At 39.4% G+C, this 144,179-nt stretch overlaps 1 protein-coding gene and 2 pseudogenes across 2 annotated transcripts; 1 reads left to right on the forward strand and 2 right to left on the reverse strand.

Annotated features, from left to right (window-relative positions):
• Window positions 1–3,822: 3,822 nt before the first annotated feature.
• On the reverse strand, window positions 3,823–5,947 carry LOC100394373 (histone acetyltransferase KAT7 pseudogene; annotated as a pseudogene).
• Window positions 5,948–6,128: 181 nt separating this feature from the next.
• On the forward strand, window positions 6,129–7,343 carry LOC108589912 (UPF0235 protein C15orf40 pseudogene; annotated as a pseudogene). Its single transcript, XR_013531584.1, has one exon. The product of XR_013531584.1 is annotated as a UPF0235 protein C15orf40 pseudogene (transcript).
• Window positions 7,344–7,720: 377 nt separating this feature from the next.
• Window positions 7,721–81,232, reverse strand: CYSLTR1 (cysteinyl leukotriene receptor 1). Its single transcript, XM_002763030.6, has 3 exons — window positions 81,035–81,232; window positions 24,257–24,344; window positions 7,721–9,605 (listed from the first exon to the last, which is right to left on the reverse strand). Exon 3 carries the CDS (start codon window positions 9,576–9,578, stop codon window positions 8,565–8,567), a length of 1,014 nt encoding a protein of 337 aa, XP_002763076.4. The 5' UTR covers window positions 9,579–9,605; window positions 24,257–24,344; window positions 81,035–81,232; the 3' UTR covers window positions 7,721–8,564.
• Window positions 81,233–144,179: the final 62,947 nt, after the last annotated feature.

Raw genomic sequence — 144,179 nt, forward strand, 5'->3', positions numbered from 1 at the left:
TTTTCAGAAACAAATATGCTAATTTTTATTTACCCAGAGTGCAATGCAGTTGGGCAAGGGCATACTTTTAATTCATTTTGTAAATAACTTTCTGCACCAAAAGGACAGTTTTTTGTAAGAAAAATTTAATTGGGTTAAATTTCTAAAATAGTGCTAGTGACATGTAAAACATTTCTTAGATCAAGTGACTAGCTATCAAGAGAAACTGTAAAGGCCAACTCCTTGGGGATACAAATTTAAATGTCACTTGAGCAGGTGTTCCATTTGAATCTAATAAAGTTTAAGTTATGCCTTTGTAATTTAGAAAAGAAATATATTCTTGTGATTTAGTAGAGTTATCATGGAGGGGATTATATGAAGGGATTACAAATAATGCAGAGAAAAGGGAAGTAATAAGCAGATGAATGAGCAGTTAGAAATTGTCTTGAGATTTATCTGGAGTAACAGAGCTCTGGGTGGATCAAGGAAAATGTTTGGGATTTGGCTTCTCAGAAACATTTTGATATTTTAGTATCAGGCAAAGCCAATTTAACCTGGGTTTGTACACATGAAGTAGAATATAATGAATGAGCTTCTTTTCCTACCTTCAGTGCAGTGGTGCTTACCATAAAGGGTCCACAAATTTACATTGCTGAGATCTAATCTCACCTTTCAAACTTCTGAATTTTCTACCTTTGAAGTCACTAAAGTGTTACTAAGAAGTAGATATTGAAATATGTATTGAATTTTCTTAAAAGGACAATTAAAATGCAAAATTATGTCACTAAAGTGAAAGGTTAGGAGGTTTTGACAACCAAGAAAACCAGAGTTTACAGTCTGAGTATACAAAACCATTTATGTTTATTTTGTAGATGAAAATGTAGAGTATTCTTTCAATATTTGAGTTTTTTTTTGATGTACAGAAATCATATTGGCTGAGGAAAATGAAAAAGTAATTACACAATGAAAGTTTATATAGCTAATAAGATTTAAACGGACTGTTTGCAACCAAAAGAATGTGTGTAAAGGCCATTATGAATCACAAATATGAAGCTCCTTCCAATGTCAGTGTTCTGGGATATAATATTCTTTTTTTTTTATGAAGTCTTACTCTGTCACCCAGGCTGGAGTGCAGTGGTGTGATCTCAGCTCACTGCAGCCTCTCCCTCCTGGGTTCAAGCAATTCTCCTGCCTCAGCCTCCCAAGTAGTTGCAATTGCAGGTGTGTGACAACACACCTAGCTAATTTTTCTATTTTTAGTAGAGATGGGGATTCACCATGTTGGCCAGGCTGGTCTTGAACTCTTGACCTCGTGATCCACCTGCCTTGGCCTCCCAAATTGCTGGGATTACAGGTGTGAGCCACCACTCCTGGCCAGGATATAATATTCTTAAGATGTTCTTCCAACTCATATAATAGGCTTTAGGTCATGGTTCATGTGTTTATGTAATTAAAAAATATAAGCATATAGTTTAATTAAACCTAGTTTTAAAAATAAATGAACAAATCATTAAAAAATCACTAAAATTACATTTATTTTCTATATTTCCCATTTTCTCTATATATTTATATATCTTTTACTGTGATAAGAGCACCTAACATGAAATATATCATCTTAACAAACTTTTAAGTATACAATACTGTATTGTTAACTATAGACAACATTGTTGTACAACAGATCTGTAGAACCTATTTATCTGGCACAGCTGAAGCTTTTTGCTTGAAAATGGTACAGCAGGATATTATAACAAATTAAGAACATGGGTTATGAAATCAGACTGCCTGGGTTTGAACCTTCATTCTGATGTGTACTAGCTGACAGACTGAGCAAGTTACATAACCTCACCTCAGTTTTTAATTCAGCAAGCAGGGATAATAGTGGTACATACATTGCAGGGCAGTTGTAAGTATAAAATGCATCGATATGGGTAAAGCACTTAAAATGGAACATAGTACATCATTTGATTTTATTAAATGTTAGATACTACCACTTAAACACATAATTTTCAACCTCAAGGAATTTATAATTCCACAAAGTGATAACTCCACTTTGGAAGACAGTACTAACACATGTGGAGAAATTGGTGAAAACATTAAGTACTATACGGTGTGATAGAGGTTATAAATATGTAAGACATAAAGAAAACCCAAATTTATGGTGGACTTGCAAATAATTGAAGGTTTTATGGTAAGTTGCTGTATGGGAGGAAGTGGGACTATGACTAGAAATGATAACATGGGCAAAATCCTGGAAGAAATAAGCCACAAGATTCTTTGATGTGGAGTAGGATTTAACTATGGCCACATTTTGTTTAAAGTCTTTCAAAACTGAGAATCCATGTAGGAAATATTACTCAGTAATTTTAAGTAATAATACCACCTCTAAATACTTCAAAATTATATATATATATTTTGAGCAGAGAACATGCTTTATTGAGGAGTAGATATAGAAGAGCACATTCTACCACATGTGATGAAGGCTTTAGCTTCTGTAAAAGGCCTTTACCCCTTAAGAAAACTCCCAGTGAAGTTGCTTTTGGATAAATTTTAACAGTGACACTGAAACTGGAGGGGAGCTGCCACTGAACATGCTTAAAATTAGCTCCCACAACCCATAGTGAATATAAGTAGTATACAGAGATGACAAGAGAAAGGCACAAATGACCAGAGTCAGGGATTGTGGTGAGGGCTCCACATGAAGACAGCATGTTGTAGGAGACCAAATTGGGAAGGGTGACATGTCATACATCAAAAGTTGCCCCAAGATAGCAGGTTGTAATGGGCTAGAGAGAAATTAGAGGAAACATCTCTTCCTTCACTTGAACAACACCAAAAATAGAAGATCAGAGAATAGAAGGATGGTATGAATCCAAAAAAGGAAATGGAGAAGGAGTTTATGGAAGGGCAGAAGCACTTTAATCCTAGCAGGAGGGTGAGGCACCATTGAAAAGAGAAGCAAACCTTGGCAGGGGTGGCCATTCTGCCTTGCTGAGTCATGGGCTGAAATACAGAAGGCACTTTCAATCATTTTCAAGTTCTCCCAGGGCATTCAGACAAAATCAGTGCAATTTATATGGAAATACAGATGTATGTCGGGACTGGTATAGGTGAAAAAGTTTCTGCAGTATAATTAACCACCTAGCATGTAGCAGGAAAGGGAGAACTGGATATGACTTTGGCACCTGCTAACGTACAAAGGGACTGCGAGTAAAGAGATAAGGAAACATTTACTGGTGGGTACTTTCTGGTGAGGCAAAAAGAAGTATCCATTCCCTTCCGCCAAGACACTGCACACTGCCCACAGGTGAACTCAAACACAGAACCACCACTTCATTTTTCTCTCCATCTCATTCAGATAAATTATATGCTATTACCATGACTAGTCCCTGGGAAGCTCTTCAAAAGTATTTGGGTCTGGTTAGCCCAATACTGATCAAAAATAGGTCTCTCAATCAAAATGAAGGAAAGAAATTTAAAGCAAGATATAGCCTAAAGTGAATGGACCCCCTCCTAATCCACACACACTCACAAGTGCCACCTCTTCCCTACCCCTCCGTAGAACACATGTATTAGGAGTAACTGGAAAGGTCCTGGTGGTGGCAGCCATATTTGGAGGGCTGGTGACCAGGTGGCAAGCACTAGTACCATGCTTAGAAAACACAACACCACCTCATGGGGCGAGAGGACCCGAGGAGAGAACCAGTGGCTGGACACATACAGTACCATAACAGAACTCCTTGGGTCAGTGCTGAGAGATCTGCACTCAAGTCTAATACAGATCCCATCCAGGCAACCTCACTGAGGCTGAAACAACAGTTCCTCAGAACCAGCGTCTGCAGTGTACATGGAGGTCAGAGCCAGGACAGTCCTGAGGGGCATGGCCTTCCTAAACGGTACTTGCCAATCATAAGAGCAACAGAAATGACAGAGAGATCTCTAGGGTACGGATTCTTACTGCTGGGGTTTGCTGGCTCAGAATGACAGGTCACTTTAAGTGCCCTTGGGACGGGTCCATTTTAAGCAGCTGGGATCCATGGTTTTACTGGAGTTGGACCTTTTGGCCTCTTTGGCTATCCACTCATCAATCAGGTCCTGTCTCTTTAAAACTAGGTGTTTTCCCTTCCAGTACTTGAGCATCTGAAGGGCTTGCAGAGTACTGACAATGTCCATGGGATTCACAGCCGTCTCCTGACTGATTTCTTCAACAGAAATCTCTTTGCATTGGAAATTATGCAGATAGTGGTGAAGTACTTCTTTCCAGTAACTGTGATGGCTTGTAAGCCCCAGATCTGAGAGTGGACATTCTGGGGAGCCAACTTTTTCTTAGACGTTGGAAAGCAAATAACTGAAATCAATGAACATCTTGCCATAGCCCTGTCTCATGTACTGAGGCATGGTAAGGATACAGGATATGTTGTAGTTGAGGAATGAATTCTTTTCCTTGGAAAAATACCCAATCAGGTGACAGCCAGTGTTGTCCGCCTCTGTCATAACATAGAACAGGAAGGGTTCCACATCGTAATATAATGTCTTGTGGTCCAGAAAAAGTTTGGCCAACAGGCATGGGTTTTGGCAGTAGATCTTGTTTTTCTTGCCATCCACTTCAAACATGGAGATTGAACCTTTGCGATATATCTCATCACCAGGTGGGTGTTTCCACACACACTTGGCCATGTGCTGGTGGAGTATCATTTGGCTTTTCATATATTTTAAACAGAATTCACACATAGAGAGATGTCCCAGCCATGCATATTCTTCAGGATATGGAGAATGGTACCAGGTATCAAGTTCATAGCGGCCAAAAGCAATTGTTTTAGTCATGTTGCTTCCCTCTGTGATTTGGCCTTGCAGCCTTAACTTCTCCAAATCCTCTGAAGCCCGGGCTTGTGCTCTTTGGAAAAGATCCAAGTGATACTCGCTTGTCAGGTTTTCTATGAGAGGTTCTGGTGTGTTCCCATAGGTCTGTCTGTGTTCCATCTGCTTGTCTTTCTGTTCTTTGCTCATTCCAGAATTTCTTTTCCTCCTGAGTTCAGCCACTTTTTCCTTATATCAAAGCTGCCTCTCCGTTGATGCCTGGTGCCTGGTTGCAGGCCTGTTGTCATCTTGCCTGTGAGACAGCATCCTTTCTTCTATCTGCTTATTCCGGCTCTGTGCTCACATCTTGCATTACTCAGCTGAGAGGTTATCATAGAGTGGGCATCATAAGATGGAGAAATGTCTCTCATGTTTTCCTGTAAGGTGTACTAGAGTTATAGCCTGGTGTCGGACACTTCATATTGAAGTTGTAGCTTTCGTGAAAGCGACGGCGCTTGGGGCGACCAGAGAGATCAATGCCTGAGTCCTTCAGAGACGTGTCCTTGGCAATGCTCTCATCATGAGACACACTGGGGCTAGAGATGTCTATGTCAGACTCAGAAGAAGGTGCCTTTCCAGTTCGAGGTGATGACTCATCATGATCAGCTGTATTTTTCGTTTCTGTCTGAAAAACCAACCACTTGCTCAGTTTCTGAGTCAGATGAACGAGTCTGCTGAAGAGGGTATTTTTTCGGTTTCACTGGGGCAGGCTGCTGCTGACTACGGGTCACTCTTCTTGTATAATAAGCAGGCTTTTCGGTGCCAAAAGACTGCAAATTTCGAAGAGGGCTGGAATCTTGAGAACTCTGGCTTAGCCTGGCTGAGGAGCGAGTAACTCGAGCACATTGTCGGGATGTGCCATCACTTTCTCAACTGCCTGTGTGCTTGACATCTGTAGAAAAATCGGAATCTTTGGTTCCATTTGAACTACTGCCTGCATTCCTCTTCCTTCACGGCATTGCTGGCGGTTGCGGTCCGACGGTTCTGATTTGGGCAGCAGCGGCAGCAGCAGCAGGAACTGTGGCTCCGGCGGGCTTCGTGGCGGCCTCTGTAGCAGTCCTAATCCTGCAGACGATCCCTAGTGCTTCCTGCCTCTCAGCGTCTGAAGCGTTCTGCCCTTGTTATATATTTTTAAAAACTTTAACATGCCGGATCTAATTTGAGTTTCACAAATGCCCTATAAAAATGCAGGGCAAGTATTATTACCATTTTACAAATGAGGAAGCTGAGGATTAGCGTTTATGTCATTTGCTTAAAGTTACATAACTGGTTCTTCCGGCGCCTCCCCAGTCAGGGAGGGATGCTGCGGCTCTACAGAGCGCTGGGGCAGGTCGGGGAAGAACCCAGTACTTGGGGTTCCGCTCGGCTTCCTCTTGCCGCCGAGATGCCCAAGAAGGCTGGTGCGACGACCAAGGGTAAAAGCCAGAGCAAAGAGCCAGAGAGATCTCTTCCTCCCTCAGGGCCTGTGGCAGTTGATCCTATAGGTTGTGTCACCATAGCCATCCATGCCAAACCTGGCTCTAGACAAAATGCTGTAACAGATTTGACAGTAGAAGCCATCAATGTAGCTATTGCAGCACCCCCATCAGAGGGAGAGGCTAACGCTGAGCTCTGTCGGTATCTTTCCAAGGTCCTAGAACTCAGGAAGAGTGATGTGGTTTTGGATAAGAGTGGTAAATCTCGTGAAAAGGTGGTGAAGCTTTTGGCCTCTACAACTCCAGAAGAGATCTTGGAGAAATTAAAAAAGGAAGCCAAAAAAACATGAGCAAGAAATGAGGCCAGGTGTGGTGGCTCATGCCTGCAATCCCACGAGCGGCCAGATCACCTGAGGTCAGGAGTTTAAGATCAGCCTGACCAACATGGTGAAACCCTGTCTCTACTAAAAGTACAAAATTGGCTGTGTGTGATGGTGCATGCCTGTAATCCTAGCTACTTGGGAGACTGAGGCAGGAGAATCGCTTGAACCCAGGAGGCAGAGATTGCAGTGAGCTGAGATCGTGCCATTGCACTCCATCCTGGGCAACAAGAGTGAACTCCCTCTCAAAAAAAAAAGAAATGAAAAATACATCCTTGAGAAACTTTTTTATTGCTAATTATGAAAAGGCTGTTAAATAGAAACATATACTACATGAAGAACTATGCTATACTATACTACAGAAGAACATGCAGAGAAGAATATATATATATTGAAATAAGACTTCAAAAAGTAGAAATTTAAAAAGTGCTATACATTGAATACAGGTTCTAAAATCCCTAACCCCAAACAGCCTGGAACATGTTACTCTGATTTCATGTCATTATAAAATAACAGAGCTGGAAAGAATATTCAAGATGACCTGATTTAACACCTTTCATTCTGTGGGCGGAGCTTCTGATGCCCAGAAGTTGAGAGACTTACTCAAGATTGTACCATGCAAGTTGGAACTAGAACTCAGATCTTTTGACTCCTTTTTGAATTAAGTTTTTCCAGATTGTAAATTAAAATCATCATATCTCAAAAAAAAAAAAAAGTTACATAACTAGTAAGCAATAGAGACCAGGTTAGCATCCAGGTCTTCTGGATTCCAATCTAGTGCTCTTCTACCATATTGTGCTGCTAGCTGAATAGCAGAAGGATTAGTAAATGAGAAATAAGGATTGAATTTTGTGATAAATGTTATATTTGATCTTTGTCTCCAGCAAGGGAAAAATAGTATAGGATAAGAGGATAGGTATGGTCAGGTCACAGGTAAATTAAAAATAAATGAGCACAAGCTATTACTATGCCTTAGAGGTTCTTTGTCTTTATGTTTTGTAATTTTTTCCCCAAGGGACTACAACATTAGAAATGAAATAGAAATAATGTGCAAATGGCAGATTCTGATAGAAATTTTTCCCAAAGCTTTCCTTTTTCTTCATAGTTATCATTTATTTCCTCTGAGATAATGTACCTTTTAAAACACAAAGTTAAAGAACACACTACACTTCAGCGAAAGCTTGTCCATGAATATTATATTTCAGCCTAGATGAGTTATTGTGTCCGTTTTGAGATCAAAGGGTCCACTGTAATATAAAACTCACTGTAAACATATCAATGATATTCTTCTCAACATACCAACAAAAAGTAATGAAATAATAAAACTTACAGTGAACTTTCAACCATAATACATATCACAGAGTAAAATCTCTTACATATAGTTGTAAACATATACATAAATGTTTGTACTTCTTAAAAGAATTTGTAACATGAATGTTCAAAATTTTCTTCATAAATCCTTTGTAGTTTATTTTGATCTTCAGTTCTCATCTGATGGCATGCATGCAAAGGAATATGTTAGAATGATTGAGAACTATTGCCAATTTTATATCTTTTTAAATATTTGATAACTGTTAGCTTACATATAATTTACACGGACGAATTTTATATATTTTATCCTTTGTAAAGCTTTTATTTGAAAAGGAAAACCTTAATATGAGAAATATTTTATAGTGCAAAGATACAAATACTCTTCAAATTTTGGTGAATGGTCAAAATTATTTATAATTTAGTTCATAGTTGTGGTCTGAATTTTTAGCATTTAAAATATCTACAAATATCTAATAATGTGAATGCATAAATGAGATAGATTAGTGGGCACATATAGTTAAGTATTTGTAAATATTAATAAAAAATTGTATTTTATTTAAATGATTTGAGAAAATACTCATTTGGGAAACTGTTCTCATTGGTTTGGACTGGAAATAGGTTTAAACTATACCTTACATATTTCTTCTCCTTTTTCTGGCAAAGAGGCTTTCTTCCTGGGCACATAAGTCATGCTGGACAAGGAATGCTTTCTAAATGTAGACAGTCTTCTCCTAAAGTTACCCCCAGAAAAGAAATATAGGAGCGGGTCAAAGCAACAATTTGATGCAGCCAGAGACAAGGTTATGACAACTGACTTCTGCATTCTAAGGACAGAATCACAGGGTTTAGTTTCATTGTGTAAAAAATGAAGGTGAATGGTACGTTGAATATGATATGGCATGAAACTGACTAAAAAGGCAGCTGTCACGACCATGATCATTCTTATAGCCTTTTTATGACTTGACAGATTTTTCTTCATTGATTTTTTTAGTAAGGTCAAAATGATCATTGTGTAACAGACAATTATAATAACAAAAGGGATGATAAAGCCAAGAAACAATGACACATAATGCAAGATCAAAACATGATTTTTAGTTTGATTGTCTTGTGGGGGCTCAAAGCACTTGGTATTATTTTTCTCATCTTTGTATGACTTGGTTATTAAAAATGGAGAACTGGCCAAAATTACAAAAATCCAAATACCAACACACACAAACCTGGCTTTTTTCTGTGTAACCAAATTAATGTTCTGAACTGGGAAAACAATTGCAATGCACCGGAAAAAGCTCATGGCTGTCATAAAAAAGATGCTACAATAGAGGTTGACATACAAAGCATAGGTGCTGAGTCGACACAAAAAGTCACCGAAGAACCAAATGCCTTTGTGAACATAATAGACCACACGGAGAGGCAGCGTGCACACACAGAGTAGATCTGCTATTGCTAAATTAATCATGTATATTTGGAAGGCTGACTTCTCATGATAGGTTTTTATGAGGACATAGAGCACAAAGCCATTGCCAAAGAAACCTACAACAGAGATCATAGAGTACAAGGTGGAATACACTTGATTGCGGAATTCATCAATAGTGTCATGGCATGTGGCAGAAGATACTGTCAGGTTTCCAGTTCCATCCATGTTTCTCTAGGAATGTCTGCTTTTTGCCTACAATATATAAAAAAATTGTCAATTTTAACCAGACCATAAATTACAGGAAGTACTAATGTTTCATTTCATAGTGTCACTATGTATAGTTTTTGACCACAGCAGGAAGTGAGAGTAGTGAGGCAATGAGGAGGGATTCAGCTGTATCTTTTCCTCAGGAGAAGAGTTTGTGTTCTACAGGCATCCAGAAAACGCTTTTTTACTCCTTTCCCACCCATGGTTTTCTGATGGTCTTCCTCTGAATCTTCAAGACCTCGGTGAAACAGCCCTCCTGTATTTTAAATCATACTACTCTAGTACAATTTGGTATATTTTCCTTTCAAATGAGCTTGTTTTTCCATTAGAGAAAAGCTTTAAGATAGCAGTTTCATGTGTATGAATATATCTGTATCTATATCTATCTATCTATTGGAAAATCTCTGAGTTATTTTAGAGAATAAAATCTGACTAAATATACTTGGTTCCTTTAAGAAGAGGGCTTTCTTGGTAACATCTGTTGAGTGCTGCCCATACCTATGGAAAATAATCTAATTTGCTGTTAATGAAACTCCCTCCCCTGGGGAACATGATTAATCTACAACATGGTTGACTCTATCTATAACTGCAGAACTCCATGGCTAGAGAAACCTTAGAAGCCATCTAGTTATTTTAATGATGACAAAAATGTTTCAGAGTGATAAAGTACATTTCTAAAATCTGTACCACTAAGGCTCTGAAGAAAGATGTAGTACAACTAGTTGGAATATACTTGTTGGGTAAGAAATATGTTGTAGCTGTTCATTTTTGTTCTCCTTCTAGACTTTCTAGCTCTCTACTGTTTAGCAAGATACAGTTATTTCTCTTATAAGAAGAATATCTCTTATAGTTTATACTTGCTCTAGTCTATTTCAGCTCTGTCACTGAGGGCAGTCAACAAGTTCTGATCAGAGAGGGCTTGAGGTGAGAAACTGTGGTGTAGAAGTAGTGATTTCTTTCTTTTTTTCTCTAGATTATTCTCTTTTATTCTTTACAAAGGTTGAAGGAACTCAATATATATTAGACAATCTTCTATTGAAGTCTGATGCTGACCTTTTACACAACTCCTGCTCCCTTGTAAGAGAGGTGTTGGGGTTTGTAAGGTGAGTATACAAAAACTGCCAGCCATGAAGGGGACTGATCTTTACTAAGGATACAGAAACAGATAGCTATGGTAGTTGTTGCAGGTGAGATATAACTTCCCAAGTTTACTACTGCTAATAACTATATTTGCTATTGAGGATGCAGCATCCATCCAACTAACCATCCCAGCTAGTTGTTCCATTTTTTTCCTTTCATTAAAAAATTTTATTATTATTTACCAAGAAATTTGATGTAAGATAAAAATTGGATGGATTTTCTGAGCCAAGATGGCCAACTAAATGCAGGCAGAAAGAATTCTTCCACCAAAAGACCAGACTGTGAAGAAGATTGTGACACTCCAAATTGATCCTTGGAAAAAAGGCATTGAAAGTGGACAGATGGAGGATGCAGACCCTGGGCTGAAATGGGAGAAAGGTGAGAATACTGCACAGGTGTACCCAGTACTAGGACTAATTCCTGGCCCAGAGCAGCTCCTGGGGAAGAGATGAGTGAAATAGGCTTGGAGTAGTCAAGGACACTTGGGCCATGGGCATTTGGAATCTTAGCTACAGAAAACCCCATGACCCCCATGGACGTTTGAGCTGGCAGGGAGAACTGCTCAGAGAGTTGGCAGAGACAGAAATCCAGCCTTCACAGAGCCCAGAGTGTTTGGCACCAGAATGGCTATAGTGGAGCATGGTCATGGTTACACATACCCCAAGGATCACCATACTCCTCTAGGTGGCTTCATCTTTTGTTGGCTGCCAGAACTGGACAGAGCAAGACTATCTTGCTCATAGGATAGGGCTAGTCTGATCTGAGGACCGCCTTGTCTGCAGGACTCTCGCAAGGTCCCTGTCTGGCCACACCTGCTTGCAGCACAGCTTCAGCTGCCCAGCCAAAGAACTTGCTAGCAGCTACCACCATAGTTCTTTCACCAGAAGTTCTTTCACCATAGTTCTTTCCCTGCGTAACAGTCAGAGAGCTGTTTTGTAGATGGACTGCCACTAGCATACAATTGCCTGCAGCCTCTCCCCACCACTTTACCAGCACATGTGCACAGACCCCACTGCCACCCCTATCACCCCCCTGAAGTGCTTTTGCTGGCAGTCCCTATTGACGTATTGTTGCCAGTAGACTGGGAACACCTTGGTTCCTCCAGAACAGCAGGTTCTTAATCTTAAGGGACCAGAGAAAAAACTGTGGGCCTGGTCCCAGCCCACCAAAGATAAGCACACAGCTCAGGAGAACTGAGCTGAACCTTGGACCCCTGAAATTATCCAGAAACAAAGTCAATTGACTAAACTTTAGTTATACCAGTCAAACCATCAAGGGCATCAAAGAATATAAAAGCAAAAACCCATATGCAAAGGACAGCAATTTCAAACCTTAAAGGGACATCAGCCCATACAAACAAGAAAGAACCAGTGGGAGAGCTCTGACAACTCTAAAATCCAGAGTATCTTCTTATCTCCAAATAATCAAACTAGCTCTCTAGGAATGATTCTTAACCAGATTGAAAGAGTTGAAATGACAGACATAGAATTCAAATCTGTATGTCAACAAAGTTCATTGAAATTCAGAAACAAGTTGAAACTGAATTCAAAGAAGCTCATGAATCCAATAAAATGATACAAGAGCTGAAAGATAAAATAGCCATTTTGAGGAAGAACCAAACTGATTTTCTAGAGCTGAATAACTTTCTTCAAGAATTTCATAATACAAATGGAAATATTAACAGGAGAATAGACCAATGTGAGGAAAGAATCCCAGAGCTCAAAGACCAGTTTTCAGAAATAACTCAATTAGACAAAAAGAAAAAAAGAAGAAAGAACAAATCCTCTGAGAAATAATGGGATTATGTAAATAGACTGAACTCATGACTCATTGGCATCCCAGAAAGATAGGGAGAGAGAGATCAAGCAACATGGAAAACATCAAGAACACTAGCTCATTTACAATAGCTGAAAAAGAATAAAGTTCTTAGGAATACAGCTAACAGGGGAAGTGGAAGATCTTTACAATGAGAATTACAAAACACTGATCAAAGAAACCAGATATGACATAAACAAATGAAAAAACATTTTATGCTCATGGACGAGATGAATCAATATTGTCAAAATGGCTATACTGCCCCTTTACAGATTTAATGCTATTTCCGTGAAACTACCAACATTGCTTTTCACAGAATTAAGAAAATCACTTCTAAAATTCATCTGACACCAGAAGAGCCTGAACACCCAAAGCAAACTAAACAAAAACAACAAAGCCAGAGCCATCACACTATCCAACTTCAAACTACACTACAAAGCTAGAGTAACCAAACAGCGTAATACTGGTACAAAGACACATAGACCAATGACGCAGAATAGGGATTCCAGAAATAAATCTGCACACGTACAACCATCTGATATTCAACAAAGTCATCAATAACAAGCCATGGAGAAGGGACTTCATATCCAAAAAATGGTGCTTGAGATAACTGGCTAGCCATATGCAGAAGATTGAATCTGGACCCATCCTTTCACCATGTAAAAAAATAAACTCAAGATGAATGAAGGCTTAAACATAAGACCCAGAACTATAAAAACCCTAAAAGAAAACCTGGGAAATACCATTTTCAACAAAAGACCTAGCAAATATTTCATGACGAAGATGTCAAGAGCAGCAAAACATAAATTAACAATTGGGATCTAATTATACTAAAGAGCTTCTGCACAGCAAAAGAAACTATTAACAGAGTAAACAGACAACCTACAGAATGGGAGAAAATATTTGCAAACTACCCATCCAGCAAAGATCTAATATCCAGAATCTATAAGAAACTTAAAGCAACATGGAAAAAACAACCTCGTTAAAAAAACCGGCAATGGGCATGAATAGACATGACACTTCTCAAAACAAGACAGATGCAGCCAACATACATATCAAAAAATGCTCAACATCACTAATCATCAGAGAAATGCAAGTTAAAACCACAATGAGATACCATCTCAGACCAGTGAAAATTGCTGTCATTCAAAAGTAATGAAAAATACTAGATGTTGGTGAGGTTCTGGAAAGGGAACACTTATATATTGCTGGTGGGAATGTGAATTAGTTCAGCCACTGTGGAAAGCAGTTTGGAGATTTCTGAAAAATCTTAAAACAAAAATGCCATTTTAGCCAAACAATCCCATTAGTTGGTAAATACCCACAGGTATATAAATTGTTCTTTTATAAAGACACATATACTTCTGTGTTCATTGTAGCACAATTCACAATAGCGAAAACATGGAATCAACTTAGATGCTTATCCATGGTGGACTGATAAAGAAAATGTGGTATGTATATGCCATTTGATACCAGGCAGCCATAAAAAAAGCATACAAGACTGTCTTCGGCTGCAACATGTAAGCATCTGAAGGCCATTATCTTAAGCAAATTAATGCAGGATCAGAAAAGCAAATACTGCATGTCCTCACTTGTAAATGGGAGCTAAACATTGGGTACATAAGGACATAAAGATGGGAACAGTATATATTGGAGACTACTATAGGAGGTATAAAAGGGAGGGGATTATGGGCTGGAAAACTGCCTATTGGGCACCATACTCACTACCTCAGTGGTGGAACCATTCGTACCCCAATCCTCAGTGTCACACAATGTACCCATGTAACAAACCTGCACGTGCAGACCCTGAATTTCCCCTACCCTCCAATCATTCTGAGCCCATAGTGGAAAATGAGACTCCTATTCCAAACTCCTGCATTGTTTCTCAATTTTCTTTATAGTTACCTGCCTCATTCACCACTGGTTGTGAACTCAGGTGCTGTTGTGGAAGGAAAAAACTACCTAAAGTTAATCTTTTTCTTTTTTTCTTTTTTTTTAAATTGCATTTTTGGTTTTGGGGTACATGTGCAGAGCATGCAATACAGTTGCATAGGTACACACAGGGCAGTGTGTTTTGTTTGCTTTCTCCCCTTCACCCACATTTGGTATTTCTCCCCTGGCAATCCCTCCCCACCTCCCCCTCCCACTGGCCCTCCCCTTTTCCCCCTATAGACCCCAGTGTTTAGTACTCCCCTCTCTGTGTCCATGTGTTCTCATTTTTCATCACCCGCCTATGAGTGAGAATATGTGGTGTTTCATTTTCTGTTCTTGTGTCAGTTTGCTGAGAATGATGTTCTCCAGATTCATCCATGTCCTTACAAATGACACGAACTCATCATTTCTGATTGCTGCATAATATTCCATGGTGTATATGTGCCACATTTTCCCAATCCAGTCTATCATCGATGGGCATTTGGGTTGATTCCAGGTCTTTGCTATTGTAAACAGTGCTGCAATGAACATTCGTGTGCATGTGTCCTTGTAGTAGAACGATTTATAGTCCTTTGGATATATACCCAGTAATGGGATTGCTGGGTCAAATGGGATTTCTATTTCTAAGGCCTTGAGGAATCGCCACACCATCTTCCACAATGGTTGGACTAATTTACACTCCCACCAACAGTGTAAAAGTGTTCCTTTTTCTCCACATCCTCTCCAGCATCTGTTGTCTCCAGATTTTTTAATGATCGCCATTCTAACTGGCGTGAGATGATATCTCAATGTGGTTTTGATTTGCATCTCTCTGATGACTAGTGACGATGAGCATTTTTTCATATGATTGTTGGCCTCATATATGTCTTCTTTCGTAAAGTGTCTGTTCATATCCTTTGCCCAGTTTTGAATGGGCTTGTTTGTTTTTTTCCTGTAAATCTGTTTGAGTTCTTTGTAAATTCTGGATATCAGCCCTTTGTCAGATGGGTAAGCTGCAAAAATTTTTTCCCATTCTGTTGGTTGCCGATTCACACTAGAGACTGTTTCTTTTGCTGTGCAGAAGCTGTGGAGTTTCATTAGGTCCCATTTGTCTATTTTGGCTTTTGTTGCCAATGCTTTTGGTGTTTTGTTCATGAAGTCCTAGCCTACTCCTATGTCCTGGATGGTTTTGCCTAGATTTCCTTCTAGGGTTTTTATGGTGCCAGGTCTTATGTTTAAGTCTTTAATCCATCTGGAGTTAATTTTGGTGTAAGGTGTCAGGAAGGGGTCCAGTTTCTGCTTTCTACACATGGCTAGCCAGTTTTCCCAACACCATTTGTTGAACAGGGAGTCCTTTCCCCATTGCTTGTTTTTGTCAGGTTTATCAAAGATTGTATGGTTGTAGCTATGTTGTGTTGCCTCTGATGCCTCTGTTCTGTTCCATTGATCTATATCTCTGTTTTGGTACCAGTACCATGCTGTTTTGATTACTGTAGCCTTATAGTATAGTTTGAAATCCGGTAGTGTGATGCCCCCCGCTGTGTTCTTTTTGCTTAGAATTGACTTGGCTATGCGGGCTCTCTTTTGGTTCCATATGAAGTTCAAGGTGGTTTTTTCCAGTTCTGTGAAGAAAGTCAATGGTAGCTTGATGGGGATAGCGTTGATTCTGTAAATTACTTTGGGCAGTATAGCCATTTTCACGATATTAATTCTTCCTAACCATGAACATGGAATGTTTCTCCATCTGTTTGTGTCCTCTCTGATTTCGTTGAGCAGTGGTTTGTAGTTTTCCCTGAAGAGGTCCCTTACGTTCCTTGTGAGTTTTATTCCAAGGTATTTTATTCTTTTTGTAGCAATTGTGAATGGCAGTTCATTCTTGATTTGGCTCTCTTTAAGTCTGTTATTGGTGTAGAGGAAGGCTTGTGATTTTTGCACATTGATTTTATATCCTGAGACTTTGCTGAAGTTGCTTATCAGTTTCAGGAGTTTGTGGGCTGAGGTGATGGGGTCTTCTAGGTATATTATCATGTCGTCTGCAAATAGAGACAATTTGGCTTCCACCTTTCCTATTTGAATACCCTTTATTTCTTTTTCTTGCCTGATTGCTCTGGCTAGAACTTCCAGTACTATATCGAATAGGAGTGGTGACAGAGGGCATCCTTGTCAAGTGCCGGATTTCAAAGGGAATGCTTCCAGTTTTTGCCCATTCGGTATGATATTGGCTGTTGGTTTGTCACAAATAGCTTTTATTACTTTGAGATACGTTCCATCGATACCGAGTTTATTGAGGGTTTTTAGCATAAAGGGCTGTTGAATTTTGTCAAATGCCTTCTCTGCATCAATTGAGATAATCATGTGGTTTTTGTTTTTGGTTCTGTTTATGTGGTGAATTACGTTGATAGACTTGCGTATGTTGAACCAGCCTTGCATCCCTGGGATGAATCCTACTTGATCATGATGAATAAGTTTTTTTGATTTGCTGTTGCAATCAGCTTGCAAATATTTTATTGAAGATTTTTGCATCTATGTTCATCATGGATATTGGCCTGAAGTTTTCTTTTCTTGTTGGGTCTCTGCTGGGTTTTGGTATCAGGATGATATTGGTCTCGTAGAATGATTTGGGTAGGATTTCTTCTTTTTGGATTATTTGGAATAGTTTCAGAAGAAATGGTACAAGCTCCTCTTTGTGTGTCTGGTAGAATTCGGCTGTGAACCCGTGTGGACCTGGGCTTTTTTTGTGTGGTATGCTCTTAATTGCTGCCTCGACTTCTGCCCTTGTTATTGGTCTATTCATAGGTTCAGCTTCCTCCTGGTTTAGGCTTGGGAGGACACAGGAGTCCAGGAATTTATCCATTTCTTCCAGGTTTACTAGTTTATGTGCATAGAGTTGTTTGTAATATTCTCTGATGATGGTTTGAATTTCTGTGGAATCTGTGGTGATTTCCCCTTTATCATTTTTTAGTGCATCTATTTGGTTGTTCTCTCTTTTCTTTTTTATCAGTCTGGCTACTGGTCTATTTTGTTGATCTTTTAAAAAAACCAGCTCTTGGATTTATTGATTTTTTGGAGGGTTTTTCGTGTCTCAATCTCCTTCAGTTCAGCTCTGATCTTAGTTATTTCTTGTCTTCTGCTGGGTTTTGAGTTTTTTTGATCTTGCTCCTCTAGCTCTTTCAATTTTGACGATAGGGTGTCAATTTTGGATCTCTCCATTCTTCTCATACGGGCACTTATTGCTATATACTTTCCTCTAGAGACTGCTTTAAATGTGTCCCAGAGATTCTGGCATGTTGTGTCTTGGTTCTCATTGGTTTCGAAGAACTTCTTTATTTCTGCCTTCATTTCGTTGTTTATCCAGTCAACATTCAGGAGCCAGTTGTTCAGTTTCCATGAAGCTGTGCGGTTCTGGGTTGGTTTCTGAATTCTGAGTTCTAACTTGATTGCACTATGGTCTGAGAGGCTGTTTGTTATGATTTCAGTTGTTTTGCATTTGCTGAGCAGTGCTTTACTTCCAATTATGTGGTCAATTTTAGAGTAGGTGTGATGTGGTGCTGAGAAGAATGTATATTCTGTGGATTTGGGGTGGAGAGTTCTGTAAATGTCTATCAGGTTTGCTTGCTCCAGGTCTGAGTTCAAGCCCTGGATATCCTTGTTGATTTTCTGTCTGGTTGATCTGTCTAATATTGACAGTGGAGTGTTAAAGTCTCCCACTATTATTGTGTGGGAGTCTAAGTCTCTTTGTAAGTCATTAAGAACTTGCCTTATGTATCTGGGTGCTCCTGTATTGGGTCCATATATGTTTAGGATCGTTAGCTCTTCTTGTTGTATCAATCCTGTTACCATTATGTAATGTCCTTCTTTGTCTCTTTTGATCTTTGTTGCTTTAAAGTCTATTTTATCAGAGATGAGGATTGCAACTCCTGGTTTCTTTTGCTCTCCATTTGCTTGGTAAATCTTCCTCCATCCCTTTATTTTGAGCCTTTGTCTATCCTTGCATGTGAGATGGGTTTCCTGGATACAGCACACTGCTGGGTTTTGGCTTTTTATCCAATTTGCCAGTCTGTGTCTTTTGATTGGTGCATTTAGTCCATTTACATTTAGGGATAATATTGTTATGTGTGAGTTTGACACTGCCATTTTGATTCTAGCTTGCTGTTTTGCCCATTAGTTGTTGTAGATTCTTCATTATGTTGATGCTGTTTAGCATTTAGTGTGATTTTGGAATGGCTTGTACTGGTTGTTCCTTTCTATGTGTAGTGCTTCTTTCAGGAGCTCTTGTAAAGCAGGGCTCGTGGTGTCAAAATCTCTGAGTGCTTGCTTGTTCGCAAAGGATTTTATTTTTCCTTCACTTCTGAAGCTCAGTTTGGCTGGATATGAAATTCTGGGTTGAAAGTTCTTTTCTTTAAGGATGTTGAATATTGGCCCCCACTCTCTTCTGGCTTGTAGAGTTTCTGCCGAGAGATCTGCTGTGAGTCTGATGGGCTTCCCTTTGTGGGTGACCCGACCTTTCTCTCTGGCTGCCCTTAGTATTTTCTCCTTTATTTCAACCTTGTTGAATCTGACGATTATGTGCCTTGGGGTTGCTCTTCTTGTGGAATATCTTTGTGGTGTTCTCTGTATTTCCTGCATTTGAGTGTTGGCCTGTCTTGCTAGGTGGGGGAAATTTTCCTGGATAATGTCCTGCAGAGTATTTTCCAGCTTGGATTCATTCTCTTCATCACATTCTGGTACGCCTGTCAAACGTAGGTTAGGTCTCTTCACATAGTCCCACATTTCTTGGAGACTTTGTTCATTCCTTTTTGCGCTTTTTTCTCTGATCTTCGTTTCTCGTTTTATTTCATTGAGTTGGTCTTCGACTTCAGATATTCTTTCTTCTGCTTGGTCAATTCGGCTATTGAAACTTGCGTTTGCTTCACGAAGTTCTCGTATTGTGTTTTTCAGCTCCTTTAATTCATTCATATCCCTCTCTAAGGTATCCATTCTTGTTATCATTTCCTCAAATCTTTTTTCAAATCTTTTTTCAAGGTTCTTAGTTTCTTTATGTTGATTTAAAACATGTTCTTTTAGCTCACAAAAGTTTCTCATTATCCACCTTCTGAAGTCTAATTCTGTCATTTCATCACAGTAATTCTCCGTCCAGCTTTGTTCCCTTGCTGGTGAGGAGTTTTGGTCCTTTCTAGGTGGCGAGGTGTTCTGGTTTTGGGTGTTTTCCTCCTTTTTGCGCTGGTTTCTTCCCATCTTTGTGTATTTATTCACCTGTCGTCTGTGTAGTTACTGACTTTTTGATTGGATCTCTGAGTGGACACCCAGATTGTTGATGATGGAGTATTTCTGTTACTTGGTTTTCCTTCTACCAGTCTAGCCCCTTCACTGTACGACCGCTGAGGTCCACTCCAGGCCCTGCTTGTCTGGGGTGCACCTGTAGAGGCTGCGAAACAGCGAGGGATGCTACCAGTTTCTTTTTCTGCTATCTTTGTCCCAGGATGATGTCTGCCGAATGTCAGTCTTATAGATATAGAGGGGTCAGGGAGTTGCTTGAGGAGACAGTCTGTAGGAGTTCAGGTGGTGAGCTGTGAGCTCTGTTGTTCATTCAGGGCTGCTAGGCTTCTATGTTTAGTTCTGCTGCAACCTAACTCGTAAGAAAACCCCTTTTTTTTTCCTCAGATCCTCTGTCTGGGGGGAGGTTGGGGCTTTCCTTGTGAGTGTCCTCCTCACTGTCCCGCCCAGCTAGGAGGCAGTCTAGTCACTTTTTGCCTGCTGAGGCTCCGCCCTGCTGGTGTGAGGTTCGCACTTTTCCTGCAGGCTCTGCCCTTCTGCTGTGGTCTCCGCCCTGTTGCCTCGGGCTACGCCCTGTGGCGGAGTCTCTCTGTTGTACCGGGTTGCCTCGGCAGCGGCAGGCTGCGTCAGCAATGGGCGTGTACCTCAGTAGGGCCTGATTGCCTCGGTAATGGCTGACGGCCCTCCCCCACGGAGCTGCGCTTTAAAAAAAAACCTATTCACCGGGAGCGTTTGGAATCGCTGTTTTGTTTGTCGCACTGCGCTCCCCGAAACACTGAGTCCCTGGGATTTCCTGGGCTGGGTCGGAGTTCAAGACCCGTTCAGTCTCAAGTTCAGCCCTCTTGGGTCTTAGTTTGCTGGTTCAACAGGGCTCCCGTAACAGTGCGCTTTTGTATGGAGCGCTGTGGAGCGCCTCTGCGCTCCGGCGCGGGCCGGAGCCTCACCGGCTGCCGGCTACGCCAGCGGAGACGTCTGCCTGGCGTCCCGCCTCTCTTTTATACCTGGGAATTTCCCCGTTCTGTGGGCAACTAAGATCCATCTGGAAATGCTTCCCCGACTCACCCTCTCCGTGCGTCCAGCGAGAGCTTCAATCCTGGGTTGTTCTCACAGCGCCATCTTGAGTCCTCCCTCCAAGTTAATCTTTTTCTTAGTTTTGTGTCAAGTGTTTTTTTTTTTTTTTTTCCAAACTGGGCAGTATTTATCCTGTGAGGCACTAGATGGTGCTGTTGAAAATTTTGTTAATAGTCCTTTTTCAGCTTTATTGAGATATAATTGACAAACAGAAATTGCATATGTATGATATGATGATTTCATGTAAGTATACACTGTGAAATCATTTCCCTAACAAAGTTAATCAACACATTCATTACCACATATACCATTTGTGTGTGTGTGTGTATGTATGTGTGTATGTGTGTGTTAAGAATGCTTAAGATCTACTTTGTTTTTCACTTTTATTTTAGGTTTAGCTTTTGTTATATACGTAAGCGTATGTCATGTGTTTTTTAAAATCTGTACAATAATTTGTTGTACAGATTATTTTATCACCTAGATATTAAGCCTAGTACATATTAGTGAATTTTTCTTATCCTCTCCCTCTTCCCAGTCTCTATCCTCAGGTAGGCCCCAGTGTCTGCTGTTCTCCTCTTTGTGTCAATGTGTTCTCATCATTTAGTTCCCACTTATAAGTGAGAACATGTGGTATTTGGTTTTCTGTTTTTGCATTAGTTTATTTAAGGATAATGGCCTCCAGCTCCAGCCATGTTCCTGCAAAGGACATAATGTCATTCTTTTTTATGGCTGCATAGTATTCCATGATGTATACATACTACTTTTTTTTATCCAGTCTTCTATTGAGGGACATTTAGGTTGATTCCATTTCTGTGCAATTGTGAATGGTGCTGTGGTGAACATATGCATGCATATGTCTTTATGGTAGAATTATTTGTATTCCTTTGGGTATATACCCAATAATGGAATTGCTGGGTGGAAGGATAGTTCTGTTTTTAGCTCTGTGAGGAACTGCCACACTGCTTTCTACAATGGCTGACCTAATTTACACTCCCACCAACAATGTATAAGTGTTTATTTTTCTCCACAACCTCACCAGTACCTGTATGTTTTAATGTTTTTTTTTTGTTTTTGAGACAGGGTCTTACTCTGTCACCCAGGCTGGAGTGCAGTGGCAAAAATCTTGGCTCACTGCCACCTCTGCTTACAGGTTCAAGCTATTCTCTCACCTCAGGTTCCAGAATAACCTGAATTACAGCCATGTGCCACCACGTCTGGCTAATTTTTGTATAATTTTTTAGTAGAGACTGGGTTTCCCCATGTTGGCCAGGCTGGTCTTGAACTCCTGACCTCTGGTGATCTGCCCACCTTGGCCTCCCAAAGTGCTGAGATTACAGGTGTGAGTCACCATGCCTAGCCTATCTTATGTTTTGATTTTTTAATAGCCATTCGAATTGGTATGAGATGGTATCTCATTGTGGTTTTGAATTAAGATCTTCCTTAGCAAATTTCAAGTAAATAATATAATAATTTCAAGTAAATAATATAATATTAACTATAGCCACTATGCTGTACGTTAACTCCTCAGGACTTGTTCATGTTATAGATGAACCACACTTGAAAGGCATTAGATAATTACGAGCAACCCTTCCACCACCATCAACCTCAATATATCATGTCTTTCTTAAAATCTTCAGTGATTTCTGAATGCCTTCTGAATAACATCTAGACTTCTTGAGCTGATATATAAGGCTCTCTATGGTCTAGGTGCAATTTACCTTACCAAGTTTCTCTCTCACTTCTCTCTTTTGTACACAGTATAGTTAGAAGAAACAAGGCTGGGCGCAGTGGCTCATGCCTGTAATCCCAGCACTTTGGGAGGCCAAGGCAGGTGGATCATGAGGTCAGGAGTTTGAGACCAGCCTGACCAACATGGTGAAACCTCGTCTCTACTAAAAATACAAAAATTAGCTAGGGGTGGTGGTGCACACCTGTAATCCAAGCTACTCAGAAGGCTGAGGCAGGAGAATTGCCTGAACCTGGGAGGTGGAGGTTGCAGTGAGCCAAGATTGTGCCACTGCACTCCAGCCTGGGTGACAGAGTGAGACTTAAAGAAACAACTATTTTAGTATACCAGCGACATGTGCCATAAGCTTTCCCACCAGGCTGTCTTTTTTTCCACAGTATTTTTCTTCTTGAAATGGTCTTTCCTCCTTCCTGAAATTCTGTTTCCTCCTTCCTTGCATATGCAAAAATGACCCATCATTCAGCTCAAATTACACTTTCTTGACTAAGTCTTCCCTCAGCCTCTATCTGAAGTAATTTCTCTTTGAAGAACTTCAAGAAAAACTTAAATCTTGCAAATCTTGATTTGTATGAATATCTTATCCCCTAAAATATCTGGTTGATATATAAAAAAGCATCCCACACAGGGCCTAGCACATATGTACTTTGCCCATAAGTGCTCAGTAAGTGTTGAGTGAATGACTAAATTAATTATAGGACAAGTTTAATGTATGAAGGTATTATTTGTCATTTAAAACTATTTGGAGATATCTTCTCATTCCAATACAAATTAAAATTTTTCCAGTGTTAGTCTGAAGTTGCTGTGTAAATAAAGTTGCTTCCTAACGTGTCAAGGAGAGTACTAAGCCATAAGGCTAACCGTAATGTTAAAAAACACAGATAATGTCCATTGTGGTGGCATGTGCCTGTAATGCTGGCTACTCAAAAGGCTGAGGAAGGAGGATTGCTTGAGCTCAGGAGTTTGAGACTAGCCTGGGCAAAACAGTGAGGCCCTGTATCTACAAAATAAAAATTCCCACCCATATTTTTGATATAGACTAGTCATTTGTCCATTACATGTTATAATTAAATTGGAAATTCTCACATCTTTGAAAGATGCTAAATAAAGCTGATAAATAATTATAAAAATATACAAAGAAACAAATGGTCTCTAGTCTCATTAATAACTTCCCAGTCTTTGCAGACCAAAATAAGCTTTTCTAAAAATTTTAATATTTAGGTTCAGTTGTTTATTTATAATGAAGTCAACAATTTGTATTAATCCATAAAAAGATTGTAAAACTTTCAAACAAGTAGTGAATTCTAGAATGGTAGAGATCATTTGGTACAAGCCACTCATTTCACAGATTATGGCTTTTCTTGTCTGAAACAGCATTTAATTTGTTTTTTAGAATTTATTGTGATACCCCAATAATGTTACCCTCCACTAGATGAATACAGAGAGTTTCTTTGGAAATCTAACATCCTTAAGACCTCATCCCTGATAGCTTCGAAGCGTGAAGAGGTTACAGTACAGTATTGTAAAAGCCGTTTTAGCAGAAAACAAATGGAGTTAATAAAAGCTAGCAACAAACGTAAATAGGATTTATTTCATTTTTGTAAAAATAATGAAGTAAGTTACTTTGTTAAGATAACTGCAAGTTGAAAGAGCAAGGTTCATTTGAAAAATTCAGGCATACCTCTTTCTGGCACTGTAGTACCTTCACAAATGTTCCTTCTTAACAGTGTTCAGTGCTTTTTGTGGTGTAATATCAGAGGAAGCCCAAGCTGCAATCATAAGATAGAAAAGGAAGTTAGCAACTGTAGAAGCAGTCCAGAAGGGTCATGAGGACTTAGCCGCCTTGTTTACAGATCCAGAGTGTGTGATGGGGCATCAAAGCTTTACTGAGAGATTTAGGGCTAGTCATTGAATTCTGGTCTCCTTTTTCCTCCATCTGTTTCTACATTCCCAGGGGAAAACTTGGAATACAGACAAGAGCTGGTCACAGATGTTTGCTGCTGTGTGCATGTTGCTTCTGTATCCAAAAATGAACACACTATTATAAAATACTCCTTTCTCTATGAAACCAGGATATTTCCTCTATCTTCTCTTCTAAACACTTTGGTATAAACTTAAGAGGGGAAGTAATTTGGAACTTTACATCCAAGGATCTGGATTGCTAGTAAAAGGAGTTAGAACATTAAGAATATCAACTATATCTGTCTGGAATGGCTTAGAAGTAGTTTTCTTTAAAGGTAGAATGGCTTAAAGAACCCTGCAATCTTCTCCTTACAAACCATAATAGCACTTAATGTTTATATTGCTAATATGGCATATATTATATACTTTTGGAGATCAACTGTTTTCTAACTTTGTATAGTTAACTTTTTGTAAGCATATATCTTTTCAATTAAATTATATTCAATAATCTAACAAAGTATAACAAATCTCCAAGAAATGAGCAGAGAGAGATGGGCTTTCTTGAGGGAGTAGCAACCTGAATGCTTTTCTTCTAAGTTTTTGTTGTTCTATAGCAACTTTAATTTCTGCCTGCAAGGCCTGCAGAGGCTGGCTACTCTTCCTTTATCTGTGGTCTAAGAACCAACAAAATAAACACTTTCCTTCAGTTTATTCTTTCTTTCTTTCTTTTTTAAATTGAGACAGAGTCTCACTCTGTTACCCAGGCAGGAGTGGCTGGAGTGCAGTGATATGATCTCCGATCACTGCAACTGCTGCTTTCCGTGTTGAAGCGATTCTCTTGCCTCAGCCTCCCAAGTAGCTGGGATTACAAGTGTGCACCAACATGGCCAACTTTTTGTATTTTTAGTAGAGATGGGGTTTCACCATGTTGAGCAGACTGGTCTCAAACTTTGGACCTCAGGTGATCTGCTTGCCTTGGCCTCCCAAAGTGCTGGGATTATAGGCATGAACCACTCACTGCACCTGGCCCCTTCAGTTTAATCTTTTTTTAAAAAAACTATATATTTTATTGCGTTTTAGGTTTTGGGGTACATGTGAAGAACATGCAAGATTGTTTCATAGGTATACACATGGCAATGTGGTTTACTGCCTTCCTCCCCATCACGTACATCTGGCATTTCTCCCCATGTGATCCCTCCCCAACTCGCCACCCCAGTTTAATCTTAACAAGTAGAAACAGACTGGAACTTTCTAAAGGAACTCTACTGAAAAAAAGAAAATCAAAAGGAAAATAAAAGAAATACAAAAATAAAAAAATATAGTCTATTAGTTTACACTGCCACCAACAGTGTAGAAGCGTTCCTATTTCTCCACATCCTCTCCAGCATCTGTTGTCTCCAGGTTTTTTAATGATCGCCATTCTAACTGGCATGAGATGGTATCTCAATGTGGTTTTGATTTGCAATTCTCTGATGACCAGTGATGATGAGCATTTTTTCATATGTTTGTTGCATGCCTCATGTCTTCTTTCGTAAAGTGTCGAACAGACACTTTTCAAAAGAGGACATATATGAGGCCAACAATCATATGAAAAAATGCTCATCGTCACTGGTCATCAGAGAGATGCAAATCAAAACCACATTGAGATACCATCTCACGCCAGTTAGAATGGCGATCATTAAAAAATCTGGAGACAACAGATGCTGGAGAGGATGTGGAGAAAAAGGAACAATTTTACACTGTTGGTGGGAGTGTAAATTAGTCCAACCACTGTGGAAGACAGTATGGCGATTCCTCAAGGCCTTAGAAATAGAAATTCCATTTGACCCAGCAATCCCATTACTGGGTATATACCCAAAGGACTATAAGTCAGTCTACTATAAGGACACATGTACACGAATGTTTATTGCAGCACTGTTTACAATAGCAAAGACCTGGAATCAACCCAAATGCCCATTGATGATAGACTGGATTGGGAAAATGTGGCACATATACACCATGGAATATTATGCAGCAATCAGAAATGATGAGTTCGTGTCGTTTGTAGGGACATGGATGAATCTGGAGGACATCATTCTCAGCAAACTGACACAAGAACAGAAAATGAAACACCGCATATTCTCACTCATAGGTGGGTGATGAAAAATGAGAACACATGGACACAGAGAGGGGAGTACTAAACACTGGGGTCTATTGGGGGGAAAAGGGGAGGGCCAGTGGGAGGGGGAGGCGGGGAGGGATAGCCTGGGGAGAAACGCCAAATGTGGGTGAAGGGGTGAAAGCAAACAGAACACACTGCCATGTGTGTACCTATGCAACTGTATTGCATGCTTTGCACATGTACCCTAAAACCTAAAATGCAATAAAAAAATAAAAAAAAAAGAATTTCAAAAAAAAAAAAAGTGTCTGTTCATTTCCTTCTCCCACATTTTGATGGGGTTGTTTTTGTCTCGTAAATTTGGTTACGTTCTTTGTAGATTCTGGATATTAGCCCTTTGTCAGATGGGTAGATTGCAAAAATTTTTCCCATTATGTTGATTGCCAGTTCACTCTAATGATAGTTTCTTATTGCGGAAGACAGTGTAGCAAGTCCTCAAGGATCTAGAAATAAAAATACTATTTGACCCAGCAATTTCATTACTGGGTATATACCCAAAGGATTATAAATCATTCTATTATAAAGACATGTGCACATATATGTTCATTGTGGCACTGTTTACAATAGCAAAGACTTGGAACCAACCCAAATACCAATCAATGATAGACTGGATAAAGAAAATGTGGCACATATACACCATGGAATACTATGCAGCCATAAAAAAGGATCAGTTCGTGTCCTTTGCAGGGACATGGATGAAGCTGGAAACCATGATTCTCAGCAAACTGACACAAGAACAGAAAACCAAACACTGCATGTTCTCATTCATAGTGAGTTTTTAACAATGAGAACACATGGACACAGGGAGGGGAACATCACACACTGGGACCCATTGGGGGGTGGAAGAGCTGGCGGGGACAGCAGGGGTTGGGGGGATTGGGGAGGGATAACATTAGGAGAAATACATAATGTAGATGATGGGGGGATGGATGCAGCAAACCACCATGACATGTGTATACCTGTGTAACAATCCTGCACAATCTGCACATGTACCCCAGAACTTAAAGTATAATAATAATATAAAAATCAGGAGACAAAAGATGCTGGAGAGGATGTGGAGAAATAGGAACACTTTTACACTGTTGGTGGGAGTGTAAATTAGTTCAACCATTGTGGAAGACAGTGTGGTGATTACTCAAGGATCTAGAAATAGAAACACCATTTGACCCAGCAATCTCATTACTGGGTATATACCCAAAGGATTATAAATCATTCTATTATAAGGACACATGCACATGTATATTTATTGCCACACTGTTTACAATAGCAAAGACCTGGAACCAACCCAAATGCCCACCAATGATAGACTGGATAAAGAAAATGTGGCACATATACACCATGGAATACTATGCAGTTATAAAGAGGATGAGTTCATGTCCTTTGCAGGGACATAGATGAAACTGGAAACCATTCTCAGCAAACTGACACAAGAACAGGAAACCAAACACTGCATGTTCTCACTCATAAGTGGGTGTTGAACAATGAGAACACATGGACACAGAGAGGGGAATATCACACACTGGGGCTTGTTGGATGGTGTGGGGGCTAGGGGAGGGATAGCAGGGCATGGGGAATGGGGAGGGATAACATTGAGAGAAATACCTAATGTAGATGACTGGGGGATGGATACAGCCAACCACCATGGCACATTTATAACTATGTAACAAATGTACATATGTACCTATGTAACATATGTACATTCTGCATATGTACCCCAGAACTTAAAGTATAATTTGAAAAATATAGTCTAGTTTTAAAAGTAGAAACCTAAACCCACAGCTGCAATATTGCAGTTTGAGATCCCCTTGTACTCAGATGATCATTTCTCGGATCTTCTCCACTTTCTTCTCCCACTCCAAATTGTTCCTTCTTCTCTAGATAAGGATTTGACATATGTAACCTACTACAGTCTGTGTAAAGTTTGTGTTACCAGTGCAAAATTACTGTGTTGTCTTTTATATTTTGTTGATCGGAGAATAAATATATATTTTTAGCTTGTTTAGCTTGTCCCAGGTCTTTGTACATCAATAAAGATCTAGTGAGTGAATGTTGAATGTATAAAAATCCTTTCTGATCCTGAAATTAAATGATTCTACTCATCTGTGTAGAAAATTAACTTGGCTCTGTCACGGTTTTGTGTTTCGACAAAAAGCTTATATTTTTCCCTAGTGTGTGGGACAAGAAAGAAAGTTTATGAATTTCTAAGACCCATCTATGAGAATTGTAATATTGCTAGCCTAATGCACTAGTTATCCATTTCCATGGTGGCTGTGCAATTACAATTTAGTACAATCTTTACATACACAAATGAGTAAATGTCACATTGTCTGGGCAACAATGTAGTATTTTTCAAGTTCGGGATTCTGAAGGGTCTTCTATGGTTCCTTTAGGAATTAGCCTTCATAGTAGATACTCAATACTTTCACTCCTTGCTTCTCTTTCCTTTTCAGTTCCTTGAGGACTCTTGTCTCTAAACGGAGCTCTGTCAATATTGGGCTCTACCATTGTGAACTGGATGACAGGGAGGGTAAATGTGAGTTAATAAAGTAAAATGTGGTCATGTGATTTTGATTTTAATTGTTTAATTAAGGAGCTACTCACATCATTTATTTGGCTCATGTTAAGTCCAATTCAGTTCAGGTTATCAAATATTCAAGGAGCCTCTATTCTTATAAGGAAGAGGATACTTTTTCTGCATTAGCCCTTAGCATCTATTGAACCTGCAATCTGGTCAAGCTCTAGTGAGCAAGATAAATAAGATAGCCCAGAGATTTTTTAAGAATATCAGGCCCCAGGTTAGTTGTGTAATCTCAGTGCTTTGGGAGAGTGAGATGGGAGGGTTACTTGAGGTCAGGAGTTCGAGACAAGCATGGGCAGCATAGCAAGACCATGACTCTACAAAAAATAAAAAATTGGTCACTGAATAGGATTTATTATATAGATATACAGATTGTTTATACATTTACTCATTGATGGACATATGGGTTGCTTTCAGGTTTTGACTACTGCAAATAAAACTGCCACAAACATTATGTACAAGTTTCTATATGAGCATGTTTTCATTTTTCTTGGGTAGCTGGATTATAAGGTATATTAAACTTTTAAAAAACGGATAAGCTGCTTTTTAAGGTGGGCAATGTGGGTATATTACTAGGTATCCCCTCCATATCTCCATATGCTCACACTTGTTATGGTCAGTCTTTTAAATTATATCTGTTTAACGTGTGTTGTGATATCAAATTATGATTTCAATTTGCATTTTTCTAATGATTAATGATATTGAGCACATTTTCATGTGCCTATTTGCCCTACATATATTTCCCTTGGTGAAATGCTTATTCAAATATTTTGCACATTTTTCATTAGGTTGTTTATTTTCTTGTTATTGTGTATGAGAGTTATTTATATGTTCTGGATACAATACCTACATCAAATAATAGGCTTTGTAAATATTTGCTACTATTTTATGGGTTGTGTTTTTATTCTCATAGCAGTGGCTTCCAAACAACAGAAATTTTCATTGTGATGACATTCAATTTATCAACTTCTTTTATAGATTGTGATTTTGGTGCCATATCTAAGAAATTTTTGCTTTTCTTAAGTCAAGAGGAAGGACTGATGCATGCTACAATATGGACCAACTCAAGAATATTTGCTAAATGGAAAAGTTATATGCAAAAGACCACATATTTCTTATTCCATTTATCTGAAATGTCCCAAAAAGACAAACCTAATAGAGACAGGTGATAGTCACCTGAATCCACAGGTGGGAGTAGGGCATGATTACAACTGGACACAAAGGTTCTTCTGGGGGGGTGGTGTATATGTTCTAAAATTACACTGTGGTGATGACTGCACAGTTCTGGAAATTTACTATAAATAATTGTACACTTACAATGGGCAACTTTTATGTGTAAATTATACCTTTAAAAAGATGGAGTTTTTGCTTAAAATGAAGAAATTATTGATACAGTCAACAGTGTGAATGAATATAAAAACAATTATACTGAGTGAAAGAAGCCAGACAAAAAAGAATCCATACTTTGTAATTCCATTTATATAAAATTCTAGATGAACTAATGCATAGTGATAAAGAGCAATTAAGCAGATGCCTGGGAATGGAAACTGGGTAGGAAGGGGAGAGCCCATAACTAGAGGCAAAAGGGAGAAATTACAAAGGGGACATTTTGGGGTGATGGATATATTCACTATCTTGATTCTGATGATGGTTTCATGGGTATATGCATGTGTGAAAACTCATCAAATTGTATACTTTAAATATGTGCAGATTATTGTATGTCAATTCTACCTCAGCACAGCTGTTTATAAGGGACATGAATGGTAAGATAATTACAAAAAATTAGTTCTCTCAGAAAAAAACAAAGAAAAAAATGATAAAAACAATTGGTCAAGCATGGTTGCATAATGCCTGTAGTCCTAGCTACTAAGAAGGCTCATGGGGGAGAATTGCTTGAGCCCATGAGGTCAAGGCTGCAGTGAGCCATAATTGTACCAGTGCACTCCAACTTCAGCAACAGACTGAGACCCTGTCTCTTAAAAAAAAAAAACCCAATAAAGTGCCAAGACATATATCATATAACTATATTGTTGCTGCAAAAGACTTGTATGAACAAGAATCAATTATATATTATTGTGCTAAGTGAGGTCCAGGAGCAGCTAGTGATCCAAAAGTGTCCCCAGGTAGTCCCCAGGATAGTATCTTCTAGTAAATGAAATTGTAATAATATTCTTTTTTTTGTTTCTAGTTAAATAGCAAGCCATTCTTGATCTCTTTAACCCAATTTTACATTTCTCTCCTTTGAAGTGCTGCAGTATTTTGTCTGTACCTTTCTTGTTAATTTTCATTTGTTGCTTTGTCATTAGTCTTCTCTGTGGTCATTCATGTTTTAAAAAAATTTTTATTTTTAATTTCTGTGGGTGCAGGGCAGCTGTATACATTTATAGGGTACATGAAAAGTTTTGATATAGGCATGCAATGCATAATAATCACATCATGGATAATGGGGTATCTTTCCCCTCAAGCATTTGCCCTTTGAGTTACAAACAGTCCAATTTTACTCTTTTAGTTATTTAAAAATGTACAATTAAATTATTATTCACTATAGTCACTCTGTTGTTCTGTCAAATACTGGGTCTTATTCATTCTCTCTAATGTTTTTGTATCCATTAACCATCCCCACCTCCTCCCACTACCCTTAAAAACCTCTGGTAACCACCCTTCAACTGTCTATATCCATGAATTAAATTGTTTTGATTTTTAGATCCCACAAATAAGTGAGAACATGCAATGTTCATCTTTTTGTGCCTGGCTTATGTCACTTAAAATAATGATCTTCTGTTCTATCCATGTTGTTGCAAATGACAGGATTAAATTCTTTTTTATGGCTGAATAGTACTCCATTGTGTATATGTACTCCATTTGTCTTTTGATGGATACTTAGGTTGTTTCCAAATATTTGCTATTGTTATAGTGCTGCCACAAACAGAAATGCAGATATCTCTTTGATATACTGAGTTTTTTTGGCAGGGGGGATATATCTGGCAGTGGGAGTGCTGGATCATATGGTAGTTCTATTTTAGTTTTTTTGAGGAACCTCCAAACTGTTCTCCATAGTGGTTATACTAATTTACCTTCTCATCAACAGTGTATAAAAGATTCCTTTTCTTCACATTCTCACCAGCATTTGTAACTGCCTGTCTTTTGTATATAAGCAGTTTCAACTGGAGTGAGATGATATCTCATTGCAGTTTTGATATGCATATCTCTGATGACAAATAATGTTGAACACCTTTTCATATGCCTATTTACCATTTGTATGTCTTCTTTTGAGAAATGCCTTTTCAAATCTTTTGCCCATTTCTTTATTATTAGATTTCTTTTCCTATACAATTGTTTGAACTCCTTATATATAATGGTTATAAATCTCTTGTCACATGGGTAGTTTGCAAATATTTTCTCCCAATCTGTGGGTTGTCTGTTCACTTTGTTAATTGTTTCCTTTGCCATGCAGAAAGATTTTTAACTTGGTAGTATTCCATTTGTCCATTTTTTATCTGGCTGCCTGTGCTTGTAGGGTATTACTCAAGACTTTTTTTTTTGCCCAGAACAATGTCCCAGAGAGTTTCTCCAATGTTTTCTTGTAGTAGTTTCAAGTTTGAGGTCTTAGGTTTAAGTCTCTAAGCCATTTTGATTTGATTTTTGTATATGGTGAGAGATGGGGGTCACATTATATTCGTCTGCATATGGATATCTATTTTTACCAGTACGATTTGTTGAAGAGTGTGTCTTTTCACTCTCTTCAGAACCAGTGTATGTTTTTGGCACCTTTGTTAAAAATGAGTTTACTATAGGTGAGTGGTGGTGTTTCTGGGTTCTCTATTCTGTTCTATTGGTCTATCTGTCTGTTTTTATGCCAGTAACATGCTGTTTTGGTTACTATAATTTCATAGTACAATTTCAAGTCAGGTAATGTGATTTTTCCAGTGTTCTTCTTTTGCTTAGGACAACTTTAGCTGTTCTGAGTCTGTTGTGGTTTCATATAAATTTTAGCATTTTTTTCTATTTTTGTGAAGAATGTCATTGACATTTTGATAGAAATTGCGTTGAATCTATAGATTGCTTTGGGTAGTATGGACACTTCTTCCAAACCATGAAAATGAAATATCTTTCTGTTTTTGGTGTCCTCTTCAATTTCTTTCACCAGTATGTTATAGTTTTCTTACAGAAATCTTCCACTTCTTTGGTTAATTCCTAGGTATTTAATTTTATTTGTGGCTCTTGTAATAGGATTAGTTTTAAAATTTCTTTTGCAGACTGTTCACTATCGGCATATGGAAATGCTACTAATTTTCACATGTTGATTTTGTTATTCTGCAATGCTATGGAATTTATATATCAGTTCTAATGGTTTTTTTGGTGGAATCTTTAGGTTTTTCCAAATATAAGATTATATAATCTGCAAACAAGGATAAGTCGACTTATTCCTTTTTAACTTGGATGCTCTTTATTTCTTTTTCTTCTTTGATGGCTCTAGCTAGGATTTCCAATACTATGTTGAATAACTGTGGTGAAAGTGGGCATCTTTGTGTTCCAGATCTTAGAGGGAATACTTTAGTTTTTCCTCAATTAATAAAATTCTAGCTGTGAGTCTGTTGTAATATGCCTTTTATTTCTTGCATGTTACTTCTATACTTAGTTTTTTGAGTTTTGATCATGAAGGGATGTTGAATTCTGTCAAATAATTTTTCAGCATAAATGTAAAATGATTGTATGCTTTTTGTCTTTTATTCTGTTTATATGATATAGCATATTAATTGATTTGCATATATTGAACTATCCTAGCATCCCAGAGATAAATGCCACTTGTTTTGTGACTTAACATATGGTTTATCCTTGAGAATAATCTACGTACTGAGGAAAAGAATGTGTATTCTGCAGCTCTTGGATAAAATATTCTGTAAATATCTACTATATTTTTTTATTCTATAGGGCAGATTAAGTCTGATTTTCTTTGTTGATTTTCTGTCTGGAAGATCTGTCCAATGCTGAAACTTGGGTGTTGAAGTCTCCAACAACTGTTGTATTAAACCCTATCTTTCTCTTTATCTCTAATGATATTTCCTTTATATATTTGGATGCTCCCTTGTCGGATGCATATATACTTAAATATTCTCTTGCTGAATTGACCCCTTTATGATTATATAGTGACCTCCTTTGTCTCTTATATTTTTGGGTTGAAATCTATTTTGCCTGATATAAGTATAGTGATTCCTGCTGTTTTTTGTTTTTTTTTTTTTTGTTGGCATAGAATGTCTCTTTTCAGTCTTTTATTTTCTGTCTATGTGAGTCTTTATAAGTGAAGTGTATTTCTTGTAGGCATCAGATCAATGGATCTTGTTTTTGCATCCATTCAGACAGTCCGTGTCTTTTGATTGGAGAGTTTAATTCGTGTACATTCAGTGTTATTAGAGTTACTCCTGCCATCTTGTTATTTGTTTTCTGGTCTTCTCTTCCTTCTTTCTTTCCTTCCTCTTTTTAGATCAGGTGATTTTTCCTGGTGACATGATTATTTCTTACTTTTTATTTTTCGTGTATCCATTGTACATTGTTTGGTCTGAGATTACCATGAGGCCTGCAAATATTATCCTATAATTTATTATTTTAACCTGATAACAACAACACTATTTGCATAAACTAACAAATGAAAAAGCAAGAAGAAAACTTATAAAAACTCTATGCTTTAATTTCATCTGCTAGCTTTTTAACATTCTGTTTTTTCCATTCATATATTATTGTACTATGTCTTGAAAGTTGTTGTAATTATTATTTTTGATTGGTTCATTGTTTAATCTTTCTACTTAGCATAAGAGTAATTCGGAGGGAGACTCAAGATGGCGCTGTGAGAACAACCCAGGATTGAAGGTCTCGGTTAATCTGTGGAGAGGTGAGTTGGAGCTGCATTTTCAGACTGATCTTTGTTGCCCACAGAACGGGGAAATTCCAAAGTATAAAGGAGACGCGGGACACCAGGCAGAGGCTCTGTCTGGAGAAGCCAGCAGCTGGGGTGGCGGCGGCCGGCCCTACCCAGCGATCCCCACAGGGCGCGCTTGTACGGGTGCCCTGTTGAAATGGCAACCTGAGACTTGAGAGGGCTGAACTCGAGACTGAAAGGGACTTGGGCAGTGGGCCAGGCCAGGGGATTGCAGGGACACAGCGTATGGGATAGCACAGTGGGACAGACAAAATGGCAATTCCAAACGGCCTCGCCATGGAGACCATCCCTGAGGCGCTCCGTGGGGGAGGGGCATCCACCATTACCGAGGCAACCCGCCCCGACTGAGACACATGCCCACTGCTGACGCAGCCTGCAGTTGCCGAGGCAACCCGCCCCTACTGAGATACATGCCCACTGCTGATGCAGCCTGCCATTGCCGAGGCAACCCGCCACAACAGAGAGACTCCACTGCAGGGCGGCAGAACAGCAAGAGCCTGCAGCAACAAGGCGAGCCTCACAACAGCAGGGCGGAGCCTCGGCAGTCAAATAGTGATTAGACTGCCGCCGAGCTGGGCAGGACACCTCAACAGACATCCAAAAGCAAAGCCCCAACCCCCCAAGACAGAGCATTTGAGAAAAAAGGGGTTTTTTAATGAGCTCTCTTGCAGCAGAATCAAACATAGCAGCCTAACAGCCCTGAATGAACAACAGAGCTCACTGCTCACATTCTTCTCAGCACCACATCACACCTACTCTAAAATTGACCACATAATTGGAAGTAAAGCACTGCTCAACAAATGCAAAACAACTGAAATCATAACAAACAGCCTCTCAGACCATAGTGCAATCAAGTTAGAACTCAGAATTCAGAAACCGACCCAGAACCGCACAGCTTCATGGAAACTGAACAACTGGCTCTTGAATGTTGACTGGGTAAACAACGAAATGAAGGCAGAAATAAAGAAGTTCTTCGAAATCAATGAGAACAAAGACACAACGTGCCTGAATCTCTGGGACACATTTAAAGCAGTCTCTAGAGGAAAGTATATAGCAATAAGTGCCCATATGAGAAGAATGGAGAGATCCAAAATTGACACCCTATCGTCAAAATTGAAAGAGCTAGAGGAGCAAGATCAAAAAAACTCAAAACCCAGCAGAAGACAAGAAATAACTAAGATCAGAGCTGAACTGAAGGAGATTGAGACACGAAAATCCCTCCAAAAAAATCAATAAATCCAAGAGCTGGTTTTTTGAAAAGATCAACAAAATAGACAGACCACTAGCCAGATTGATTAAAAAGAAAATAGAGAACAACCAAATAGATGCAATAAAAAATGATAAAGGGGAAATCACCACAGACTCCACAGAAATTCAAACCATCATCAGAGAATATTACAAACAACTCTATGCACATAAACTAGTAAACCTGGAAGAAATGGATAAATTCCTGGACTCCTGTGTCCTCCCAAGCCTAAACCAGGAGAAAGCTGAAACTATGAATAGATCAATAACAAGGGCAGAAGTCGAGGCAGCAATTAAGAGCCTACCACACAAAAAAAGCCCAGGTCCAGATGGGTTCACAGCCGAATTCTACCAGACACACAAAGAGGAGCTGGTACCATTCCTTCTAAAACTATTCCAAATAATCCAAAAAGAGGGAATCCTTCCCAAATCATTTTATGAGACCAACATCATCCTGATACCAAAACCCGGCAGAGACCCAACAAGAAAAGAAAACTTCAGGCCAGTATCCATGATGAACATAGATGCAAAAATCTTCAATAAAATATTGGCAAGCCGATTGCAACAGCAAATCAAAAAACTTATTCATCATGATCAAGTAAGATTCATCCTGGGGATGCAAGGCTGGTTCTACATACACAAGTCTATAAACGTAATTCACCACATAAACAGAACCAAAAACAAAAACAACATGATTCTCTCAATTGACACAGAGTAGACTTTTGACAAAATACAACAGCCCTTTATGCTAAAAACCCTCAATAAACTCGGTATCGATGGAACGTATCTCAAAGTAATAAAAGCTATTTATGACAAACCAACAGCCAATATCATACTGAATGGGCAAAAAATGGAAGCATTCCCTTTGAAATCTGGCACTAGACAAGGATGCCCTCTCTCACCACTCCTATTCAATATAGTACTGGAAGTTCTAGCCAGAGCAATCAGGCAAGAAAAAGAAATAAAGGGTATTCAAATAGGAAAGGTGGAAGCCAAATTGTCTCTATTTGCAGACGACATGATAGTATACCTACAAGACCCCATCGCCTCAGCCCAAAAACTCCTGAAACTGATAAGCAACTTCAGCAAAGTCTCAGGATATAAAATCAATGTGCAAAAATCACAAGCATTCATCTACCCCAATAACAGACTTAAAGAAAGCCAAATCAAGAACGAACTGCCATTCACAATTGCTACAAAAAGAATAAAATACCTTGGAATACAACTCACAAGGAACGTAAGAGACCTCTTCAAGGAGAACTACAAGCCACTGCTCAACGAAATCAGAGAGGACACAAACAGATGGAGAAACATTCCATGTTCATGGTTAGGAAGAATTAATATCTTGAAAATGGCTATACTGCCCAAAGTAATTTACAGAATCAATGCTATCCCCATCAAGCTACCATTGACTTTCTTCACAGAACTGGAAAAAACCACCATGAACTTCATATGGAACCAAAAGAGAGCCTGCATAGCCAAATCAATTCTAAGCAAAAAGAACACAGTCGGGGGCATCACACTAACGGATTTCAAACTATACTACAAGGCTACAGTAATCAAAACAGCATGGTACTGGTACCAAAACAGAGATATAGACCGATGGAACAAAACAGAGGCACCGGAGGAAACAGAACATATCTACAACTACACAATATTTGATAAACCTGACAAAAACAAGCAATGGGGAAAGGATTCCCTGTTTAACAAATGGTGTTGGGAAAACTTGCTAGCCATGTGCAGAAAGCAGAAACTGGACCCCTTCCTGACACCTTACACTAAAATTAACTCCAGATGGATTAAAGACTTAAACATAAGACCTGGCGCGATAAAAACCCTAGAAGGAAATTTAGGCAAAACTTTCCAGGACATAGGAGTAGGCAAGGACTTCCTTGCATGTGATATTGGTTTCCTGGATACCGCACGCCAATGGGTTTTGGCTTTTAATCCAATTTTCCAGTCTGTGTCATTTGATTGGTGCATTTTGCCCATTTACATTTAGGGTTAATATTTTTATGTGTGAATTTGATACTGCCATTTTGATGCTAGCTGACTGTTTTTCCTGTTAGTTGATGCAGATTCTTCATTTTGTTGACGCTCTATAGCATTTGGTTTGTTTTTGGAATGGCTGGTACTGGTCGTTCCTTTCTATGTGTAGTGCCTCTTTCAGGAGCTCTTGTAAAGCAGGCATGGTGGTGAAAGAATGTGTGAGTACTTGCTTGTTTGCAAAGGATTTTATTTTTCCTTCATTTATGAAGCTCAGTTTGGCTGAATATGAAATTCCGGGTTGAAAGTTCTTTTCTTTAAGGATGTTGAATATTGGCCCTCACTCTCTTCTGGCTTGTAGGGTTTCTGCCGAGAGATCTGCTGTGAGTCTAATGGGCTTCCCTTTGTGGGTGACCTGACCTTTCTCTCTGGCTGCCCTTAGCATTTTCTCCTTTATTTCAACCCTGGTGAATCTGACAATTATGTGCCTTGGGGTTGCTCTTCTTGCGGAGTATCTTTGCGATGTTCTCTGTATTTCCTGGACTTGACTATTGGCCTGCTTTGCCAGGTTGGGGAAATTTTCCTGGATAATATCCTGAAGAGAATTTTCCAGCTTGGATTCATTCTCTTCATCACATTCAGGTACACCTATGAAACGTAGATTAGGTCTCTTCACATAGTCCCACATTTCTTGGAGACTTTTTTCATTCCTTTTTGCACTTTTTTCTCTAATCTTGGCTTCTCGTTTTATTTCATTGAGTTGATCTTCGTCTTCTGATATTCTTTCTTCTGCTTGGTCAATTTGGCTGTTGAAACTTGTGCATGCTTCACCAAGTTCTCGTGTTGTGTTTTTCAGTTCCATCAATTCACTCATATTCCTAAGTTGTCCATTCTTATCATTTCCTCAAATCTTTTTTCAAAGTTCTTAGTTTCTTTGCATTGAGTTAGAACATGTTCTTTTAGCTCACAGAAGTTTCCCATTACCCACCTTCTGAAGTCTGATTCTGTCATTTCATTGCACTCATTCTCCATCCAGCTTTGTTCCCTTGCTGGTGAGGAGTTGTGGTCCCTTGTAGGAGGCGAGGTGTTCTGGTTTTGGGTGTTTTCCTCCTTTTGGCGCTGGTTTCTTCCCATCTTTGTGGATTTATCCACCTGTATCTGAGTAGTTGCTGATTTTTGATTGCGTCTCTGAGTGGACGTCCAGATTGTTGATGATAAAGTATTTCTGTTTCTTAGTTTTCCTTCTAATAGTCTGGCCCCTGTGCTGTAGGACTGCTGAGGTCCACTCCAGGCCCTGCTTGCCTGGGGTACACCTGTAGCAGCTGCAGAACTGTGAGGGTTGCTACCAGTTTCTTCTTCTGCTGTCTTTGTCCCTGAATGATGCCTGCCAAATGTCAGTCTGATTAGTCCTTTGTGAGGTGACTCTTTGGATATATGGGGGTCAGGGAGCTGCTTGAGGAGACTGTCTGTAGTTTATACTTGAGGAGACAGTCTGTAGTTTACAGGAGCTCAAGTGCTGAGCTGTGAGCTCCATTGTTCATTCAGGGCTGCTAGGCAGGTACATCTAAGTCTGCTGCAGCAGTACTCTTAAAGCCCCTTTTTTTTCCTCAGTTGCTCTGTCCTGGGGAGTTAGGGCTTTATTTATGAGTATCTGTTGCACTGTCCTGCCCAGGAAGGAGGCAGTCTAATCACTGCCTGCCTGTAGTGGCTATTCTGATCTGCCGTGGGCTCTGCCCTGTTGCCATGGGTCCCGCCCTGCTGTCGTGGATCCCACCCTGCTGTCATGGGCCCCGCCATGCTGCCATGGGCTCCACCCTGCTGTTGTGGGCTCTGCCCTGCTGCCGTGTGTAATTCCCTGTAGTCCTGTTTATATGGGTGTGGTTAGAGCTGCTGTGGTGATGGTGGCCCACCTCTGTAGTGGCAGACTCTCTCTGTTATGGCGGGTTGCCTTGGCAATGGCAGTTTGCATCAGCAATGGCAGAGTACCTCCATAGTGGTCGAGTGCCTCGGTAATGGCGGACGCCCCTCCCCCACTGAGCTGCACTGTCCTGGGTTCAGCTGTGCTTGCCATGAAACGCTCAACCCGGAGCATTTCCAATTGCTGTTTTGTTTGTTTTTGTGGGGGTGGGACCCGCCGAGCCTGATCACCTGGCTCCCTGCCTCAGAGCCCCCTTTTGTTTTTTTTAAGTTGAACAGTTGACTCTCTCCCAGGTGTTCCAGTCACCTGCTGAAAAGGTGCCAGGATCTGTGTGATTTCCCGTGCAGCGACCCACTGCACCGGCTGGAACAACGTTGCTGCCCAGGAATCTTCTGGCCTGGCTTTCTGTTTAAGTCCCATTTAATCAGATGAATGTGCTAATCTGCCTTCCAAAATCTCCAATTGCTGATTTAACAGGGCAACCAAACCAGTGTATTTTGTACAGAGTGCCGCTGTGCTGCGGCCCCAGCCCAAACAGCTGCGCCGGCCCAAACAGCCGCACTGGAGGCCCATGGGGCTCCTACACCTGGGAATCTCCTGGTCTGTGGGCAATAAAGATCTGTCTGGAAATGCGGTGTCCACTCACCCTCTGCGTTTTCACTGGGAGCTGCAATCCTGAGTTGGTCCTACAGCGCCATCTTCTCCCCTCCGAAAACCCAATATGCCTATTTTATTTTTCAGCTCCAGGATTTCTACTTGATTCTTTTATTATAATTTTTGTTAAATTTATGTAATAGAATTTGAAATTCCTTCTCTGCGTTATCTTGAATTTCTTTGAGTTTCCTCAACACAGCTATTTTGAATTCTCTGTGTGAATGCTCACATATCTCTGTTGCTCCAATATTGATCCCTGGAAACTTATTTAGTTCATTTGGCAAGGTCAAGATTTCCTGGATGATCTTGATACCTGTAGATGTTCATCAGTGTCATGGCATTGAAGAATCAGGTAATTATTGCAGCCTTTGCAGTTTGTGCTTGTTTTTACCTGCCTTTCTTGGGAAGGCTTTCTAGATATTTGAAAGCACTTGGGTGTTGAACTCTAATCTGTATCTGCTTTATGGGGCACCCCAAGCCCAGCAATGGTTTGGTTCTTTCAGACACATAGAGGTTCCTATTAATGGTCTTGTGCAAGATCCAGGAGGATTCTCTACATTACCAGACAGAGACTCTTGTTATCTTCCTTTACTTTCTTCCAAACAGTGATATGGTTTGACTGTGTCCCCACCCAAATCTCATCTTGAATTGTAGCTCCCATAATTTCCACATGTTGTGGGAGGGACCTGGTGGAAGGTAATTGAATTATGTGGGCAGGTCTAACCCATGCTGTTCTTATGATAGTAAGTCTCATGAAATCTGATGGTTTTCTAAATTGGAGTTCCCATGCACAAGGTCTCTCTTGCCTGCCACCATGTAAGACATGACTTTACTCCTCATTCACCTTCAGCCATGATTGTGAGGCCTCCCCGTCATGTGTAACTGTGAGTCAATTAAACCTCTTTCCTTTATAAATTACCCAATCTCACGTATGTATTAGGAGCATAAGAACATACTAATACAGTAAATTGGTACTGGGTAATGGGGTGCTGCTGTAAAGATACACAAAAATGTGGAAGTTACTTTGGAACTGGGTAACAGGCAGAGGTTGAAACAGTTTGGAGGGCTCAGAAGAAGAAAGAAAAATGTGAGAAAGTTCAGGACTTCTTAGAGACTTGTTGAATGGCTTTGACTGAAATACAGATAGTGATATGAACAAAAAAATTCAGACGGGGTGGTCTCAGGTGGAGAAGAGAAACTTGTTGGGAACTGGAGCAAAGATGACTCTTGCTATGTTTTAGCAAAGAGACTGGTGGCATTTTGCCCCTGCCCCAGAGACTTGTTGAACTTTGAACTTGAGAGAGATGATTTAGGGTTTCTAGCAAAAGAAATTTCTAAACAGCAAAGTGTTCAAGAAGTAACTTGGGTACTGTTTAAAGCATTCAGTTTTATGTATTTACAAAGATATGATTTGAAATTGAAACTTATGTTTAAAAGGGAAACAGAGCATAAAAGTTTGGAAAATTTGCAACCTAATGATGCAGTAGAAAAGAAAAATCCATTTTCTGAGGAGAAATTCTAGCTGGCTGCAGAAATTCGCATAAGTAACTAGGAGCCAAATGTTAGTTGCTAAGACAATGGGGAAATGTCTCTAAGGCATGTCAGGGGTCATCAAAGAAGCCCCTGTCATCACAAGCCAGGGGTGGGTTGCTAGGAGGGAAAAGTGGTTTCATGGGCAGGGGATAAGGTCCCCTGCTGTGTACAGCTTAGGGATTTGGTGCCCTGCATCCCAGCCACTCCAGTCATGGCTAAAAGCGGCCAAAGTATAGATTGGGCCATGACTTCAGACTGTGCATGCCCTGAGCTTTGGCAGCTTCCATGTGGTGTTGAGATTGCAGGTGCATAAAAGTCAAGGATAGAGTTTGGGAACCTACATCTAGATTTTAGAGGATGTATGGAAATGCCTGGAGGTCCAGGAAGAAGTTTGCTGCGGGGGCAGGGCCCTCATCAAGAACCTCTGCTAGGGTAGTATAGAAGGGAAATGTGGGGTTGGAGCCTCCATGCAGAGTCCCCACTGTGGCACTGCCTAGGGAACCTGTGAGAAGGCCACCATCCTCCAGACCCCAAAATGGTAGGTCCACTGATAGCTTGCACTAGGGATGCGGTGGGAGTAATTGAATCATTGTCTTGGTGATTAACATTTAGCTTCTCATTACTTACGCAAATTTCCACAGCTGGCTTGAATTTCTGCTCAGAAAATGGGTTTTTCTTTTCTATTGCATCATCAGGCTGCAAATTTTCTGACCCTTTATACTCTGTTTCTCTTTTAAAATTTAATACTTTCAGCAGCACCAAGTAACTTCTTGAATGCTTTGTTGCTTAAAAATGTCTTTTGCCAGATATCCTAAATTATCTCCCTCCTGTTCAGAGTTCCACAAATCTCTAGGACAGGGGCAAAATGCCACCAGTCTCTGCTAAAATATAGCAAGAATCACCTTTGTTCTGGTTCTCAACAAATTTCTCATCTTCATCTAAGACCACCTCAGCTTGGATTTGATTGTCCATATCACGATCAGCATTTTGGTCAAAGCTACTCACCAAGTCTCTAGGAAGTTCCAAACTTTCCACATCATCCTTTCTTCTGAACCCTCCAAGCTGTTTCAACTTCTGACTGTTACCCAGTTCCAAAGTCACTTTTTTGTTTTTGGGTACCTTTACAGCAGCACCTCACTCTTCTGGTACCAATTTACTGTATTAGTTTGTTTTCATGCTGCCGATAAAGACATACCTGAGTCTGGGTAATAAAGAAAAAGAGATTTAATTGATTCACAGTTCCATGTGGCTGGGGAGGCCTCACAGTTATGGCAGAAGGCAAAAGGCACATATTACATTGTGGCAGGCAAGAGAGAAAACTTGTGCAGGATTACTTCTCTTTATAAAACCATCAGATCTCATGACACTTATTTACTATCACAAGAACAGCACCAGAAATACCCAACCCCATGATTCAATTACCCCCCACCAGGTCTCTCCCACAACACATGAGAATTGTGGGAGTTTCAAATCAAGATAAGATTTGGGTGGGAACACAGCTGAACCATATCACCTACCCTTTTCCAAGGCAGAGGAGCGTCACCCCTTGGTCCCTGCCACCTCAGGCCCACAGGGTGTACTCCCAGACTACTGCCAATGTTCCCTTAAGGTTCTCTTTAGTCAGCTTATGGTGAATGCTGGGTGGCCTTGGACTCACCCTGCAGGGCAGTGGGCTCCCCTCTGGCCCAGGAAGGTCCAGAAATGCTATCTAAGAGCCAAGTTTTGTAATTAGGTAACCTTAAAAGCCCACTTGGTGCCCTACTTTTTTTTCTGGCTGATTTGGCACCTGAGGTGCAAGACAAGATTCTTTTTACTCTTCCCTCTACTTTTCTCAAGCATATGGAGTCTTTCCTCATAGCCACTATAGCTGATAATGGGCTGAGTTTCATCTGATGATAGCAAGTCTCAGAGTGTCACCGAAGTCCCTTGACATAGTAGCTGTGTATTACTTCTGGTTATTCAGGACCTAAGGGCTTTAGTTACTAGGTGGTAGATACTGACAGAATTGGGTACTTCCATTCAAGGCAACAGGTTTCCTTCTGGCCCACGGTCTATCTAGAAATGTCCAGGAGCTAGAATCTGGAAAAGGGCCTCATGACTCTAACTGGTGCCCTATCCTCTGTGACTGAGTTGGTATTCAAGATGCAAGACAAAGTTCTCCCAACTCTTCTCTCTCCCCTCTTCAAGTGAAAGTAAGGGGTCTCTTTTGGAGCATGAGTTGTCTAGCCTGGGGTTAGGGGAGGGATGATGCCAGCACTCTCTTAGCCATCCCAGCTGTTGTCTCAGTACAAGACAACTCCCTAAATCCACTGTCTCTGAGCCCAGTTCAGCATTAGGACTCTCCAAGGGGTTGCAGTTCTTGTGGCCTAGAGTGTCTTCAAAATTATTTTAAGCCCCAGAGCACTTTAGCCCACAGCATCAAGACTTGTGGGAACTCAAGTTCTGACTGCTGCAGTCTGTAATTCCCCTCTGCCTAGGGCTGGTTTAAATGCCCACTCCATGCGTGGCCATCAGCTGAGTTTGATTCAGTTTTCCTTTATGCTCTGACAGAACAGCACTAAGTTCAATGCCTCACAATTTCTGTTCTCTCTCTTCCCCAGCACAAAGAAATAGTCTCTGCACCATGCTGCTACTGCTAGGAGATGTGGGAGGGATGCGTTGGCAATTCAAGACTTTTTTTTTCTATCTCTTTGGTGCCTCTTTTAGCATTACAAAGTTAAAATCAGGTACTGTGAGTGTTCATCTGATTTTTGGTTCTTAAAAAGGTGGTTTTTTTTTGTATGTAGTTGTTAAAGTGGTATCCTTGTAAGGTATGTGTGTGTGGGACAATCAGTAGAAGTGGAGCCTTCTATTTTACCATCTTGCTTCACCTCCATTCCCTGGTCATTCAATTTAAACTTCCCTATTAATCCTACCCCAGCCCCACTAGACTGTCAAGGCAATGAATAAGTCATTCTTTTGGTATATACTGCTGTATATAGTACAGTGCCTTTTAAATATTAATTGATTTGAGTTAATTCATTTTCTGTATCATTTAATTGATGTCTAATCAAAATCACTGAGAATCCTTGCATGGAGAAAGACAATGAACATGGTGGAAAATTCATGGGACTGTTAGGCTAAAGATTTGGATTATGCCTTAGGCTTCAGTGGATGATTAATTGAGTGATCTTGGGCAAATTACTTCTTTTTTTGTGATCTCTTCACTTATCTGTAATACAATAGGGTTTGAATCATATGATCTCTGAAGTCCCTTCTAGTCTACCATACTATAAATCTGTGAATCAGTGTATTTCTGTTTTTTGAGAGCTTTAGGATAAGAGATTTATAGTTGCAATGAAGAGAAACATGGACATAAGTTGCTTGTAATCTTAAGAGTAGTAGATGTTAGATGTTCCCTGAACTTCTCTCAGGTGACATCTGAGGGAAAGACTCAAAGCTGTGTTCAGAGTACAGGGAATGCAGGCTTGGTCAGGCACTCTAAGGCAGCACAGTTATTTTAGATTTGAAAGTGATTTCTAAACAAATTGCTAAATTTATGATTTAAAGTTCTCTCACTTGTCAAAGCCCACAGGTCTTTTTCCCTGGCCATATCTTTTTTGTTTTATAAGTTATGCCATCTCTGATTCTGACTATAGGACCACCATTCTTCCGGTCTTCTAAGAGAGAAACTCCTGAAATCATATTTGTTAGTTCATTTTTATCATCTGTTGTATGAGAAGCCCATCCTAATGGATCGTATTGTGGCAGGTTTCACTAATGCAGACCTCCATAATAACTGTTTCAGTACTGACTGAGTAGTTAAGTTAAATATTAAAAGTCAGTACCCTTATGTGAAGGCTGAAAATAACAAAGAGCCCCCAAAGAGTTTTGCCTAGGCTTTTCCTGGGCCTTAAAGCATGACAAAATAATAAAGGAATTCTTAACAGGACCCATTTAGGATTAAACAAACTTTATTGGGGGTCTCAAGAAACTCTCTAGCATCCACAAATATGTTTATTGGGGCCTAAAAGAACTCCCCAAACCTCTGTGATTCAGCAGGAGACAAGATAAGGGTAAATTCCCCCAGTACCTAGACCCATTTAGATTAAGCAAATTTACTGAGGCTCCAGAGGAAGGTCTTCAGGACTCAGACCTTAGTTACAGATTAAAAGAAGTTAATCACTTATGTCTTTAGGTGAATGCACACTTGAACAAAGACTTAAAACTTAAAAACTATAGAACTTAAAAGGTATATAGTTCTGGAAAACTTTGTAATTTTGAGTTGATCTGGTGAGAATTTCTAGGCCTTCTCCTTGTAACTGGTTACAGAAATAAAAGCTCTCTTCCTCCTTAGTGCATCTGTGGCTTGTCATTGGATTGAGAAATATCAGCCCAACCCTCAGTTTTGTCCAGGAATAGTATGGCTTCAGGATTCCAAGTCCAATGATCCATTGATTCATATCTTAACTGATGCCTGAAATCTACTCTACTCTACTTTCTAACATGCTTTGATTTCTAGGAAAGTATATCACTTCCTTAATGTGGACCATTTTGGTTCTTGGGCCCTTAATAACCCGAACAAATGAGTCTTTTTTATTACCCCAAGTAAAAAAGTTTCTAATTTGTTTTGCTCCAACAAAGTGCAATCAATAAAACCTTCAACTTTAGTAAGACAGCTGCTCTTTTTTGGAATTTTTCTCATGGTCTTCTGGGAACCAAATTCCAGAATTAAGGCAATCTCTTGAGATTGTTTTAGAGTCAAAATGCCTAAAAGCAAACAAACTTCCACCCTCACCCTGCTGATCAAAGTTGTCCCTGACAGTTCCCCTGATTAGTGTTGTTGGAGACATCAGATATACTTGAGTGCCTTCCAAGATATTATTTATAAGGAAAACGTTATCTTTTTCTAGGTTGGATAAATACCAATATGAAAATAGATATTTCATTGCTCAAAAGATGATCCTAAGATTTATTCATCTTGCTTCACCAAAATTTTATGACCATTCCTCACCTTCCCAGCAGCACCTGGCAACTGCCATTCTTGTTTCTGATTCTGTACAGTTGACTATTTTAGATACTTCATTTAAGGGGAATGAGTGTAGTATTTATCTTTCTGTGACTGGCTTATTTTGTTTAGCATAATTCCCTCAAGGCTTATCCATGCAGTTGCATATTACAGAATTTCCTTCTTTTTTTTTTTTTTTTTTGAGACAGAGTTTCGCTCTTGTTACCCAGGCTGGAGTGCAATGGCACGATCTCGGCTCACTGCAACCTCCGCCTCCTGGGTTCAGGCAATTCTCCTGCCTCAGCCTCCTGAGTAGCTGGGATTACAGGCACGCGCCACCATGCCTAGCTAATTTTTTTGGTATTTTTAGTAGAGACGGGATTTCACCATGTTGACCAGGATCGTCTTGATCTCTTGACCTTGTGATCCACTCGTCTCGGCCTTCCAAAGTGCTGGGATTATAGGTGTGAACCACTGTCCCCGGCCGAATTTACTTCTTTTTTAAGCCTGGATTATATTCAATTTTATGCATATACCACCTTTTCTTTGCCCATTCATCTGCCAATGGGCATATGGGCATTTGGCAGAATTATTTACAATGGCTAATTTTTTAGGCAACCTAAGTGTTCATCGACAGATAAATGGATAAAAGAAATGTGGTATATATACACAATAGAATACTACTTAGCCATAGAATTAGATCCACTAATTTGCAACAACCTAGATAGAACTAGAGATCATTATTTTAAGTGAAAAGTGAAATAAGCCAAGAACAGAAAAACAAATATCACATGTTCTCACTTATTTGTGGGATCTAAAAATCAAAACACTAGAACTCATAGTCATTGAGTTTTTTTTTTTTTTTTTTTTTTTGAGATGGAGTCTTACTCTGTCACCCAGACTGGAGTGCAATGGCACGATCTCGGCTCACTGCAACATCTGCCTCCCAGGTTCAAGCAATTCTTCTGCCTCAGCCTCCTGAGTAGCTGGGATTACAGATGCCCACCACCACACCTGGCTAATTTTGCATTTTAGTAGAGACCAAGTTTCACCATGTTAGCCAGGTTGGTCTCGAACTCCTGACCTCAGGTGATCCGCCCACCTCAGTTTCCCAAAGTGCTGGGATTACAGGCATGAGCTACCACACTCAGCCTTCATGGAAGGTTTTTAGTTTTATTCTATACCATCTCTTACTCATAGTAAGTGCCTTGTTTTATAAATGAAACCTCTTTTTAGTTACAGTAAACCACTTCTTTTTTAAGACAGGAGAAAAATTAGCATAATTTTCTAATGATGCAAAGACAATATCTGAGTTTAATTTTTATATCTAGGAATATTTTGGTGAAGACACTGATAAGATCAGCTTATGTTAAATACTAACATGTATTAAAAAAAATCAGCCCTCCAGCCTGATTTGAAACTTTATATTATATTCTTCATAACAAAACAGGAAAATATGGTCTAATCATAGAACTTACTACTGTATCATATTATATGCATTCATTCAAAAATATTTTTCTAAGCCTCTGTTATGTCCATTTGTGTACTTGGCTTAGCACTTCTGAACTGAAACTCCTTAGGACAGGGAGGAGGTTTCACTCATCTTTGTGCTCTCTTAGAGCTTAATCCAGGGCTTGGGACATGGTAAGCTCTCACTAGATGTTACTGATTGGCATTGAATTAGTGTCAGGGATTATGTGTGAGGATGACACCTGATCTATGCTTCCCTGGAAGAGATATAGCTATATTTCACAGGATTAGCCTTTGTCTACTACTTTGTTATTAATATCCTCAATTATAGGCAAGGAAAGAGAATCATTATTTTATGCAGTTGTTGCCAGCTAGTAGATGGGTGGTAAAAATCTGAATAACTTCGAAAAGTTAAATGAGATAGAAGATGTGACTAAGGTGAATGCCAATTAAACTTGTGTAGCTTATAAAATACCAGTCAAGAAATGTACTATTTAGTTGTAAGTAGAGCTAGAGAGAGAAGGCGAGAGAGAGAAAAAACTTGGTATAAGTGTGCAAAGTATATTAGCCTTGAGGAGATAGTCCTGATTGAATACGACATTGATCACACCTTCTTCCTTTTTAGAAGCTCCTTATGGTTTACAGGAAAAGGTATAATTTCTGTCCCATTAGATGGTACTAAATGACTTCTCAGGGCCCTTCCTGTTACTATAAACCTATTAGCATATCAAATTTGATTTTCTAAGGTGTATTCAATTCTTTGAAAAATTCTATCGGTAATTTCTGGGCACTCTAAGAAATGGCATGACAAAGAGTAACTTAGCAGTGTCCTAGTGTTCAGGCTTTCATGAGGATTTGAAACCAAATATGTTCACAAAGTGAATAATATGAAAAGGGATGACAGCTATGTTCCCACACAACTGTGAGGTGAACCAAGTCACTTTGAGCCAATAATAAAAAGGAGTATGTGTTAGGTTACTGAAAACAATTAACAAGTGGAGCTACTCAGCAAAAGGAAGCTACTAGAAGTAGCTTTATAAAAAATTTTATTTTATAAAAATCTTTGGCACTGCATGTTCTCACTCATAGGTGTGTGTTGAACAATGAGAACACATAGACACAGGGAGGGGAGCATCACACACTGGGGTCTGTTGGTGAGGACTAGGGGAGGGACAGCGGGGGTAGGGAGGTTGGGGAGGGATAACATGAGGCAAAATGCCAGATATAGGTGATGGGGGGAAGGAGGCAGCAAACCACATTGCCATGTATGTACCTATGCAACAATCCTACATCATTTTCACATGTACCCCAGAACCTAAAGTACAATAAATTATATATATATTTGTTTGGAACTAAATGACTTAGTTTTATAGAATGTTAGAGCTGGAAGAGTAGGGAGAGTACTGGAGTACATCTAATACACTTCCTTTATGACCCAGAAAGTTAAAATGATTGCTAAAAGCAATAAACAGAATTAGTAACACACAGAATTAGTGGAAGAGCCAACACACCTCACTCACAGTTCAGTGCCATTTTCACTAAACCATATAAGTTTCAGATTCCACAAAGCCTTTTAATAAACACTGGCATAAGAAAGATTCATATAGTGCTACAAATCATGACAGTTAGGTAAACTGTTTTACAAAAGACTGTGCAAAAGTCAAAAACTGATCCATTATTTTTGCTCTTTATTTACAATATGGGAATACTGTTTGTTGAATTTAAAAATTACAACTTTCTTTTTAATTTTCTTGTTTATCTTCTGTTCAATCTGTCCTTATCACTTATGCTGAATTATTCTTAAAGAACCATTGTAATCATATCCTTTCCCTCTCAAAGGTCTCCAGTGGCCTATTAATTAAGCTCAAAGAACTATTTAAGACTACAATAATATTTCCTCCTAATTGAATAGAGTTGCTTTCCTGTTGTTTACCATATGTATCATGCAAATATGCTATGAACAGCCCATCCCTTATTTTGTTTCTTTTTCTTTGCTCAGTGCATTTTAAGGACGGCAAAATGCTGTAATGCCATCTATAAAATGCCCTTTGTCCTCATCACTATTATATGTAATTTTTAGCATCTTTAGGACAATCTCTTACATCACCTCTTCCCTAAAAACTTTCTAGATGCACCGTACTACTTTGAAATGCTAGCTATATTAAAGGGGATGGATTAACCACTTAATATATATCAATTTTGTGTTAGATATTTGGAAAACAATACACAGGCCTTGCCCACTAAGGGCTTACAGTCTACTAGAAGGAGACACAGATATGTTAACAAATAAATGCACAGCATTATTACAGCTGCTGTGAGAGAAGTCTGTAAAGAACGCAGAGAAAAGAAGTAGTAAATGGGTGCATGTATTTGTAGAAAAGGCTATATAAAAGAGAGAAGGGTGGGGCACATGGGGAAGAGTATATCCTAGGTAAGGGGAGAAGGTAGAATGGGCAAGGAATGGAGGTGTGAAGTAGCCTGGCATATTTAGGTAACATCTAACATTTTGATATGGATAAAATATAAGATAAAAGTATGTGTGTGCATGTGTATGTGTTTGGGTGTGTGTGTGTGTCCATGTGTGATTGGACTATGGGGCTTAAAAGTGAGAAATCTGGTAGAAAAGAAATGCAGAGTGTGAGAACAACCCAGGATTGGAGCCCGCGTTGAATTCGCAAACGGTGAGTCAGTGCTGCATTTCCAGACTGATCTTTGTTGCCCACAGAACGGGGAAACTCCCAAGTATAAAAAGACACGGGACGCCAGGCAGTAGGTCTGCCTGGCAAAGCCGGCAGCCGGGGCGGCGGCGGCCGGCCCTACCCAGCAATCCCCACAGGGCGCGCTTGTCCGGGTGCCTTGTTGAACCGGCAACCTGAGACTTGAGAGGGCTGGATTTGAGACTGAACGAGACTTGCACAGTAGCCCAACCCAGGGGATTGCAGGGACAGATCGTTTGGGATACCCAGTGGGACGAACAAAACCGCGATTTCAAACTATCCCGGGCAGACGGTCCGAGACGCTCTGTGGGGGAGGGGCGTCCACCACTACGGAGGCAACCTGCCCCAACTGATATACACGCCCACTGCTGAGGCAGCCAGCCGTTGCCGAGGCAACCCGCCCCAACTGAGATACACGCCCACTGCTGACGCAGCCTGCCGTTGCTGAGGCAACCCGTCCCTACTGAGATACATGCCCACTGCTGACGCAGCCTGCCGTTGCTGAGGCAACACGCTACAACGAAGAGACTCCGCCGCAGGGCGTGGCGGAGACCACAGCAGAGCCAGCAGGAACAGCGCGAATCACACAACAGCTGGGCGGAGCCTCGGCAGCCAAACAGTGGCTAGTCTGCCTTTGAGCTGGGCAGGACACCTGATCGGACATCCAAAAATAAAGCCCAAACCCCTCAACACAGAGCATTTGAGAAAAAAAAAGGGTTGTTTAATGAGCAGTGTTGCAGCAGAATCAAACATAGCAGCCTAACAGCCCTGAATGAACAACAGAGTGCACAGCTCAGCAATTAAACCCCTATTAAGTCCAAACTGTCTCCTCAAGCAGCTCCCTGACCCCTCTATATCCAAAAGACTGTCATTAGGCAGGCATCATCCTGGGACAAAGAGAGCAGAAAAAGAAACTGGTAGCATCCCTCGCTGTGCCACGGCTACTAGAGGTGCACCCCAGACGAGCAGGGTCTGGAGCGGACCTCAACAGTCGTACAGCGAAGGGGCTAGACTGGTAGAAGGAAAACCAAGCAACAGAAATACTTCATCATCAACATTCCGGGTGTCCACTCAGAGACCCAAACGAAAAGTCAGCAACTACGCAGACGACCAGCGGACAAATCCACAAAGATGGGAAGAAACCAGCGCAAAAAGGAGGAAAACACCCGAAACCAGAACACATCGTCTCCTAGAAAGGACCAAGACTCCTCACCAGCAAGGGAACAAAGCTGGACGGAGAATCACTGTGACGAAATGACGGAATTAGACTTCAGAAGATGGATAATGAGAAACTTTTGTGAGCTAAAAGATCATGTATTAAATCAATGCAAAGAAACTAAGAACCTTGAAAAAAGATTTGAAAAAAGATTCGAGGAAATGATAACAAGAATGGATACCTTAGAGAGGAATATGAATGAATTAAAGGAGCTGAAAAACACAATACGAGAACTTCGCGAAGCAAACGCAAGTTTCAATAGCCGAATTGACCAAGCAGAAGAAAGAATATCTGAAGTCGAAGACCAACTCAATGAAATAAAACGAGAAACGAAGATCAGAGAAAAAAGCGCAAAAAGGAATGAACAAAGTCTCCAAGAAATGTGGGACTATGTGAAAAGACCTAACCTACATTTGATGTACCAGAAGGGGACGAAGAGAATGAATCCCAGCTGGAAAATACTCTTCAGGACATCATCCAGGAAAATTTCCCCCACCTAGCAAGACAAGCCAACACTCAACTGCAGGAAATACAGAGAACACCACAAAGATATTCCGCAAGAAGAGCAACCCCAAGGCACATAATCGTCAAATTCAACAGGGTTGAAATAAAGGAGAGAATACTAAGGGCAGCCAGAGAGAAAGGTCGGGTCACCCACAAAGGGAAGCCCATCAGACTCACAGCAGATCTCTCGGCAGAAACACTACAAGCCAGAAGAGAGTGGGGGCCAATATTCAACATTCTTAAAGAAAAGAACTTTCAACCCAGAATTTCATATCCAGCCAATCTGAGCTTCAGAAGTGAAGGAAGAATAAAATCCTTTGCGAACAAGCAAGTACTCAGAGATTTTGTCACCACCAGGCCTGCTTTACAAGAGCTCCTAAAAGAGGCACTACACATAGAAAGGATCAATCAGTACCAGCCATTCCAAAATCACACTGAATGCTAAAGAGCTTCAACATAATGAAGAATCTACAACAACTAACAGGCAAAACAGCCACTTAGCATCAAAATGGCAGTATCAAATTCACACATAACAATATTAACCCTAAATGTAAATGGACTAAAGGCACCAATCAAAAGACACAGACTGGCAAATTGGATAAAAAGCCAAAACCCATCAGTGTGCTGTATCCAGGAAACCCATCTCACATGCAAGGATACACAAAGGCTCAAAATAAAGGGATGGAGGAAGATTTACCAAGCTAATGGAAAGCAAAAAAAAGCAGGAGTTGCAATTCTCATCTCTGATAAAATAGACTTTAAAGCAACAAAGATCAAAAGAGACAAAGAAGGCCATTACATAATGGTAAAAGGATCGATACAACAAGAAGAGCTAACGATCCTAAACATATATGGACCCAACACAGGAGCACCCAGATACATAAGGCAAGTTCTTAATGACTTACAGAAGGACTTAGACTCCCACACAATAATAGTGGGAGACTTTAACACTCCACTGTCAATACTAGACAGATCGACCAGACAGAAAATCAACAAGGATACCCAGGGCTTGAACTCAGACCTGGAGCAAGCAAACCTGGTGGACATTTACAGAACTCTCCACCCCAAATCCACAGAATACACATTCTTCTCAGCACCACATCACACCTACTCTAAAATTGACCACATAATTGGAAGTAAAGCACTGCTCAACAAATGCAAAACAACTGAAATCATAACAAACAGCCTCTCAGACCATAGTGCAATCAAGTTAGAACTCAGAATTCAGAAACCGACCCAGAACCGCACAGCTTCATGGAAACTGAACAACTGGCTCTTGAATGTTGACTGGGTAAACAACGAAATGAAGGCAGAAATAAAGAAGTTCTTCGAAACCAATGAGAATGAAGACACAACGTGCCAGAACCTCTGTGACACATTTAAAGCAGTCTCTAGAGGAAACTATATAGCAATAAGTGCCCATATGAGGAGAATGGAGACATCCAAAATTGACACCCTATCGTCAAAATTGAAAGAGCTAGAGGAGCAAGATCAAAAAACTCAAAACCCAGCAGAAGACAAGAAATTACTAAGATCAGAGCTGAGCTGAAGGAGATTGAGACACGAAAAACCCTTCAAAAAATCAACAAATTCAAGAGCTGGTTTTTTGAAAAGATCAACAAAATAGACAGACCACTAGCCAGATTGATTAAAAAGAAAAGAGAGAACAACCAAATAGATGCAATAAAAAATGATAAAGGGGAAATCACCACAGATTCCACAGAAATTCAAACCATCATCAGAGAATATTACAAACAACTCTATGCACATAAACTAGTAAACCTGGAAGAAATGGATAAATTCCTGGACTCCTGTGTCCTCCCAATCCTAAACCAGGAGGAAGCTGAAACTATGAATAGACCAATAACAAGGTCTGAAGTTGAGGCAGCAATTAAGAGCCTACCTCACAAAAAAAGCCCAGGTCCAGATGGGTTCACAGCCGAATTCTACCAGACACACAAGGAGGAGCTGGTACCATTCCTTCTAAAACTATTTCAAACAATCCAAAAAGGGAATCCTTCCCAAATCATTTTATGAGACCAACATCATCCTGATACCAAAACCCAGCAGAGACCCAACAAGAAAAGAAAACTTCAGGCCAATATCCATGATGAACATAGATGCAAAAATCTTCAATAAAATATTGGCAAGCCGATTGCAACAGCAAATCAAAAAACTTATTCATCATGATCAAGTAGGATTCATCCCAGGGATGCAAGGCTGGTTCAACATACGCAAGTCTATCAACATAATTCACCAAATAAACAGAACCAAAAACAAAAACCACATGATTATCTCAATTGACGCAGAGAAGGCATTTGACAAAATTCAACAGCCCTTTATGCTAAAAACCCTCAATAAACTAGGTATCGATGGAACGTATCTCAAAGTAATAAAAGCTATTTATGACAAACCAACAGCCAATATCATACTGAATGGGCAAAAACTGGAAGCATTCCCTTTGAAATCTGGTACTAGACAAGGATGCCCTCTCTCACCACTCCTATTCAATATAGTACTGGAAGTTCTAGCCAGAGCAATCAGGCAAGAAAAAGAAATAAAGGGTATTCAAATAGGAAAGGTGGAAGCCAAATTGTCTCTATTTGCAGACGACATGATAGTATACCTAGAAGACCCCATCGCCTCAGCCCAAAAACTCCTGAAACTGATAAACAACTTCAGCAAAGTCTCAGGATATAAAATCAATGTGCAAAAATCACAAGCATTCGTCTACACCAATAACAGACTTAAAGAAAGCCCAATCAAGAGCGAACTGCCATTCGCAATTGCTACAAAAAGAATAAAATACCTTGGAATACAACTCACAAGGAACGTAAGGGACCTCTTCAAGGAGAACTACAAACCACTGCTCAACGAAATCAGAGAGGACACAAACAGATGGAGAAACATTCCATGTTCATGGTTAGGAAGAATTAATATCGTGAAAATGGCTATACTGCCCAAAGTAATTTACAGAATCAACGCTATCCCCATCAATCTACCATTGACTTTCTTCACAGAACTGGAAAAAAACACCATGAACTTCATATGGAACCAAAAGAGAGCCCGCATAGCCAAGTCAATTCTAAGCAAAAAGAACACAGCGGGGGGCATCACACTACCGGATTTCAAACTATACTACAAGGCTACAGTAATCAAAACAGCATGGTACTGGTACCAAAACAGAGATATAGACCAATGGAACAAAACAGAGGCACCGGAGGCAACACAACATACATACAACTATACAATCTTTGATAAACCTGACAAAAACAAGCAATGGGGCAAGGATTCCATGTTTAACAAATGGTGTTGGGAAAACTTGCTAGCCATGTGCAGAAAGCAGAAACTGGACCCCTTCCTGACACCTTACACTAAAATTAACTCCAGATGGATTAAAGACTTAAACATAAGACCTGGCACCATAAAAACCCTAGAAGGAAATCTAGGCAAAACTATCCAGGACATAGGAGTAGGCAAGGACTTCATGAACAAAACACCAAGAGCATTGGCAACAAAAGCCAAAATAGACAAATGGGACCTAATGAAACTCCACAGCTTCTGCACGGCAAAAGAAACAGTCACTAGAGTGGATCGGCAACCAACAGAATGGGAAAAAATTTTCGCAGTCTACCCATCTGACAAAGGGCTGATATCCAGAATTTACAATCATCTCAAGGAGATTTACAGGAAAAAAACAAACAAGCCCATTCAAAAGTGGGCAAAGGATATGAACAGATACTTTACGAAAGAAGACATATATGAGGCCAACAAGTATATGAAAAAATGCTCATCGTCACTGGTCATCAGAGAGATGCAAATCAAAACCACATTGAGATACCATCTCACGCCAGTTAGAATGGCGATCATTAAAAAATCTGGAGACAACAGATGCTGGAGAGGATGTGGAGAAAAAGGAACACTTTTACACTGTTGGTGGGAGTGTAAATTAGTTCAACCATTGTGGAAGACAGTGTGGCGATTCCTCAAGGCCTTAGAAATAGAAATTCCATTTGACCCAGCAATCCCATTACTGGGTATATATCCAAAAGACTATAAATCGTTCTACTATAAGGACACATGTACACGAATGTTCATTGCAGCACTTTTTACAATAGCAAAGACCTGGAATCAACCCAAATGCCCATTGATAATAGATTGGATTGGAAAAATGTGGCACATATACACCATGGAATATTATGCAGCAATCAGAAATGATGAGTTCGTGTCGTTTGTAGGGACATGGATGAATCTGGAAAACATCATTTTCAGCAAACTGACACAAGAACAGAAAATGAAACACCGCATATTCTCACTCATAGGTGGGTGATGAAAAATGAGAACACATGGACACAGAAAGGGGAGTACTAAACACTGGGGTCTATTGGGGGGAAAAGGGGAGGGCCAGTGGGAGGGGGAGGTGGGGAGGGATAGCCTGGGGAGAAATGCCAAATGTGGGTGAAGGGGAGAAGAAAAGCAAAGCACACTGCCATGTGTGTACCTACGCAATTGTCTTGCATGCTCTGCTCATGTACCCCAAAACCTATAATCCAATAAAAAATTAAAAAAAAAAAAGAAATGCAGAAAGTAGATCATAATGGGTGTTATATACCATTTAGGTAATTTGAGTTTATCTTCTGTGGAATTGAGGGCTACTAGAGAATGCAAAGTGAGAAAAGAATACTGATGTATAAGGGAAAGAGGAAGTAGAGCTGCAAATATAGAGGTTGCCCATCCCTGAGAGGTTTAATTTTCTTGATAAAGTAAGAGACAATATTGTCTGCTGAGAATAAAATGGGCTGCAGTAGGGTTTAGCTCACTGAAAAATTGATGAAGTTTGGACTAATTGGCTCTGGAGAATGGGAGAGAAATGTGACCAAGAAGGTACTGACAACCAAACTGAGGTTTGAGAATGTGAATTTTTAACAGCCCCAGACTGCATGATTGTATGAATTATTCCAGTAACGCTCAGCAAGCACCCTGGGTATAGAAGGGAAAACATGTAAATGTTTCAACTTATCTAAAACTGGGGGCCACAGAGCAAATGTTATGAAAGGACAATGCAGTAAGGAAGTTAAGAATGCTACCAAAGAAGTCCTAGTCAAAGCAATTAAGCAAGGCAAAGAAATAAAAGAGATTCAAATAGGAAAAGAAGAAGCCAAACTATCTCTATGCTGCTGCTGATTAATTACATAGAAAACCTTGAAGACCCTGCAAAAAGGCTCCCAGGACTAATAAACAAATTCAGTAAAGTTTCAGAATATAAAATCAATGTACGAAAATTAGTAGCATTTGTATACACCAAAAACAGTTTAGCTAAGAACCAAGTCAACAACACAATTCCATTTACAACAGCCACAAAAATTGAAATAACTAGAAATTCATCTAACCAAGAAAATGAAAGATCTCTACAGAGAGAGTAGCACAACACTGCTGAAAGAAATCAGAGATGATACAAATAAATGAAAAAATATTCCATGCTCATACAGTAGAAGAGTCAATATTGTTAAAATGGCCATTCTATCCAAAGCCATTTATAGATTTAATGCTATTCCTATCAAAATACCAATGTAATTTTTTCACAGTTAGAAAAATGAAATCTAGTAATGCGTATGAAACCAAGGAAAGACTGATTTACCAAAGCAATCCTAAGCAAAAGGAACAAAGCTGGAGTCAACACATTCCCTGGTGTCAAACCATACTATAAAGCTACAGTAACCAAAACAGCATGATACTGGTACAAAAACAGACACATAGACCAATGGAACACAATATGGAACCCAGAAATAAGCCTACACACCTACAAACATCTCATCTTTGACAAAATTGACAAAAATAAGTAACGGGAAAGGACTCCCTATTCGATAAATGGTGGTAGGATAACTGGCTAGCCATAGGCAAAAGAATGGATCCTATACTTCTCACTATATTAAAAAATTAACTGAAGATGAATTAAAGTTTTAAATGGAAGACCTTGAACTTAGAAATACTAGAAGAAAACCTAGGAAATACCCTTCTTGACATTGACTTTGGCAAAGAATTTTTGGCTAAGTCCCCAAAAGCAATTCCAATGAAAACAAAAATACACAAGTAGAACCTAATTTAACGAAAGAATTTCTGCAAAGCAAAAGAAATTACCAACAGAGTAAATTGGCAGCCAACAGAATGGGAGAAAATATTTGCAGAATGTGTGTCTGACAAAGGTGTAATATGCAGAATCTATAAGAAACATAAATCAACAAGCACACAAAATCCAATTTAAAAACGGGCAAAATAGAATGATTTGCCATTGCCCATGCCTATGTCCTGAATGGTATTGCCTAGGTGTTCATCTAGAGTTTTTATGGGATTAGGTCTTATGTTTAAGTCTTTAATCCATCTTGAGTTAATTTTTCTTGTCTAGCTATCTTGCATTGTATACTACAATGTTATTTGCTGTAGTACCCTACTGTGTAACAGAACACTAAAACTTATTCTTCATATCCAACTGTAACTGTGTACCCAATAACAAGCCACTTGCAGCTCCTCTTCTGCCAACCCCTCCACAGCCTCCAATAAGCACTATTCTACTCTCCATTTCTATGAAATCAACTTTTTAAGATTCCACATACAAGTAAGATCATGTGGACTTGTCTTTCTTGCCTGGATTGTTTTATGCAACATTATGTCCTCTAGGTTTAACCATGTTGTTGGAAATGACATGACACGATTTCCGTTTTATGACTGCTAGTATGGTTTGGCTATGTCCCTACCCAAATCTCTTCTTGAATTGTACTCCTATAATTTCCACATGTTGTGGGAGGAACCCAGTGGGAGATAATGAATCAAACAAACAGAAAAAATTTTCATACTCATGGATAGGAAGAATCAATATTGTGAAAATGGCCATACTACCCAAAGTAATTTATAAATTCAATGCTATCCCCATCAAGCTACCATTGATTTTTTTCACAGAATTAAAAAAAAAAAACACTTTAAATTTTATATGGAACCAAAAAAGAGCCTGTATAGCCAAGGCAATCCTAAGCAAAAAGAACAAAGATGGAGGCACCATGCTACCTGACTTCAAACTATGCTATAAGGCTACAGTAACCAAAACAGCATGGCACTGGTATCAAAACAGAGATATAGATGAATGGAACATAACAGAGGCCTTGGGAATAACACCACACATCTACAACCATCTGCTATTTGACAAACCAGACAAAAACAAGCAATGGGGAAAGGATTTCCAGATATAGGTGATGGGGGGATAGAGGCAGCAAACCATACTGTCATGTATGTACCTATGCAACAATCCTGCATGTTCTGCACATGTACCCCAGAACCTAAAGTGCAATGAAATATATATATATCTGGCATTTCTCTCCATTTTATCCCTCCCCAACCTCCCTATCCCCCAAAGTCCCTCCCCTGTTTCCCCCCAACAGACTCCAGTGTGTGATGCTCCCATCCCTGTGTCCATGTGTTCTCACTGTTCAACACCCGCCTATGAGTGAGCACATGCAGTGTTTGATTTTCTGTTCTTGTGTCAGTTTGCTGAGAATGATGGTTTCCAGATTCATCTATATCCCTACAAAGGACACAAACTAATCGTTTTTTTATGGCTGCATAGTATTCCATGGTGTATATATGCTACATTTTCCTTGTCCAGTCTATCATTGATGGGCATTTGGGTTGGTTCCAGGTCTTTGCTATTGTAAACAGTGTTGCAATGAACATACATGTGCATGTGTCTTTATAATAGAATGATTTATAATCCTTTGGATATATACCCAGTAATGGGATTGCTAGGTCAAACGGAATTTCTATTTCTAGGTCCTTGAGGTATCGCCACACTGTCTTCCACAATGGTTGAACTAATTTACCTCCCACCAACAGTGTAAAACTGTTCCTATTTCTCCACATCCTCTCCAGCATCTGTTGTCTCCAGATTTTTTAATGATCACCGTTCTATCTGGTGTGAGATGGTATCTCAATGTGGTTTTGATTTGCATTTCTCTAATGACCAGTGATGATGAGCATTTTTTTCGTATGTTTGTTGGAATCATATGTGTCTTCTTTTGTAAAGTGTCTGTTCATATCCTTCACCCACTTTTTAATGGGTTTCTTTTTTTTTTCTTGTAAATCTGCTTTAGTTCTTTGTAGGTTCTAGATATTAGCCCTTTGTCAGATGGGTAGATTGCAAACATTTTTTCCCATTCTGTTGGTTGCTGGTTCACTCTAATGATTGTTCTTTTTGCTCACAGAAGCTCTGGAGTTTAATTAGATCCCATTTGTCTTATTGGGTTTTGTTGCCAATGCTTTTGGTGTTTTAGTCATGAAGTCCTTGCCTATGCCTATGTCCTGAATGGTTTTGCCTAGCTTTTCTCTCTTATTTTTGTTGATCAGTGGTTTGTATAAACTAAATATTATCAGTGATAGAGAGGCACCAATACAATAATAGCTGGAGACTTCAACACCTCACTTTCAGCATTGGACAGATCCTCAAGACCGAAAAACCACAAAGAAACAGCAGGGTTTGAGAGGATCCAAGATGGCCGATCGCTAACATCTCAGGATTGCAGCTCTCAGTTAAATCACAGAGAACTAGAGGACGCCACACTTTCAGACAAATTCACATCGCTCACAGAGCAGAAGATCCCCAGTGGAGGAGTCATATGGGTCACCAGCAAGACTCCTGAGGCTGGCGCAGCGGCTGTGATGGCACCTCAGCATGGCAGCTCTCAGAGCAGAGCAAGCAGGGCTGGCTTCCCTTTGGACCGAGGTTTGGAGGACCCACATGGGCCCCCAGCACGACTCCTGAGGCAGGCGCAGCGGCTGTGACAGCACCTCGGCACGGCAGCTCTCGGCGCAGAGTAAACGAGACTGGTTCCCCTTCTGACCAAGGTTTGGAGCCCCGGGAAGGCAGAGTCGCCTATTTCAGACACAAGAAGGAAGCCAGACAGGAGAATCCTGGGCAGAAAAGCACCATCAGTCTTAACGCCGCTGTTCTGGCCCTGGGAACTAACAACTTGGATGTCCACTCAAGAGACCTAATCTAAAAGTTGGTAATTTCAAAGACGACAGGAGGATAAATTTACAATGATGGAAGAAAGCAGTGTAAAAAGGCTGAAAATACTCAAAATCAGAATGCCTCTCCCTCTAAAGATGATCACAGTTCCACATCAACAATGGAACAAGGCTTGATAGAGAACGAGCGCATCCTGATGACAGACTCACTCTTCAAGGAATGGATAATAACAAACTTCGGTGAGTTAAAAGACCATGTTGTAGCCCAACGTAAAGAAACTAGGAACTTTGAAAAAAGGTTTGACGAAATCCTGTTGAGAATAGACAACTTAGAGAGGAATATAAGTGAATTAATGGAACTGAAGAATACAATACAGGAACTCCAAAGAGTATGCACAGGTTTAAACACTCAAATTGTTCAAGCAGAAGAAAGGATATCAGAGGTCAAAGTCCAACTTAATGAAATAAAACAAGAAGACAAGATTAGAGAACAAAGGATAAAAAGGAATGAGCAAAGTCTACAAGAAATATGGGACTATGTGAAAAGACCAAATTTACGTTTGATAGGTGTACCTGAATGTGATGGAGAGAATGAATCCAAGCTGGAAAATACCCTTCAGGATATTATTCAGGAAAATTTTCCTAAACTAGCAAAGCAGGCCAATATTCAACCCCAGGTAATAGAGAGAACACCACAAAGATATTCCTCAAGAAGAGCAACCCCAAGGCACATAATCATTAGATTCACCAGGGTTGAAACGAAGGAGAAAATACTAAGGGCAGCCAGAGAGAAAGGTCAGGTTACCCACAAAGGCAAGCCTATCAGACTTACAGCATATCTCTCAGCAGAAACTCTACAAGCCAGATGAGGGTGGGGGCCAATATTCAACATCCTTAAAGAACAGAACCTTCAGCCCAGAATTTCATATCCAGCCAAACTAAGCTTCACAACTGAAGGAAAAATAAAATCTTTTATGAACAAGCAAGTACTCAGAGATTTTATTACCACCAGGCCTGCTTTACAAGAGCTTCTGAAAGAAGCATTACACACAGAAAGAAACAACCAGTATTAGCCTTTCTAAAAATATGCCAAAAAGTGAAGAGCACCAACATAAAGAAGAATTTATATCAATGAATGGATAAAACAGCCAGTTAACATCAAATGGCAGTAACCCTAAATTTAAATCGACTAAATCTCCCAATCAAAAGACACAGCCAGGACCCAACAGCATGTTACATCCAGACCTGTTTCACATGCAAGGTTACACAAAGACTCAAAACAAAGGGATGGAGAAAGATTTACCAACCAAATGGAGAGCAAAAATAAATAATAAATAAATAAAAAGCAGGAGTTGCAATTCTCGTATGGGATAAAATAGATTTTAAAGCAACAAAGATATAGTGGTAAAAGGATCAATGCAACAACAAGAGCTAATGATCCTAACACCCAGATACATAGAGACTTAGATTCAATGAGACAGAAAATTAATAAGGATATCAAGGACTCAAACTCAGATCTGGAACAAGTAAACTTAATAAATATTTATAGAGCTCTCCACTTCAAATACACAAAATATGCATTCTTGTCAATACCACATCACACCTACTCATAGGTTTAAATGAAACATTGATTGGCCATTATTAATACCCATTTTTTTCAGAATAAAGCAATATTTCCATTCACCCTCCCTCTTTCTCTTCCTCTTTCTCCCTCTCCTTTACTCATTTTTTTCTTTCCTTCTCTCAAAAAAAAAAAAGAATAAAGTAAATAGACATATTGGATGGTTAAACCATAAATAAAAAAGGTTCGAATAAAATGGTATTTATTTAAAATTTTAAAAGAAAAAAAAAGAAGCAGCAGGTTTATTACCACTATAAAGTTTATAGATCTAATAGATATTTACACAATATTTCCTTCAATGGTGTTAGTATGTATATTCATTTCCTCAGTACATGGAGTATCCTCAAGGATAGAACATATGTTAGGTCACAAAACAAGTTTTAAAACATAAAAAATGAAATAATTTCCAGTAAATTCTCTGAACAACATATGTGGTATGACAAAGGCAGTACTAAGAGGTCTGGAAGTTTATAGCTAGGTTCCTACATCAAAAAAGAAGAAAAACATCAAATAAAGAATTTAATAATGTATCTTAAAGAATTAAAGAAATAAGAACAAACAAACCCCAAATTAGGAGAAGAAAAGAAATAATAAATATCAGAGCATAAATAAAGTAAATTTAAACGAATAAAACAATCCAAAGATTAATAAAACAAAATTCTGGTTTCTTGAAAAAGTAAACAAAAGAGACAAAACCAAAACTTTAGATATGCCAGTTAGAAAAAAGGAAATCCAAATAAAATCAGAGATGAAAAAGGAGACATTGCAACTGATATCTCAGCAATTCAAAGGATCAATAGTGGATATTATGAGCAAGTATGTCATTAAACTGGAAAATCTAGAAGAAATAAACAAATTCCTAGACATGTACAACCTAGCAAGAATGAACCATGAAGAAATCCCAAATATGAACAGATAAATAACAAATAATAAGACCAAAGTCATAATAAAATGTCTCCCAGCAAAGAAGAGCACAGGATCCAAAGACTTCACTGCTGAATTTTGCAAACATTTAAAGAACTGATCCTAATTCAACTCAAACTATTCTGAAAAACAGAGAAGGAGTGCCTATAAACACATTTAAGAAGGCCAGTATTACCCTGATACTAAAACCAGACAAAGATATATCTAAAGAAGAAAACTACAGTCCAATATCTCTGAGGAATATTGATGCAAAATCCTCACAAACACTAGCAAACCTAATTCAACAATACATTACAAAGTTCCTTCATCATGACCAAGTGGGACTTATTTCTGAGATGCAAGGGTGGTTCAACATATGCAAGTCATTCAGTGTGTACATCACAGCAACAGAATGAAGGACAAAAAAATATGATAATTTCAATTTATACAGAAAATACATTTGCTAAAATTCAGCATCCTTTTATAATAAAAACTCAAAGAACTGGGGATAGAGGAAACATACGTCAATCTAATAAAAGCCATATGTAACAGATCCACAGCTAGCATCTTATTTAATTGGGTTTAAACTGTAAGCCTTTCTTCTAAGATCTAAAACATGACAAGGATACCCACTTTCACCACAGTTATTCAACATAGTATTGGAAGTTCTAGCTAGAGCAATCAGACAATAGAAAAACAAAAGGCATCCATCTAAAATGGAAATAAAGAAATTAAACTATCCCTGTTTGCAGATGATGTGATTTTATACTTGAAAAAATGTAAGGACACCACCAACAAACCATTAGAACTGACAAATTCAGTAAAGTTGCAGGATACAAAATCAACATAAAATAATCTGTGGCATTTCTATATGCCCAGAGTAAACCACCTGAAAATAAAATAAAAATGTAATCCTGTTTACCATAGCCATGAATAAAATTAAATACTTAGTAATTTAATCAAACATTAACTTTGTATAATGAAAACTATAAAACACTGATGAAAAATGTTGATGAAGACATTAAAAAATGGAAAGCTATTTCATGTTCATGAATTGGATGAATCAATATTGTTAAAATATCCTCACTACTCTAAGCAGTCTATAGATTCAATAAAATTCCTATCAAAATACCAATTATATTTTTCAAAGAAATAGATAAAAATACTAAAATTCATATGGAATCACAAAAGACTCAGAATAGCCAAAGGTATCCTAAGCAAAATATACAAAACTGGAGGAATCACCTCCCCTGACTTCAAATTATATTACAGAGATATAGTAACCAAAACAGCATGGTACCTGCATAAAAACAGATACATACACCACCAGAACAGAATTTTTAAAAATCCAGAAACAAATTCACACATCTACAGTGAACTCATTTTTGACAAAGGTACCAAGAACACGCACTGGAGGAATAGACAGTCTCTCCAGTAAGTGGGGCTTGGAAAACTGGATATAAATATACAGAAGGATAAAACTAGACCTCTATCCCTCACCATATGCAAAAATCAAATCAAAATGAAAACATTAAATCTAAGACCTGAAACTACAATTTTACTATAAGAAAACATTGGGAAAACTCTCCAGGACATTGGTGTGGGAAAAATTTCTTGAGTAATACCCCAAGAGCACAAGCAACCAGAGCAAAAATGGTAAATGGAATTACATCAAATTAAAAAGCATATATGCATATTAAAGGAAACAATCAACCAAGTGAAGATGCCACCCACAGAATGGGATAAAATATTTGCAAACTACCTCCTCTGATAAGAAATTAATAACTGTATATATAAGGAGCTCAAAGACTCTACAGGAAAAAAACTAATAATTAAAAAATGGGCAAAAGATTTGAAAAAAACATTTCTCAAAAGGAGACATACAAATGGAAAGCAGGCATATGAAAAGTTGCTCAACATTGATCATCAATGAAATGCAAATCAAAACTACAATGAGATATAATTTCACCCCATTTAAAACGGCTTATATTCAAAAGACAGGCAATAATGAAATGCTGGTAAGTTGTAGAGAAAAGGGAACCTTTATACACCATTGTTGGAAAGGTAAATTAGTACAATCACTATGGAGAACTGTTTGGAAGTTACTCACCAAACTAAAAATAGAACTCCCATATATCCAAAAGAAAGGAAATTAGTATATCAAAGAGATATCTGCACCCCCATGTTTTTTGCAGCACTGTTCACAATAGTCAAGATTTTGAAGTAACCAAAGTGTCCATTAACAGATGAAAGGATAAAGAAAATGTAGTATATATACACAAGGGAGCGCTATTCAGTCAGAAAAATACAATGAAATCCTGTCATTTGTGACAACATGGAAGGAACTGGAGATCATTATGTTAAGTGAGTAAGTCAGGTAAAGAAAGACAAACATTGCATGTTCTTATTTGTGGGATCTAAAAATCAAAACAGTTGAACTCATGGAGATAGAGGGTGGAAGGACAGTGTATTAGTTCGTTCTCATACTACTATAAATACTGGAGATTGGGTAATTTATAAAGAAAAGAGGTTTAATGGACTCACAGTTCTGCATGGGTAAGGAAGCCTCAGGAAACTCACAATTATGGTGAAAGGTGAAGGAGAAGCAAGTACCTTCTTCACAAGACAGCAGGAAAGAGAGAAAAGAGGGGAAACTGCCTCATATGAAACCATCAGTTCTCATGAGAACTCACTCACTATCATGAGAACAGCACGGGGAGGACTGCCCTTATGATCCAATCACCTCCCAACAAGTCCCTCCCTTGACATGTGGGGATTCCATTTCAAGATGAGATTTGGGTGGGGGAACAAAGCCAAACCATGTAAGATAGTTACCAGAGACTGAGAGGGGTAGTGGGAAGGTCTGGGGGCTGTGGGGATGGTTAATGGATACCAAAACAATAGAAAGTAGGAATAATACCTACTATTTGATGGCAATAGGGTGACTGTAGTCAATAATAATTTAATTGTGCATTTAAAAAAACCTAAAAGAGTATAATTTGATTGTTTGTAACATAAAAGATAGGTGCTTGAGGGGATGGATACCTTATTCTTCATGATGTAATTATTCTGTATTTCATGCCTGTGTCAAAACATCTCATGTATCCCATAAATATATACACCTACTATGTACCCACAGAAATTAAACATTAAAAAATTAAAAAGTAGTAATTTGCGTGTTTACCTCATCTTTACCTGTGAATTATCGACTTTTAAGAGGATCAAGGTCAGATCTAATTAATACGTATAGTTTCTGCAGAACCTAGGGAGGAACATTATACTTAGTGTCCAATAAATGTGTTGCGTCAGACTAACTCATGTCAGAGTTGCCTTATTGAGGCACACTAGGCCTATAGGTCATTTATTATATTATTTTCTCTTTCTTTTGGTGTAATTCTTGAAAAAGTAAGAAAAATTTTTTCAGAATATTCTACAAAAGCAAAAATTAATAAGCACAACTTCATTCAAGAGCTAAATTTAAGCTGCTTGTTCCTCATTCAACAAAAGTTATAGCTATGTCTAAAAACTGAAATATGATTTACTGGGAATGAGTTGAAAGTAAGGCCACTAGGTTCAACTAGATTGCAAATTCCTTGTAAGGAGGAATTTTGTCTTCATGCCTTCTCATTCAAGTATTTTACTTCCCCTTACACTTTCTCATTTTTCCTCTAGAGCAGTTTGCATAGTCATCTGCATGTACAGCATGAAAACAATAAATGACTAGTGAGATTCTATGTCTTTCCCCATGGAGAACATTATATTTTTAACCTATGTCAGTAAAACATGCCCTTTGTTATTCTAAGGATAGGTGCCAGTTTGAGCCACAAGGGATCTTTGAGATGTGTACCAATAGACTTTTACATGTGAAAAAGTAAGATTCAAAACCTGGTGATGGGATTGGAGTGGCAATGGCTTCTTTAAGAGCACATAGCTAGGGCTGGGAGTAGAACACAGGCATTATGGCCATCAGACCAGTTCTACTACCATACTGCCACCCTCATTCTCACTCTTACTTTTGATTTCCCTTCATTAATAACACATTTTCAGACAGTCAATTGAGGTAATCACTGCAGACAAAATATGTCAAAGGCCAAGGTTTGGTCCTCAGTTATTTGCTTCTATTTTTCCCTTGGAATATTTATCAACTTTCCTGGTTTAAAAAAATAACTTTTGAAGACTGTAGATAGAAAACAGGGCTAATGTGCATATCTCACTTGTATGAACAGAACAGTGTATGGAGAATCAAACCACAAACTTTTGCTCCAAGAACCACTGTGGGAACATACTGGGAAAACCAAATGAACTCAAAGATCCTTTGAAGGAACTGGCATGCCATCATAAATTCTGTAAGTCTGGTGAAAACCTGTGAGTTCCCAAAGAGTGAGAGGGTGAAAACCTGCCTCTGAACAGACATCCTCACTGGGAAATTTGAAAGTCCAGATCATGGGAGGATTTAACCTTACCTAGGCCTGGAATTGATTTAGGATGCCATGGAAATACAAAAGTAAAAGTAGCAGTGGGAAGAGCCTTATAGGCACTCCATTCTCCACCTTGAGCCCAGTGATGCCATCCCTGACTGTATCTCACAGGGGCCTTTGGGGAAGGCACCCACTGGAATTAGGGAGGGGTCACAGGGTGTAAGAAGCTTCTTACAACTGAATTTTGCAGCAATTTAACTGGGCACTAACTTTCTTGAGCAGGAGCCAGGGAACAAATGGGAACTGCTGCAGATATGAATGCAGGAGCCACAGCTGACATTGTGGGCAGATAGGGAAAGGCAAGACCTGAAAGCCCAGTTTGCTTGCTCAGCGGGGAAGCTTATGGCCTGGTGCAAGGTCTGAGTTTTGCACAAGCCAGCTGCCTGGATCTAAACTTGGCACTGTTAGTAGAACACTGTGGGAATGAGGCTGGCCTTGCCAACTGTGTGGGAGGTGGGTGAGGCCTTTCACTACCAGCTATCCCCACTTCTTTGGTGAACTATATGGCACAACAGAAGCAGCCATAATCCCCTCTGGAACATAACCCTATTGGCCTCAGAACCACATCTCCATCCCACACGGTGGCTTTGGCAAACACTGCCTAAGGAGAATCTGAACTCACACTTGCCTAACCCTGCCCACAGGTGATACTATTTCTCTCCTTGCCCTGGTAGATGAACACAAAAGACATACACCTTTGAGAGCTTTATGGACTTACCTATCACCTGAGTAATGAGAATACCTCCTGTGGCCAACATAGGGCAATCTGATATCCCACTGCTAATACTACGGCTGGGGCTCTTTTGCAAGCACCACCTCCTGGCTGGAGGCCAACCAATTCAGGCTATTACAGGAACACATGGCAGAATAACCCTGCTCCTAGGAAGAAGAAAACAACAGCAAATACCACTACCTGCAAGGTCCTGGCTAACCAGAGGTCCTGAGTCTGTCCACTATACAACTTCACTGCTAGTATAACCAGCATTTGAGAAAGCCAGCATACTAATCATATATACAAACAAGGACTCTCACAGAGCCTACTTCACTCCCCTACCACCTCAACCACAGCAGGTGCTGGTATCCATGGTTGGGAGACCTGAAGACAGATAACCTCACAGGACTTTCTGCAGACAGGACTTTCTCCAGCACTAGCCTGGAGCTTGGTATTCCCACTGGGTGGACAGACCCAGAAGAGTAGTAACAATCACGGCAGTTTGGCTCTATGAAGCCCCATCCTTAGGGGAAAGGGGAGAGCACCACATCAAGGGATCACCTTGTGATACAAAAGAATCTGAACAGCAGGACTTGAGTTCCAGATCTTTCCACTGGTGGGTAGTCTCTCACAGCAGAGGCACAATTGCAGTGCTGGGTACATTAGGGTAAGTCTGCACCTATACCCCAACAGGCCGGTAGTCTCTGTGATCATGAAGGAACTTGGTGAAGGGGTTCTTGTTTCTCTCTGGCATGCCACTGCAGACACATGCCGGGGCTTCCCCCACAGGAATGTAGTGTGGAGACACCTACAGATAGCCTTTCTGGAAAAATCCAGGGTGAGCACAGCCCCACAGAAAGAGCACAGTCCAGATTCAGGCCTGCACAAGAGGCAGTCACAATTCCTTCCTATATGGAATATTATCATTTCTATAGATGAAAGGTGATGCCTTTCTGATCTGAATAACTGAAATACTAGAACAGGAGTGAGGCTCTGAGGCAAATAGCTTTCCTGAAGACCTGGCAGAAGAGCTGAGGCAGCTTCCACTCTTCACACTAATAAAACCTTAACACATCTAATTGAGAGCTCCCACAGACACCCTCATCAAGGCTGAGACCTTGGCCCACTGTTGGATATTACATCTACCTGTTTGCCTTAGCCAGGCCTAGTGCCTACCCAGGGTTACCTCCCTGATTGGCCTGAAGACTGAATTATCAACTCAGTAAATAAAACCCCTGGAAAAATTTAAATAAATGAATAAAGTGCACACCATGAGAGAATGTGATAAGCTTTGAGAGATCCCTGCCATTTCAATTCCTTGGATACAGTAAACTTATCACACTCCAAGAATATAACTACTACAACCAGCATCGGGAAAAGCCAATGCACAAAGACTCTGTAACTGAGGATCTCATATAGAGTAAGCATCAAGAATCAAATTAGGCTAAAATAAACATTAAAGTCAGATCCTTAAGAGGGACAAAACACTCCAAATCCAAAAATCCCACAGTACAACAATAAAAAATAAATTCAATAGCAATTTTAAGAAACAGACTACTCAGACGAGAAGAAATCAGGAGTAATTCTGGTAATATGACAAAACAGAGTTCAGTAATACCCCCAGAAGTTCACACTAGCTCTACAGCAATAGATCCAAATCAGGAAGAAATCTCTGAATTGCCAGATAAAGAATTCAGAAGATTGATTCTTAAGCTATGCAAGGAGATATTGGAGAAAGGTAAAAACTAACTCAAAGAAATTAAATATATATGAATAAAAATTCTCCAAAGAAATAGATACCTTAAAAAACAATCACAACTTCTGGAAATGAAAGACACATTTTGAGAAATACAAAATGCAGCGGAAAGTTTCAAGAATAGGCTAGAACAAGTAGAAGAAAGACCTTCAGAGCTCGAAGACACAGCTTTTGAATTAATGAATCAGACTAAGACAAAGAAAAAAGAATAAAAAAATGAACAAAGTCTCCAAGAAATTTGGGATTATGTTAAATGGCCAAACCTGAGAATAACTGATGTTCCTCAGGAAGAAGAAAAATCTAAAAGTTTGGAAATCTTATTTGAGGAAATAATTGAGGAAAATTTCTCTGGCCTGGCTAGAGATCTAGACATCCAAATACAAGGAGCTCAGGGAATTGCTGGGAAATTAATTGCAAAAACGTCATCACATTAGGTAACCTATGAAGGAAAATCTATCAGATTAACAGCAGATTTCTCAGCAGAAATGTTAGAGCCACAACGGATTGGGGACCTATCTTTAGCCTACTTGAACAAAATAATTTTCAGCTATAAATTTTGTATCCAGAAGACCTAAACTTTATAAATGAAGGAGATATAAAGTGGTTTTCAGACAAACAAATGCTGAGAGAACTCTTCACTACCAAGCCAGTGCTACAAGAAATGAGAAAATAGTCTCTTTGCAGGTCATTAAGAACTTGCTTTATGTATCTGGGTGCTCTTGCATTGGGTGCATATATATTTAGGATAGTTAGCTCTTCTTATTGCATTGATCCTTTTACCATTATGTAATGTCCTTCTTTGTCTCTTTTGATTTTTGTTGGTTTTAAGTCCATTTTATCAGAGACTAGGATTGCTACCCCTGTTTTTACTGCTCTCCGTTTGCTTGGTAAATCTTCTTCCATCCTTTATTTTGAGTTTATGTCTTTGCATGTGAGATGGGTCTCCTGAATACAGCACACTGACGGGTCTTGACTTTTTATCCAGTTTGCCAGTCTGTGTCTTTTGATTGAGGCATTTAGGACGTTTACATTCAATGTTAATATTGTTATGTTTGAATTTGATCCTGCCATTTTGTTACTGGCTGGTTGTTTTGCCCATTAGTTAACGTGGTTTCTTCATTGTGTTGTTGTTCTTTACCATCTGGTACATTTTTTCAGTGGTGGGTACTGGTTGTTTCTTTCCTTGTTTAGTACTTCCTTCAGTAGCTCTTGTAAGGCAGGTCTTACAGTGATGAAATCTCTCAGCAATTGCTTGTCCATAAAAGATTTTATTTCTCTTTCACTTATGAAGCTTTGTTTGGCCAGATATGAAATTCTGGGTTGAAAGTTCTCTGCTTTAAGGATGTTGAATATTGGTCCCCACTCCCTTCTAGCTTGTAGTGTTTCTGCTGAGAGGTCTACTATGAGTCTGATGGTCTTTCCTTCGTGGGTGACTTGACCTTTCTCTCTGGCTGCCCTTAGGATTTTTTCCTTCATTTCAACCCTGGTGAATCTGACAATTATGTGCTTGGGGTTGTTGGTCATTAGAGAAATGCAAATCAAAACGACATTGAGATACCATCTCATGCCAGTTAGAATGGCAATCATTAAAAAAATCTGGGGACAACATATGCTGGAGAGGATGTGGAAAAAAAGTAACGCTTTTACACTGTTGGTGGGAGTGTAAATTAGTTCAACCATTATGGAAGACAGTGTAGCAATTCCTCAAGGATCTAGAAATAGAAATTCCTTTTGACCCAGCAATCCCATTACTGGGTATATCCCCAAAGGATTATAAATCATTCTATTATAAAGACACATGCACAGGTATGTTTGTTGTAGTGCTGTTTACAGTAGCAAAGACTTGGAACCAACCCAAATGGCCATCAATGATACACTGGAAAAAGAAAAGGTGGCACATATACACCATGGAATACTATGCAGCCATAAAAAAGGATGAGTTCATGTCCTTTGCAGGGACATGGATGAGCTAGAAACCATCATTCTCAGCAAACTGGCACAAGAACAAAAAACCAAACACTGCATGTTCTCACTCATAAGTGGGTGTTGAACAATGAGAACACATGGACTCAGGGAGGGGCACATCACACACCAGGGCCTGGTGGGTGGGGGACTAGGAGAGGAACAGCAGGGGTTGGGGGGATTGGGGAGGAATAGCATTAGGAGAAATACCTAATGTAGATGACAGGGCGATGGATGCAGCAAAACACCACCATGGCACATCTATACTGATGTAACAAACCTGCATGGTCTGCACATGTACCTCAGAACCTAAAGTATAATAAAAAAAATCTGAAAATAAAACTACCATTTGATCCAACAATATCACTACTGGGTTTCTACCCAAAGAAAAATAAGTCATTATATGAAAAAGACACATGCATATGCATGTTTATAGCAGCACAATTCACAAGTGCAAAAATATGGAACCAGCCTAAATGCCCACCAACCAATGACTGTATAAAAATGTGGTGTATATACACCATGGAATATTGCTCAGCCATAAAAATAAATATTATGGCATTTGCAGCAATCTGGATAGCGTTGGAGACCATATTCTACATAACTCAGGAATGGAAAACCAAACATTGCATATTCTTGCTTAAATGTGGGAGCTAAGCTATGAGAATTCAAAGATTTGTGAATGATATAATGGACTTTGGGGATTCGGGGAAGGGGGGTAGGGGGGTGAGGTATAAAAGACAACACATTGGATACAGTGTACACTGCCTGTGTGATGGGTGCACCAAAATATCAGAAATCACTACCAAAGAACTTATCCATGTAACCAGAAACCACCTGTTCCCCCAAAACTATTAAAATTACATAAATTTAAAAGACCTAGAGACAGGAATACCATTTGACCTAGCAACCCCAAAACTGGGTATATACCTGATGGAATGTAGATCCTCCTGTTATAAAGACACACGCATGCATATGTTCATTGCAGCACTATTCACAATAGCGAAGACATAGAATCAACCTAAATGCCTGTCAATGATAGATGGATAAAGAAAATGTGTGACATATACAGCATGGAATACTATGCAGACACCGAAAAGAATGAGATCATGTCCTTTAGAGACATAAATGGAACTGGAGGCCATTATCCTTAGCAAACTAATGCAGGAACAGAAAATCAAACATTATATGTTCTCACTTATAAGCGGGAGGTAAATGATGAGAACACATGGACACATATAGGGGAACAACACACACTGGGGCCTATTGGAGGGCAGAGGGTGGGAAGAGGGAGAGGATAAGGAAATATAGGGGATATTAGGCTTAATACCTTGATTATAAAATAATCCATACAATAAATACCTATGATCCACATTTACCTATGTAACAAACCTGCACATCCTACACATGTACCCCTGAACTTAAGAAGAAGTTAATAAGAAAACTTCCATGTGGATGACTCAGATCTCTGTTCATCACAGTCACAAATGACTTAGCTAAACTTTAGTCTCTCATTTTCAGCTGCTAATTGGACTTGGATCTCTTGCCTTTAAAAAAATTCCAAACATGTTTTCAAACAAATACATCCTTCTCTTCAAAATTGACTTCCCTATTGTTTTTTTTTAATGACAGTAATAGTCTTCCAGTTATTCGGGCATAGACAGTCATCTTTGACTCCACACCATCCTTATTTTATCTCTCATCAAGTGCTGTTGATTCTTATTTTGCAATACCTCCTGACCATTTCTTTCTTTCTTTCTTTCCTTTTTACTTAGTTGAACTTAGTTCAACATCCTTATCTCATTATGCCTTACCTTCTTGAAGGTGATCTATGCATCCTCTTTCACACTTACATAATCAAGAGGTGAACCTGGCAAATTTCTTCTTATACTTCAAGATTTAGATTGAAGTTATAATTTTCTATGAATACTCCCATTCATTCATTTATTACAGTGCTGTAATTACACTTTTTGCTTACATGTCTGTCACACACATTTAGACAGTAAGCTCATTAGTGGCAGTGAGTTGCTTTATTCATTTTTGCTCTTTTCCTCTCCTAATTGGGCAACTTGGAAGAGTAACTGTGTGGTTTTGAGAGCTTTTGAGTAATAGAATATCTAATTTCCCAGGGCGGATGTCTAGGGGCAGAGGAAGGAGCGTGTGTGTGTGTGTGTGTGTGTGTGTGTGTGAGAATTGTGGGTGCTATTATGCAAGAATCTAAATAATGGTGTAAAGTGATACTAAAATGTGGATACATCTAGTATGGTTGAATCTATTTAAAAGAAACCTGAAAATTCACAAAGAGTGCATGGGACCATGAATCATGAATGGACACTTTACAAATCACCAGAGAAGAAAGGAAAGGGAGTGGAACAGATTGAATCTACACATTTGAGCAGAAAGGGAAGGCAAAGATCTTAAAACAAAAAAGGCATAAATGGTCTGGTGGGGCTGGAGGAGAGTTCAAAAGTGAACTATATCAGTGACAAATGGAAATCCAAAGACTCAACGAAGGAAGTGTTTGATTATAGGGTCTGAGTGGGGCTGATGGGTGTTTTTGGATTGAACCAACAGCAGAGACGAAAAGATTAAATCACTATCTGGAGGTACTTTTATGATTCTACCAAGTTATATGCCTCCCAAGATTTCCTTTACCTTTCTAGTAAATACTGGCAAGCACCGGATAGTCTGTGTGTTGGAGGACTGCCAGCGGAAGTGGGGTGATGAGGGCAGGGCCAAAGCAGAAGTGGAAGTGGGGAGGCTGGGACTCAGGGCTCCTAAAACTGATACTTCCTTTTCTTCTGCTGAGCAGCGGCAGGATGCAGAAAACGTATTTTAAGAGGGTGCAGATCAGTGGAGCCCTGTTTTTATTTGAGCAACTCCCCAGTGTCCTCTTTCCTCCTCTCCATGTAGCCTATTACTGTCAAATGAAAAAATTTAGTTGTGCCATCCTATAATTCTGAGCTCAGGGAAGGTAGGGACAATACTGTGTTAATCTTTTGATACAGTAGGCACTCATTAATGTTTGTTGAATCAATATCTGAATGAATAGCAGAGTCAACAAATGTGTTTTATAAATTACAAAGCTCTGAAAAATATAAGTTTTTATTATTCTCTTTCTTATTCATATAAGGCTCACCTACTTTGACCATACCAATCCACAGTCATATCTCTCTTTGCACATAGGAAAATGTATACTTGATGTTTATTGAGTGATTGTTTATTGATTAACTAAAGTTGCTCATCCTCTATGGAGATTTAATCTACAAACCACCAGACTATACTAATGATCCCAGTGGCTTTCCTCCATGGTAGTAAAAGATTTGGGAGAGGAGGGCAGAAAGATCCTCCAATCTGTGATCACTTTAGCCCTATCATTACAGTAAGTAGCTTTCTTACTTGGTATTTTCAGAGATGTGCTGCTCACAGGGATATGCTTTTTGGGAATACATTTCCAAGGATATGTATTCTCATTGGTATTAAAAACAATGGGGGAACTGATACTTTGTTGCTGACAGCTCTCAGGTGTTTCTTCTGTAGACTCTTATTCTCCTTAAGGGGAGAATGTCAAACCCATAGATTCAGTCCATTCTGTTGTCAGACAGTTGGAATCTAAACACATGACACTGCCAAACCAAAAAGGACCTTGGATTGTGGCATTCAGAACTAATGCCAGCGTGTCTGTCCCCTTCCATTGTACTGTGCCAAAAATGCTTTATCCAGTGTAATCACATTTAAAGGATTCATAAGACCAGACCTTAAGGGAAATGAAAGTTACCAAAAGGCAATAGAGATCTTGAGGAATGCATGAGTGTGGGTGACGGTGTATAATGGAGGATACTTTCAACCCTGGTTTGGGTGATAGAAATGTATTACGATCTACATACATACTTTTGAACTTTTTGTAAAGCACTAACTAGAGGGCCTACCTTTTTCCAGGAATACCTCTATAACTCTCTGTCTAATTACCAGCAGCTTGGAATCTTCTGAAGTTCTGAGGTCATTGCTCACAGCTAACTCTGAGGCCTGCTTCTATCATCTTGGCAATTGGATGTCTGGCTCTTGCAAAATAATTGTTCTCTAGGAGATTGCTTTTTATTTAAAGTCCTTTGTCTTAAGTAAGAATTCAAATTCGGATCAAACATGAATGGTAACCAATTTGGAATGATAAGAAGCTTTATTATCTTCTGAGGCCTGATCATTTCCTAGGAACTTTGGAATAAGTATGTAAGACACATCTGAGATGGCCGAGTGTTGTTATTATTAGCTCAATTCCACTTAGCTTGTTGAATCCATGACAACACAAAGACAACCATTTGTAAAAACAAACACTGAAATACATGAGAAGTCTTAACAAGTCATATACTTTAGACATCTTGAAATGTTATTCAAAACTGGATATTTTTTCCCTTTTATGGAAAAGGGATTGATGAGAACTAAAAGAATGCCCAAATATTTCCTGTTTTTTCTTTAGCTTAAGGACCCTAAGTCTAAGTCTGAGCTCTTGTTTCTTTTCTATCAGTTGCATTTAAGTAGGAGCTCGAATGTCTGGGTTGTATTGATTCTGCAAGCACTCTAAACAAGATGACATTTTATTCATCAAAAGGAAAATTAAGTATGTGTTAAATGTCCAAGGGCCTGTTTACTCTTCTTTCTGTCTCTTTTCCTCTATTTCAGTAACAATCTCTTCCTAACTTATCCCCAATATTTGAAATATTTTTTCTTCCTTTTTCTCTCATATGTACCCAACCCCCAATATAGAAGGAGGACTGTGGGGCACAAAGGAGAGGTCATGATGAGATGGAGTGGGATGAGACAGAATTAAGCAGTGGGCTAGAAGAATTTATACAGTGACCTTTTCTACTAATCCCTAAAGAATTCTTAATTAAAGGCAAAAGTAATTGTCATCTGAGGGTGTTTTAGCACCTTGATTGTAACATGAATTAATGGACCTAAGATGTCTGAATTTATCTAATCAAATTAGATAAAGGAATGGCTCCTTTATTGCCTTTTCTGTAGGGATGAGGATATGTACTTCTTGCTATGAGTCTATCAGACTTCTTAGCAGGTGTTTTTTTTTTTTTTTTTTTTTTTTTAACAGACTGTTGCTCTGTCGCTAGGCTGGAGTGCAGTGGTGCAATCTCAGCTCACTGAAACCTCCGCCTCCGAGTTTCAATACATTCGCCTGCCTCAGCCTCCTGAGTAGCTGGACTACAGGTGCATGCCACCATGCCCAGCTAATTTTTGTATCTTTAGTAGAGATGAGGTTTCACCATGTTGGCCAGGATGGTTTTGATCTCTTGACCTCGTGATCCACTCCCCTCAGCCTCCCAAAGTGCTAAGCCACTGCGCCCGGCCAGCAGTTTTATTTCTGCACTGCAAAGCAACTGGCATATTGACTAATCTATCTTTTGTAGGGTTGACTAGTATAAATATATCTTTCAACAGTTTGCTCATATCTGATTGAACTGGGAAAGCTTTTCTCACTGACCCTTAAATCATACCACATAGATATTATTGAAACACAAATAACACTCTAGTGAGGGATAAAGTGACTTTAGGTCTTTTTATTTTACATACACACACACACCCACACACACACACACATACCCCTACACTACATACTTATATATTCTAAAAACATATTGGTATTATAACCAAATCGGTGACTGAATAAGTGGTTTTATGAAAGAGTAGTGGGATATTGTGTTACATTCAGAACTTGGTGCAAAAAAACTATTGTAATCCTTAGAATATAATACTAAGAATCAATGGGCTTGGTTAAATTAACAGGTAACAACAAAAGGTGGATAGTGCTTTCACAGAAATAGTTCTTAAATACTACTTTTAAATATTTTATTCCTTTCAGAGTTCACATTGAGGTGTGCATAAGTATTATAGGGCTAGTGACAACTATAATTCAGAGTGTTGGATTGTACTGACAGGTCCTAAGAGTCGGATGATATTGCTGAGACTTAAGAGTGATGTCCCTGACCTAGAAATATAGTCTAGGGAGTGGAAGGTAGCTAGCCCTACTCTCTCCCCATACAATCAGTTTTGTTATGTGTTTTATCCTCCTGGAATGAATGGAATTTAAACAAAATACTTCTGATGGTGGTTTCTATTTTCAAGTTGCTTTCAAATTTTATAATTTTAAGAGATTTAGAAAATATTTCTATCAGCTCGTTACTGCATTTGATATACGAATGAACTGAGAAATGCTAATGGCTGTTAACTTGCCAGAGAACACGCAGTTGTTTACATGTCAAAGGAAGGGTGGATTCCCAGTTATCCCAGTTACCCAGTTTCTCTCCCACTGAAATCCATGCAGCACGATAGTTTAGAGCAGCCACTGTTAACACGAGAATAATAAAATGGACCAAAGTAGAGGTTCACACAGGGCAGTGTCTTTTAGGAGATTATGATAGTTCTCTTCATAGTATTGAATTCGCAAGATTGGGTATGTACCTTAAGAATCAGTGCCTTCCCTTTATTATCCTTTATTATCGACCAATTATACTGAAAATATGGATTCATAATTTTCTGTACTTTGGAAGAATCTTGCTTTTATGCCAGATAAATAGTTTCTAATGCATCAAAAGTTCATTAAGGAAAGGTAGTGAAAAATGAGATTCGATGATTGTGGGTTAAGAATACACTAACATGCTAGATTAAGTCTAAAAGAAAATTGAAAACTTTTCTTAACTTACCATTATCTTTGTGCTCACTGGCTTCCAAAGTGACTTATTTTATTTGAAAGGTTCAGGTGGGATAATAAATGTGAAACTACCTTGTGAAAATTTTCCTCTCCACTGGTTTACCTTCAGTAGTCACTACATATTTATTTTCCTTTTCGAAGAAAACTGCCACTATATTAGAGAAACTCCACTAAACTCTTAAAATGGAATTTGAAAATATGTCTTATATTTCTGGCTTAATTGCAAAGGCACTGGTGGCTTGTAGAGTGTCTCCTCTGTATTTTGCCACATTGAGCCTTAGCAGAAGCACTGAGCAATATTTGTTGACAGACTGATCATGTTACTAAATCTCTGGCTAAGAAATAAACCAGAAAGAATTCATACTAGCACCCAAACTTAAAGCAGACAAGGCAGATAACTTATCCCCAAACTCCTGGGAATCTGCTAAAATTTACCATTAGCAACATTTTACTAAATACTATTCTGGTCCTAGTACTGAATAGAGTCTTCTTACCTGCTAACTTCAAGGTCCACAGTTTACTGTCCTTTTGCGTTTGTTCTCAGAAGCCTGCTCCAAGTCTTCAGTAAATTGTCTACAAGTCCTTGCAGAGCTAATCCTTGTTGGTGGGCTGCATAGAATCTGGATACTTTGTAAGGTCATAAAAGCACAGTCTATTCACAGAGTGCCTGCTCTTTAGGCAAGCTTCTTTTCAAAGATGAGGTGCTGCTATTTTTAAGAGGGGAAGGGCAGGGCACATTCGCTAGCCAACATATAGAGATTCTTCTTCCTCTTTCAGATTAGGCTTCAAGCTGTTAAAGCACTCCCGGAGTCTGACTTCTCTGGTAAAAGTGGGGGAGGGGAAGGGACAGAGAGGAAGGAAGAATAGAAACTGGAGATTTGCAAGTTGCATGTATGTTTAGTAAACTTTTCTTCCTAGCTCCAGCAGTACAATTCTCAGGAAATTATTCAGCTGCTCTACCATGGGAAGCAGGGAGGAGTATTCTCTCTTCAGCTTAGTTCTCTCTGATTTCAATGATTGTGAGGTCATTAGACTGTTTGTAGGTGGGGAAAGTTAATCCTGCCAGTATAAGCTAATATAACTGGCATTATGTGAAACTTGATCTTAAGGAACATAAATTTCATCTCTCTGTCTCTGTCTCTCTCTCCTTAATGACACTTGTGGCTCTACCACATTCTAAACAGCCTTTTCCTTTCTGGTTCCTTTTTGAGTTTTGTTTCCTGAAATCCTCATAACAATAAATTGCCTCCATTGGATTAAAACGGTTTTTTCTTTTTTTGTGCCAGTGAAGATGATCTGGAATGATGGAGCTTGCTGTCAGTGGTTCTGTGTTTGGAATTTGGATGATCAGGCAAGTTCTCTCTGCTTTCAGCTAGGCTCTGAGGTGTTAGAGCTGTGGGGTGCTCAGTCTGGCTTCTGGAGAATAGGGACATAGCAGTGTGGTATGTGCTGATTGAAGCCTGGGGCACCACTTTGATATTACAAACCAAGTTGATTATCTTGAATTATATTAAGAAGATTCTGTATGGAGATGGACATAAATATGTTGATTTTAACACTTTGTAAACATGCCCCATAACTAATAACTAGTTTTATGTACTTGTCAAATATGGGCCCAGCAGTAGCCTTCTGGCTTGCTACCTGCTGTAGGAACAAAGTCATTTACTCAAACCTTGCATCTTTAGGTACAAGAATTACCTCACAACCAACCTGGGGCAATGACTGTAAGACCCCTTGAATCTTTATCTCCTTTCACAGAGTTCTGGATTATGGTGGTGATGGTGATGGTGATGGTTGGAGGAAAAGGCTATCCAACCACATTAGAAGGGATGATAGCATTTGAATTCAAGACCAGCCTTTCTAGTCCTCTCCTAGGGAGTCTTACTAACTAAACTGACATTTAAACTAGTATTTCTTCGACTGAGTTTGGATCCCCAAAGATCTATAGGAAAGTTCATAAGTGAGACAAAATGTGAATTATTACTTCTCCTCCAGTCTGAAATGGTATAGCCATTTTGAGCTACAGTGGAAGGGCAATTCATACCTACGAAATGAAGAAAAGATAAAGAGGCTAGATCCTTGAGCTTCAAGTTGGCACCAAAATAGCTGTGGCAGAGAGGGTGTTCCTTGTGGTTCTTCTTTATGCTCCCCTACTTGTTTCTTTTATTAGCTAATTCTCTGTTCCGGAGGGATGGGAAAAACAGTGATCCACCCATCCCCAAATGGGTCTTTGCCTTGTACAAGTGGATCAATTTATACCACATTTGCTCTAAATGACGTCAGACTTCTTGTCTCCTTTCTTCATCTCTTTATCTTTTCTCTTCTTATCCATTCATCTTCATTACTTATCTACTCTCACATTCTCTTTCATTTTAGGAAGGGTTGAAGTGCCCAGAATAATACCTCTCTGCTGCTGTCTCTCTCACTCATTTTCCTAGACTCCTTTACTTTCTTATTGAGGTAGGGAAGACCAAATAGGGAATGGTGAGGGAGAGGGGGGATAACATGTAGTTGGATGGGAAATCTGTCCTAATGAAGTAAGACTTCAGTAGAAGGTTAAATAATTTTCAGTCACAACAGCATTCACATGTGAGTGACAGGATTCATATCTTATATGAATCTAGAGCTGAAAGAGGTAATGAAAAATTGTCATCTGGTTCAGACTTTATATTAAATTGAATTCTTGAATTCATGTCTGATTTATCACTGTGTCTGATTTAACATTGTGAGCTCTTGGCTCATTGCCTTGTTTGGTTTGTTAAATAAATAAATCTAGTCCAACTCTTTCATATGATAGATGAGAAAATAGGCTAGAAAGAGGCTCTCTCAAGATGCCTTTATTTTACCACAAAATAAAAAAAGAGTCATCTTTCTTTCTTCATGACTAAATTATTTTTTCACAGCCAATACTAGTGGGCACTTTGGAAGGGTAGATAAAGGGCATGAGTATAGTCAAAGCCCAGCTGTATACATACATATATGCTTGTTAAATTAAGTTTAGCCTAAAGCTGTCTCCTTGGAAATATATTAAGTTTAGCCTAAAGGTTTCTCAGTACAAAGTGAATTACCTAACTAGAAGTATAAACAGACTATAACCTACTCTTGTGCCAATCATCAAGGTTTGACCAAACAAAGGTGACCACCCGTTCCAACCATGTTCAGATAAGGCAAATGCCAAGCTATAACCAATCTAGCTGTTTCTGTATCTCACTTTGACTTGCTGTATGTCACTTTCTTTTTTCTGTCTATAAATCTTCAACCATACCTCAGTGCTGGAGCCTCTCTGAACCTTTTCTGGTTTGGAGACTGCCTGATTCACAAATTGTTGTTTGCTCAATTAAACTTTGTTAATTTTAATTTGTCTAAGGCTTTTCTTTCATCACACTCATTCATAGAGGCTAGGATAGTCATGATTCACCTTTTAGTTCCAGTTTATAAAAACATGGAGACAATAAAAAAAAATCAGGCTGGCTGTGGAAATACGGCTATTACAACTTTCCTTCTTCCTGCCCCAGGGCCTATTCCATGGGTTTTAAAAAAATCCTGTATTGTCATTTTTAGTGAGGCAAGGGCCCTCTAACTGATAGTGCTGGATGAGGTTGAATGAATCCTGTGAACAGAACAGCATAACCCACATAGGAGAGATGGTACAGATCATCTAAGTAATGTTACATTACCCCCTACATTATTCTCTGCTGTCACTACTAGCCATACAGTAACCACTAGCAACACTTGGTTATTTAAACTTAAATGTAAATTAATAAAATAAATAAATTATTATGTTTTTAAAATTATACTAGCCACATTTCAGGGGCTCAATAGCATAGCAACATGTGAATGTGACTACTGCATCAAACAGCAAAAAGTTAGGACAGATGTTAAAATTAACACCTCGTTTGGGGTAAAGAATATCATTAGTAGAAGTTCATATAATTAAGTGCCAAAGCTGGGAAACAAACCCAGGTTTCTGGGCATCTAATGAAGAGTAAGAAGATTTATTTCTACCTCTACATATTTTTTTCTGTTCAGTGTGGATCTCTGAGCATGGTTCAAGCACATTGAGTGTGTGCGACTCTATGTGTGGGCTTTAAGGTGTTTTGGGGGGGGTGGGATCTTGTTAGCATGGATGAGGGAGCTCCTTTACATAAATTCATGCAGTTCTTGCCTTTCTGTCCTGACAGGACCAAAAGAGAAAATATACATAAGCGTGCAATGAAAAGAAAACAAAATGTTATACAAATGAAAGGTGACATAATTATGATGAGCTCCAGCTTACTTCCTGCTGCTTAGTGTTTGCCCCTGAGTTCAGCTGAAGATGGATATGGATGGGGAAGCGGGCTGGATTGGAGGAAGTTTTGGCAGCTGAGGTGAGAAATAGTCTGCTGGGTGTGTGTGGTCAGGGAACTTGCTTAATGGTCTCCAAGCCTGGGAACTGGAGCCAGTTAGACTTGCTCTTACCTCAACTTTTCCTCCAAGAGAGGACCAGTAATGGAGGAATTAGGCAAAGACCTTCAGTGAGAGCTATGCCTTTCCTTAATTAGGGAGATAGTCTAAAATCACTTAAAAATGGGTTAATTTTTGAAATAATGCATGTTCTCACTTATAAATGGGAGCTAAACATTGAATATACATTGGCATAAAGATAGGAACATTAGACACTGTACTATTTGAGGGGGGAACTGGGAGGGGGATGAGGGTCAAAAAACTACCTACTAAGTGGTATGATTACTACCTGGGTGACAAAATCATTTGTATACCAAGTCTCAGTGAGAGGCAATTTACCTATGTAACAAACCTGCATATGTACTCCCTGAACCTAAATATAAAAGTAAAAATTTAAAAATTCGGAAAAAATTCAGATTCATTAAAGAGAAGTGGCCTAAAGTCTGACTGTCGTAGGAGAAGTCATCTGCTATTGATGGGGAGAATTGGATGTGAAAAACACACCATGGATTATACAATGAGGAGATGGAGGTAATGATGACTTTAATGCCCTGGGTTGGTGGGCATGGGAAAGATACAGGGAGGATGTTTAGATTATAGAGTCCACCCCTCACTCTTACTTACCATGCAGGTTTGGGATACAGGGAGTCTGGGCCAAATTTCATCTTGCACTGCAAATCTGGGTGAGTTCTAGAGTCCTGCAGATTCTATTTCAATAGAATGTTGGAACTGGAGAGGAACAAGGAGAGCATCAGTGTCTTCCTCTTATTCTACACATGAAGAAACTTATGATGCAAATTAGTTGTAGGGTTGCTTTGTTTTGTTTGTTGAATAAATAGATCTAGTCCAGCCCTCTCATGTTACAGATGAGGAAACTGAATCCAGAGAGGATCCCTCAAAAACCTTAAGGCTCTCTCAAGATGATTTTTTTCTATCCTTGGATAGATTATTCCATCATTCCAAGTCTTAGTATTCTTACTACAAAAAATGATCACCATAATCTTGGCTCTGTATATTTCACACAATTTAAAAATCAAATAAAATGAAAGCCATGAAAGGGCTTTATAAACTGTAAGGTATTATGCAGATAAAATTACTTTATTGCCTATGTCTTCATCCTCCTCTCCTACCCAATGCCTTCTCTCACCCAAAATGTTGCATGCCTTCTTATAAATATTTTCTTTGAGAGAGATATTTGGGTAACTTTGAGATAATTTGGGGTTTTGGAGGGTGTTATGCTCCCAGGGCAGGGAATTATTGCCATAAACTATCTAGTTGCAAAGGACCACTTTTACATATGGAGTTATGTTGACCATAATGGCAGCATCTGCCAGGTATTATTTGTGTGTATTTCCTGCTTGCTTTTGTGTGTTAGGGCTTGGTGTAAGAACAAGGCTTAGGAACAGTTGAAGCACTATTTGTAAAAATTGCCTTAGCTGTTGGAGTTCTCTGAAGGTAAAGGGAAAACATTCATTTGATTTGAATTTGGAATCCCAAAACCTAGGTTTATTTTGGCTCCATCACTTTTGGTATGACCTGGGGCAGAGCAAGTCACTTAAATCTTATGAATCTCAATTTTCTGATTTGTAATTAATAAGACTAAAGGGGTAATGCTATCCACCCTATACTGCACAGGGAACAGTGAGCTAATGCATATGAAAGTGCTTGTGAGCTATAAATAGCTGTAAAAATAACCTCTTCGTTGTTTCCTAGTAACAGGGGAAATTCCCCAGGGACATGCTCTGAAGTTGTCTTTGGCATATTTTCTTTACCTCAGCAGGGATCAGCTAACCCTCTAGCTGAGGAAATTGATTTAAATATTTGATTTTAGGGCCCAGCCCTTAACCTAGCTTCACCTCTCTTGCTGAAACATCCTGGCTTTCATAAAATAAGACAGTACTAGCTTGAGCAAAATTTTTGAAGCAAATCAAATATATTTTCACCTACTCCTTTTTCTTTCTTCATTTTAGAGTCCCCTCTCCTAGAGGAGGTAGAGTGCCACAGAAGAAACTATATTCTGAGATGTTGTATGCCCTACTGGTTAATAGCTTATGCTCTGGAGGTAAGTAGATTGGGGCTGAATCTTTGTTTCACCATTTGCTGGTTGTGATTTTGGACAAGTTATCCAACTTCTAGCTCTCGGTTCCCCAGATTCCTTGTCTGTAAAATGGGGCCAATAATTTGACTACCTTATGAGGTTGTTAAAAGCCTTAAATGTAAATGCCTGGCACAAATTATGTTTCCAATAAATGTAGCTTTATTTTTATTTACACTATGGTTTTGCTCCCTCAGAGTTATTTATATTTTAAAGTGCCAGACTGGAATTAGACACTGTTTGAAGAATGATTTCTGGTTTGGAGCATTAAGAACTTTCCTGTATCTTAATTCTGCTGACTTGGTAGTTTGTATAGTTGAGTCTTCAGGCAACATTGGGTACAAATTTGAATACAAAACATAATCTTGATGTTTTTGGGGCATAATATTTCCACAGGCCTTTCACTTTATACTTTCCTGGTGATTTTTCTTTTATATATATATGTATATTTTATTACACTTTAGGTTCCGGGGTACATGTGAAGAACATGCAGGACTGTTGCAATAGGTACCTATATGGCAATGTGGTTTGCTGCCTCCACCCCCATCACCTATATCTGGCATTTCTCCCCATGTTATCCCTCCCAAACCTCCCTACTCCCCGCTCTCCCTCCCCTTGTCCCCCCTCAACAGACCCTAGTGTGTGATGCTCCCCTCCCTGTGTCCATGTGTTCTCATTGTTCAACACCCGCCTATGAGTGAGAACATGTGGTGTTTGATTTTCTGTTCTTGGGTCAGTTTGCTGAGAATGATGGTTTCCAGATTCATCCATGTCCCTACAAACTACACAAATTCATTGTTTTTTATCACTGCATGGTATTTCATGGCATATATGTGCCACATTTTCCTTGTCCAGTCTATCGTTGATGGGCATTTGGGTTGGTTCCAGGTCTTTGCTATTGTAAACAGTGCCACAATGAACATATGTGTGCATGTGTCTTTATAATAGAACTATTTATCATCCTTTGGATTTATACCCAGTAATGGGATTGCTGGGACAAATGGAATGTCTATTTCTAGGTCCTTGAGGAATCACCACACTGTCTTCCACAATGGTTGAACTAATTTACACTCCCACCAACAGTGTAAAAGTGTTCCTATTTCTCTACATCCTCTCCAGCATCTGTTGTCTCCAGATTTTTTAATGATCACCATTCTAACTGTCTTGAGATAATGCCTCAATGTGGTTTTGATTTGCATTTCTCTAATGACCAGTTATAATGAGCATTTTTTCTTATGTTTGTTGGCCTCATATATATCTTCTTTTGAGAAGTGTCTGTTCATATCCTTTGCCCACTTTTGAATGGGTTTGCTTGTTTTTTTCTTATAAATTTGTTTAAGTTCGTTGTAGATTCTGGATATTATCTCTTTGTCAGATGGGTCAATTGCAAAATTTTTTCCCCATTCGGTTGGTTGCCAGTTCACTCTAATGATTGTTTCTTTTGCTGTACAGAAGCTCTGGAGTTTAATTAGGTCCCCTTTGTCTATTTTGGCTTTTGTTGCCATTGCTTTTGATGTTTTAGTCATGAAGTCCTTGCCTATGCTTATGTCCTGAATGGTTTTGCCTAGCTTTTCTTCTAGGGTTTTTATGGTGTTAGGTCTTATGTTTAAGTCTTTAATCCATCTGGAGTTAATTTTAGTTTCCTGTATACAGCACACCAATGGGTTTTGACTTTTTATCCAATTTGCCAGTCTGTGTGTTTTGATTGGAGTATTTAGCCCATTTACATTTATGGGTAATATCGTTATATGTCCTTTTAATCCTGCCATTTTGATGCTAGCTGGTTGTTTTGCCCATTAGTTGCTGCAGTTTCTTCATTGTGTTGATGCTCTTTACGATTTGGTACATTTTTGGAGTGGCTGGTGCTGGTTTCTATGTTTAGTTACCATTTGGTACGTTTTTGTAGTTGCTGGTATGTCAGGTGTACTTGTAAGACATGTCTTGTAGTGATGAAATCTCTCAGCAATTGCTTGTCCATAAAGGATTTTATTTCTCCTTCATTTATGAAGCTTAGTTTGGCCAGATATGAAATTCTGGGTTGAAAGTTCTTTTCTTTTTTTTTTTTTTTTTTTTTTTTTTTGAGACGGAGTTTCGCTCTTGTTACCCAGGCTGGAGTGCAATGGCGCAATCTTGGCTCACCGCAACCTCCGCCCCCTGGGTTCAGGCAATTCTCCTGCCTCAGCCTCCTGAGTAGCTGAGATTACAGGCATGCGCCACCATGCCCAGCTAATTTTTTGTAATTTTTAGTAGAGACGGGGTTTCACCATGTTGACCAGGATGGTCTCGATCTCTTGACCTCGTGATCCACCCGCCTCGGCCTCCCAAAGTGCTGGGATTACAGGCTTGAGCCACCGCGCCCGGCCAAGTTCTTTTCTTTAAAGATGTTAAATATTGGCACTCACTCCCTTCTAGCTTGTAGAGTTTGTACTGAGAGGTCTGCTATGAGTATGTTGGTGTTTTCTTTGTGGGTGACTCGACCTTTCTCTCTGGCTGTCCTTAGGACTTTTTCCTTCATTTCAACCCTGGTGTACATGATGATTATGTGCCTTGGGGTTGCTCTTCTTAAGGAATATCTTTGTGGTGTTCTCTGCATTTCCTTGATTTGAATGTCAGCCTGCCTGTCACGTCAGGGAAGTTCTCTTGGATGATATCCTGAAGAGTGTTTTCCAACTTGGATTTATTCTCCCCATCACATTCACTTATGCCAATCAAGCGTAGATTAGGTCTTTTCACATAATCCCATAGTCCTTGGAGGCTTTGTTCATTTATTTTCACTGTTTTTTCTCTAATCTTGCCTTCTCATTTTATTTCATTGCTTTGATCTTCTATCTCTGACATCCTTTCTTCTGCTTGATCAATTCGTGTGTCGAAACTTGTGCATGCCTTGTGAAGTTCTTGTGCTGTGTTTTTCAGCTCCATCAAGTCATTTATATTCTTCTCTAAGCTGGTTATTCTAGTTAGCATTTCGTCTAACCTTTTTTCAAGATCTTTGGTTTCTTTGCATTGGGTTAGAACATGTTCTTTTAACTCAGAGTAGTTTGTTATTATCCACGTTCCAAAGCCTGCTTCTGTTAATTTGTCACACTCATTTTCTGTCTTGTTTTGTTCCCTTGATGGTGAGAAGTTGTGATCCCTGGGATCACTTCCTATGAAGATCCGCTTCCTGTCTCCTTACACTAAAATTAACTCCAGTGATGATGAGCATTTGTTTCTTATGTTTGTTGGCCTCATATATGTCTTCTTTTGTAAATTGTCTGTTCCTATCCTTTGCCCACTTTTGAATGGGTTTGTTTGTTTTTTTCTTGTGCACAATCACTGGGAGGGTAAAAGGTGTTCTGGTCTTTGAAGGTTTCATCCTTTTTGCGTTTGTTTCCCTATGGATTTATCTCCCTTTGATCTTTGAAGTTGGTGATTTCAGGAGAAATCTGACTGGACGTCCTTTCTGTTGCAGTTGGAGCTATATCTTTTTTGGCCTGTAGAGGCGCTGCTGGGCTGCCTCGGATTCAGTCAGGTTGCTGGGTGGGTGGTCTTCCCCTGGGGTTTGTTTGCAAGGGAAATTAGCCCCGCCTTCCCAGTGGCATCTCTCCTGCCCTAAGCTCGATCTTCCTGGTTGGGGTCAAACTGGTCTATTCGTTGCTAAGCTCCCTGATGCATGGGCTTCGGTTTGAGTTTTGTTGGGGGTGGTGGGGCTTGCCAGGCCTTATGACCTGTTTCCCTGCTTTTAACTCTGCTGCTTTCTGTGGGACGGGTTGTTCTGCCTCACTGGTGCTAGTCCAAATTTCTGCTGTGGTCTGGCTGACAACTTAAGGCACCAGGCGGGTGCTGTCACTCAGATTTGCATTGACTACCCACGGAGCCCCTCAATCTGGAGGGGCTCGTGGACCGTGGGTTGCAGGAGGGATGAGGTAAGCACAGGATCTGAATTGGAGCACTGAGGGGGTGAAGTCCCCCAACCCTCTGAGCTGGCTGTATGTTCCAGGTGGGGATGTGCCTCGCCCTGTTTTGATTCGTTCTCCCTGGGCAGCTCTCTCCTGGTTTGGCTCCCTCCCTGGGCTACTTTTAGAGTCCTTCCAGTCCCCCCACAAATGAACCTGGCAACTCACTTGGAATCGTGAAGTCTTCTAGCCCTCTTTGTCTCATTTGCTGGGACCTACATTCCAGTGTTGTTTCCTCTTGGCCATGTTGGCGCTGCTTCCAGCAATACCAATTTTTTTTTAATCCATTCATCTGTTGATGGACATTTAGGTTGCTTCAAAATCTTGACCATTGTGAGCAGTGGTGCTTCTTTCTAATGTTTATTTACTCAGCAGAGGGATTGCTGGATTACATGGTAGCTTGATTTTTAGTTTTTTGAAAAAACCTTCAAACTGCTATTATTTTTATTTTTTAATTTTAATTGAGGTTCTGGGGTACATGTGCAGGTCATGCAGGGTTTTTGCATAGGTGCATACATAATGAGGTGGTTTGCTGCCTCTATTTCCCCTTCATCTATATCTGGTATTTCTCCCCATGTTATCCCTCCCCACCCTCCCAACCTCCCACTATCCCTCCCCTAGCCCCCCAACTGCCCCCAGTTTGTGATGCTCCTCTCCCTGAGTCCACATGTTCTTATTGTTCAACCCCCACCTATGAGTGAGAACATGTGTTGTTTGGTTTTCTGTTCTTGTGTCAGTTTGCTGAGAATGATGGTTTCCAGATTCATCCGAGTCCCTACAAAGGACACAAACTTATCGTTTTTTATGGCTGCATGGTATTCCATGGTGTATATGTGCCACATTTTCTTTGTCCAGTCTATTACTGATGGGCATTAGGGTTGGTTCCAGGTCTTTGCTATTGTACACAGGGATGCAATGAACATATGTATGCATGTGTCTTTATAATAGAGTGATTTATAGTTCTTTGTGTATATACCCAGTAATAAGATTGCTGGGTCAAATGGAATTTCTATTTCTAGATCCTTGAGGAATCACCACACTGTCTTCCACAATGGTTGAACTAGTTTACACTCCCACCAACAGTGTAAGAGTGTTCCTATTTCTCCACATCCTCTCCAGCATCTGTTGTCTCCAGATTTTTTAATGATCACCATTCTGTCTTGAGATAATACCTCGATGTGGTTTTGATTTGCATTTCTCTAATGACCAGTGATGATGAGCATTTGTTTCTTATGTTTGTTGGCCTCATATATGTCTTCTTTTGTAAAGTGTCTGTTCCTATCCTTTGCCCACTTTTGAATGGGTTTGTTTGTTTTTTTCTTGTATATCTGTTTTTGTTCTTTGCAGATTTTGGATATTAGCCCTTTGTCAGATGGGTAGATTGCAAAATATTCTTCCCATTCTGTTGATTACCAGTTTGCTCTAATGATTGCGTCTTTCACTGTACAGAAACTCTGAAGTTTAATTAGATCCCATTTGTCTATTTTAACTTTTGTTGCCATTGCTTTTGGTGTTTTAGTCATGAAATCCTTGCCTATGCCTATGTTCTGGATGGATTTGCCTACGTTTTCTTCTAGAGTTTTTATGATGTTAGGTTTTATGTTTAAATCTTTAATTCATCTGGAGTTAATTTTAGTGTAAGGTGACAGGAAGGGGTCCAGTTTCTGCTTTCTGCACATTGCTAACCAGTTTTCCCAACACTATTTATAAAACATGGGGTCCTTTCCCCATTGCTTGTTTTTGTCAGGTTTGTCAAAGATCAGATGGTTGTAGATGTGTGGTGTTGCTTCCGAGGCCTCTGTTCTGTCCCATTGGTCTATGTCTCTGTTTTGGTACCAGTACCATGCTGTTTTGATTACTGTAGCCTTGTAGTATAGTTGGAAGTCCAGCAATGTGATGCCTCTGGATTGATCCTTTTTCTATTATGTAATGCCTTTTTGTCTCTTTTGATCTTTTTTGGTTTGAAGCCTGTTTCATCCGAGACTATCATGCAATCCCGGCTTTTCTTTTGTTCTCCATTTGCTTGATAAATCTTCTTTCATCCCTTTATTTTGAGTATATGTGTGTTTTTGTACAGAGATGAGTTTCCTGAATACTAGCACACCAATGGGTCTTGACTTTTTATCCAGTTTGCCAGTCTGTGTCTTTTGGTTGTGCATTTAGGCCATTTACATTCAGTGTTAATATTGTTGTGTGTGAATTTGATCCTGCCATTTTGTTATTGGCTGTTTTTTTCTGCCGGTTAGTTGACTCAGTTTCTTCATTGCATTTTTGGTCGTTGCCATTTGGTGTGCTTTTGCAGTGGCTGGTACTTGTTCCTTTCCATTTTTAGTGTTTCTTTCAGGTAGGTTTGGTGGTGACAAAATCTCTCAGTAATTGCTTGTCTGTAAAGAATTTTATTTCTCCTTCACTTATGAAGCTTAGTTTGGCTGGATATGAGATTCTGGGTTGAAAGTTCTTTTCTTTAAGGTTGTTGAATATTGGCCCCCCACTCTCTTCTGGCTTGTAGGGTTTCTGCCAAGAGACTCGCTGTGAGTCTGATTGGCTTCCTTCTGTCAGTGACCTGACCCTTCTGTCTGGCTGTCCTTAGCATTTTTTTTCTTCATTTCAACCCTGGTGAATCTGATGATTGTGTGCCTTGGGGTTGCTTTTCTTGAGGAATATCTTTGTGGAGTTCTCTGTATTTCTTGAATTTGAATGTTGGACTGCCTTACTAGGCTTGGGAAGTTCTCCTGGATAATATCCTGGAGCATTTTTTCCAGCTTGGATTCATTCTCCCCCAACATATTGAGGAACACTGACCAAATGTAGATTCGGTCTTTTCACATAATCCCATATTTCTTGGAGGCTTTGTTCATTCCTTTTCACTCTTTTTCTCTAGTCTTGCCTTCTCTTTTTATTTGATTGAGTTGATCTTCAATCTCTGATATCCTTTTTTCTGCTTGATCAGTTCGGCTATTAAAACTTGTGTTTGCTTCACATAGTTCTTGTGCTGTGTTTTTCAACTCCATCAAGTCATTTATGTTCTTCTCTAAACTGGTTATTGTAGTTAGCATTTAGTCTAACCTTTCTTCAACGTTTTTAGTTTCTTTGCATTGGGTTAGAACGTGTTTCTTTAGCTCAGAAAAGTTTGTTATTATCCACTTTCTGAAGCCTGTTTTTTCCAATTTGTTGCACTCTTTCTCAGTCGTGTTGTGTTCCTGTGGTAATCAGGAGTTGTGATCCCTTGAAGGAGAAGAGGCATTCTGGTCTTTGATGGTTTCATCTTTTTTGTGCTGTGTTTTTCTCATCTTAATGGATTTATCTAACTCTTATCTCACGGAGTGCTTGATGAGGTTGCTTGTTTGCCTGTCAAGGTGCTACTGGGTTTCCAGGGACTCCTTCAGATTGGTAGGTAGGCTTTCTTTGTCTTTTTTGTTTACACTGGGAGGTTAGGCCTGCCTCTTCTGCTAACCTGGAGGCACTGCTGGGTGATCATAAACACTGTCCCATTGCTACATAGGCTTCCTGTGTCTATAAATTTTCCTTCTAGACACTGTTTTAAATGTATCCCAGAGATTCTGATACGTTGTGTCTTCATTCTCATTGGTTTCAAAGTACATCTTTATTCCTGCCTTTATTTCATTATTTATCCAGTAGTCATTCAGCAGGAGGTTGTTCGGTTTCCATGTAGTTGTGTGGTTTTGAGTGAGTTTCTTAATCCTGAGTTCTAATTTGATTGCACTGTGTCTGAGAGACTGGTTGTCACAATTTCTGTTCTTTTGCATTTACTGAGGAGTGTTTTACTTCCAATTATGTGGTCAGTTTTAGAATTAGTGCTTTTGAGAAGAACGTATATTCTGTGGATTTGGGGTGGAGAGTTCTGTAGATGTGTGTTAGGTCTGCTTGGTCCAGATCTGTGTTCATGTCCTGGGTATCCTTGTTAATTTTCTGCCTCATTGATTTGTCTAAAAATGACAGTGGGGTGACTTTATCTTAACCTTTATTTCTGTCCCTCTCTAACTTGCTTTTCAGAGAATCTGTTCTACTCAGAGAAATGGTGTCAGCATATGCACTTCTGTGGCTTACATCCCAGGTCAATCTTTTATTTTAAATTTTCATTTATTTTATTTTTTTACTTTTATCTTTCTACCAGTCACCTCTTCATTGTTCTCTGTTTATCTTTGGTTTTGGCTCAAAACGGAGATCTTATAATCTTCTGATAAGTAAATGTTATGTAAATAATATCTGATTACTCTGTTATTTTTGAGCTTTGTTAATATTTTAGTATTACTTATTAGCAGTGAGTCATTAGGGCAAACCAAGTGATAATTGACTTATTAAGGCAGAAGAGTTCTTTGATGCATACACACCACTGCTATCTACTTCACAGGAGGTATGACAGAAGAAATAAAAACAAACAAACATTGACAACTAAATCTTTACAGTATTTGCTGTAGTGGGGAAATACTTTCTTTTTTCTTTCACATTTTCCTAGGCAACATTCTCATGCAATTTCCTTGGATATCTGCTGATTTAGAGTTAATACATGTTCATTTTGGGTAATAAATATTTCGAGCAAAGTAGAAGGGGGAAAGAATATTTCCTAGTTTGGAGAAAAAGTAGAGAGAGGCAGTGTGTTTACAAACAAAAATAGGACCAGGAATAGTCAGGAGGCATCATACTGTTCGGTAAGCAAAAAATAGAAGGGCAAGTGAGGCCTAGAATCGACCACAAAGAATATTTAATATCTACTGTGAGCATGATACTCTGCTATGTACTGAATCTGAAGCTTCGGGGCATGTTTGTATTTTTTTTTGTGTGTGTCTGTCTGTATACCTGCATGTGTATGTGTTTATTTCTGTCTGGGCGGTCATGGAAATTCAGAGATAGCTCAATTTGAATGGAGGGAAAAGTAAGAGAGGACTAAATAAAAAGTAAATACTTGTGTATAAGACTTGGCTTGACTTGAATAATCAAGTAAATAAGTCAAAACAGAGCTCTCTATTTAAGATTTACCTTTGTAACTTAGGTGTGGTATTCTTTTGTTTTTGTAATATTCAAAATCCAAACATCTAACTTTGGCATTTTCGTTACATGTTTTAATGCTCTTTTACCTGGATTCTTTGTTCCCTATAACCATCAATGGCGGTCTATTAACTAGAGTGTCTTTCTGGATTTCCATGTGTTAAAGTAAATTCTCCTTTTTATCTACTAAGGCAGTAGTCTCACCAAAGTTAGCATTTGGTGTAACCATAATACCAAAGTTAGATATTTGAATTTTAAAGTATTCAAATTAAATTAAATATTTAAAATATTCAAAATTAGAAAAATTATTTTAACATTTTAAAATTTTAATTCAAGTCATAATTTACAGGCTGTATTTTATTGCAAAGTTCTGTGAGTGCTATGTGTTTTTTAAATAATATAATTATGTAAATTTTACTGAAATCAACATATGGAATAATCCTATAATCTCATTCTCCTAGGCTTCCCTTGTGCTGCCCCTAGACCAGCTTCTGGCAGTCACTGATACTTTTTGTCAATACAGTTCTTTCTTTTCCAGAATGGCAGTGAAATCATAAAGTTTGTAGCCTTTTACTGTAGCTTTTTACTTAATATAATATTTTAAGATACTTCCATGTTGTTGCATAGTTCAGTAGTGAATTCTTTTTATTGTTCTGTAGTACTTCATTGTCTGAATAGTCAGAGTTTGTTTATCCATTTACCAACTGAAAGACATTTGGGTTGTTTACACTTTTTTTTTGTCTTTTGTCTTTTTGCACTGTGTATTTTCAAGTAGGCTGTCTTAGAGCTCACTAATTCTTTCTGATGCTTAATCAGTTCTGCTTGTTGAGAGGCTCTGGTACATTCTTCAGCATGTCAATTAAATTTTTTAGCTCCAGAATTTCTGCTTGATTTTAAAATGTTTTAAAAAATTTATCTGATAGGATTCTGAATTCCTTTTCTGTGTTATCTTAAATTTCATTGAGCTTCTTCAAAACAGCTATTTTGTATTCTCTGTCTCAGAGTTCACATTTTCTGTTCACTCCACAACTGGTCACTGATGCCTAGTTATAAAGTACATTGTACCTAGTATCTTAGGGACAATGTACTTAGTAGATACTAGGGACAATGAGATCATGTTTTCTTGGGTGGTCTTGATACATGTGGATGCTCATTCTGCAGCCATGAGAACGACTTGGCCTAATAAGATTTACCAGGAGGATAAGGTGCTTGTGGACTACTGCATGTGTACAGTGATGCCCCAAATACACCAGTGGGTTTAGAGTTATTGTTAACTGGTGTTCTCCAAATAAGGAGAAGACTACTGTCTTAGTAGACACTAGGGACAATGTACTTTAACCCATGGAAATCAAGAAAAACACTCTGGTCAATAGGCTACCATTGATGGCTATGGGAAAAAAACAATCCAGGTAAAAGAACTTAAAACATCTAGGTACTGGGAAAGATACCCCTACTCCATATATGTTTATTTCCCATATTACATAAAACATTTTAGGCATGGGTATTCTGGAAGGAAAGGCTTTGAAAAATTCAATAGGAGAATTCAGATTAAAGGTATGTATAGTAGTAAATGCTATTCTCAGGGGAGAGGTAAAATGGAAGCCTGTACAATTTTCTGTCCCTAGGTGGGTTGTTAATATTAAATGATACAAATTGCCTATGGAGGAGCATGCTGAAATAAGTGCAGCTATTAAGGATCTCCAGGAAATTCTTCGAGATCTTACCAAATACCACCAAAGCAGTACCTCTATGAATCTGAAAAAGTCACAGCATTACTTTAGGATGTTCCCTAATGCAGACATGGCTGCAATGATCAAATACTTATATCAGAACATTCAATCCCTGTATCACAACACTCAATTCCCTTTGAATACTTAGAAAGCCTTCCCAAGGACAGGTAAAAACAAGCCCAGATGGTGAAAATTACTATAAATGCCAAACTCCTCAATGCCAAGACATCGATGAACATCCATTTCACATAAAAATGGCTGGCCACCCTGGAATTTCTCTCACAGATGCTTTATACCCTTTGTCCATTTTTTGATCTCTCAGCTACTGGGTAGGTCACTTGTGGTAAGCAAGTACATGCAAACCTACACCCAAAGGTTGAGGGAGCTGAGAAGTTGAAGAAAGGCTTTACAAATCCAGTTTCTCAGAAAGAAACATTTAAATGGGGACTTAGGAACAGAAGCAATGCCTCTGGCATTTCAAACAAAATTGATCTCTGAATCTGCCCTCTAGAAAGTATTTATATAGCATACTCTTTTTTCTTGGTAAAATGTATGCAGCTTGTCATGTCTCAACACTCCTGTGAAACTTGTGAACAAAGAGGAAGTTAGATAAACATCTTTATGAGGGGTTATTTGTGCTACAGAATTGTTTCTTGATCTTGTTATGAAAATGTCTTTGCATGTAGGAGTCAAACAGTCATTATAGTGGTTTCACTTCAAGATGGCATTACTCTTACCGTGCAACTGGCTGTTTTCCTATAATAATTTTTTGTTTAATATTCTGAATATGAAATAGAGTCACATAGTTAGAAATCAAGTGACATAAAAAGAAAAAAGGACAAGTGACATGTCTTTTTTTCTTATCACTGTCCCCTATTCACTCAGCTTCCAATCCTTTGCTCTTCCACAGATAACTACCTTACTTAGATCTTTTGTGCATATTTTCACAGTTTTAAAAATTTAAACACAAGCAAGTATAAAATTATATTTCAATTTTATATCTTTTTTTAGAACAAAATGTGGCATTATAAATATGCTGTCTTGCACATTTTTTTTGCTCATGCCATAATACATCTTATGGATCTTTTTTAATAGTAATACCTAGAGGGCTTTCTCATCTATGTTTACAGCTTTGTTTATTCCATTGCATAAATAAATCATAATTTATTTAAGTAGTCTTATAGTTGCATACCACTATTTTCAGTCTTTAGATATTGCAAATAATGCTGCATAACAATATAATGTTATAGTGTTATATAATTTTATTCTATGTAGTATTACTTATTTAAACGGTTCTATATGTTGAAAAGTTAGACTCTTTCCAATATTTTATTATACATAATGGTGAAATCAACATCAGTGTACTGACATGTTATGTATATCTATTTTCCTATAAAAAATATGGATCATTTATGGGAACAAATTTTGGTCCAAGATTGTTGTTATCTTATGTTACTATGAGAACCAAAGAGAATTGCCATGCTCCTTAGCCTGTGGTCATAGACTAAATTCCCACATCTCAGGATAATGACAATAGAATTAGGAAGCTTACTAAGTCATATTGAGCCACTATTTAAATAAGTCAAGGAGTACAAGGGAGCCAAGCATACAGGAAATCAGTAGGGGAAACTAAAATGGCACTCCTGTTATGTCTTCCACGACCAAAATCACAACCAGGTTGGCATTCGAGAAGGGAAACCATGATATATATGGAAATTCTAGATTAATATTCTACCCCCAGTATACAAGGATGATATTTGTGACTCTTCATCAGTAGGGTACATTTTTAAGATTGTTCTTCAGTTGTGAGAATGACTTATATTATGACCTTTTCGTGATTTAGGACTCATATTTGGAAGGTAGTTGACTGAAGTTAAAGTGTAAATAGTTAGAGAAGCAACCATCCAGTTGCATTAAATCCTGGTATCTTTAACACCGTGCTATGACAATTGAAATTACCTAGGTTCTAAGGTAGTAGGAGCATGTCAGTAATGTACCTAGAAGTATAATATATCAAAATATACCTAGAAGAAGGTAAAGAGAATAAGTATATCTTTGGCCATGTTTTTAAGCTATTGGCCCAGATGCTTTGATGGGTGCATACTAATATACATAAGGGCATCCTGGAAAAATTATCAGGGTGAAAAAATTTGAGAGCAGTCTATATGGTCAAACAGGTTGCTTGCTGTAGACTTGTGTACCAAATACTCAACTTCTCTTGGCAATGCATTATCTACCCAAAATGCAGAAATCTCCATGTAGCTTTTTGTGGCAGAGAAATCTAGATTTTATTTTGCACCAGAGGTATATGGCATATTTTTATTTGGGAAATGTTTTACTAGCATTTTTCTGTTTCTGAGGATTAAGACGTGGAGACTAGGTACAATTATTTAATAACTGTTTTAATCTCTGTGGTGCTTTTAGAAGCTATGCCAAATAAATTGTCTTTGGATGTATGACTGGGTGAAAGGGTAAGCAGAGTACTGAGAACCTGCAGCAGAGCTTCTGTCATATTTGTTGAAATCTCCATCTGATGCCTGGTGTTTAACTGTGTTCTAAAAACTCCACCAAGTTTAAAAGTGCTTCTGCTACCTGACAAATGGAGCTTCCCCTACCCTACACCGCGGTCTTTCAGACATCTTAGAATTAAGCAATCGAATCTGTTAAGGCTTTGCTATTGTCTTCTAACCATTCAAAACAAGAAACAATTTAAGCATTTCTGGTAAGCTGACATTTCTTGGAAATGGTGCTGAGAGGAAGCTGGAATGCTGCCACTGGCCCTTTTACCTTAATCCAGATTATATAATATTTAAATACTGGAAGACTTGCAAAATTTCTTGGCTTTCTGTGCCACTTTATTCTCTTATTATTTTTGGTCTCTGATTCCTCTTTATCTCTATTGCTGACTAACTGTGGACATTCTCCTAAAATTCAATATCCAGTTTTCTTTTCTCTCTCAAAGACTTAACAGCTTTCATAATCTCAACTATCCCTTTATGTAGTTACCAAATCATTGCTTTCAATTCTCACTACTCTATTAACTGTGTGTTCAATCTCTTTCATTTTCAATTGGGAATATGATACAAGCTCTTTCCCATAAGCTTAAGTGTAATATCAGACAGAGTTTGATATGTATTCTAACTGGCCTAACTCAACTGTTTAGCAATGTTACCTTTCCAGTATACACACAAGACTTAGGAAAGCAGTAAAAAAGTTTTTAGCAGATAATATCTTAATAGTTTTCTGATACACCTCTCTTTTCATACCATATCCACCATCATTATTCTATCTTTAGCTTTTGGCATAGTCCTGATATAACAATAGCATTAGGACAGAACATCAAGAAGAGATGTATAGACAAATGCAATGTACTGAATTATATGCACCTCAAATACAGAAAAGCTCTTAGGATCCTCTGGTTATTACAAATTCTTGTTATCTAGGTGCTCACAGTTCAGAGTGTGAAACAGTCATCTGAGTAGACAATTACAGTAGTGTAAAGAATGTTAAAATATAGTGCTGTGGCTGCAGGGATGAGTCACTTAACTCAAAATAATCAGGGCCTAGTTACTGAAGGAGTTGATATTCTATCAGAGTCTTGGAAAAGGAAACATTGTCAGGCAGAAGATAGGAAGTGTTCCAGGCCAAGTGGGTAAAAATATATGGAGATATGTATATGGATTATATGGTAACAATATATGGAGATATGTATATGGATTATACATATATAAAATATATATTTGTTTATATATATATGAATCTATTTGAAATTTGGCAAGACACAGGGGCTTGTGGAAAGAGAAGTAGATAAGATCTGGGAAATTTGCAGGAGACATAATTATTTTATTTTATTTCATCTATTTTATTTTACTTTATTCAATAGCTTTTGGGGAACATGTTGGTTTTGGTTACATGAATAAGTTCTTTAGTGGTAATTTCTGAGATTTTGGTGCACCTGTCACATGAGCAGTGTACACTGTACCCAATGTGTAGTCGTTTATTCTTCCCCTGCAGCTTCCCACCAAGTCCTCAAAGTCCATTATATTATTCTTATGCCTTTGCATCCTCATAGCTTAGCTCCCACATATAAGTGAGCACAAATGATATTTGATTTTCATTCTTGAATTACTTTACATAGAGTAATGGTTTCCAACTCCATCCAGGTTGCTGTGAATGCCATTAATTCATTTCTTTTTATGGCTGAGTAGTATTCCATGGTGTATATATAGTGCACATTCTTTATACACTCATTGGTTGATGGGCATTTAGGCTGGTCTTATATTTTTGCAATTGTGAATTGTGCTTTTCTAAACATGTGTGTGTAAGTGTCTTTTTCATATAATGACTTCTTTTCTCTGGGTAAATACACAGTAGTGAGATTGCTGGATCAAAAGGTAGTTCTGCTTTTAGTTCTTTAAGTAATCTTTATACTGTTTTTCATAGTGATTTTACTAGTTTACATTCCCACCAGCAGCGTAAAAGTGTTCCCTTTTTTACCACATCCATATTAACATCTATTATTTTTCATTTTTTGATTATGGCCATTCTTGCAGGACCAAGGTGGTAACTCATTGTGGTTTTAATTTCCATTTTCCTGATCATTAGTGACGTTGAGCATTTTTTCATGTTTGTTGGCCATTTATACATCTTTTCAGATTTGTCTATTCATGTTTTTTGCCCATGTTGTCATGAGATTATTATTATTATTATTGTTATTATTTCTGCTGATTTGAATTCCTTGAAGAGTCTGGATATTAGCTCTTTGTTTGACGTGTAGCATGCAAATATTTTCTCCCATTCTGTGATTTTTTTGTTTAGTCTTCTAATTATTTCTTTTGCTGTGTAGAAGCTTTTTAGTTTAATTAGGTCCCATCTATTTATCTTTGTTTTTGTTGCATTTCCTTTTGGATTCTTGGTCATGAACTCTTTGCCTAAGCCAATGTCTAGAAGTACTTTTCAAATGTTATCTTCTAGAATTTTTGTGGTTTCATGTCTTAGATTTAAGTGTTAATTTATCTTGAGTTGATTTTTGTATAAGGTGAGAGATGAGGATCCATTTTCATTCTTCTATATCTGGCTTGTCAATTATCCCAGCACCATTTGTTGAACAGGGTATCCTTTCTATACTGCATGTTATTGTTTGCTTTGACAAAAATCAGTTGGTTGTAAGTATTTGGCTTTATTTCTGTGTTCTATATTCTGTTTTGTTGGTCTATATGACTACTTTATACTAGTACCATGCTGTTTTGATAACTATAACCTTGTAGTATAGTTTGAAGTCAGGTAATGTGATACCTCTAAATTTGTTCTTTTTACTTAGTCTTGCTTTGGCTATGCAGGCTCTTTGTTGGTTCCATATCAATTTTTGGATTTTTCCTCCAGTTCTGTGAAGAATGATGATGGTCGGTGCTTTGATGGGAATTGCATTAAATCTGTAGATTGTGTTTAGCAGTATGGTCACTATCACATTATTGATTCTACCTATTCATGAACATAGGATATGTTTTTATTTGTTTGTATCATCAGTGGTTTCTTTCTGCAGTATTTTGTACTTTTCCTTGTAGAGGTCTTTCACCTCCTTGGTTAGATATATTCCTAAGTATTTTATTATTTTTTTTGTGTGTGGCTGTTGTAAAAGTGATTCAGTTCTTGATTTGATTCTCAGCTTGGTCGTTGTTGGTGTATTACAGTGCTACTGATTTGTGAACATTAATTTTTGTATCCTGAAACTTTACTGAATTTATCAGATCTAGGAGTTTTTTAAATGAGTCTTTAGAGTTTTCTAGGTATATAATCATATCATTGATGAACAGAGACAGTTTGAATTCTTTATTACCAATTTTGATGCCCTTTATTTCATTCTGTTATCTGATTGCTCTGATTAAAAGCTGGTTTACTCCTTGAAAAGATAAACAATATTGATGGACCATTAGCAAGATTAAATAAGAAAAAAGAGAGAAGATCCAAACAAGCTCAATTACATACAACATGGGAGATATTACTACTGATACCACAGAAATACAAACAATTATTTAAGGCTACTAGGAACACATTTAAGCAAACACACTAGAAAATCTAGAGGATATGGATAAATTCCTGGAAATATACAACCCTCCTAGATTAAATAATAAAGAATGAGAAATTCTGAACAGACAAGTAACAAGTAGTGAGACTGAAAAATTAATTTAAAAATGCCAACTAAAAAACTCTCCAGAACAAGCTGGATTCACAGCTGAATTCTATCAACATTTAAAGGATAATTGATACCAATCCTGCCAAAGTGATTCCAAAAGACAGAGAAGAGGGAATCCTCCGTAAATCATTCTATGCAGCAAGTGTCACCCTAATGCCAAAACTAGAAAAGGACATAGCAACAAAAACAAACAAACAAAAACTACAGGCCAATATCCGTGATAAATATAGATGCAAAAATCCTCAACAAAATACTAGCTAAGTAAATCTAACAGCGTATCAAAAAGATAATCCAACATGATCAAGTGAGTTTCATACCAGGGGCACAGGAATGATCTAACACAGGCAAGTCAATAATTGTGATATATCACATAAACAGAATTAAAGTCATACAATCATCTCAATAGATGCAGGAAAAACACTTGGCACAACTTAGTTTCTCTTCATGATTAAAACCTTCGGAAAATTTGGTATAGAAGAGACATACCTAAAGGTAATAAAAGCCATCTATGAGAAAAACCCACAGCCAACATTATACTGAATGGGAAAAGTTGAAAGAATTTCCTCTGCAAATTGGAAGAAGATAAGGATGCCCACTTTCACCAGTTCTATTTAACATAGTATGGGACATAATTTTTGTCAAGCATAAATATATGGTTTACAGTTCTATAGCTAATTAATAATGCCAAATTAAAATTATGAGGGCTGTTCAAGGTAAGCAGTAAATGAGGATTGCAAAATGAAAGCAAGACAAAAGTCATAAAAACCACAAACAGCAGATGTAAATACCCAAAAATATAGGCATCTGAAGAGAGAGGGTGGAGCAAGATGGCAGAATAGACTTTGTCTTGCTACCCGTTGACCCACCTGGCAAGGACACCAAATTAACAACTATCTACACAGGAAAAAAAAAACCGAATTGGGGGATTCAAGATGGCATGGTAAGAACAACTCAGGATCGCAGCTCTCAGTGAATGCTCAGAGGGTGAGTCAAAGCCGCATTTCCAGATGGATCTTTGTTGCCCACAGAACAGGGAAATTCCTAGGTGTAGGAAAGACACGGGACACAAGCACAGCTGTTTTGGCTGTTGCGGCCACTTCGGCCGGCGCCGCAGTGCAGCGGCACTCCACAACAATCTGCACAAAACACACTGGCCCGGGTGCCCTGCTAAACCGGCAGTATGAGATTTGGGATTGCAGATTAGCATATCCATCTGATTAAACAGGACTTGGACAGTGAGCCAGACCAGGAGATTCCTGGGAAGTGGTGTTTGAGCCAGCACAGTGGCTCACTGCATGGGAAATCACACAGATCCTGGTGCCCTAACAGTGGGTGACTGAAACACCTGGGAGAGAGCCATCTGTTCAACTTAAAAAAAAGAAAAAAAAAAAAAAAAAGAAAGGCACTCTGAGGCAGGGAGCCAGGTGAGCAGGCTCGGTGTGTTTCACCCTCACAGGGACAAACAAAACGGCAATTCAAAATGCTCCAGGTGGAGAGTTTCACTGCTGGCACAGCTGAACCCAGGATGATGCACCTCGGTGGGGGAGGGGCGTCTGCCATTACCGAGGCAATCTGCTTCTACTGAGGTACACTCCCATTGCTGACGCAGCCTGCCATTGCCGAGGCAACCTGCCATAACAGAGAGACTCTGCTGCAGGGCGGAGCCTGTAATAGCAGGGCAGACCCCACAACAGCAGGGCGGATCCTTGGCAGGCAAATAGTGACTAGACTGCCTCCTAGCTGGGCAGGATAGTGCCACGGACACTCATAAGGAAAGCCCCAACTCCCCGAGACAGAAAATCTGAGGAAAAAAAGGGGTTTTAAGAGTTCTGCTGCAGCAGACATAAATGTAGCAGCCTAACAGCCCTGAATGAACAACGAAGCTCACAACTCAGCACTTGAGCTCCTATAAAGTACAGACCATCTCCTCAAGCAGCTCCTTGATCCCTGTATATCCAGAGTCACCTCAAAAAGGACTGATCAGACTGACATTAGGCTGGCATCATTCTGGAACAAAGAGAGCAGAAGAAGAAACTGGTAGCATCCCTCAATGTTCTGCAGCTGCTACAGGTGTACCCCAGACAAGCAAAACCTGGAGTGGACCTCAGCAGTCATACAGTGGAGGGGCTAGAGTGGTAGAAGGAAAACCAACTAACAGAAATACCTCATCATCAACAATCTAAGCATCCACTCAGAGGCCCAATCGAAAAGTCAACAACTACTCAGATGGCAGGTGGATAAATCCACAAAGATGGGAAGAAACCAGCGCAAAACGGAGGAAAACATCTGAAACCAGAACACCTCGCCTCCTAAAAAGGACCAAAACCCCTCACCAGAAAGGGAACAAAGCTGGACGGAGAATGAGTGTGATGAAATGACGGAATCAGACCTCAGAAGGTGGGTAATGAGAAACTTCTGTGAGCTAAAAGAACATGTTTTAAATCAATGCAAAGAAACTAAGAACCTTGAAAAAAGATTTGAGAAAATGATAATAAGAATGGATAACTTAGAGAGGAATATGAATGAATTGAAGGAGCTGAAAAACACAACATGAGAACTTCATGAAGCATGCACAAGTTTCAACAGCCAAATTGACCAAGCAGAAGAAAGAATATCAGAAGTCGAAGATCAACTCAATGAAATAAAACGAGAAACCAAGATTAGAGAAAAAAGCACAAAAAGGAATGAACAAAGTCTCCAAGAAATGTGGGACTATGTGAAGAGACCTAACCTACATTTGACAGGTGTACCAGAAGGGGACGAAGAGAACGAATTCAAGCTGGAAAATACTCTTCAGGATATTATCTAGGAAAATTTCCCCAACCTAGCAAGGCAGGTCAACACTCAAATCCAGGAAATACAGAAAACACCACAAAGATACTCTGCAAGAAGAGCAACCCAAAGGCACATATTCATCAGATTCACCAGGGTTGAAATGGAAGAAAAAATGCTAAGAGCAGCTAGAGAGAAAGGTTGGGTCACCCACAAAGGGAAGCCCATCAGACTCACAGCAGATCTCTCAGCAGAAACTCTACAAGCCAGAAGAGAGTGGAGGCCAATATTCGACATTGTTAAAGAAAAGAACTTCCAACCCAGAATTTCATATCCAGCTAAACTGAGTTTCATAACTGAAGGAAAAATAAAATCCTTTGCAAACGAGCAAGTACTCAGAGATTATGTCACCACCAGGCCTGCATTACAAGAGCTCCTGAGAGAGGCACTATACATAGAAAGGAACAACAAGTACCAGACATTCTAAAAACATAACAAATGCTAAAGCGCATCAACAAAATGAAGAATCCGCATCAACTAACTGGCAAAACAGCCAGCTAACATCAAAATGGCGGTATCAAATTCACAATTAACAATATTGACCCTAAATGTAAATGGGCAAAATGCATCAATAAAAAGACACGGACTGGCATATTGGATATAAAACCAAAACCCATCGGTGTGCTTTATCTAGGAAAGCCATCTCACATGCAAGGATACACAAAGGCTCAAAATAAAGGGATGGAGGAAGCTTTAACAAGCAAATGGAGAGCAAAAAAAACAAATAAAAAAAAACCGCATGAGTTGCAATTCTAATCTCTGATAAAATAGACTTTAAAGCAACAAAGATCAAAAGAGACAAAGAAGGTCACTACATAATGGTAAAAGGATCGATACAACAAGAAGAGCTAACGATTCTAAATATATATGGACGCAATACAGGAGCACCCCGATATACAAGGCAAGTTCTTAACGACTTACAAAGAGACTTAGACTCCCACTCAATAATAGTGGGAGACTTTAACACTCCACTGTCAATATTAGACAGATCAATCAGACAGAAGATTAACAAGGATATCCAGGGCTTGAACTCACACCTGCAACAAGCAAACCTGATAGACATTTACAGAACTCTCCACCCCAAATCCACAGAATATACATTCTTCTCAGCACCACATCACACCTACTCTAAAATTGACCACATAATTGGAAGTAAAGCACTCCTCAGCAAATGTAAAACAACTGAAATCATAACAAACAGTCTCTCAGACCATAGTGCAATCAAGTTAGAACTCAGAATTCAGAAACCAACCCAGAACCGCACAGCTTCATGGAAACTGAACAACTGGCTCTTGAATGTTGATTGGATAAACCATGAAATGAAGACAGAAATAAAGAAGTTCTTCAAAACCAACAAGGACAAAGACACAACATACCAGAATCTCTGGGACATATATAAAGCAGTCTCCAGAGGAAAATATATAGCAATAAGTGCCCACATGAGAAGAGTGGAGAGACCCAAAGTTGACATCGTAACGTCAAAATTGAAAGAGCTAGAGGAGCAAGATCAAAAAAACTCAAAACCCAGCAGAAGACAAGAAATAACTAAGATCAGAGCTGAACTGAAGGAGATAGAGGCACGAAAAACCCTTCAAAAAAACAATAAATCCAAGAGCTGGTTTTTTGAAAAGATCAACAAAATAGACAGACCACTAGCCAGACTGATAAAAAAGAAAAGAGAGAGCAACCAAATAGATGCAATAAAAAAACAGTAAAGGGGAAACCACCACAGATTCCACAGAAATTCAAACCATCATCAGAGAATATTACAAACAACTCTATGCACATAAACTAGTAAACCTGGAAGAAATGGATAAATTCCTGGACTCCTGTGTCCTCCCAAGCCTAAACCAGGAGGAAGCTGAAACTATGAGTAGACCAATAACAAGGTCTGAAGGTGAGGCAGCAATTAAGAGCCTACCACACAAAAAAAGCCCAGGTCCAGATGGGTTCACAGCCGAATTCTATCAGACACACAAAGAGGAGCTGGTACCATTCGTTCTGAAACTCTTCCAAATAATTCAAAAAGAGGGAATCTTTCCCAAATCATTTTATGAGACCAACAACATCCTGATACCAAAACCCGGCAGAGACTCAACAAGAAAAGAAAACTTCAGGCCAATATCCATGATGAACATAGATGCAGAAATCTTCAATAAAATACTGGCAAACCGATTGCAACAGCACATCAAAAAACTTATCCATCATGATCAAGTAGGATTCATCCAGGGGATGCAAGGCTGGTTCAACATACGCAAGTCTATAAACATAATTCACCCCATAAACAGAACCAAAACCAAAAACCACATGATTATCTCAATTGACGCAGAGAAGGCATTCAACAAAATTCAACAGCCCTTTATGCTAAAAACCCTCAATAACCTCGGTATCGATGGAACGTATCTCAAAGTAATAAAAGCTATTTACGACAATCAACAGCCAATATCATACTGAATGGGCAAAAATTGGAAGCATTCCATTTGAAATCTGGCACTAGAAAAGAATGCCATTTCTCACCACTCCTATTCAATATAGTACTGGATGTTCTAGCCAGAGCAATCAGGCAAGAAACAAAACAAAACAAAACAAAACAAAACAAAGCGTATTCAAATAGGAAAGGTGGAAGGCAAATTATCTCTTTTTGCAGACGACATGATAGTATACCTAGAAGACCGCATTGCCTCAGCCCAAAAACTCTTTTTTTTTTTATATTGCATTTTAGGTTTTGGGGTACATGTGCAGGACCCGCAAGACAGTTGCATAGGTACACACGTGGCAGTGTGTTTTGCTTCCTTTCTCCCCTTCACCCACATTTGGCATTTCTCCCCAGGCTATCCCTCCCCAGCTCCTCCCCTCCCCTGCTGGCCCTCCACTTTTCCCCCCAATAGACCCCAGTGTGTAGTACTCCCCTCCCTGGGTCCATGTGTTCTCGTTTTTTGTCACTCACCTATGAGTGAGAATATGCGGTATTTCATTTTCTGTTCTTGTGTCAGTTTGCTGAGAATGATGTTCTCCAGATTCATCCATGTCCCTACAAAGGACACAAACTCATCATTTCTGATTGCTGCATAATATTTCATGGTGTATATGTGCCACATTTTCCGAATCCAGTCTATCATCAATGGGCATTTGGGTTGATTCCAGGTCTTTGCTATTGTAAACAGTGCTGCAATGAACATTCGTGTGCATTTGTCCTTATAGTAGAACGATTTATAGTCCTTTGCATATATACCCAGTAATGGGATTGCTGGGTCAAATGGAATTTCTATTTCTAAGGCCTTGAGGAATCGCCACACTGTCTTCCACAATGGTTGAACTAATTTACACTCCCACCAACAGTGTAAAAGTGTTCCTTTTTCTCCACATCCTCTCCAGCATCTGTTGTCTAGATTTTTTAATGATTGCCATTCTATCTGGTGTGAGATGGTATCTGAATGTGGTTTTGATTTGCATCTCTCTAATGACCAGTGATGATGAGCATTTTTTCATATGATTGTTGGCCTCATATATGTATTCTTTTGTAAAGTGTCTGTTCATATCCTTTGCCCAGTTTTGAATGGGCTTGTTTGTTTTTTTCCTGTAAATCTGTTTGAGTTCTTTGTAAATTCTGGATATCAGCCCTTTGTCAGATGGGTAAACTGCAAAAATTTTTTCCCATTCTGTTGGTTGCCGAATCACTCTAGTGACTGTTTCTTTTGCCGTGCAGAAGATGTGGAGTTTGATTAGGTCCCATTTGTCTATTTTGGCTTTTGTTGCCAATGCTTTTGGTGTTTTGTTTATGAAGTTTTTGCCTACTCCTATGTCCTGGATGGTTTTGCCTAGATTTCCTTCTAGGGTTTTTATGGTGCCAGGTCTTATGTTTAAGTCTTTAATCCATCTGGAGTTAATTTTAGTGTAAGTTGTCAGGAAGGGGTCCACTTTCTGCTTTCTGCACATGGCTAGCCAGTTTTCCCAACACCATTTATTAAACGGGGAATCCTTTCCTCATTGCTTGTTTTTGTCAGGTTTATCAAAAATTGTATGGTTGTTGATATGTGTTGCCTCCGATGCCTCTGTTCTGTTCCACTGGTCAATATCTCTGTTTTGGTACCAGTACCATGCTGTTTTGATTACTGTAGCCTTGTAGTATAGTTTGAAATCCGGTAGTGTGATGCCCCCCACTGTGATCTTTTTGCTTAGAATTGACTTCGCTATGCGGGCTCCCTTTTGGTTCCATATGAAGTTAATGGTGGTTTTTTCCAGTTCTGTGAAGAAAGTCAATGGTAGCTTGATGGGGATAGCGTTGATTCTGTAAATTACTTTGGGCAGTATAGCCATTTTCACGATATTAATTCTTCCTAACCATGAACATGGAATGTTTCTCCATCTGTTTGTGTCCTCTCTTATTTCGTTGAGCAGTGGTTTGTAGTTCTCCTTGAAGTGGTCCATTACATGCCTTATGAGTTGTATTCCTAGGTATTTTATTCTTTTTGTAGCAATTGTGAATGGCAGTTCGTTCTTGATTTGGCTTCCTTTAAGTCTGTTATTGGTGTAGAGGAATGCTTGTTATTTTTGCAGATTGATTTTATATCCTGAGACTTTGCTGAAGTTGCTTATCAGTTTCAGGAGTTTTTGAGCTGAGGTGATGCGGTCTTCTAGGCATAGTATTATGTCGTCTGCAAAATAGAGACAATTTGGCTTCCATTTTTCCTATTTGAATACCCTTTATTTCTTTTTCTTGCCTGATTGCTCTGGCTAGAACTTCCAGTACTATATTGAATAGGAGTGGTAAGAGAGGGCATTCTTCTCTAGTGCCAGATTTCAAAGGGAATGCTTCCAGTTTTTGCCCATTCAGTATGATATTGGCTGTTGGTTTGTCGTAAATAGCTTTTATTACTTTGAGATATGTTTCATCGATACCGAGTTTATTGAGGGTTTTTAGCATAAAGGGCTGTTGAATTCTGTCGAACGCCTTCTCTGCATTAATTGAGATAATCATGTGGTTTTTGTTTTTGGTTCTGTTTATGTGGTGAATTACGTTGATAGACTTGCGTATGTTGAACCAGCCTTGCATTCCCGGGATGAATCCTACTTGATCATGATGGATAAGTTTTTTGATTTGCAGTTGCAATCGGCTTGCCAATATTTTATTGAAGATTTTTGCATCTATGTTCATCATGGATATTGGCCTGAAGTTTTCTTTTCTTGTTGGGTCTCTGCCGGGTTTTGGTATCAGGATGATATTGGTCTCATAAAATGATTTGGGAAGGATTCCCTTTCTTTGGATTATTTGGAGTAGTTTCAGAAGCAATGGGATCAGCTCCTCTTTGTGTGTCTGGTAGAATTCAGCTGTGAACCCATCTGGAACTTGGCATTTTTTGTGTGATAGGCTCTTAATTGCTGCCTCGACTTCAGACCTTGTTATTGGTCTACTGATAGTTTCAGCTTCCTCCTGGTTTAGGCTTGGGAGGAAGCAGGAGTCCAGGAATTTACCCATTTCCTCCAGGTTGACTAGTTTATGAGCATAGAGTTGTTTGTAATATTCTCTGATGATGGTTTGAATTTCTGTGGAATCTGTGGTGATTTTTCCTTTATCATATTTTATTGCATCTATTTGGTTGTTCTCTCTTTTCTTTTTAATCAATCTGGCTAGTGATCTGTCTATTTTGTTGATCTGTTCAAAAAACCAACTCTTGGATTTATTGATTTTCTGAAGGTTTTTTCGTGTCTCTATCTCCTTCAGTTCAGCTCTGATCTTCGTTATTTCTCGTCTTCTGCTGGGTTTTGAGTTTTTTTGATCTTGCTTCTCTAGCTCTTTCAATTTTGACTATAGGTTGTCAATTTTGGATCTCGGCATTCTCCTCATATGGGCACTTATTGCTATATATTTCCCTCTGGAGACTACTTTAAATGTGTCCCAGAAATTCTGGCATGTTGTGTCTTCGTTCTCATTGGTTTCAAAGAACTTTTTTATTTCTGTCTTTATTTCATTGTTTATCCAATCAACATTCAAGAGCCAGTTGTTCAGTTTCCATGAAGCTGTGCGGTTCTGGGTTAGTTTCTGAATTCTGAGTTCTAACGTGATTGCACTATTGTCTGAGAGACTGTTTGTTATGATTTAAGTTGTTTTGTATTTGCTGAGGAGTGCTTTACTTCCAATTATGTGTTCAATTTTAGAGTAGGTGTGATGTGGTGCTGAGAAGAATGTATATTCTGTGGATTTGGGGTGGAGAGTTCTGTAAATGTCTATCAGGTTTGCTTGTTGCAGGTGTGAGTTCAAGCCCTGGATATCCTTGTTGATATTCCGTCTGATTGATCTGTCTAATATTGACAGTGGAGTGTTAAAGTCTCCCACTATTATTGTGTGGGAGTCTAAGTCTCTTTGTAAGTCCTTAAGAACTTGCCTAATGTATCTGGGTGCTTCTGCATTGGGTCCATATAAGTTTAGGATCGTTAGCTCTTCTTGTTGTATCGATCCTTTTATCATTATGTAATGGCCTTATTTGTCTCTTTTGACCTTTGTTGCTTTAAAGTCTATTTTAGCAGAGATGAGAATTGCAACTCCTGCTTTCTTTTGCTCTCCATTTGCTTGGTAAATCTTCCTCCATCCCTTTATTTTGATCCTTCGTTTATCCTTGCATGTGAGATGGGTTTCCTGGATACAGCACACTGATGAATTTTGGATATTTATCCAATTTGCCAGTCTGTGTCTTTTGATTGGTGCGTTTAGTACATTTACATTTCGGGTTAATATTGTTATGTGCGAATTTGATACTGCCATTTTGATACTAGCTGCCTGTTTTGCCTGTTAGTTGTTGTAGATTCTTCATTATGTTGAAGCTCTTTAGCATTCAGTGTGATTTTGGAATGGCTGGTACTGGTTGTTTTTTTCTATGTGTAGTGCCTCTTTCAGGAGCTCTTGTAAAGCAGGCCTGGTGGTGACAAAATCTCTGAGTACTTGCTTGTTCGCAAAGGATTTTATTTTGTCTTCACTTATGAAGCTCAGTTTGGCTAGATATGAAATTCTAGGTTGAACGTTCTTTTCTTTAAGGATGTTGAATATTGGCCCCCACTCTCTTCTGACTTGTAGTGTTTCTGCCGAGAGACCTGCTGTGAGTCTGATGGGCTTCCCTTTGTGGGTGACCTGACCTTTCTCTCTGGCTGCCCTTAGTATTTTCTTCTTCATTTCAACCTTGTTGAATCTGACGATTATGTGCCTGGGGGTTGCTCTTCTTGTGGAATATCTTTGTGGTGTTCTCTGTATTTTCTGCATTTGAGTGTTGGCCTGTCTTGCTAGGTGGGGGAAATTTTCCTGGATAATGTCCTGAAGAGTATTTTTTAGCTTGGATTTATTCTCTTCATCACATTCTGGTACGCCTATCAAACGTAGTTTATGTCTCTTCACATAGTCCCACATTTCTTGGAGACTTTGTTCATTCCTTTTTGCACTTTTTTCACTGATCTTGGTTTCTCATTTTATTTCATTGAGTTGATCTTCAACTTCTGATATTCTTTCTTCTGCTTGGTCAATTTGGCTGTTGAAATTTGTGCATGCTTCACAAAGTTCTCGTACTGTTCTTTTTCATCTCCTTTAATTCATTCGTGTTCCTCTCTTAGTTATCCATTGTTGTTATCATTTCCTCGAATCTTTTTTCATATCTTTTTTCAAGGTTCTTAGTTTCTTTGCATTGATTTAAAACATGTTCTTTTAGCTCACAAAAGTTTCTCATTATCCACCTTCTGAAGTCTAATTCCCTCCTTTCATCACAGTCATTCTCCATCCATCTTTGTTCCTTTGCTGGTGAGGAGTTTTGGTCCTTTCTAGGAGGCAAGGTGCTCTGGTTTCGGCTGTTTTCCTCCTTTTTGCGCTGGTTTCTCCCCATCTTTGTGGATTTATCCACCTGTCGTCTGTGTAGTTGCTGCCTTTTCGGTTGGGTCTCTGAGTGGACACCCAGATTGTTGATGATGAAGTATTTCTGTTACTTGATTTTCCTTCTACCAGTCTAGCCCCTCCACTGTACGACTGCTGAGGTCTGCTCCAGGCCCTGCTTGTCTGGGTTGCATTTATAGCAGCTGCGGAACAGTGAGGGATGCTACCGGTTTTTTTTCTGCTATCTTTGTTTCAGAATGATGCCTGCCAAATTTCAGTCTTTTGGATATAGAGGGGTCAGGGACCTGCTTGAGGAGACAGTCTGTACTTTGTAGGAGCTCAAGTGCTGAGCTGTGAGCTCTGTTGTTCATTCAGGGCTGTTAGGCTGCTACGTTTAATTCTGCTGCAACAGAAATCAAAAAAAACCATTTTTTCTCAGAGGTTCTGTCTCGGGAGGGTTCGGGCTTTCTTTGTGAGTGTCCGTTGTGCTGTCCTGCCCTGCTAGGAGGCAGTCTAGTCACTATTTGCCTGCCGATGCTCCGCCCTGCTGATGAGAGTTTCGCCCTGTTGCTGCAGGCTCTGCTCTTCTGCTGCGGTCTACGCCCTGCTGCCACTGGCTATGCCCTGGGGCGGAGTCTCTGTAGTAGCCGGTTGCCTCGGCAATGGCAGCCTGCATCAGCAATGGGCATTTACCTCAGTAGGGGCGGATTGCCTCAGTAATGGCTGACGTCCCTCCCCCACGGAGTTGCACCATCCTAGGTTCAGCTGTGCCCACGCCTGGAGCGTTTGGAATCCCCGTTTTGTTTGTCCCTCTGCGCTACCCCAAACACTGCTTTCCTGGAATCTCCTGGCCTGTTTCACTGTCCAAGTCCCGTTCAGTCTCAAGTTCAGCCCTCTCAAGTCTCAGATTGCCGGTTTAACAGGGCACCCGCACCAGCGCTCTTTGTGCGGAGTGCTGTGTAGTGCCGCTGTGCTATGCCGCCAGCCAAAACCCCTGCCTGGCGTCCGGCATCTCTTTTATACCTGGGAATTTCCCCGTTCTGTGGGCAACAAAGATCCGTCTGGAAACACGGCCCTGACTCACCCTCTCTGCGCATTCATCGAGAGATTCAATCCTGCGATGTTCTCACCATGCCATCTTGAGTCCTTCCCCCCCAAAACTCTTGAAACTGATAAGCAACTTCGGCAAAGTCTCAGGATATAAAATCAGTGTGCAAAAATCACAAGCATTTTTCTACACCAATAACAGACTTAAAGAGAGCCAAATCAAGAATGAACTGCCATTCACAATTGCTACAAAAAGAATAAAATACCTAGTAATACAACTTACGAGGAACATAAGGGACCTCTTCAAAAAAAACTGCAAACCACTGCTCAACGAAATAAGAGAGGACACAATCAGATAGAGAAACATTGCATGTTCATGGTTAGAAAGAATCAATATCGTGAAAATGGCTATACTGCTCAAAGTAATTTATGGAATCAATGCTATCCCCACCAAGCTACCACTGACATTCTTCACAGAACTGGAAATAACCACCATGATCTTCATATGGAACCAAAGGAGAGTCTGAATAGCCAGTCAATTCTAAGCAAAAAGAACACAGCTGGAGGTATCACACTACCGGGCTTCTAGCTATAATACAAGACTACAGTAATCAAAACAGCATGGTACTGGTACCAAAACAGAGATATAGACCAATGGAACAGAATAGAGGCATCAGAGGCAACACAACATATCCACAACCATACACTCTTTGATAAACCTGACAAAAACAAGCAATGGGGAAAGGATTCCCTGTTTAATAAATGGTGTTGAAAAAACTGGCAAGCCATGTGCAGAAAGCAGAAAGTGGACCCCTTACTGACACCTTACACTAAAATTAACTCCAGATGGATTAAAGACTTAAAGATATGACCTGGCACCATAAAAACCCTAGAGAAAATCTAGGCAAAACCATTCAGGACATAGGAGTAGGCAAGGACTTCATGACGAAAACACCAAAAGCGTTGGCAACAAAAGCCAAAATAGACAAATGGGACCTAATCAAACTCCACAGCTTCTGCACATCAAAAGAAACACTCATTAGGGTGAATTGGCAACTAACAGAATAGGAAGGAAAATTTTCTGCAGTGTACCCATCTGACAAAGGGCTGATATCCAGAATTTACAAAGAACTCAAACAGATTTACAGGAAAAAAAGAATCACACCCATTCAAAAATGGACAAAGGATATCAACAGACACTTAACAAAAGAAGACATTCGTGAGGCCAACAAACATATGAAAAAATGCTCATCATCACTGGTCATTAGAGAGATGTAAATCAAAACCACATTGAGATAGCATCTCACGCCAGTTAGAATGGCGATCATTAAAAAATCTGGGGACAACAGATGCTGGAGAGGATGTGGAGAAATAGGAACACTTTTATACTGTTGGTGGGAGTATAAATTAGTTCAACCATTGTGGAAGACAGCGTGGCGATTCCGCAAAGTTTTAGAAATAGACATTCCATTTGACCCAGCAATCCCATTACTGGATATATATCCAAAGGACTATAAATCGTTCTACTATAAGGACACATGTCCACGAATGTTAATAGCAGCACTGTTTGCAGTAGCAAAGACCTGGAACCAACCCAAATGCCCATCAATGATAGACTGGATTGGGAAAAGGTGGCACATATACACCATGGAATATTATGTAGCAATCAAAAAGTATGAGTTCCTGTTCTTTGTAGGGACATGGATGAATCTGGAGGACATCATTCTCAGCAAACTGACATAAGAACAGAAAATGAAATACCACATATTCTCACTCATAGGCGGTTGAGGAAAAATGAGAACACATGGACAGATGTAAGGGAATACTACACACTGGGGTCTATTGGGGGGAATAGGGAAGGGACTGCGGGTGAGGGGAGATGTGGAGGGATAGCCTGGGGAGAAATGCCAAATGTGGGTGCAGGGGAGGAAGGCAGCAAAAAAAACTGTGACATGTGTACCTATGCAACTATCAGGCACATTCTTCACATGTACCCCCAAACCTAAGATGCAATAAAAAAAGCAATATTAACCTTAAATGTAAATGGGCTAATGCCCCAATCAAAAGACACAGACTGGCAAATTGGATAAAAACTCAAAATCCATCCGTGTGCTATATCCAGGAAACCCATCTCACATGCAAGGTTACACATAGGCTCAAAATAAGGGGATGGAGGAAGATTCACCAAGCAGATTGAGAGAGAGAGAGAAAAGCAGGAATTGCCATTCTAGTCTCTGATAAAATAAACTTTAAACCAACAAGGATCACAAGAGACAAAGAAGGGTATTACATAATGCTAAAAGTATCAATGCAGCAAGAAGAGCTAACGATCCTAAATATATACACACCCAAATCAGGAGCACCCAGATACATAAAGCAGGCTCTTAATGACTTACAAATAGACTTAGATTCCCACACAATAATAGAGGGAGACTTTAACAGTCTACTGTCAATATTAAAAAGATCAATGAGACAGAAAATTAACAAGCATATCCCAGACTTGAACTCAGACCTGGAACAAGCATATCTTATAGATATTTACAGAACTCTCAACCGCAAATCCACAGATTATACATTCTTCTCAGCACCACATCACACCTACTCTAAAATTGACCACATAATTGGAAGTAAAGCACTCCTCAGCAAATGCAAAACAACTAAAATCATAACAGTCTCTCAGACCATGGTGCAATCAAGTTAGAACTCAGAATTTAGAAACAAACTCAGAACCACACAGCTTCATGGAAACTGAACAACTGGCTCTTGAATGTCGACTGGATTAACAATGAAATGAAGGCAGAAATAAAGAAGTTCTTCAAAACCAACGAGAACAAAAACACAATGTACCAGAATCTCTGGGACACATTTAAAGCAGTCTCCAGAGGAAAATATATAGCAATAAGTGCCCACATGAGAAGAGTGGAGAGATCCAAAATTGACACCCTATTGTCAAAATTGAAAGTGTTAGAGGAGCAAGATAAAAAAAACTCAAAACCTAGTCGACGACAAGAAATAACTAAGATCAGAACAGAACTGAAGGAGATAAGACATTAAAAACCCTTCAAAAAATCAATATATCCAAGATCTGTTTTTTTGAGAAGATCAACAAAATAGACAGACCGCTAGCCAGATTGATTAAAAAGAAAAGAGAGAAAAACCAAATAGATGCAATAAAAAATGATAAAGGGGAAATCACCACAGATTCCACAGTAATTCAAACCATCATCAGAGAATATTACAAAAAACTCTATGCACATAAACTAGTAAACCTGGAAGAAATGGATAAAGTCCTGGACACCTGTGTCCTCCCAAGCCTAAACCAGGAGGAAGCGGAAAGTATGAATAGACCAATAACAAGATGTGAAGTTGAGGCAGCAATTAACACGTGGACACAGGGAGGGGAGCACTACACACTGGGGTCTGTTGAGGGGAATAGGGGAGGGACAGTGGGGGGTGGGGAGTTGGGGAGAGATAGCATGGGGAGAAATGCCCGTATAGGTGAAGGAGAGGAATACAGCAAATCACACTGCCATGTGTGTACCTATGCAACTATCTTGCATGTTCTTCACATACCCCAAAACCTAAAATGCAATTTAAAAAAAAGTAAAAGGAAATATGTTAACTAATTTCAATAAATATTATTACTTACAATCTTTGATTTCATTATATCTTTTGTGTCCTTTAAAAATGTTTTGTATTTTTCTCATAGATGTCCTGAATAAATCTGTAATATTTAAATAAAAAAAAAAAAAAAAAGAGCTTACCACACAAAAAAAGCCCAGGTCCAGATGGGTTCGCAGCCCAATTCTACCAGACACACAAAGAGGAGCTGGTCCCATTCCTTCTGAAACTATTCCAAATAATCCAAAAAGAGGGAATCCTTCCCAAATCATTTTGTGAGACCAACATCATCCTGATACCAAAACCCGGCAGAGACCCAACAAGAAAAGAAAACTTCAGGCCAATATCCATGATGAACATAGATGCAAAAATCGTCAATAAAATATTGGCAAGCCGATTGCAACAGCAAATCAAAAAACTTATCCATCTTGATCAAGTAGGATTCATCCCAGGGATGCAAGGCTGGTTCAACATACACAAGTCTATCAACGTAATTCACCACATAAACAGAACCAAAAACAAAAACCACATGATTATCTCAATTGATGCAGAGAAGGCATTCGACAAAATTCAACAGCCCTGTATGCTAAACACCCTCAATAAACTCGGTATTTACGGAATGTATCTCAAAGTAATGAAAGCTATTTACGACAAACCAACAGTCAACATCATACTGAATGGGCAAGAACTGGCAGCATTCCCTTTGAAATCCAGCACTAGACAAGGATGCCTACTTTCACCACTCCTATTCAATATAGTACTGGAAGTTCTAGCCAGAGTAATCAGGCAAGAAAAAGAAATAAAGAGTATTCAAATAGGAAAGGAGGAAGGCAAATTGTCTCTATTTGCAGATGACAAGATAGTATATCTAGAAGACCCCATCATCTCAGCCCAAAAACTCCTGAAACTGATAATCAACTTCAGCAAAGTCTCAGGATATAAAATCAATGTGCAAAAATCACAAGCATTCCTGTACACCAATAACAGACTTAAAGAGAGCCAAATCAAGAATGAACTGCCATTCACAATTGCTACAAAAACAATAAAATACCTAGGAATACAAGTTACAAAGAATGGAAGGAACCTCTTCAAGGAAAACTACAAACCACTGCTCAACGAAATAAGAGAGGACACAAAGAGATGGAGCAATATTCCATGTTCATGGTTAGGAAGAATCAATATCGTGAACATGGCTATACTGCCCAAAGTAATTTACAGAATCAATGCAATCCCCATCAAGCTACCATTGACTTTCTTCACCGAACTGGAAAAAACCACCATGAACTTCATATGGAACCAAAAGAGAGCCCGCATAGCCAAGTCAATTCTAAGCAAAAAGATCACAGTGGGGGGCATCACACTACCAGACTTCAAACTATACTACAAGGCTACAGTAATCAAAACAGCATTGTACTGTTACCAAAACGGAGATACAGACCAATGGAACAGAACAGAGGCATCGGAGGGAACACAACATATCTACAACCATACAATCTTGAATAAATCTGACAAAAACAAGCAATGGGGAAAGGATTCCCTGTTTAATAAATGGTGTTGGGAAAACTGGCTAGCCATGTGCAGAAAGCAGAAAGTGGACCCCTTCCTGACACCTTACACTAAAATTAACTCCAGATGGATAAAAGACTTAAACATAACACCTGACAACATAAAAACCCTAGAAGAAAATCTAGGCAAAACCATTCAGGACATAGGAGTAGGCAAGGACTTCATGACCAAAACACCAAAAGCATTGGCAGCAAAAGCCAAAATAGACAAATGGGACCTAATCAAACTTTGTAGCCTCTGCACAGCAAAAGAAACAGTCATTAGAGTGAATCAGCAACCATCAGAATGGGAAATAACTTTTGCAGTCTAGCCATCTGACAAAGGGCTGATATCCAGAATTTACAAAGAACTCAAACAGATTTACAGGCAAAAAACAAACAAGCCCATTCAAAAATGGGCAAAGGATAGGAACAGACTCTTTACAAAAGAACACATACATGAGGCCAGCAAACATATGATAAAATGCTCATCATCACTGGTCATTAGAGAGATGCAAATTAAAACCACATTGAGATACCATCTCACGCCAGTTAGAATGGCGATCATTAAAAAATCTGGAGACAACAGATGCTGGAGAGGATGTGGAGAAATAGGAACACTTTTATACTGTTGGTGGGAGTATAAATTAGTTCAACCATTGTGGAAGACAGCGTGGCGGTTCCTCAAGGCCTTAGAAATAGAAATTCCATTTGACCCAGCAATCCCATTACTGGGTATATATCCAAAGGACTATAAATCGTTCTACTATAAGGACACATGCACGCAAATGTTTATTGCAGCACTGTTTGCAATAGCAAAGACCTGGAACCAACCCAAATGTCCATTGATTATAGACTGGATTGGGAAAATGTGGCACATATACACCATGGAATATTATGTAGCAATCAAAAACTATGAGTTCCTGTCCTTTGTAGGGACATGGATGAATCTAGAGAACATCATTCTCAGCAAAGTGACACAAGAACAGAAAATGTAGTACCACATATTTTCACTCATAGGCGGTTGAGGAAAAATGAGAACACATGGACAGATGTAAGGGAATACTACACACTGGGGTCTATTGGGGGGAATAGGGGAGGGACTGCGGGGGGGAGCTGTGGAGGGATAGCCTGGGGAGAAATGCCAAATGTGGGTGCAGGGGAGGAAGGCAGCAAAACACACTGCCACATGTGTACCAATGCAACTATCTTGCACGTTCTTCACATGTACCTGAAAACCTAAAATGCAATAAAAAAACAATATTAACCTAAATGTAAATGGGCTAATGCCCCAATCAAAAGACACAGACTGGCAAATTGGATAAAAACTCAAAATCCATCAGTGTGCTATATCCAGGAAACCCATCTCACATGCAAGGTTACACATAGGCTCAAAATAAAGGGATGGAGGAAGATTCACCAAGCAAATTGAGAGAGAGAGAGAAAAAAATCAGGAATTGCCATTCTAGTCTCTGATAAAATAAATTTTAAACCAACAAGGATCAAAAGAGACAAAGAAGGGTATTACATAATGCTAAAAGGATCAATGCAACAAGAAGAGCTAACGATTCTAAATATATACATACCCAATGCAGGAGCACCCAGATACATAAAGCAGGCTCTTAATGACTTACAAATAGACTTAGATTTCCACACAATTATAGTGGGAGACTTTAACAGTCTACTGTCAATATTAGAAAGATCAACGAGACAGAAAATTAACAAGGATATCCAGGACTTGAACTCAGACCTGGACCAAGCACAGATATTTACAGAACTCTCTACCCCAAATTCACAGAATATACATTCTTCTCAGCACCACATCACACGTACTCTAAAATTGACCACATAATTGGAAATAAATCACTCCTCAGCAAATGCAAAAGAATGGAAATCAAAGCAGTCTCTCAGACCATAGTGCAATCAAATTAGAACTCAGAATTCAAAAATGAACTCGGAACTGCACAGATTCCTGGAAACTGAACAACTGGCTTTTGAATGTTGAATTGATAAACAATGAAATTAACGCAGAAATAAAGGTGTACTTTGAAACCAACGAGAATGAAGACACAGCATACCAGAATCTCTGGGACACATTTAAAACAGTGTCTAGAGGAACATTTATAGCAATAAATGCCCACATGAGAAGCAAGGAGAGATCTAAAATCCACACCCTGTCATCAAAATTGAAAGAACCAGAGGAGCAAGATTAAAAAAAAAAAAACTCATAAGCCAGCAGAAGAAAAGAAGTAACAAAGATAAGAGCAGAAGTGAAGGAGATAGAGACACAAAAAACCCTTCAAAAAATAAAAAAATTCAGGAGCTGGTTTCTTGAAAAGATCAACAAAACACACAGACCACTAGCCAGATTAATAAAAAAGAAAAGAGAGAATAATCAAATAGATGCAATAAAAAACAATAAATGGGATATCACCACAGATTCCACAGAAATACAAACCCTCATCAGAGATCACTACAAACAACTCTATGCACATAAACCAGTAAGCCTGGAAGAAATGGATAAATTCCGGGACACTTGCACCCTGAATAGACTAATAACAAGGGCTGAAGTTAAGGCGGTAATTAATAACCTACCACCCCCCCCCAAAAAAAAAGCCCAGGTCCAGATAGGTTCACAGCAGAATTCTAGCAGACACACAAAGAGGAGCTGGTACCATTCCTTTTGAAACTATTCCAAACATTCCAAAAAGAGGAAATATTTCTGAAATTATTTTATGAGACCAACATCATCCTGATATCAAAACTCAGCAGAGACTGAACAAAAAAAGAAAACATCAGGCCAATATGCATGATGAACATAGATGCAATGTTCAGTAAAATACTGGCAAACCGATTGCAACAGCACATCAAAAAGCTTATCCATCATGATCAAGTAGGCTTCATCCCGGGTATGCAAGGCTGGTTCAACATATGCAAGTCTGTATACGTAATTCGCCACGTAAACAGAACTAAACACAAAAACCACATGGTTATCTCAATAGATGCAGGGAAGCCCTTTGACAAAATTCAACAGCCCTTTATGCGAAAGACTTTCAATAAACTAGGTATTGACGGAACCTATCTCAAAATAATAAAAGCTATTTATGACAAACCCACAGCCCGTATCATACTGAATGGGCAAAAACGGGAAGCATTCCCTTTGAAATCTGGCACTAGACAACGATGCCCTCTCTCACCACTCTCTTCATCCCATCATTTACATTAGGTATTTCTCCTAATGTTATCCCTTCCCAATCCCCCAACCCACTGCTATTCCTCCCCTAACCCCCCACTCCCCAACAGGTCCTGGTGTGTGATGTTCCCTTCCCTGTGTCCGTGGGTTCTCATTGTTCAACACCCACTTATGAGTGAGAACATGTGGTGTTTGGTTTTCTGTTGTGTCAGGTTGCTGAGAATGATGGTTTCCAGGTTTATCCATGTCCCTGAAAAGGACATGAACTCATCCTTTTTATGGCTGCATAGTATTCCATGGTATATATGTGCCACATTTTCTTTGTCCAGTCTATCATTGATGGGCATTTGGGTTGGTCCCAGGTCTTTGCTATTGTAAACGGTGTCACAATAAACATACCTGTGCATGTGTCTTTATAATCGAATGTTTTATAATCCTTTGGGTATATACTCAGTAGTGGGATTGCTGTGTCAAATGGTATTTCTCTTTCTAGATCCTTGAGGATTCACCACACTGTCTTCCACAATGGTTGAACTAATTTGCACTCGTACCAACAGTGTAAAGAGTTCCTATTTCTCCACATCATCTCCAGCATCTGTTGTCTCCTGATTTTTTTAATGATCACCATTCTAACTGGCGTGAGATGGTATCTCAATGAGGTTTTCATTTGCATTTCTTAATGACCTGTGATGAAGAGCTTATATTCACGTTTTTTGGCTGCATAAATATCTTCTTATGAGAAGTGTCTGTTTATATTATTCATCCACTTTTTGATGTTTTTTCTTGTAAATTTGTTTAACTTCTTTATAGATTCTGGTTATTAGCTTTTGTCAAATGGGTAGATTTCAAAAATTCTGTTGGTTGCCAATTCACTCTAATGATAGTTTCTTTTGTGGTGCAGGAGCTCTTCACTTTAATTAGATTCCATTTGTCTATTTTGGCTTTTCCTGCCATTGCTTTTGGTGTTTTAATTATGAAGTTATTGCCGATGCCTATGTCCTGAATGGCACTGCCTTGGTTTTCTTCTAGGGTTTTTATAGTGTTAGGTCTTATGTTTAAATCTTTAATTCATCTAGAGTTAATTTTTATATGAAGGGTAAGGAAGGGATCCAGTTTCAGCTTTCTGTGTATGGCTAGCCAGTTTTCCCAACATCATTTATTAAACAGGGAATTCTTTCCCCATTGCTTGTTTTTGTCAGGTTTGTCAAAGATTAGATTGTTGTAGATGTGTGGCATTATTTCTGAGGCCTCTGTTCTGTTCCGTTGGTCTATTTCTCTGTTTTGTTGGCAGTACCATGCTGTTTTGATTACTGTAGCCTTCTAGTATTGTTTGAAGTCAGTTAGTGTGATGTCTCCAGCTTTTTTTTTTTTTTTTGCTTAGGATTGTCTTGGCTATTCAGGTTCTCTTTTGGTTCCATGTGAAATTTAAGGTGTCTTTTTCCAATTCTGTGAAGAAGGTCAATGGTAGCTTGATGGGGATAACATTGAATCTATAAATTACTTTGGGCAGTATGGCCATTTCCACAATATTGATTCTTCCTCACCATAAGCATGGAATGTTTTTTCATCTGTTTGTGTCCTCTGTTATTTCCTTGTCAGTGGTTTATAGTTTTCCTTGCAGAGGTCCTTCACATCCCTTGTTAGTTGTATTCCTGGGTCTTTTATTCTCTTTGTAGCAACTGTAAATGAGAGTTTGCTCATGATTTGGCTCTCTGTTTGTCTGTTCTTTGTGTGTGAAAATACTTGTAATTTTTGCATATTTATTTTGTATCCTGAGACTTTTCTAAAGTTCCTTATCAGCTTAAGGAGATTTTGGCTGAGATGATGGGGTCTTCTAAATATACAGTCATGTCATCTGCTAATAGAGACAATTTGACTTCCTATTTTCCTAATTGAGTACCTTTTATTTCTTTTCTTGTCTGATTGTCCTGGCCAGAACTTTCAATACTATGTTGAATAGAAGTGGTGAGAGAGGGCATCTTGTCTTGTTTCAGTTTTCAAAGGGAATGCTTCCAGTTTTTGCCCATTCAGTATGATATTGGCTGTTGGATTTTCATAAATATATGTATATTTTGAGATATATTCCATCAATATCTATTTTATTGAGAGTTTTTTAGCATAAAGGGCTGTTGTCTTTTGGCGAGGCTGTGGACTTTTCTAAGTATGAAATTATATTACTTGCAAACAGGGATAGTTTAACTTTTTTCTTCCTATTTGGATGTCTTTTATTTCTTTCTCTTACCCTATTTTTCTGGCTAGGACTTCTAGTACTATGTTGAATAGCAGTGGTAGAGAGGGCATTCTTGTTTTGATACAATTTTCAAGAAGACTTTCAGCTTTTGCCCTTTCAGTATGATGCCCCCTCTGGATTTTTTTATAGAGGGCTCTTATTATTTTGAAGTATGTTCCTCCTGTGCCTAGTTTGTTGAGACATTTAAATATGAAGGGATGCTAATTGTATTGAAAGCCTTTTATGCATCTATTGAGATGATTATGTGTTTTCTATTTTTAGTTGAGTTTGTGTGATAAAACACATCTTTTAATTTGCCTGTGCTGAACCAACTTTGGATCTCAGAGATACAGCCCATTTGATTATGGTAGATTAGCATTTGATTTTTTAGTATGTTCAGAATTCATCAAGGATGCTGGGTTAAAGTTTTCTCTTTTATTGTATCTCTGCCAGGTTTTGCTATCAGGATAATGCTGGCCTCATAGAATAAGGTAGGGAGGAGTTTCTCCTCCTCAGTTTTTTTTTTTTTTTTGGTAATAGCTGGAGTAGGATTCATACTAGCTCTTGTTTATACATCTTGCAGTGTCTGGATGTGAATCTGTCAGATCCTGGCCTCTTTCTGCTTGGTAGTCTTTTTTATTACTGATTCAATTTTGAAACTTATTACTGGGCTGTTCAGGGACTCAATTACTTCCTGTTTCAGTTTTGGGAGTTGGCATGTTTCCAGGAATTTATCCATTTGTTCTGGGTTTTCTAGCTTGTGGGTATAGAGTTGTTCATAAAAATGTCTTGGGATTTTTTTCATTATTATTTCTGTAGGGTTGGCCTCCTTGTCATTTCTGATTTTGTTCATTTGGATTTTCTCTTTTTTTTTTATTTGTCTAGTTGGTGGTCTATTTATCTTATCTATTCTTTCAAAGAACAAGCTCTTGAACTTGTTGATGTTTTGGAATTTTTTTTGCATCTCAACTTCAGTTTGACTTTGCTTTTTGTTATTACTTGCTTTCTGCTGACTTTGGGGTTGGTTTTCTCTTATTTCTTAGTTGCTCTAGGTGTGATGTTAGGTTGTTAGTTTGATATCTTTCTAACATTTTGTGAGTCTTTTTTTTGAGACAGAATCTCACTCTGTTGCCCAGGCAGGAGTGCAGTGGCACAGTCTTGGCTCACTACAACTTCTGCCACCCAGGTTCAAGTGGTTCTCCTGCCTCAGCCTCTTAAGTAGCTGGGGTTACAGGCACCTGCTATTGCACCTGGCTAATTTTTGTAGTTTTTAGTAGAGATGGCATTTCATCATCTTGGCCAGGCTGATCTTGAACTCCTGACCTCATGATCCAACTGCTTTGGCCTCCCTAAGTGCTGGGATTACAGGTGTGAGCCATTGCACCTGGACCAGTCTTTACTACTATAAACTTTCATCTTAATACTGTTTTAGTTGTGTCCTATGTATTCTAATATGTAATATTTATGTTCTCATTATTTTCAAGGAATTTCTTGATTTCTGTCTTAATTTCATTGTTATCCAGAAGTAATTTGGGAGCAAACTGTTTAATTTCCATGCAATTGCATGGTTTTGAGGGATTTTCACATTAATTTCTTTTTTTATTTCACTGTAGTCCAAAAGTGTGGTTGGTATGATTTCATTTATTTTCCAACTATTGCTTCATGGCTTATTGTGTGGTATATTATACAGTGTGTGCAATGTGCAGATGAGGAGAATGTACATTCTGATGTTTTTCAGTGGAAAGTTCTATGGATATTTATTAGGTTTTTTTGGTCAAATGTCAAGTTTACGTCCTGAATATCTTTGTTAGTTTTCTGCCTTGATGACCTGTCTAATACAGTCAGTCAGGTGTTGAAGACTCCCACTGTTGTTGTCTGCTTATCTAAATCTTTTTGTAGATCTATACAAACTTGCTTTATGAATCTGGGTGCTCCAGTGTTGGGTGCATGTATATTTAGGAGAGTTAGGTCTTTTTGTTTAATTGAACCCTTTATTATTATGTAATGCTTTTCTGTGTGTTTTTTGATCTTTGTTGGTTTACTATCTGTTTTATCTCAAATTAGAATAGCAACCCCTGTTTTTTTGTTTGTCCTTCATTTTTTTCAGAGATCTTTATTTCTTTACTTTGAGCCTATGCTTGTCATTGTATATGAGATGGCAGCATACAGTAGTCTTGCTTCTTTATCTGACTTGCCTCTCTGTGTCTTTTAATTGGGGCATTTGTCCCATTTACATTCAAGGTAAATATTGATAGGTGCAGATTTGATCTTGTTATCTTGTGGCTGTTTACTATGCAGATTCACACTGTAAACTTTTGCTTCAAGAACTGTTGCAAGGACATACTAGGAAAACCAAAAGAATTAATAGATCCTTTGAAAGAAGTGACTTGCCAGAGCACACTCCATGAGACAGCTGATAAACTGTGAGTGCCCAAAGTGTGAGATGGGGAATTCTGCCTCTGAATACACATTCTCACTGGGGAACCTGAAAATCTATATTATAAGAGAAGGATTTAACCTTACTTAAAGTTGAAATGAATTCAGAGAGCTGAGCAAAATATAAAAGTTGACAAAGCAGTGGGAAGAGCTTTGTAGGTGCTCCCTGACCCCAGAGGAACCCAGGGAAACCATTTCTGACTTTATCTCACAGGAGTCTTTAGGGAGGGCTGCCAGTGAAATTAGGAAGGACCACAGGGAGAAGGAAACTTCTAGCTGAACTTTATAATAATTTTGACTAAGCATGAAATTTCCTGGGCAGAATAGTGGGTGGTGGTGAACAAGATGTGCAGATATAAGCACAGAAGTCATGGCAGGTGTGGAGGAGTTGGACCTGAAAGCCATGCTTGCTTTCTCAGCAGGGAGGCTTGTAGCCTATGGCAAGATCTCAGGACTGCTCATTGGCTGCCTGGATATAAACTCGGTGCTCTTAGTGGGGCACGATGTGAGTGAGACTGGCCTTGCTGGCTGCATGTGAGCTGGGTGAGGCTGGTTACTGCTAGTTTTCCTGCATCTCCCTAGTGACATGTATGAGGCACCAGAAGCAGCCATAACTCCCTTGGGAACATAATTTTATTGGCTTGAGAACCACACCCTTATGTCCCACAGTGACCACCACAAACCCTGCCCAAGGAGAGTCTGAGCTCAGACATGCCTAACCCCACTCTCACCTGATGGTCTTTCTCTACCCATCCTAGTAGCTGAAGACAGAAAAAAAGCAATCTCTTTGGAGATCTATTGTGGGGAACCCAACCGTGTGAATATTTGCAAAGTGAATTCCATAATATGGATGGTTTTGAGCCCAGACACAGGGACACCTGAAAGAGGGAAGTTGAGATAACATTGAGTCAGGGACAGACAAAGGAGAATCTGGTTAAAAGATAATCAGATGATTGAAACCAGAAACACCTGCAGACATGAGGAACAATGTCTGGATAAGTTGTAATCACAAGGAATTTCCATTACCTTTTATGACCATTGATTATGTATCTGTCATCTTTATTGTGTAGGGCATGTGATGTATAGATCTGCTTTTCCCCTTGCAATGACGTAAACCAGAGCCTGGAAAAATGTATATAATCCTAGCCTTTGAGAATTAAAGTTGCTGTTGGAGCACTGTCTCTCTCGGCCCTCCTGACCCTGCTGTCCTATCTACTTTTCTTCCTGCGCACCCCCCACTCAGGTTAGAAACCTCTCGCTGGTCGAGAGCGCCCGCCAGACGTGGTGGCCCATAAGGGGAACCTGAGATCGGGGATTTTGGTGATGCTTAAGTGAGTGGCGATCGCAGTAAGTAACAAAGTTTTAAGGAATATTGTAAATACAAGAATCAAGAATTTTCTTTGTAAATACAAGAGGTTTGTGAGCGAGATTAATCAGGAGTAAAAATGGGGCAACTTGAATTGAAGGAACATAAGTTGTTTGTACATTTATTACATTCTACAATTAAAACTAGAGGTCATGATATAAAGCTTAGTCAAGTGCAAGAGTTTTTACACATTGTTCATGAATTGTGTCCCTGGGTCCCTGAAGGTGGAATCTTGGATGAAAAGGCTTGGGGACTTGTTGGGGAAAAAAATCAGTCATTTTTGTTCTCATAACGACAATCTACCTCAAACTGCTGTATTAACTACTGTTTGGAGTAAGTTTCATGAATGCGTTTGTCCGTCTCCATGGCCTTCTGCTCCTTTTTATCCTTCATCTTTGCCCTCTTCTGCTCTGCCTGCCTATCAAACTCAGGCAAGTTTTGGACTGGGGAGTTCAGATTTTCCTCCAGCGCAGCCTGAACAAGAAGAAACTGTGGAACGAGGTTCTTACAGTCACCATAGTGAGTATGATTTTAATCCTTGTGAGGTTCCTTTGACTGAGATTGTGGTACAGTCCAGTAACACTCCCAGTAACCCTCCTGAGACCGTGCCTATTTGGCAGCCTGGTCCTATTACGCTCACTTTGCCCCCAGACTTTTTAAGGCAATTTCAGGATTTACTTTCACTTTGCTCTCGTGCAGTTTCTAGCCAGCAGTGCTTTCCTCTAGTACAGGGGAATGTTACAAGTATGGGAGGCTATCCTACTGGAGGCATGCCTATAACTTTGCGATCCACAGACCTCGCACCTGTGTCTCCATTAACTCATACTTTAATGTCTAATAAGAGAGGATTTACTGATGTTGATAATATGTTCCCTTGCCTCTTCCCGGTTGTAGAAGTCCCAGATGCCCAAGGACAAATAATTCGTAGATATCATCCAGTCCCACCTAAAACGTTAAGAGAAATAAAGGAGGCTGTTGCTCCCTATGGCCCTATGGCCACTTATACAGTCTCCCTTTTAGAAAATTTGACCGGAGAGGCTTTACCACCACATGATTGGGGCCGCCTTACTAAGGCATGCCTTTCTGGCGGTGATTATCTCCTCTGGAGAGCTGATTATGAGGATCGTGCTTATGATAAAGCACAAAGAAACCGCATTCATCGGATTCCTATTACTGTAGATATGCTTATTGGAAAAGGACAATTTGAGGACCTTCAGGCCCAGATACAACTTCCTGAAATGGCTTTTGGACAAATCAATGTTATAGCTGTACAGGCATGGAAACAATTACCCTCGATAGGGGTCAAAACTGAGGAACTGGCAAAAATTAAACAGGGCCCTGATGAGCCATATCAAGATTTTGTATCTCGCCTGCTCCAGGCAGTTAGCAGATTAGTACAGGATGGAGAAGCCAGTACCTTATTAGTTAAGCAATTGGCATATGAAAATGCTAATCCAGCCTGTCAAGCAGTTATACAACCATGGAAAAAGAAAGGCACACTTACTGACTATATTCGCCTTTGTGCTGATATAGGACCTGCTTATCAGCTGGGATTAGCCATGGCTGCTGCCCAAGCAGGAATGTCTGTTGCCGCTTATGTGAAACAAAAATTTAATAATAAGGGAGGACAAGGACCTAAGTGTTTTAAATGTGGTAATTCTGGACATATTGCCCGGCAATGTCAGTCTGATGGGACTGAGGAAAGAAAAATGCCTTCTGATCTTTCTAGTACTGGAAGGCAACCTGGAAGAATGTCCTCGTTGTAATCGAGGAAATCATTGGGCTAGCGTATGGCGCTCTAAGTGGGATGCACAAGGAAATTCTTTACAGTTTAAGTCAGGAAACGGCCAGAGGGGGCCGTCCTGACCCCCACAGAAATTCAGGGCACCGATTCTCCAGGAGACACCAAATCTCGGGATGGCAAATCCATTTCTCAGCTCTATAGAGCAAAACCAGACAGTGCAGGACTTGACCTCTGTCCCTCATCCCGAGAAGTACTAACTCCTGAGATGGGTCCTCAGGCTATACCCACAGGAATTTTTGGTTCCTTTCCTCAGGGTCATTTTGGTCTTTTGTTAGGTAGAAGTAGTTGGACTATGAAAGGACTACAAGTCCTTCCTGGGGTTATAGATGCAGATTATACAGGTGAAATTAAAGTTATGGTTTGGGCACCTCGTGGAATATTTACTCTAACTCCTGATAAGCCTATAGCGCAGCTTCTTCTTATACCTATGAATACTTCTATAGGCAATCCCCTTTCCACTGAGGCTCGAGGTCGCTCCACTTTTGGATCCTCAAATCATACTTATTGGGTGCAGTCTATTACTGCTTCCCTTCCTGAATTAACTATATGGATTGCTGGCAAGCCTTTTAAAGAACTGCTAGAGAAAAAAACAAACAAGCCCATTCAAAAGTGGGCAAAGGATATGAACAGACACTTTACGAAAGAAGACATATATGAGGCCAACAATCATATGAAAAAATGCTCATCGTCACTGGTCATCAGAGAGATGCAAATCAAAACCACATTGAGATACCATCTCACACCAGTTAGAATGGCGATCATTAAAAAATCTGGAGACAACAGATGCTGGAGAGGATGTGGAGAAAAAGGAACACTTTTACACTGTTGGTGGGAGTGTAAATTAGTCCAACCATTGTGGAAGACAGTGTGGCGATTCCTCAAGGCCTTAGAAATAGAAATTCCATTTGACCCAGCAATCCCATTACTGGGTATATATCCAAAAGACTATAAATCGTTCGACTATAAGGACACACGTACACGAAAGTTCATTGCAGCACTGTTTACAATAGCAAAGACCTGGAATCAACCCAAATGCCCATTGATAATAGACTGGATTGGAAAAATGTGGCACATATACACCATGGAATATTATGCAGCAATCAGAAATGATGAGTTCGTGTCGTTTGTAGGGACGTGGATGAATCTGGAGAACATCATCCTCAGCAAACTGACAGAAGAACAGAAAATGAAACACCGCATATTCTCACTCATAGGCAGGTGATGAAAAATGAGAACACATGGACACAGAAAGGGGAGTACTAAACACTGGGGTCTACTGGGGGGAAATGGGGAGGGCCAGTGGGAGGGGGAGGAGGGGAGGGATAGCCTGGGGAGAAACGCCAAATATGGGTGAAGGGGAGAAGGAAAGCAAAGCACACTGCCATGTGTGTACCTACGCAACTGTCTTGCATGCTCTGCTCATGTACCCCAACACCTAAAATCCAATAAAAAATTAAAAAAAAAAAAGAACTGCTAGATACTGGAGCTGATATTTCTGTTATTTCATCTAATCACTGGCCTTTACAGTGGCCTTCCTCCCCATCTATGACTTCTTTACAAGGAATTGGAATGAGTAATAATCCTGAACAATCTACTAATTTAATAAAGTGGACTGATGCTGAGGGACATGAGGGACATTTTCATCCTTACATCCTTCCAGGACTCCCGTTTAATTTGTGGGGTCGAGATGTTTTACAAGTAATGGGAGCAAAACTTACTACTGGAAATTTTGCTTGGCAAATTATGAAAAAACAAGGTTACCAAGAAGGAAAAGGGTTAGGTAAAAATTTACATGGAATGTTAAAACCTATAAGTCCTTTCCCAAAATATGACAAACTAGGTTTGGGGTATTTTTCCTAGGTGCCACTGATACTCCCAGTGCCCATGCTGATGCTATTTGCTGGAAATCCGATTCCCCAGTTTGGGTAGAACAGTGGCCCTTGTCTAAAGAAAAAATTTCTGCCGCTCGAGAGTTGGTTCGGGAACAACTTGAGGCAGGACATATCCAACCTACTCAAAAGTTGGAATTCTCCAACTTTTTTTGTCAAGAAAAAATCTGGCAAATGGAGACTCTTATAAGATTTAAGAAAAGTGAATGAAACCATGGAAATAATGGGGTCTCTTCAACCTTGCCTGCCATCTCCTGTGATAACACCTCAGAATTGGAAACTGATTGTTATTGATTTAAAAGACTGTTTCTTTACCATACCTCTTGCCCCGCAAGATTGTAAAAGATTTGCTCTTAGCATTCCATCTACTAACTATGAACAACCTTGGGACAGATATGAATGGGTTGTGTTGCCTCAAGGTATGGCTAATAGCCCTACACTTTGTGAAACTTTTATTGCAAAAGCTACTTTTCCTGTCAGGCGACAACATCCTAATATTATTCTTATTCATTACATGGATGATTTATTAATTGCTGCTTCATCTAATGATCTTCCACAGTCTGCCTTTGTGCAATTGCAAAACTGTTTAACTAATGCTGGGTTGGTTATTGCTCCAGAGAAAATTCAATCCACTGCTCCTTATCATTATCTAGGAAGAATAATTGAATCTCAAAAGATATCTTATGAAATTCCAAAAATAAATACTTCTCAATTAAAAACTCTTAACGACTTCCAAAAATTTTTGGGTAATTTAAATGGGATCAGACCTAGTCTCAAACTTACTACAGGAGACTTAAAACCCTTATTTGACATTTAAAAGAAAACCTTCTAACCCTGCTTCTCCTCGCCAGCTTACTCCAGAAGCTATGCAAACATTGCAAATTGTCCATAGAGCCTTAACAGAACAAAAATTAAATAGAGTGCAGGACAAGGCACCCTGGAACTTTTGTGTGTTACATAGGCAGTATACACCTAAAGGTGTTTTCTGGCAACAAGGAATATTAGAATGGTTGCACCTTCCTGCCAGCTGTGGAAAAGTAGTCACTCCTTATTATGACTTAGTTGCTGCCCTGGTTGCTAAGGGCAGGACTTGCGCCCTTGCACTGTTTGGATATGAGCCTCCAGTAATTATCGTTCCTTATACAAGCCCTCAACAAGCTTGGCTTTGGCAATTTTCAGAAACTTGGCAAATTGCTTTTGCTGGATTTCCTGGTAAGATTGGCTGTCATCTTCCAGCTGATAAGATTTTACAATTTCATGCTATTAATTCTCTTATTTTTCCTCAAAAATGTGTTAAAACACCTTTGACACAGGCACAACTAGCATTCACGGATGGATCCTCGTCTGGTATTGCTGCTGGAACTGTTAACAAGCAACATTTTTCTTTTCATACTCAGGAAACCTCAGCTCAACGAGTTGAACTCCTTGCAGTACAGTGTATTTTAGTTCACTGGGATATTCCTCTTAACATTTATCCTGATAGCCAATATGTTGTTCAACTTGTACAAAATTTAGAGACTGCTCTCTTATGTTCTACTGATTCCTCCACTATCATTCACCTTTCGATTCCCCTACAGGAATCTCTTCGATGGCGCTATCATCCCTTTTTTATAGGTCACATTTGGGCTCATTCTAACCTGCCAGGACCTCTTAGTGAAGGAAATCAACAGGCTGATCTTCTTACTCAATGCATTTTTCCAGTTCTAACTTCTCTTCAACAGGCACAGGCGTCTCATGCTCTGCATCATCAAAATGCACAGAGTCTTCATTTGCAACTTAAAATTACTCGAGAACAGGCTGGCAAGTTGTTGAGCAATGCTCTGCATGTCTCCCCCACTTACCAGTTCCTTTTCATTATGGAGTTAATCCTCGGGGACTGCAAAGTGGCAATGTATATCAAATGGATGTTACCTATTTTGCATCTTTTGGTAAATTTCAATATATACATGTAACTATTGATACCTTCTCTCATTTTTTAGTGGCTTCCTCTCATACTGGAGAAGCTGTTAAGGATGTTATAGCCCATTGCTTATTAGTGTTTTCTATTCTAGGCCCTTCTAAATTCCTTAAAACTGATAATGCTCCTGCTTACACCAGCAAAGGATTTAATCATTTTTGTTCCCAGTTTCATATCCAACATCGTATAGGTATACCCTATAATCCACAGGGACAAGGAATTGTCGAATGTGCTCATGCAATTTAAAAAATAACTTTAAAAAAAGTAAAAAAGGGGAGTTAGGAGCTAATCTACATAGGACTCCTCATACTTGGCTCAGACACGCTCTTTATGTTTTAATTTTTTTGACTTTTGATTCAGAAGGACATTCTGCTGTTGAGCGTTTTTGGCACCCTAGTCCCAGAGCACAAGCTGATGTGCTGTGGAAGGATGTTTTAACTAATAAGTGGAATGGACCTGATCCAGTCCTCATATGGGGACAAGGACATGTTTGTGTTTTTCCTAGATCTACTGAAAGCCCATTGTGGGTTCTGGAGTGGTTGGTGAAACATGGACCTCCTGTCGATGGGAAAACCCGGTATTCTGATTTTGAGTTTCAGATGACTGTGCCTGATAACACCACCTCCACCACTCCGATGCCACCAAAGGAAGCGCCAGCAAACACAGAACACTCAGTGTCTCCCCTTACCAACTTGGGGTCAGCTGAAACGTCTCTGCACTGAAGCAGAATCACTTGTGAACTCGCAGGGAATTTCAAAAACTCCAGCTGTAATGTTTGTAGCGATGCTGGCCATTATGTCTTGTCAGGTTCCAGGGGGGAGGGCGGAAGAACAAACATTGTGGGCTTATGTACCAGATCCCCCTGTGTTACGCCCTGTCACTTGGAATGATCCCCCCTGTACAGTGTACTTAAATACCACTGTTTTTGGGCTACCTTCATCTTCTCACATTACTCCTTAAAAGGAGGAATATGCATTTACTGGCCAAGCTGCCGCACCCTCGGTGTGCTTTTATGCCTCCTGCATTAGAGATGGAGCTCTTTACAGACAGCAATTAAATGAGAACTCTAACTTAGGACCTAATTGTTTAGACCTAGGATATCGAAAACAATTTACATTTAAAGGAGAGCTTGATCTTAGACCAGGAGAAGAGACTTATGTCCTGAAAGATTGGGGAATATCTTATTTAGGAATTAAAGAAACTGAAAATGTAACTTCTATACCACCTCCTTCTTTAAAGGATCCTTCTTGCACTTCTTTTTTTTTTTTTTTAATTTTTTATTGGATTATAGGTTTTGGGGTACATGAGCAGAGCATGCAAGACAGTTGCGTAGGTACACACATGGCAGTGTGCTTTGCTTTTCTTCTCCCCTTCACCCACATTTGGCATTTCTCCCCAGGCTATCCCTCCCCAGCTCCCCCTCCCACTGGCCCTCCCCCTTTCCCCCCAATAGACCCCAGTGTTTAGTACTCCCCTTTCTGTGTCCATGTGTTCTCATTTTTCATCACCCACCTATGAGTGAGAATATGCGGTGTTTCATTTTCTGTTCTTCTGTCAGTTTGCTGAGGATGATGTTCTCCAGATTCATCCATGTCCCTACAAACGACACGAACTCATCATTTCTGATTGCTGCATAATATTCCATGGTGTATATGTGCCACATTTTTCCAATCCAGTCTATTATCAATGGGCATTTGGGTTGATTCCAGGTCTTTGCTATTGTAAACAGTGCTGCAATGAACATTCGTGTACATGTGTCCTTATAGTAGAACGATTTATAGTCCTTTGGATATATACCCAGTAATGGGATTGCTGGGTCAAATGGAATTTCTATTTCTAAGGCCTTGAGGAATCGCCACACCATCTTCCACAATGGCTGAACTAATTTACACTCCCACCAACAGTGTAAAAGTGTTCCTTTTTCTCCACATCCTCTCCAGCATCTGTTGTCTCCAGATTTTTTAATGATCGCCATTCTAACTGGCGTGAGATGGTATCTCAATGTGGTTTTGATTTGCATCTCTCTGATGACCAGTGACGATGAGCATTTTTTCATATGATTGTTGGCCTCATATATGTCTTCTTTCGTAAAGTATCTGTTCATATCCTTTGCCCACTTTTGAATGGGCTTGTTTGTTTTTTTCCTGTAAATCTGCTTGAGTTGTTTGTAAATTCTGGATATCAGCCCTTTGTCAGATGGGTAGACTGCGAAAATTTTTTCCCATTCTGTTGGTTGGCGATCCACTCTAGTGACTGTTTCTTTTGCCGTGCAAAAGCTGTGGAGTTTCATTAGGTCCCATTTGTCTATTTGGGCTTTTGTTGCCAATGCTTTTGGTGTTTTGTTCATGAAGTCCTTGCCTACTCCTATGTCCTGGATAGTTTTGCCTAGATTTCCTTCTAGGGTTTTCATGGTGCCAGGTCTTATGTTTAAGTCTTTAATCCATCTGGAGTTAATTTTAGTGTAAGGTGTCAGGAAGGGGTCCAGTTTCTGCTTTCTGCACATGGCTAGCCAGTTTTCCCAACACCATTTGTTAAACATGGAATCCTTGCCCCATTGCTTGTTTTTGTCAGGTTTATCAAAGATTGTATAGTTGTATGTATGTTGTGTTGCCTCCGGCGCCTCTGTTTTGTTCCATTGGTCTATATCTCTGTTTTGGTACGAGTGCCATGCTGTTTTGATGACTGTAGCCTTGTAGTATAGTTTGAAATCCGGTAGTGTGATGCCCCCCGCTGTGTTCTTTTTGCTTAGAATTGACTTGGCTATGCGGGCTCTCTTTTGGTTCCATATGTAGTTCATGGTGGTTTTTTCCAGTTCTGTGAAGAAAGTCAATGGTAGCTTGATGGGGATAGCGTTGATTCTGTAAATTACTTTGGGCAGTATAGCCATTTTCACGATATTAATTCTTCCTAACCATGAACAGGGAATATTTCTCCATCTGTTTGTGTCCTCTCTGATTTCGTTGAGCAGTGGTTTGCAGTTCTCCTTGAAGAGGTCCCTTACATTCCTTGTGAGTTGTATTCCAAGGTATTTTATTCTTTTTGTAGCAATTGCGAAAGGCAGTTCGCTCTTGATTTGGCTTTCTTTAAGTCTGTTATTGGTGTAGACGAATGCTTGTGATTTTTGCACATTGATTTTATATCCTGAGACTTTGCTGAAGTTGTTTATCAGTTTCAGGAGTTTTTGGGCTGAGGCAATGGGGTCTTCTAGGTATACTATCATGTCGTCTGCAAATAGAGACAATTTGGCTTTCACCTTTCCTATTTGAATATCCTTTATTTCTTTTTCTTGCCTGATTGCTCTGGCTAGAACTTCCAGTACTATATTGAATAGGAGTGGTGAGAGAGGGCATCCTTGTCTAGTGCCAGATTTCAAAGGGAATGCTTCCATTTTTTGCCCATTCAGTATGATATTGGCTGTTGGTTTGTCATAAATTGCTTTTATTACTTTGAGATACGTTCCATCGATACCGAGTTTATTGAGGGTTTTTAGCATAAAGGGCTGTTGAATTTTGTCAAATGCCTTATCTGCGTCAATTGAGATAATCATGTTGTTTTTGTTTTTGGTTCTGTTTATGTGGTGAATTACGTTGATAGACTTGGATATGTTGAACCAGCCTTGCATCCCCGGGATGAATCCTACTTGATCATGATGTATAAGTTTTTTGATTTGCTGTTGCAATCGGCTTGCCAATATTTTATTGAATATTTTTGCATCTATGTTCATCATGGATATTGGCCTGAAGTTTTCTTTTCTCGTTGGGTCTCTGCCGGGTTTTGGTATCAGGATGATGTTGGTCTCATAAAATGATTTGGGAAGGATTCCCTTTTTTTGGATTGTTTGAAATAGTTTTAGAAGGAATGGTACCAGCTCCTCCTTGTGTGTCTGGTAGAATTCGGCTGAGAACCCGTCTGGACCTGGGCTTTTTTTGTGAGGTAGGCTCTTAGTTGCTGCCTCGACTTCAGACCTTGTTATTGGTCTATTCATAGTTTCAGCTTCCTCCTGGTTTAGGCTTGGGAGGACACAGGAGTCCAGGAATTTATCCATTTCTTCCAGGTTTACTAGTTTATGTGCATAGAGTTGTTTTTAATATTCTCTGATGATGGTTTGAATTTCTGTGGAATCTGTGGTGATTTCCTTTCTATCATTTTTTATTGCATCCATTTGGTTGTTCTCTCTTTTCTTTTTAATCAATCTGGCTAGTGGTCTGTCTATTTTGTTGATCTTTTCAAAAAACCAGCTCTTGGATTTATTGATCTTTTGAAGGGTTTTTCGTGTCTCAATCTCCTTCAGCTCAGCTCTGATCTTAGTAATTTCTTGTCTTCTGCTGGGTTTTGAGTTTTTTTGATCTTGCTCCTCTAGCTCTTTCAATTTTGACGATAGGGTGTCAATTTTGGATCTCTCCATTCTCCTCATATGGGCACTTATTGCTATATACTTTCCTCTAGAGACTGCTTTAAATGTGTCCCAGAGGTTCTGGCACGTTGTGTCTTCGGTCTCATTGGTTTCGAAGAACTTCTTTATTTCTGCCTTCATTTCGTTGTTTACCCAGTCAACATTCAAGAGCCAGTTGTTCAATTTCCATGAAGCTGTTCGGTTCTGGGTCGGTTTCTGAATTCTGAGTTCTAACTTGATTGAACTATGGTCTGAGAGACTGTTTGTTATGATTTCAGTTGTTTTGCATTTGTTGAGCAGTGCTTTACTTCCAATTATGTGGTCAATTTTAGAGTAGGTGTGATGTGGTGCTGAGAAGAATGTGTATTCTGTGGATTTGGGGTGGAGAGTTCTGTAAATTTCCACCAGGTTTGCTTCCTCCTGGTCTGAGTTCAAGCCCTGGATATCCTTGTTGATTTTCTGTCTGATTGATCTGTCTAGTATTGACAGTGGAGTGTTAAAGTCTCCCACTATTATTGTGTGGGAGTCTAAGTCCTTTTGTAAGTCATTAAGAACTTGCCTTATGTATCTGGGTGCTCCTGTGTTGGGTCCATATATGTTTAGGATCGTTAGCTCTTCTTGTTGTATCGATCCTTTTACCATTATGTAATGGTCTTCTTTGTCTCTTTTGATCTTTGTTGCTTTAAAGTCTATTTTATCAGAGATGAGAATTGCAACTCCTGCTTTTTTTTGCTTTCCATTAGCTTGGTAAATCTTCCTCCATCCCTTTATTTTGAGCCTTTGTGTATCCTTGCATGTGAGATGGGTTTCCTGGATACAGCACACTGATGGGTTTTGGATTTTTATCCAATTTGCCAGTCTGTGTCTTTTGATTGGTGCATTTAGTCCATTTACATTTAGGGTTAATATTGTTATGTGTGAATTTGATACTGCCATTTTGATGCTAAGTGGCTGTTTTGCCTGTTAGTTGTTGTAGATTCTTCATTATGTTGAAGCTCTTTAGCATTCAGTGTGATTTTGGAATGGCTGGTACTGATTGATCCTTTCTATGTGTAGTGCCTCTTTTAGGAGCTCTTGTAAAGCAGGCCTGGTGGTGACAAAATCTCTGAGTACTTGCTTCTTTGCAAAGGATTTTATTCTTCCTTCGCTTCTGAAGCTCAGTTTGGCTGGATATGAAATTCTGGGTTGAAAGTTCTTTTCTTTAAGAATGTTGAATATTGGCCCCCAGTCTCTTCTGGCTTGTAGTGTTCTGCCGAGAGATCTGCTGTGAGTCTGATGGGCTTCCCTTTGTGGGTGACCTGACCTTTCTCTCTGGCTGTTCTTAGTATTCTCTCCTTTATTTCAACCCTGTTGAATCTGACGATTATGTGCCTTGGGGTTGCTCTTCCTGCGGAATATCTTTGTGGTGTTCTCTGTATTTCCTGCAATTGAGTGTTGGCCTGTCTTGCTAGGTGGGGGAAATTTTCCTGGATGATGTCCTGAAGAGTATTTTCCAGCTTGGATTCATTCTCTTCGTCCCCTTCTGGTACACCTATCAAACGTAGGTTAGGTCTTTTCACATAGTTCCACATTTCTTGGAGACTTTGTTCATTCCTTTTTGCGCTTTTTTCTCTGATCTTCGTTTCTCGTTTTATTTCATTGAGTTGGTCTTCGACTTCAGATATTCTTTCTTCTGCTTGGTCAATTCGGCTATTGAAACTTGTGTTTGCTTCGCGAAGTTCTCATATTGTGTTTTTCAGCTCCTTTAATTCATTCATATTCCTCTCTATGGTATCCATTCTTGTTAACATTTCCTCGAATCTTTTTTCAAATCTTTTTTCAAGGTTCTTAGTTTCTTTGCATTGATTTAATACATGATCTTTCAGCTCACAAAAGTTTCTCATTATCCATCTTCTGAAGTCTAATTCCGTCATTTCTTCACAGTGATTCTCCGTCCAGCTTTGTTTCCTTGCTGGTGAGGAGTTTTGGTCGTTTCTAGGAGGCAAGGTGTTCTGGTTTCGGGTGTTTTCCTCCTTTTTGCGCTGGTTTCTTCCCATCTTTGTGGATTTGTCCGCTGGTCTTCTGCGTAGTTGCTGACTTTTCGTTTAGGTCTCTGAGTGGACACCCAGAATGTTGATGATGAAGTATTTCTGCTGCTTGCTTTTCCTTCTACCAGTCTAGCCCCTTTGCTGTACGACTGCTGAGGCTGCTCCAGACCCTGCTTGTCTGGGGTGCACCTCTAGTAGCTGTGGCACAGCGAGGGATGCTACCAGTTTCTTTTTCTGCTCTCTTTGTCCCAGGATTATGCCTGCCTAATGTCAGTCTTTTGGATATAGAGGGGTCAGGGAGCTGCTTGAGGAGACAGTTTGTACTTTATAGGGGTTTAATTGCTGAGCTGTGCACTCTGTTGTTCATTCAGGGCTGTTAGGCTGCTATGTTTGATTCTGCTGCAACAGAGCTCATTAAAAAACCCTTTTTTAAATTTTTTTTTCTCAAATGCTCTGTGTTGAGGGGTTTGGGCTTTATTTTTGGTTGTCCGATCAGGTGTCCTGCCCAGCTAGAAGGCAGACTAGCCACTGTTTGGCTGCCGAGTCTCTGCCCTGCTGTTGTGTGATTCGCGCTGTTCCTGCCGGCTCTGCTGTGGTCTCCGCCACGCCCTGCGGCGGAGTCTCTTCATTGTAGCGTGTTGCCTCAGCAATGGCAGGCTGCATCAGCAGTGGGCGTGTATCTCAGTAGGGACGGGTTGCCTCGGCAATGGCTGGCTGCGTCAGCAATGGGCGTGTATCTCAGTTGGGGCGGGTTGCCTCGGCAATGGCTGGCTGCGTCAGCAGTGGGCGTGTATCTCAGTTGGGGCGGGTTGCCTCGGTAGTGGTGGACGCCCCTCCCCCACAGAGCATCTCGGACCGTCTGCTTGGGATAGTTTGAAATCGTGGTTTTGTTCGTCCCACTGGGTATCCCAATCCCTGCAATCCCCTGGGCTGGCCTACTGTCCAAGTCTCGTTCAGTCTCAAGTCCAGCCCTCTCAAGTCTCAGGTTGCCGGTTCAACAGGGCACCCGGACAAGCGCGCCCTGTGGGGATTGCTGGGTAGGGCTGGCCGCCGCCGCCCCGGCTGCTGGCTTTGCCAGGCAGACCTACTGCCTGGCGTCCCGTGTTTTTTTAATACTTGGGAGTTTCCCCATTCTGTGGGCAACAGAGATCAGTCTGGAAATGCCGCTCTGACTCACCGTTTGCGGATTCAACGAGAAGAGCTCCAATCCTGGGTTGTTCTCACAGCGCCATCTTGAGTCCTCCCCCTTCTTGCACTTCTATTACACAATCTTTTTCTGGAATTCCTCCCTGGAGGCGTTGATACCATAGACAAGTTGTGACTTAAACTTTACCCAATGGTCTTGTACTAAGAAGGAATATAATGCCTCTGAGTGGCAATGGCCTTTAGTTAAGGCCCATCTGCAAGGGATATGGTCACATAATAGCTTGTCTTTTGATATAAGAAAATTACAAAAACAAGTACATGCAATTGATGTTTCCAGCAACAATTCCCTGTAGATGCTACTATAGCCAAAGATATTGTGAGTACATTGTCCTCTTGGATGCACAGGTTTAAAATATTGTCTTTGTCATCGTTAATTGGCTTGGTAGTGTTAATCCTCCTCCTGATTTTCTTTTTGCCCATTATCCTTCGATTGCAGTTCTCCTCTTTCTGTCAACTGCAGCTTAAGTTATTTGAGTTGCAGATAAAAAATCATAAAAGAAAGGGGAAACTTTGGGGAACCCAAATGTGTGAATATTTGCAAAGCAAATTCCACAATATGGATGGTTTTGAGACCAGACACAGGGACCCCTGAAAGAGGGAAGTTGAGATAACGTTGAGCCAGGGACAGACAAAGGAGAATCTGCTTAAAAGATAATCAGATGATTGAACCCAGAAACACCTGCAGACATGAGGAACAATGTCTGGATAAGTTTCATGATCACAAGGAATTTCCATTACCTTTTACGACCATTGATTATGTATCTGTCATCTTTATTGTGTAGGGCATGTGATGTATAGATCTGCCTTTCCCCTTGCAATGATATAAACCAGAGCATGGAAAA

This window comes from Callithrix jacchus, chromosome X (assembly GCF_049354715.1).
Source record: "Callithrix jacchus isolate 240 chromosome X, calJac240_pri, whole genome shotgun sequence".
NCBI lineage: Eukaryota > Metazoa > Chordata > Mammalia > Primates > Cebidae > Callithrix > Callithrix jacchus.

Coding starts and splice junctions, on each gene's coding strand:
- CYSLTR1 (XM_002763030.6), bottom strand. CDS start 9,578: ATGGATGGAACTGGAAACCTGACAGTATCTTCTGCCACATGCCATGAC.